Genomic DNA, 144,179 nt, shown 5'->3' on the forward strand with positions numbered 1-144,179 from the left:
AGTTTTTCTGGGGTTTTTGTTGCATAAGATGATTTGACTTCCGTACAAACACAGTCATTTTGACAGCCTTGGAGAAAAGTGGAAAAAGGCTGAATCTCTTTTGGCACAAAACAAATACACTCGGAGATCGTTTTGCTGTAGTTTTGTTTTACTGTGCCTACGCTTGATTTTGGTGCAGAGCAGCAGTAAGGTGAATCCCCCAGTCATCCCCACACGTGGTGTATCATTTCAGATCACACAGCACTTAACAAGGAGACTCATGAACTACATTCTTCTTGGAAGATGTCAAACCAGCAGCTCTACACCTTTCACTCTGCACAGTGAGGACTAAAGGTTTGGAAGCATTCGCTCAAACCATGCGGCTTCCACGTTCAGGCATGGAGGGGAAATTCAGGCAGGGAGACTTGGCTAAATCTAATCCAAAGCAACACCCATGCTTAGAGTGGTGATGTAGGGGCCTCAGTACCATCTGCTTTGATCTGCTCCTGTTGTGTCAAAGCTAGAACAGACATAGTTTGTGTGTGCAGAAGTCACCTGGGAGTCCTTGGACTCTTGGCTTTTTGTGTACAAACCAGGCAGTTGGCTCTCAAAGAGCGTGGGTAGGTATGTAATAACTGCCCATGAAAACTGACAGGAGGTTCTGTGTGCCAAGTGCAGCACCTGCAGACCTCGCTGGAGCAATCCGGAGGGGCCCGGACAGGGAGGACTCTGCTTCTCTTGGACACTTGCTAGTGTAGGTTGCAAACATGCCACGCACAGGGAGTGAGCAATGGCCTTACTAGTCAGCTCACTACAGAGCACTCCATATAGCCAGGAATGAAGTAAAGCTTTCCATTGGCATACCAGTCCTTCCTTATGTTGTAGCAGCTAAATCTGACTCCTTTACATTGCTTGGAGCACAAGTGACTCAAATCTACACCAGTCCTGAATGGCACGGTTGACCATTCTTGTGCATTTTCCCTTCTTTGACTTACCTCTCTCCCTCCCTCTCATTGCTATGGATGCTGCATGGCTGGGCTGCCTCAATTTTAGCTGTCTAGGCACCACAGAAGACTCTTTGTGATGCAGCTGTGCAAGTCTCCCACCACACTGGAGCTGCAGGAGGCTCAAATGCTTTATTCAGTTACCTGCTCAGAGATGCTCTGCTGACGCAGTTTGAAAACCACTGTCTCAAGCTTTTTGAAGGAGCTTTTGGCACAGGCAGGCTCTGGTGTAGTTTACAGCAGTGCAACAGGTTGGGAAGTTGCAGTTACTAATTGAGAGGGAGTCTGGACATTTCTCAGAAGCTGCAAACTGATTTCATGTGCTGGCTGATGTTTCCATTGGGAAAGCATCCTGCTATGACATGCCAAATACTGAGTGCACAATCATGTTTGGAGCACCTTTTAAAGTCTTTCTGTTAGCATTTAAACCCCAAGAGGCTTTGCTCTGGGCCTCGAGGACTAGGTTGCTTTCCAGTTCTCACACTAAGCTCTTTGGAGGTCTGTAGGCAAATCCTCAAGGCTGATTGATTCTCCCCAGTGTGACAACTGGAGTCTCATACAAGCTCCAGCGGTAGCAGTCCTTGTCACTCTTCAAGTCCCTGCCTGGCATTCAGAGCCAGGACTGGGTGAGTACAGCTGTGATTCTGGTGCCTGGAGCTTTCCTCATCTTCTTGGGCAGTAAGTCCCTGCCATTTGACTGGGTACTTCTGAGCGTGGTCAAAGCTGTTCAGTGTACTTCACGCTGTGTGAAAGTTTCTTGCTTCCTCAGGTGCTGGGCAGAGCCTGTTACACTCTTGAGAAATAAGCATTTGAAAAAACATCATGAGAATGTTCAGTGCAAGTAAATGGCTTTTCTATGAGCCTTTTTGTTGCAGCTGTTGGTGAAGGCAGACTGCCTTTGCTAAATCAACTATGGAGAAACAATGTATTATTTGAGTTTGTCACAACAGTAATTGCTTTTTACTTTTAAGCTGAGCCCCTAAAACTGCTGAGTTTTAGATTGATGTTAATTGCTACCAAACTTGGCTTTATCAGCTTCTGTTTTCTCAGTTTGTTGCTGAAGGTATTTTTGTGGCTCAAAGTGCTCTGAAACACAGAGCCCTCCAGCAGTACTGTGTGTGGTTCATTAATCTTGTCTTGACTTTGAGAAATGAGAAGCAAGGTGAGGGAACAAGCAATCAAATTAGGTGAATTAGTTGTGTTTGTTTGAAAGGAAAGAAAATATTCCATTATTTAACCCAGCTGCTGTTCCCAAAGGCCTCATGCAGAGGTGTAGTGAACACTATTTCTGACAACAGACCTTCTCCATGAGATGCCTTCTTGAGTCAAGTTGTGTCTTGGAGGGAGTCCCAGGTTCTGGAGCCTTGTTGGGGTGAGTCTTAGATTCTGGAGCCTTGCTGTGTTGGCCCAAGAGACTCTTTTCTTTGTGGACCACGAGAACTGATTTTGTTGATGGCTGCCTGTGGCACAGATTCGTTATGTAAAGCTGATACCCTGTCAGGATGGCCCACTGCAGAAAGAGGCAGAAGAGGTCTTAGGTCTCCTCTTCCCATCCAAACCTGGGGGGAAGCAGGAGCAATAGTCAGTAGTGGGAGGGAGAGGGATCCAAAGGGCTCCATCCCTGAAGCCCCAGAAATAGCTAAGGGATATGCTAGGAGAGGAGTCAGTGCGTGCCCTCAGTCCCTCTGCTCCCCTTCCCTAGGACACTGGCAGCCAACAGTGAGGACTGAGGGAGCCAAGCACTGAGCTGTGAAGTAAGGCAGGGAGAAAACAGGACTGAGAGCAGAGGTGGCTGTTTGGACAAAGGGGAGGCTGTGCTGAGGGGTTGGAACAAAATAAATGTCTGATTTAATGACTCTAAGTGCAGAAAACGGAAGACTTTTGGAAAGAGCTTGTGCTCTGAATGCCCTGCCAGTGGGGATTCACAGAAAGCAAACAGCTTAAGATTCCTCCAGCAGGTTTACAGTGAAAGTGTTTATTCTTATATATACACAAGCTCTTTTCAAAAGCTCTCAAGCTTTTACACTTTGAGTCATTAAATCATTGTTTATCTCAACCTCTTTGATCACATTTCTGTTTAGGTGAGAAATAGCAGGCTAAAATGTCATTTAACAGGTCAGGATAGGCCTGGAGAACTCTTCTTTCTGAGGGAAAATGAGCTCTAGTCCTCCTGTAATACCTACAGCATCCATCCAGGAAGGTATTTGTTCATGCATTTCTATGGAGACAGACACACTGGTTGAGATTCTCTGCAGAGCCCTGTCTTCTCTGCCTATGTCCCCCAGGCAGGACTGAGGAGCAGGTAGATGAGAGCCAAGTGTTTCCATCACTTGCTGTACAGGTGTTGTTCCACAATGTCCTATTCCACTTGCTGAGCTGATGTGAATGAGTGCCCTTTCTCCTGAGGATAGTGACAGGCAGAACACACAGTGCCTGACAAGAACAAGGTAAAAGCCTACAGATCCCTTATGGAGCAAAACTTAACAGTATTGGTGTACATCAGCTGTAGATATGGCCATGTATAAGCTGTGCCGTTGAGCAAAATGAACCATTTTGTAAGTAGTCCATTTGAAAGAGGGCTGGTTTCTAGGTTTGGAGGTGTCTGTGGGTGCTAGGGTGGTTGGGCACAGCAGGGACACCTGAGTTGACAAGCTGGGAGCACTAGAGTGCATGGAGTATTTCTGCATCTGCAGCTGTAGACTTTGCAGAGCATTTTCCATCTACCAGCAGAGGGTACAAAGAACAGAGGCAAAGCCAGGAAGGCACAGGGATGCAAGACATAGTGCATAGAGGTTCACTTTCATATTTTTATCTTCCCAACCAAAACTCCTCAGTAGCCAAAAAAGCCCTGCAAAAGTTCTCTCTGCCAAGTGCTCCTTCCAGCCCAGGCACCGCTCAGCAGGAGCCATAGCTGTTATCAGCCTGGGTGCTTCTCATATTGTTCAACCTTTTCTCTCAGTTTCTAGGGAAACACTTTTATAGCACTATATTTATCAGAATGTCTTTCCAAACACCTCCGCCAACACTTAATTAAGGGAATTTTTAAGCCTGGCTCCAGCCTCTGCAAATTAATAGTGTGCTCACTTATGGCAACTGTGGAGAAAGTGAGACATGTACTCTCTGAAATAAGTTAGAGGGTGCAAATGCAGAGGGGCTGTTCCAGCATTTGTCTGCATGTGCTGAGCCCCCCTGGGAGGTGAGGCTGTCACACACTTCTGCCATGGTTCATTCTGCTTTTATCAGTGTGCCCTGAGGAATGTGCACAGACGAAAATGCCCTTGACAAAGAGCTAGCCCTTGAAAATTAACTTTTTATGGGTTTTCAGTGTATCCTTTCTTTAATTTCAATGCCTGTGCATGGAGTGGTGACTAGTGAGGATCTGCAGGAGGCTGTGGAAGGCTGTTAAAACAGTCCCAAAGCCTGGGATATCCTGGAACAGACCTGGCTCTAGGGCTTGGCAAAAATGAGAAGCTGCCCTAGAATGCAACACGTTGCCCAGAGCAAAAAAAATTGACTGGACCTTGCTGCCAACTTGTGCCCAGATCAGCTGCCTGGAAGGACAAGGCTGGAAGCTGTGGTGCCATTGCTTTCCAGGGCACCCTCATTGACTTTTCAGGACTGGCCCTCAGCATAAGGCTGGCAAAATTCAATTGCTGTCCATGTTTGGGATTTTTTTGAGCCAGCTGTGCTCAAAGGTTTGTGAATAAGGTATTAGGGTGTCTTGAGGGACAGGACTGCTGCAAAACTGGAGCTGTGTAGTAGACATGGGACTGGATTAGCTGTATAAGGGTTAGCAGAGAACTCCAAGTCATAGTGACAGAGCTGTATTTCCTTATAGAACAGACATGACATTGTGTGTTAGAACCAAAGCTGTAGGTGGAAATCTAATGGCTTTTGCTCTTCTCACTTCTCTTTGAAGAAGAGCAGGGAGTCCTGATGTCCTGGGTAGACATCTCTTGTGGAAATGCTGTCTGGGGCAGAGGGCTGTGGTGGCAAGAGCTGCACTGGTGGCTGTTAACTGCTCCAGACCCTGCTGCAGTGGTGTGTGCAGCTGCAGAACGAGCCAGTGACTGCTTGGGGAAAAAGCATTTCTACTGTCTCAGAAATGAAAGATGCCGCAAAACATTTTGTGCTGTTTGCTTGGCCGTGTGTGTAGGAACTGCTATCAGGTAGTATGAATGACTGTTGATAGACTATTACCCTGGAACAGAGTGCATCTACCAGGCAGATAAGAAATGTGCTTCTCTTTCTACCTAGTTCAGTCTTTCCGCTATTCATTTTGTCCTTACTGTACTGTGGCAATAAATCATCAGTGATGTGACTCTCAGACCTGGCAAACAGTCAGAGGTCTGAACCTCAGCTGCTGCCCGAACTTACTGTCTTGCCCCATCTGTTAACTGAGAACTGGCCATCAGTGTGCTCTGAGCAGGACCTTCTGCTTCCCAAAGTCAGAACATTAAGTGAAAGCAGCCGTTGTCTGAACACAGGCTTTGCCATCTGATGGACGGGAACCCCTGTGCAGACAAAGCTTTCAGGGAGCCTTGAGCTGTTGGGGGACAAATCCACTGTAGGGCACGTTATTTGATTTTTAAAAAGCTGAAAAAAAAAAAGAAGACAGAGAGAAAAAACCCAACTTGAGAAATGCTAAAAAAGTAGCAAAGAAACAGGTTTGTCCTCATCCCATGGGGAGCCAAAGTGCCATTAGTTCTGTGGACTACTGGGCCTCACATTTGCAAAAAGACTTGCAAAGAGGCAACTCCAGCTCTTGTGCTTGTACCCCCCTATGCAAACGAAGTAACTGATGAGCAAACTGCTCTGGCTTTTGGCACATGCATAGGAGGTGGGGAGGTGAAAGTCCTGCCTGTTGCAGGTGACTTCTTGCAGTTGATGCAGATTCTGTTGAGGTGTTGAAATCTTAGTATGGCCTTATGCAGCTTAAGCTCTTCCCAGGATATGATGCCTGGACTGCAGGGAGAATTTGATCTCTCACTTGCCAAATGCCCTTCCTCTTCCTCACAGTGAATCTGGAAACTTGAAATAAAAACTAAAAAAGCTAGCATCATTGCAGAAAAAACATTAGAAACAGGATATCACTGGAGAGGGATGCTGGGTCTGTGCTGATATACCTGTGGTAAGTGGACCAGCAGCCCAGCTTCTGACTGCACATTGGCATTGCTGTAAGCTCAGAGAGGAGTGAGGGAGAAAGAAAAGGGCTCTCCTTGCTGCTATTGAGGGGTGGGATGGGGTGAGCAGGATGTTGTTGAGTATTTGGCTATCCATGTGTTAATGGGTCAGAGTGAAGGAGAAAGAGTGAATTGAGCAGGGCCTTTTGCTTATGGGGCACATGAGCTCATACCCCCATGAGAGCTGAGGAAATGTGTCATGGCTGTTTAGGGGTCATGTCTGTCTGCTGTCACCCCTCCCTAGGCTGGGCACTTGTCTCATAGCTCATGTCTAACTATGGCTCTGTGTATGGGCATAGAGTGCACCTAAAAAATAGGCACAGATGTTTTACTTGCTTCTCCGGTGCTTGCAAAGCTTTAATGCCCCCAGTACCTTCTTGCTCATTTGCTGTGTGACTGTCCTAGCCTAATCCTTCCTGTGTGACTACTAGGGGGCTGCTCCCACAGGCTACGAGGCAGAAGTGAACACAGACTGCAGTGGTTATGGTGCTGGACAAGGGTATGTTGTGTTGACTCTGAGCTCTTTTGAAAGAAGTCAATTCCAGATGTCAAATGTGTGTGAACAGTTCACTTAATCCTCAATTCCCTAGTCTGGAAAATCACCCAAGCTTCCAGTTGGCTCCTAGAGCTCAGATGAGGGTTTTTTTCCCCATTTCTGTATCTTCAGACTTACATCTATTGTTATTTAAGTTCTGTTCAAGTTTACCTTAAAGGCCAGGACCTGAAAATACAAAGCCTACTTGTTACCAAAGCCTCCTTTCCACAGGGCTGTGGTAGGGGGCCAGCTAATTGCTCATAGTCAGTAGACTTGTCTGGAGGCCTGTACAAGGCTTATTCTTCTTGTGAACTTCCTGAGAGCTCTGAGGACTTACCTGAGAGGAGACTGTCGTCTACTCAACAGGGAGTGTAGCATGACAGTACATGAATGCAACAAAAGACAATTGGCAGGAAGGATCTGGTTCATGTTAATATACAAGTTCTCAAGACTGAGAGCTGAGTGGTGAGGAAGCTGCCCAAGAGCTGGGACGTGTTTCTGAGCAGGCTGAACTGGGGGCTTGGGTAGACTAGGGTAAGTAGAACGTGTCACAGGAGTTCAGATGGATTTGTAGTTACTTTTGTAAAGGAGACAGAGGGAGGCATGGGCTGTTTCCTTTGCAGCCTCTGCCAGAGAAACTTCTTTGGGTCTTGTGTATCAGGAGCCTCCTCCTTGCTGGTAGACATCCCTGGAAAATTAATAGACTGCTTTACTTAGTTGGGAAGTGACTGCTTTTGTGGTGTTTCCAGCCATGCTAGAGGGGAAGAATACGTAGTTTTTGCTCTGTTCCCAAGCAGCTGGAATAGATTTGGTCCCATTACTGCCATTATTTGCAATTTCTGTTTTTATGGGCCATAATGGGGATGTGGTTCTGAGGCAGAGCTGGCAGCTACAATGAAATTGGGGGTTTTATCTCTTTCAATTCAGCTACTGTTCACTATGTGTTCCTGAGCCCAGCAGATCTGGGTCTGGGCCAATGCAGACACCAGGTGTATCTGTATTGCTTGTACTTTTCCCTGGAAGCTACACTCAGAGCCCTTGTTGATTCTGTCTCCTTGCAGCATCACGAGGATCTGTTTAGAGTTTTTCTTAGTGACATACTGTTGAACAGAAGTTTTCACTGGAGCTCAAAGCTGTAAACTGATTCAGCTAACAGTCTCCCTCACCTGAAATGCCTGTCAGTTAGTAATGAAGTTTAGGTGACCAGAAAGTTAATCACAAAACAAACTAACTTCATGAACTCAAAGAATCATAAAATGGTTGGGGTTTGAAAGGGACCTTTAGAGATCATCCAGTGCAACCTCTCTGCAGAAGCAGGTCCACCTAGCTCAGGTCTCATAGGAACTCATTGTTAGTTAACATACAGTGCACCAGCTTTCCAGAAATGTCACTAATTAATGTTTCCAGTGCTTTGTAATTGACAGGTGCTTATTGCATTTGCACTAACCTTGCAGACCCCTAAGCAGAGAGTTTAAGCCCAATGGGATCATGATTCCCTGTTGACTCCAGGTTGGCAGACGGTTTCCCTGGAACAAATTACCCACAAAACCAAATGGTTGTTGTAGTGTGTTGTCTTGTTTTGGCCACACAATACTGCTGACATGCCTGGCCTTTCTTCCTTCATAGACTTTTAAACTCTCAAATTGATCCTGTGTTTCTGCTCTGGTTTATCAATTTAATCTCTCCAGACCTCTACTTGTTTCCAAGTAAGTCTGGGCAATAGGTTTTATTTCCAATAGGGTAATCAGTTTGTCATCCATTTTGATATGCATCTTCATGGCTTATTTTCTAGTCTAGATAAGTTATCTGGTGGTTGGTGCTGACTGTTGAAGCACACCACCATTTGAAGTGTCATTGTGGTGCTGCTGGCTTTATCTCTGTTTTCCTCTTGAGCTTTTATTTTATTCTTTCTCCCACTCACAGTTTTTGGACCAGTTTCCTCAGTCAATGTCAGGGGAAACTGCTTGTGGTACCCAGCATATCAATGGGTGTAGTTTATTTGCAAGTGGTCAGTTACCAAACTGAAACAGGTTTTGTAAATCAGCCTGCACTGAGATAGCTGGGAGAAGCAGCAGCTAGCTCCTAATTGTGGAATAAACTTGAAGTTCATAGAACCAGTGAGTGGGGAATCTGTACATGATGCCATCAAGAAACCTTTAGGTCCTTTCCCTCTTTTGTGGGGAAGGTCTCTCCTTTCATCTTGCTCTTTTCTTTGGGAATGGCTGTTTCTATGAATCTTTGTCAAGGGCTTCTGCAGATGAGCATGGTGAGGCATTCCTCCTGGAAGCTTTTGCACTTGTTAGCACAGCTGAACAAACAGTTTCAGAGCTTCTTAGACTGGCCTTGGACAAATGTGCTTGTAGTCACTCCTGGGTGGGATCTGGGTTGCATCTGAGCTGCACTAGCCATCTACAAATCAGTCCAGCTGTTTGCTTCTTCTCTGCTGTGCTGCTTGCCCAGGTTGACATCCTCTCTTTTTTACTTGAAACAAGAAATGTGATGAGGCTTTTGTGGAGAGTATTCAGAACATGCACTTAGCTGGGGGTGTAGAAAGAGGTTTAAATAAAGCAAGAAATTGAAGTGCTCTGTTCTTGAGTCAAGGACTTTCCATCTCCTTGCTTAGAAGGGACATATGTCTGGAGCCTAGAACCAACAGCAAGGTTCATATGAAATGAGCTGATGAGCATGGACTCTAGGGGAGAAGGTTTCTGGCTGATGCCTCTGGAATGACCTTCACCAAACTCTGGTCTTATGGTGAGGTTCAAATTGCAGTAGCAGAGTTGGAAATGCATGACATCTCAAGGATGACTTTTATCCCACTTGACTGATGTGTTTTGCGTCACTGTTTTGTGTCACTGGAGAGGGATTAAGGAGACACACCATTCTCTGGGGACACAAAGCCATCACTCAAATACTTCAAGGGGCACACATCTTGGGAGCTGAGCAGATGAACTCCACCATCCTGTGCCTTAAAAACACTCATTGGGACATACACTTTATGTTGTCTTCAAAAAGAAGTCAAAGTACTCCATGCTGTTGTGTAGTAGTAAGTGACCTGAGAAGTGGTTTCGTGTGACTCAGAGCCACACAAAGTGTCTGTGGGGTGTCTCAGATAAAATATGTTCCAGAAATCAATGTATTATCTTGTCTGTGCCAAGTTTTCCATTAGCAGGGGCAACAACAAGGAACTCATTCCTCTAGATTCTTGAAACTGGGAAACTATCCAGGAAATATTAGAAGTTAGACAGCCAATAACTGTATTTATCTTTTATTGTCTAAAGTGTAAACAAGCAGTGAGAAAAGTACACAGCCTGGATATGTTAATTTACAGCCTGATGCCAGGACTCTTCTGTTGGTCTTGACTAAATGCCTTGCATTTAACAGGATTTCCCTGACTGCAACTATTGCTTTGCAAAAGCAAAGTGGGACCTTCACACTTTTTGATTTGAAAGGTCTCATAACTCCAGGCTTTTGGCAAAGATGGAACAAATGTTTTCCCTGGTTTGACAATGAGAACTCTGTAGGAGAGTGCCAATGAAGACTAAGAACTGCCATTATGGTGTTGTGATGGTTATCTTTGGGGAAACAAATATATGGGGATAGGGCAGAACTTACTTTTTGTTGTTTATGGGAAGTTATGATAAGACAAGGAAATAAATGCTTGTAACCCAGAAGCAGGAGCTACCTTGAAGAGTAATGGGCTCTGCTCTGTGCACTCTAGTTATGCATTTGGTTATTGCAGGAGGTGTCACACAGATTTCTGTGAGAAATCTAGGCACCTGCAATACGTTTAGCATGAGTTTCAACCTTGATATTTCCAGCTTGCTCTTGTGCCAGAGGAGGTTATGTCACAGATCTGCATCAAGTTACTCCCAACTTCCAAACTGCTGAGATAAAGCTTGAGGTAGCTGGATGTGTGTGTGTAATGGTGATGTTGTTTGTGACTCTGTGAAGTCAGATATTTTGTACAATACACAAATTACAAGCGTTTTTGTTTGAAAGTACATGCTGGACTCTGTCTTCAACATTTATAGGATGTGGAAGTGAGATGAAGGACAATCTATGGGAATGCTGCTGGGAAATAAGGTGCTTCATTAAATCAGACCTCCTGAGCATGGCTGTGTTGTGTTTGTCATTTGAACATACAGCCTGCTCTGTTTAAGACTTCTCTATGACATGAAATAGGCAAGAGCCACCTACTTGGAAAACAGCAGATAAATCACATTATGAATACATAACATACACCAAAATTCACTTTTATTTTTGTCCTTCTTTCGTCATCTTTTGTTCTTCCTTAAACTGACATGTAGTTTGGTAGATGCAGGGGGCTTACATCCAAGGAGCAATTCTAATTAGGAACTGATTAGTACATTTCTGGTTAAAAGCATATTTGATCTTTGGTTTTATTCTGCATTTACAAAGAAGAATAAGCAACAGAACAAGAGGAAACAGCCTGAAGTTGCACCAGGGGAGGTTCAGGCTGGATTTTAGGGGGAATTTCTTTACTGAAAGGGTTGTCAGACATTGGAACGAGCTGCCCAGGGAGGTGCTGGAGTCATGGTCCCTGGAGGGCTTTCAGAGATGATTAGATGTTGTACTTAGGGAAATGGTCTAGTGGTTGATAGGGCTGAGACAAAGGCTGGACTCAATGAACTTAAAGATCTCTTCCAGCTGAAACAATTCTATGCTTCTGTGATTCCATGATTCTGCTGTACTTTGTGTGTGCTAAATTCCTTCTAAGCCAGAGATTTGGGTTTTTTTTCATAGTATAGTAGATAGGGTATTTGGTGGCTTCATTAAATAATAAGTAGACCCTGTGTAGCTGAGAGGTAGTGTAATGTTTATGTGAAAATAAGAGGGTAATATTTAACATGTGAAGGAGATATTGAGAGTAAAATCTGAAGACTTGAGAATGTGTTATGAGGAATAAAACATAATGCCAAGATCCTGCAAACTACAGGTAGATGTGTAGGACTGCAATTTGTGGTTGCTCAGGGTTTTGCACAAGAGCTCTCCTGCGGTAGCTGTGAGTGGATCTCAGACAAAGTAATTGCAGCAGCTGCCCCTCCTCCATGTAAATGCCTTGATCCTAACCTAATGTTAATTTCATACATTAATTTTAGCTTATATTGTAGGTGACAGTCTAATGGTTTTTAAGAACTGTGTTTTCATGCATCAGCCTTGCAGCAATACCCCTTCATATGTGGGTGTAAATTGTGTAACACTCAATCTGTTGCCTGGGAAAGAGCAGGGCCAGGGTTTCATCCTTCATTATATGAAAAGCAGAGATGGACTCGGCTGCTGAACTCACACCCAACTTCCCTGCAAGGAGAGAGGCCCGAAGGCTTGGGCAGTACCTGGAGACTTGCTGTGTCTGGGTTTGTTGCCTACCTCTGTTGCACATTTCCCATAGAACTGTGAAAGCTGCTGTCCCTCTCTTGAAGTCTCAGACCTTCATCTGTGTGAAGATCATGATAAAGCATCACATTGCTCAGGATCGGTTTTCAGCCCCAGATCCAATTTCCATCCAGACAAGTCAAGAGCTTCTGCTGGTGTAAGCTAAGGATATTGCATGGACGTTGCAACCTGATCTAGGTGAACCTGCTTCTGCAGTTGGGGTTGGACTAGATGATCTCTAAAGGTCCTTTCCAACCCCTACCATTCTATGATTCTGTGACCCACAGAAAGCTCATCTGTTTCTGGGTTTGTTACTTGGTGCCTGTCTGCCCAAATCTGGGCAGTCTCTAAGCCTGAAGTGAGTGCAGAGCTGCAGCCATTGCTCTGGCCCCAGTGTCTCCTGAGGTCCTGTAGCATCTGGCAGCTCCAGCACGTACCTGCTCCTGAAGGGGAGAGTGCTCCCAGCGTGTCCTGATTGACTGCACAGCCCACATGCAGCAATTTTAAAAACATTTCAATAGCCTGTCTTCTTTGCTTCATCTTAACAATTGATTTTAATCAGTATTATCAGCTGCTTAAAACACACGATTCTCTGAAGCACTACAGTGTTCAGCCTCCAGGAGATAGGTGGAGCAGAGTTGCAGGATCAGAGATGTTCTGTCCAGGAGGAGGTGACCTGAAGTCCTCATTCAACATCATTCATGATGTCCAGTGCAGGGCCACCAAGATGATCAGGGAACTGGAGCATCTTCCTTATGAGGAAAGGCTGCAGGAACTGGGGCTGTTCAGCCTGGAGGAGACTGAGGGGAGATCTCATTAATATTTACAAGTATATAAATGGTGGGTGTCAGGAGGTTGGGGCAGCACTTTTTTCTGTTGTGTCTGGCAACAGGTCAAGGGGTGATGGGATGAAGCTGGAACACAAAAAGTTCCATTTAGACATAAGGAAAAACTATTTCACTGTTCAGGTGAGGGAGCCCTGGCACAGGCTGCCCAGGGAGGGTGTGGAGGCTCCCTCCTTGGAGGTCTTCAAGACCCCCCGGACGTGTCCTGTGTGACCTGATCTAGGTGACCCTGCTTCTGCAGGGGGTTTGGACTGGATGATCTCTAAAGGTCCCTTCCCACCTCTACCATTCTACTACTGTATGATCCTAGTTGGGCTGCTGCTGTTTGCAGTAGCACGGTGTGTTTTCACACTATCAGTGGAAGCAATTTAGTTTGGAGAACATTTCTGAGGTTTGAGCCAGCACAAAAGGAGAAAACCCCATCCCATCCCATCCCATCCCATCCCATCCCATCCCATCCCATCCCATCCCATCCCTTCCCTTCCCTTCCCTTCCCTTCCCTTCCCTTCCCAGCAGCCCCACTGCCACTATTTGTTTGCTTTTAAAAAAATTAAAAATGCCTCAAATGAGCTAAACACATGACAGAGTTATTTTGATATGAGGAGTGCTGTTTATTTCTGGCTTGTCAATACTTTGATTAATTTCAATCTGTTTCTAAAACAGAAGTGAAGTACATAATTGATTTGAATCTGTTAAAAGTTGCCCTGCCATCTGCACAGTCTGAAGTGAAGCGGCACAGGCAGCATAGCATTTGAAGGCATTAAAAGAAATGATGTGCACTGGATTAATGCTGACTTGTGATTAATATTTTTAGGTGGCAGTGGAAAAGATGATGGTAACAGCTGGAAAGACATAGGTAAACGATATCTTCCCTATTGTCATGTTTCTATACTGAGACAGGCATTGTTAGATTTACTCATAAAATAACATATCTTGATTTTTAGGTGTTTAACACTCAGCCTCTGATTTTATGCCTAGGAATAATTAGAGGAGTAGAATGGAGGAGAGGCAAATGACAGCTTATTTCTAGTTAAAAGACCTACATGAACTATCATGTCAGCTGGAGTTACAGAGGGAAAAACCTCTGGCTTGCTTGGAAACCAAGCAGTCCGTCTCTTCCGTGGATTCCCCATACGCTGAAGCCACTGTTAAATCAAGAAGAAAGCTCTTTTCTGGGCTACCACTGCTCTGAGCTTTTAATCTGCTTCAGTGAGAATTACACACATCCCTTGTTAAGTGCTCACTACAGTCCCTGGCTGCCCCTGTGAAATGCTCCAGGTTACCTCTGCAGGCAGAGTTATTCCTCTCCAGTTTGGAAACAGGCCATGCAGCCTCCTTTTTATCAGCTGCTCTCCTCTGCCCCCACAAGCAAAGTGTTCTTTATTGAACCCTCACTCTCTTTCCTCCCTCTTGCTCCCACAGGAATGTCTGTGCAGTGCCCAAGGTGCTCTCAGCACTGAGCTTGTCATTAGTGAGTTTTCCTCACTGCAGTGGTAGGGAGGTCAGGGTGTGACACTTAATGAAAACCAGAGCAGTAATATGACCTGGTCTTACCAACATGAGTGATCTATGCACTTTAATTGCTGCATAAAATATGCAAAAGTGCTTGAGGTCATTTAGAAACGTTGGAGTGTTTACAGGAAAGTAGAAACTGAGCTTGAAAAAATGATTACACTTTTTCTTCCTCATGTTAATGGCTATACCAAAGAGCCTTTTAAATATGTCTATATATGGGTTTTAAGCATTCATTCCACATCAGTATTTCACCTTTTTCCTTAAGTGATTTCTATATTCCTAGTAACCAACAATCATTTTGTCTGAATCTCATTTCCTCATAATAGCAACCCCATCAATCTGTGCGTTGTTAAACAGGGAAGCATGCTTGGAAGCCAGAGCACTCAGATTTGATCAAAGATGTTATGCAAACCATTGATTTTAATTTACAGCAATATCCACTTCTTCCATTATTAACAGCTTTGGATTACTGAGGCTGAATAATTAACAAATATTCCTGCTTGATGACAGATTATTCAAAAGGCAGATGTACAGAAATGTAGCCTAGATTAACATCTTTCCTGCACCCCCAGTGATGCATACGCTTATTTAATGTTCCCCAGGGGAGCTGTGCAACATGGCACAAGAGAAATCCTCTTTGGAGAGATATCTCAAATGCTTCCAAAGCTATTACCACAGCAAATGTTCCATAGGCAAGTGTACCAGTGTGTGTTTCTGACCTGCTGATCTCTGTTCAGAGCCCTGGGCTGTGGCCAGCCAATTCGAATGATGCAGATGGGGATGCCACCGCTTGCAGGGCAGGTTTCTGCTGATGGGAAACGTGAGCTCACATCTTTGTCCTGCTTCCTGGCTGAAGCTGAAGCATTTCTTGGACTTCAAGCAGGGCAACACCTAGTGAAATGTGGATCAGTGCTGGTCTCCTTTGGTGTTTCCAGAGATTGCTTTGATGAGTAAAACTCAATCTCTGTGCACTGAAGATGACCTGAGGTGGGTAGTTCTCTCCAGTGGTTGTTTGCTTGCACAGCTCTTTGCTGCTGATGAGACTGGAAGGGATGGAGGTCTCTGTATGGGGCAATAACTTTGTTCACTGAAGAGGATGTCTGGGAGCACAGGACAAACTTCACCTGCTATTATGGTCTCTGTCCTTCATGAGCCCAAGTGAGGGGAAAACATCTGGGACTCTTACAAAAGGAAACACCTACCTTGCAAGGACAGATCTTACCCACCCAAAACCATAAAATGTGTCATTTCTTAGCAAAACCCAGCTGAAATTCAATGTCAATCTTCTGCCTCAAAGCACCAAGCTTGAACAGTAATAACTTCTGAGTTGTAACTTCAGGGTTGTAACTTCCTTGCAGCTGTAGGAGTTTTTGATGCAGAAAACCCTGCTGCTGAAGGAGAGCATAGAGGTGGCTGCAGCTATTTCCATCCCAGCTCCATGGTGAAAATCATCATTTCTCTCCACCTCCAGACCTCTTTTCTCTGGCATCCCTCAAGCTCCCTCCTCCCTATTGCTCGCACAAGAATGGCCTGTGCCCATGCTGAGGGTAGCAGTGGCCACTGAGGAGCCAGCACACACCAGGGCACGGGGCTTGGCCCTGCTCCTGCCTCAGCCAGCCGGGCAGCACGTGGGTGCTGTCACTGTTGGGGAGACAGTGGTGGAGAGTCTGCCTTGACAGAAGGCATGGGGTGCTCCCCAGGAGTGATGTGGAGAGCCTGCCCTGGTGCCAGGGGACAGGGCCACCCTGTTGGTGGCAGCAGAAGGGTTTCCTGTAAAGGGTTTCCCTGCTTTCCCGTGGGAGGTGAGAGGGCAGTTCAGTTCACCTGTGTGTTTGCTACGTGTGTATGTCTCAGTGCAAACCTATTGCCATTAGGATCAGAGCAGCCCATTCAATTAACAAGTCAAATCAAAGTTCTTCACTCCTTCTCTCCACCTCCCTCTGTGGGTTGAGGTCCCAGGGCAACCCAACAACCAGTGCTCTCTCCCTGGGCAGCACGGCCACCAGCATCCCTGCCACGGGGATGGGGACAGAGGTCTCTCAGCAAGCAGCCTCAAAACCCTGGGGCTTCCCCTAAAAAAGAGCCATCAGGCTTGGTCACCAGGTCCTGTCCCAAGACCTGTGGTGGAGTGAGAAGCCCAATTCACAGCTGATGGCCAGCTCACCTCACTGGCAGGGCTCAAGGACAAGAATGGTGTCCCTCCCTCTCTGTATGTGTTGCAGAGTGCAGACGCAAGGTGCTCAAATAACGCAGTGATGAGAATTGTTTAGGAACAGCAGAAGGCACGGGCAGAGCTAGATAAGACAATATATAAATCTAATTCCCTCTGGCTCTGTATAAACTAAACCATCTCAGTCCTCTTTCCCACTGTGCCAGTGTGTATGGGCTGCCATGCTGACTCGGGATGAGAAGGAACATCTTTTGTATGGCCCTATTCAATGTGACATTTTGTTTCACAGATGCAGCCACAGAGCAGTGTTAACCTATTGTGAAGGCTTATTTAGACAGGTACAATTACAGCTTGGCAGTGAAGGTGCCTTTGATCCCAGCATCCCCATTGTTCCCAGGGCTTTTCATCCCAACCAGTGCTCAGCTACAAGGCCTGTAGCTGAGACCTACCTTTGAAGTTATTCTATCTCCGTTTCCCTTTCATTTTCATGGTGTTTTCTTCTGCTGGTGAACATTGTTAATGAAGGTTCTGGCATTCAGTTGTGCTCAAAATACTTGGAGCTTGGTAAGTGTCTGGCTTTCCCCAGCTGGTTGCAGGAGGAGGGCAAGTCTTGAGCCTAGAGCAGTCTGCACAGCTCCTGCAGAGGAGACTTGCCTTGTGCATGGTGCCCACAGGGAAGATGACATTGCTTCAGTACAGGTTCATGTGTCAGCAGCTCCCAGCTTCCTTCCTCTCAAAATCTCCAATGCAGGACTTTGTTTCTGGGGAAAGTGAAGTCTTTCAGATTGGATGTATGAGGAAATGGATGAGGGAGAGTGATTCCTGTCAGGGCAAAGAAGTGGCAACCTACTCTAGGAGCAGCTGTGTGTGGCTAGTGACTGGTTCTGTAGGGTGGCTTGGGATTTTAGCTTTAGGATAAGGAATTAGATGCTAATTGCCTCTAATTTTGTGGGAAGAATGTCTGTATGCAATTTGGGGGGTTATTGGTGATTGGGAAGCACAGAAGCTGATTCCATTTGCTTGATTTTGTGTTTAGTTTGTTAGTACCAGACCAGGGAGGAAAGCTGCCCAGAGACAGTGTTCACCATGTACTGATAGTTTGAAGGAGCAGAGAGAAGGCGGCAAAGAAATCCACCAAGAGCTGTTAAAAATGAGCCCACTGTAATGCAGACCTTTGCCATGTCAGAGAATAGGTAAGGGAAGCCCTCCTAAATGTGTGTAGACATTTCACCTCCTACAGGCCACTAGCAAGCAGAGTGATGGATGAGGCAGATCCTTTTGACTGATAGGGATTTTTTCTGTCAGATGGGAGGAGATATGACGGGACCAGTGTAGGCAAAGTGAAAGCAGCAATTGCAGTGTAATTGTGAGAGCTGCAGGCACAAAATCCACTTGTTCCAAGAATTGCCTGAGAACTGAGGACCTAAGGTGTCAGGAGGCAATACTCTCCAGAAAAAAAACTGGGAAAGTCACATTTAGTTCAGACAAAGTCTTGTCAAGGTTTCTGAATGCACCAAAGGATTTGTCCAGAGCTACCAGCTCCTTGGAGCCTTAATTGCCCTCACTGAAGTTGTACTAAGTTCAGGAGACAACTCTTTCCAATTAAGTGCAAATTCTTTTCAGATGCTAAATAAGATCACATCTTGGCTTTGCCTTTCTTCTATTTTAGCATCTATAATTGGCTTGCACAAAAATAAGCGTCTTGCCATAAGCAAACTCTTAGCCAGGTGTGACCCCTTCAATATAACCCAAGGGACTTTCCTATGTTAAGCAGGAGTGGATTTACTAACATTGGCACCAAAAACTGGCAGGGCAAAAGCAGCAGTCGTGCCTTTGCCTCTGGGCTGGGATCATTCATTCAGTTGCCTTAGACCTCTTTCTTTTTATAGCCATGTAATTGCACTTGGTTTTGAGCTTGTGTATCTTTGCCTAGTGCTCTGCTTTTCTATGAAACTAATTTGAGGCCAGGCTCTCTGATTTCTTCTTCTGTATTTGCTTATAAACATCCTTACCCATCTGGATGAACCTATACTCAGTGACAGATTTCCTTGTAAAACACTGAAAATCAAGAAATTGCTGAGGTGTTGTTCATACTCAGTATGACGAGTCCAACTTCTGCAGGCTGCCATCTCATCCACTGCTGCATCTGGATACGTTCCTTTGCGACCTGATCTAGGTTGACCTGCTTCTGCAGGGAGGTTGGACTAGATGATCTCTTAAAAGTCGCTTCCAACCCCTACCATTCTATGATTTAGCAACGGGCAAAAAAAGTGAGGCTCAAAATGGCATCACTTTTAGGGACGAAGATGGAGATTGTGATGAAGTAAATGTTCTGCAGTGCAGGCTCAGGGTGAAGCCAGTGACTAGAAGCTTACTAACATGGCACAGTTAGCAGAAGCAGGACATCAGCAGTCTTTTAATCTTTTCCAGCTTTGTCAAAATCAGGAGATAAAGTGTAAAAGCATGGAATGTATTTAGTAAATAAAAAGCAACCCCAGAGGAAGTCAAACAGAATAACCGTTCAATTTTTCAATTACCTGAACAATCTCCCAGCATTAATCCTGTGTGCCAAACGCTGGCTCCATACACTGTGAAGAAATTTCCCTGCTGAATTGGTGTCAAGTGCTGCTCTTAATGCCAGTTTATTTCTAGCCACCCTTGATAACACGAACAAACATCCGTTCTCGCCCTTGTAATGTAATAGGCAAAGTTACAGAAGCGAAGGGTTTGGAGACACTGTGTTCTGGCTACATAATTAGAAACAGCTTTAAAGGAAAAAAAGGACTTAAAAATTTGAAAGAAACCCAATTTTATGAGGAATTTAACAGTGTTTATTGCACATTGTGGGTTACCTTCCTGTTCTGCAGGCTCCAAGAAAATATCAACGAGGTTTTTTTACCATTTAATGAGATATTTGTAGAAATGCAGACTTAAATGATATCTTCTCTTTTCTTTCTGTTCATTAGCTGAAAGAAATTACTGATACCAGAATAAGGGTAAATTGGGTACTTCCTTTAAAAAGAAAAATAAGAGAAATTTATCTTCTGTAATTCTGGAGAAGTTGCCAAAAAAAACCCAACAAAAAAGCCAGACTGCCTCTTGTTCTGTGGCACAGAGGGAGGGAAGGGAAGAGAGAACAAGGGAAAAAAAATCAAGATGTGAAATGTTCCTCTCGAGGAAAACCTTAAGGAAAAAGAAAGAGAAAGTGAAAGGAAAGAAAACCAAAATACTTTTGTATAGAAAATAGCATTATTTGCTATTATTTGCATTTGGGGTCCTGTGTCCTGTTCTGGGCTACCCACTCAAGAGGGACAAGGAACTTGTAAGAAGAGTCCAGTGCAGGGCCACCAAGATGATCAGGGGACTGGAGCATCTCTCTTATGAAGAAAGGCTGTAAAACCTGGGGTTGTTCAGCCTGGAGAAGGCTGAGGGGGGATCTCATCACATTTACATGTATTTAAAAAGTGGTTGCCAAGAGGATGGGGTGACACTTTTTTTCTGTAGTATCCAGCGACAAGACAAGGGGTAAAGGACATAAACATAACAGAAAACAAAAGTTCCACTTAAACACAAGGAAAAACTTCTTTACTGTAAGGGTGAGGGAGCCCTGGCACAGGCTGCCCTGGGAGGGTGTGGAGTCTCTTCCTCTGGAAGTTTCCAAACCTGCCTGGACACGTTCCTGTGTGACCTGATGGAAGGGAACCTGCTTTAGCAAAGGACTGGGCTCTCTGATCTCTAGAGATCCCTTCCAACCCCATCATTCTGTGATTCTATGATTTATTGGGGTGAAAAGAAAAACACCCATATTTTTGTCCAGAGGCCCTGAATTGGAAGGTATTTTAGGAAGCCAGGCGCAGTTCACCCCAGCTCTTGGAAATGAGCTCCTGCCCTGTGCTTCTCAGCTTCTCTGCCACTGGGAGACCGTGGTGGGTGTAGCCACCTGTAGCCATTGTGCTGATGAACACAAGCCTTGCAGCTTTCCTCATAAATAACAGATGCTCTTTGTTAATGGTCTTGGTGGGAAGGCTGTTGTGCTGCTGTGGGCGTGGGGATGCTGCTCTTACACTTACCAAAACGGGTGCCCACGCCTGGCACCTCAGCACTACCCAGCAGAGCCCCTCCTGATGCTGCTGCAGCTTCTTTCTCTTCTGTTTTGTTTTCTGTGTGCTCTCCAGTTCGAGTGAGGGCTTCAGCATTGCAGAGAAGATTGTGCTGCTCACCTTCATCTCCGCCGTTATACTGATGGCCATCCTGGGGAACCTGCTGGTGATGGTGGCTGTGTGCCGGGACAGGCAGCTCAGGTGAGCTCACCCAGCCACCCACTGCCTGACCTTCTGTGGGGAGGCACAGGAGAAAATCACTGCCTTAAAAACCCCTCACCTGAGGGCATCAGCTGCTGCATTGAAGGATGGCTCTGGCCATGCATCACACCACGGTGATGTCAGACTCTCACAGTGGCCTCAGAGCATCCCCGCTTGGATTCATGCTGTGGCAATGAGATCATTGTAGTATCCATCCTCTGTATTTTTAGCCAACTCAGTATAAAAAATCCCAGATAAACCAGTGAAAAACAGAGCTATGCAGCAATTCCTGGGAAAGCAGGTTGGCCTGTACCCCTTTTCCACCTCAAGCCCATCAGAAAACTATGCAGATCAAGGTCCTGTTGCGGTTGTGCAGCATTGCCGCAGCTTGGCAGATGCTGCCAATGATTTGGGGGAGTTCACAGGCAAAGCTCCTGTCTCAAGGATTGCTGCTACCCCTGGGAGTTGTCACACCAGCTTCAGGAGCAGAGTGAGATATTCAGAAGCCTCTATTCATGTTCTGTGTGGGATTTTTAATGGATTTAATTCTATTTTATTGTTATGATTTAAAAAGTGCTCTTCAAGGTAAAATTACAGCTTCAGTCTAGGTTCTTCTCAGTGCTTTCTGGAAGGATTTTCTTGATTTAAAAGTTAAAATAAAATCTCCTTCTCCACCCCAAACTCTCCAATCACACAGAGGCCTGTGAGCATCCATTTGCCTCTTCTGTGTGAGCAGAAAGATGTGTTTGTGCAGGGAACACGGTGAATGTTTAGCTGGAAATAGCAGGAACAAAGTAGGAGGGACCATACAAAGTGAGGAGTATGTTAGAGAGGACGTTTCAGTGTACTGGAGCAAAGTAGACCCAAACACAAGGTGAAATCTCTGTCCACGTGTAGAGGATGCTGCACTGAAAGTGTTTCACCCTGATTTTGTGATCTGTCACGTAGGAAAATCAAGACCAACTATTTCATTGTGTCGCTTGCCTTTGCGGACCTGCTGGTGTCAGTGCTGGTGATGCCCTTTGGAGCCATCGAGTTGGTTCAGGACAACTGGATCTATGGAGAGATGTTCTGCCTGGTCCGCACGTCCCTCGATGTGCTGCTCACCACGGCCTCAATCCTGCACCTGTGCTGTATCTCGCTGGACAGGTATGAACAGAAAAGCCTAGAGAATAATTGTAGTTGCTTTAAGTGTCTTCAGTGTTGTTGCTTGTCAGCAGTAGCCAAAGAGCAAATACAAGCCTGCTGGGAACCACAGAGCAATAAATCTCAGAAGCTGTTTTAGGAGAGATCTCTCTAAATCCTCATCAGTGTAGGAAAGCCTTGAGAGGAATGAGGTTTATATTGATAGAGCAAGCCAGGTCTTCAGCTGCTTTCATCAGTGCTCTGTTTGCATTGCTGTTTATACCTAATGCAGTTTTTCCTTTCAAGTAAAGAAAGACTCCTTAAAGATGTAGCTAAAGGAAAGAGCTGCAGCCATTGCAAATGGAGAGGCATCATCCACAGGTGTCATTTTAGCAGAGACTTTGCTCTCTGTTGCAATGTCAGGCGTTGCTCAGTGCCAGGGGCTGCAGGAGAGGCTCAGCTGGTGAAGGGCTCAATGTGTTCTTCTGAGACGACTGAAACACTCAATTATCTGTCTTTCTCTTGTTAAAAAAACCTATTTGACCTGTCTTTCAAGTGCTATCAGAACTGCTTTTCCTGCTGCTGGCAGCCACACATGCAGGTGAAAACTGGTATTGCTAAATGACACATTGTGACATATAGTAGTAGATTATAAGGAGAAAGAGTAAAAAGAGCAATCCCCCCCTAAATGTTATAGGCTGTTTTCCTGAGGCATCCATTTACACATCTCTACTAGTAAAGGCTAATGAGGAGTTAAATAAAGCTGGTGAAAGGAATGCATAGGCTTTGTGGGATCCTGAAAACTTTCTTTTCTTTCAAACTTTTCCTGCAAAATTAAGATGAAGCCAAAATCCTCAATAATTTATGGCAAACAAATATCTGTTTTATCATTATCTGCAGTTTTTTGGGGGGTAACCAGCAGAACCTTCCATGCAGAATAGCAAGAATTTTTCAGCAGATAAATACTTAGAAGAAAACATTTTGACTGGTTAGTCTAATAAGCAATATGTAGAGCTTTCAGTTTGAGTTCTGTGCAGAGATTTCAATACCTTTAAAAATACTCTTTTTTAATATTACCAATAGTGGCCAAAATAATCATCATCAATCTCATCATTGTGACAACTGGTATTTAAATAGCATCTTTCATCCAAGCAGTCTGTAACCTGACAGACTTCAAAAGATCTTTGATTCACTTCTCCATTGATGGGCAGCACTCCTTTGTTGTGGGAGAAAAGGGCACTGACACAGGCAGCTTTGTGTCCAGAGGGAAGCTGATGTGCAGTAGCTTACAGCCTGTTTCGTTATCTGGAGGTTTAGGTGGTTGGAAAACAATAGGAAGCTCATTATCTTAAAAACATTGACAAATTGCCACTTTGAGCCAACTAGCAGTAAAGCAGAAGTTAGGCACTGTGCTCTGGATGTGGCCTTGTTATACAAAATGTTGGAGTTTGATTCTCCAGACTCTTAATTAAATATAGTGAGGGGTTTATAGAGAAGGGGATGTGAAGGAAAAATGTTTTCCTCCCCTTCCCTTCACCTCCTGATCTCTGGACAGTCACAGGGCAGAAGGTACCTCCCATGTGGGGTGTGCAGAAAGGAAACTCCCCTCTTTCTCTTGCCTGTGCCGCCCTCTTGCAGACCCCAACCACTTCATGAGCTCTTGCTCCTGATGCCTGATCCTGTCAGTTGCCATGTCTGGAGGGCTTGGGGACAACCTTATCTCTATGGCTGTTGAAATGTGTGGCTCAGAGTTAATGTATTAGAAATACAGAGCAGAGATCACAGTTTTATACAGGAAGATTTTCTTTCTGTAAAGAGACCTGAGGCAGAGTTTGCAAACACTCAGCTCAGTAGAAAGAACTGGAAATGAGAAAAAAAGGAGCAAACAACCCTAAAATTACGTGGATTAGATTATTCTGTATTAAAATGAAACATTCAGAGCAGAGTGTGAACACCTGGAGAGGGCTACAGCTCTACTCTTCATTCTGTGCTCTTTTGTTCTCTGCCCAGGCAGTCTGGAATGCTGCCTTAGCAATGAATGAGCATCACAGCCCACAGTAACATGTGGATGATTCCCCTTCTTCTGGACAGAGGGCAATGGGGAACTGAGTCTGGGGACCCCCACTCCATCCCCCCATCCCAAGCCAATGCTAGAATACTACACAGAAAAGGAGAATGGCTGTCTTGAAAAGAAGCAGAAGGTGTAGCTGTGTTTTGGATGAGACTAACTCTCTAAGCTTGATCTATGTGTGTTCTGATAAGGTTTTGGGAAGGTGCAGCACCACCCCCTCATCCCAACACTGAGGTCTGAGGATGATGGGCGCTGCACCTGAACAAGTCCCGTATCAGCATCACTCCATTTAAGTAGCTCAGTCTTCTGTGATAAAATCATCCTGCTTTTAAAGACTACTGCTTACTGAGTGTGTACTTGACCCTGTTGCTTGTCCAGAGACATTCTTCCTGTTTCTTCTGGGTTAGAAAGATTCTTTAAAGTGGAAGGAAAAACAGACACACACACACTGGCTAAAAATACCCAACATCCAGCAATCTTGATGCCAAACTGATAGAAAAAGAAGTGTTTATGGCTCTGAGTTTGAGGGAGCTGGAAGTCATCTTCAGGATCACAGCAAAAATGTTCCTTCAGAAAATACCTGCAAACTTCTTCCTCATGAATGCACCAACAGAGAAACTGCCAGATGTCAGAATTGTGGGGTGCACAAATGGTCTTTCTCTTTTGCCTGTGATTACCATACATGAGCTATTTTGTGCTCTCAAGCAGAGCAAGGGGAAGAAAAAAGGTACTCCAAGCTGGTATTTATCATTTGCTTGGTGCTTTCATGCCAAAGAATGATGCCTCTGCAGACTAGCTGCAGAGCTGATCTACATTTTAGGTAATTCTCTGGTACTGTGTTTTTCCTTCTTCTCTTCTCAAAGTGTCTTTATTGCATACTTGCTAGAGCAATGCCCAGTACACATACCACCATTAGCACAGCACTAACAGCCACATCCCTGAGACAGGCTGCTTCTCTTCAAAAGCACTTCAATTTGCCATAGGAACTTTTCTCTATTGTCTAAACTCCTCAGGACATACATGTGTCTCCTGGCCATTCAGTCTTGCTGATGCTATTTTGAAGCTATTCATTTGGAGCTTTACCGCTGACCTGAAAAAACCCAGGTTTTAATCTTACATGTTTCAAGAGGTGTGTTTGTTCTCTCAGGACAAGAAGGCACAGTTAGGTCTGTGTTTGCTGGCAGTGTCAGCTAAAAGAGAAAGCCTAAGTTCTATCTGTCTCACGTGAAGAGGAGAATCCCAAGTCAGCTGCGGGGTTTTCATCACTTTCTGTTTGATCAGATACCTCAGTATGAATCTGACTGAATCCCAAGACTACAGACTTCTGGGTTTTCCCAGGATTAAATGTCAAGTTGAGACCCCCCACCATGGTGCCTGAGACAGACCAAGCTGCCTCCTGAACTGCTGTAAATGAGAGTATTATGAAGGTGGATCAGTCCTTAGTCATATCTCTCTCAAAGCTGCATTTCTTCCTCTGACTGATTAACATGATCTTCAAAACAGAACTTGGTAGAACACCAGTAGGGTGCTGTAGCTGAAGTTGTTTAACATCTACCTGGACATGGACCTTGAGCACAGAGACAGTCTTGACATGGACAGAGGTTTCTGTGCCAGTTCATGAGCTCTTTCATGTCCCAAGCAGTCTATGAAAAGGCCTTGCTTTCTTTCTGACTTGCCATTGTACACACTGTTTTACATTTCTGCAGTGTTTGCTCACTGTCACAGTCTGGCAGCCTGATTAGGTTAAATCAGAAAACCTGTTGGATGAAACAGTTGTTTTCCACTGCATAAGCACAGACACTGATGCCTGCAGTTAAACTGGTGCCCTGTACCTGTCAATGCTGTCAGGTCTAAACATTAACAAAGGCCAAGGACATTACAGATTTTGTCTACAGGGCCTGTTTAATAAACCATTTCTTCTGATAGAAATGAAACATGAGGTCTTTTCCTGTATCTCTCACAGGAGGCATTTTGGTGGAAGAAGACAGAGAGAATGCAGACATTCTGATTTTGGGCCTTAACACGTCCCTAAGGATGTGCCATGGTCTCTTCCTTGCTGCCCTGGGGGGGATGTTACCCTTGTGCCATGTCCTGTTGCAGGTCACCTGGAGCTAGTGACAGTTCCACTTCACTCCTGTGTCCTTTTTGCAGAAGTTAATTCCCTTTCCTTGCTGTGAATTTGACTGTTCCAAACCTCTTCAGCATTGAGACAACAGGGACTTTCAACACAGCTTGAATGGAGTGGTGGATACAGAATAATAGATCTTTTTCCCATTCCAAAAGAAGGCTAAACCCTGCCTTTGAAAGCTTTTCCTTGCTGATGTGCCAACCCATTGCTGTGACTGTCCTGGGAGCATAACTTCCAGGTGTGTTTTGGTCTATGATGATGCTGAGAAGGACAAGGGGAAAATTTTGGCCTCACTTCACATCTGTGGTAGAGATGAAAAGTGAAAATATCCAGACTTCAGTCACATCTGAATGTATGTGAGTACAAAAATTATCTAAGTTCCACCCATTTCTTGAGCACTTTGCCAAAAAACCTCTTCCTTTTGCAGATTGAACTCAAAAAAGTTGTGCTATCCCTAGTGTGTATTAGTTAAAATGTGGGCACCTGACAGTGCAGTATAATAGAGATTAATGACTTGACAGAATAACCATCTCTAACCCAAATGAGCAGTGGACCCAACAAGTTCTGTTCACAGCAAGCATTTAAGAGTCTGGTAGAGCCTCCTGAGTTCCAGCAGCTGCACTGAATTTTCTTTTTGAGACTTGGACTACAGGCTTTCAAAGCATATCTTGTCCTGTACAAACATTAGTTGGGAGTTGAAGAGACTTCCAGACAGTTGATTTTGTGTGGTATTCTGCAGTCATCTCCAGGTTAGCCCAAAATACTCACTCTGACATGAGCAAGGGCAACATATCTTTCACGTCAGCTCTTGTCTGCAAAACATCAGACCTAAACTTTAAAAGTTGCTGGCAGAAACTTGAATTTCTGTGACAATTTCTCATGGTTTTGGGATTGTTTTTTTTCTGCAGTGAGATCTGACTCCCAGATGGTGTTAAGAGAACAGAATCATAGAATCGTTTTGGTTGGAAAAGACCTTTTGGAGTCCAACCACCAACTTAACACTGCCAAGCCCACCACTAACCCGTGTCACTCAGCACCTCATCTGTGCATCTTTTAAATCTCTCCAGGGCTGGGGACTCCATCACCACCCTGGGCAGCCTGAGATAGTGTTTAATGACCCTCTTGGTGAAAACGTTCTTCCACAGCTACAATCTAAACCTCCCCTGGTGCAACTTGGGCCCATTTCTTCTTGTTCTATCACTTGTTACTTGGGAGAAGAGACCAACCCCCAGTAGATGAGGAGACAGTGGTGGCTAGTCCTGGGAAGATCAGATCAAGTAGATGAATGCCTGGATTTCTGTGCAGGGAAGGATGGTTCAGGCCATCGTGGAGCTGTTCTCTGTCACCACTGCTTCACCCCTCCTTGCAGCTGGATGGGAGGAGCACTGACAGCATTGCTTCCTTCATAGGGTTTTATTTAATGTTTGCTAACTGTTGCCCTTCTGTTCATTCAGATTTTATGGGAATGTGCTTTTTGTAACCAGTTTTTATTGTGATTCATATATTTCCTGCCTTCTGTTTTATTTTGGGACATGCAACTGTGGGTGGTTTTTTTTTTTTAAGGAAACTGAGTGGTTAATCTTAATCCCCAGGACTCAGTTTGGAAAGTCATTCTCAGAAACATAGCTTGAAAGCAACATTCTCAGAAAGTGTTGCTTGAAAAGACTTTTATCTGATAATATCTTGTATCTATTTCCATTACTGCCTCTGGGAAAGAAAAAAAGAGAGTAAAGAAAAAAGCATTCAGGCTTTAATTCTCAAAGGCATTTGAGAAAATCTGGAGAAACTGCCACAGGATAAACTGATTTTACCAGTCAGAGACAGGGAGAAAAGTACTGCAGACACTTAGAGACACTCTCAGTCTCATCTGAAAAAGTGCTTTTCCAAATTACAGAGGTACCTCGGGGCTCACTGAATCCAAATTTCGCTGTCACTGGGTTATGCTTTTTCATCATCACTTTGGTATTCTAATATAAATGAAATATTTATCCTTGAATTATTTCTTTATTGCATGTTTTATGCATAGCTACCTTTTCTTTGTGCCTTTACACTAAAAATAATTGAACTGCATATAAATAGATGAAGCAGCTATGTTAGAGTCTCCAAATACAGTTAACCTGTCAGGAAAGGCAGTTTTCTTCTCCAGTATTTGCAGTACAATTTGCAATAGAATTACTTCTCAAAGTCTTGGAGGGGGAAGAAAAAATGAAACAAACAGGTCCTAAATGTCTGTAGTCTTGGCTTAGATGCACATCTGGCACCTCTGTTCTTCACGCAGCCAGAGCATCCTGCTGCCTCTCTCTGCTTCCTCCAGCTCTCCTGGCTACATCCCAGCCAATGAAGCTTTCCTCCAAGTCTGTATCTCTGCTGGGCACTAGGTATGCCATTTCCCTGACAGATTTGAAATATGTTCAGGTTTGCAATGTTACATTGCACCGAAACAACTCCGTGTTTGTATATTCAATGCTAATCTTGCTGGAATCCGAGCATACCACATAATCACTGCTAAATAAAGGCTAAAGCAAAGCAGATGTATCCAGAGTGTTGGAGCACTGGAGTGACAGATGCTCGTTGCACCATTTACAAACATTAATTAACATTAATGTACTGTTCAGGCATCAAATTAGCACGGTCCCTTGAGAGAGATGACGTTTTGGAGGTTCCCCAAACGCCGTGCTCTGCAGTGGCAGTTGCTCTGCAGATGCAGCCTTCTCCCTGTGTGGGGTGGGAGGGCATGTGCAGGGGACCCAGGAGTGGCCAGGTTTAGGTGGTCACTGGTCCTACCCACCCTGCCTGCTGCTTCACCTTTCCTGTGCTGTGTCGTGTCACTCTCTGTGTCTCTCTTTTGCAGGGTGATGCAGCTGATGCAGATGAGGCACAGGCTAAACTGACTTGTCAAAGGATGCCTGGCCATGGTGGGGCTTGAGGGCAGGAGCATGATATCTTTCTCAAGGATGGGGAGAAAGCAGCTGTGCCCAGCAGTGCTCTGCTAAACATCTGCTGTCTGGCCAGGGGCAGGGGGAGGTTGTTAGTGTGAAGACTTCTTAGGTTTTAAATAGCTATCAGTAAGTAATGATTAGGCAGTCGGCAATCTGATTATGTGACACAAATTCCAACTACAGTTTCAAACCAGGCTATAAATCCCCTGTGCCCTTTTCAGCTGGAAAGGCATCTGATCTCATACAGCTCCCAGGTGCTTAGGTAGAGGAACAGGGAGGCAGCACAGGAAGAGGTTGAGCAAAGGCAAATGGAAACAATCCACGAGAGCTTAGGCATGCAACATGTAGCTGCAGAGTTATCCTGGTCAGCACTCGGCTCAGGAGGAAAACTTAACACAAGGTTTGCAGAATTCCAGTCCGAGAGCATTAAGAAAAATAACAGAGCAGATGGCCATGGCACAGCCTGAGGGATGCACTGTCCTTTATTAATCCTTACAAACCCTCTAGAAATATGGTGATTTATTTTGCCACTGTTTCTGCCAATAGCCCTCCCCACACACAGACCCACACGGGGACCATGAAGTAGTCCTCTATCTCCATTTGGCAACATACGTTTGTTTGTATTCCTAGCTAAATTTATCCAGTTCCAATTAACTGCTCTCTTTAGCATTTTTCTCAGTGTAATTATCTCAACACCAGCAGGCTGTTGTTTTTCTAATAAGAACTTAATTTTGTCCGATATAATCATTTTTAGGACCTTTTCTTTTTCCCTTGACCAGCGATGCATAACTTTGTTGTATTTGGCATAGTCAGAGACTGTGGCTTATTTGCTCAGTGGGAAAAAGGAAAAGAGAAAGAGCTGTTCTCTCTCTCTCAAAAAAAGTGAAAAACTGGTTATGCAGAGAATCTGGTTTCACTGAAATATCAGCAAAGCCAGTAGTGCTGTTTTAGTTTCACACAGGCACAAATAAATTGAGATCTTTAGACTTCATCACTTGGTCAGGGTTCAGCTGGAGACTCTGAACCATTCGATTCCCTGGGGAGTTTGCAAAACCATGCTCAGGTGTGGGTTTCGTGGTGTGCACCAGAGTGCAGCTCCAAAAAGGCAAAGGGATTTTCCAAAGTAGCCAAATTCCTTTACATAGCTGGTGGCCCATGAAGAGAAGCAGCATCTCTCTTCTGAGGTCAATGTCTGTCACCTGCAAGAGTTTTCCATCAGTGCAGTTCAGGGTCTTCAGCATCTGAGCTGGCTGCTGGGGAGGAAGGGGCAAAAGGTAACAGGCACAAGCTGGAACACACTTGAACATGAGAAGAAACTTCTTGGTTGTAAGGGTGAGGGAGCCCTGGCACAGGCTGCCCAGGGAGAGTGTGGAGGCTCCTTCTCTGCAGGTTTCCAAACCCACCTGGATGTGTTCCTGTGTGACCTGATGGAGAGGAACCTGCTTTAGCAGGGGATTGGACTGGATGATCCCTTCTAACCCCAACCATTCTGTGAGTCTGTGATTCCATGAGGCAGCCCTGCAACTCCTCTGCAGGCTCAGTCTCCTCCCAGGTGTCAGATTAAGAGCAGAGTCCCCTCAGCTGGAGGGGTCTGGCTGTTTCTTGTGGTGTTTCTTCGGCGTCTCTTTTCCTTAGGAAGTCACAAACAGGTCATCCCCACTTTGGTGTTTAAGGCATGGTTCAGCAGACATGGGCATGGCTGTTGCATCCTGACTTTGTAGAGACCTAAGAGCACTCACAGATTTCCCACTCTCTTGTTTTCTTTTTTTTCCAGATTATTTAAGGAGGGCAAAAAAAAAATCATTGAGTATGAATAGTTAGTAAATTTCCCTTGGCTCATTTTGGCCCCAGTGATGATTAAACATATGGTATGTATGTAATTTTACACATGCACATGACACCAAATGGTTTTAAATGCGTGCCACCCACAGAACCAATCTGTTTAGTAAAGGTGGGGGTGTATTTGTCTGTGATACTGAAGGAGCTTCTTGCAGGGTAGTGTCTACAAATCTGTAGCTTGAACTAAACTGTATTGTAAACTAAGGACATACTTCAATTTTGCTCCAAGGGCAAGGAATTATCTAATTCAGCTAAGTAATTGCATTTCTGTAATGCCCAGAAGGCAAGGAAAGAGCAGGAGTGTGGTTAGGGTGTGGATGTGGATCCTGAGGCAGGAGCTGAGGACTCCAGGACTGCTCTCTAGAGATGGGCCCAGGGCAGCTTTTCCACTGCCATGGGCCTGAGAGGGTGCTTGGATGTCCAGGCTGATGGGTGGCCAGATGTGCTGGCTGCTGTGTTGCTGCTTGCTTCTCTTTAACCACAGGAGCTGATGTATGTTATCATTGTTGACCCAGCCTGTTATCTGGATTCTTGGACCTTTGATTTCAGTCTTAACCACAGCTAAATTGTGCTGCTGTCAGATCTAGGTCACCAGTGTGTTGAAAGGCAATGCTGTTTCTCAGTCTCAAGGTCTCTTTCCTTGTCTACAAGAACCTAGAAGTTATGAAGCTGTAATAACTACAGGTGTCATCTCTTAAAAATGGATGCTTTTCAATAATCTTTTTTCTTCTGTTTTTGTCCTGGAGGCAAGGCAGGGTGTGATACAAGGAGTGTGCACACGTGTGTGCATGTATAAGTAGGATTTTGCCTACAGGCAAAATGGCAAAAACAAACACCCATGATTTATGACACTTCTATTTTGACAAAAGCCTTGGGCCAACACAGCAGATTCAGCATTGAGTTGTACAAGGCAAGAATATAACTGAGGTTCATTTTCTGTCTATTTTCTCTTTGGCTTTCACAGCTTCCCTCTTCTCTGCCATCTCCCATCTTCACATATACACAAGTTGAACATTTAGACAAGCTGTTCGTGATCCTGCTGCTGAGCAATGTGATATTATGCCTTGTGTACCCAAAATGCTGAAGGCTGTTAGGTACAAATGTGTTGCTGATGTACAGTTCATCAGGCATTTTGATCTGCTTTCTGGTTTTATGTGAAGCACTGACTATTAAGGGGAGGTTGCTGACAGGCAAAACACCAGTCCTGTTGGGAAGGGATGAACCATTTTGCTCTTACAGCTAGTGGATATTGGATATGAGTGACTGCACCAGTTCTTGCTGGGGATCCATGTAGGAATATAGAGGAATTTGCCCTGCAGACTGGGACACTGAGTCACAGAACCTTGAGTGGTTTTTATAGCTCTTGTGAACAGAACAGAGGTGCACCTGCATCCCCTTGGAGATCCTGAGAGAGTGTTTGTAACATGTGAGGTCAATTTTGGGAACTGATCCCCTTGGCACTATTTTCCACCCCCCTGCTGTATCACTGGAACTTCCACTGGAACACCAGGGAGCATCACAGTCGTGTTCCTTCAGACAGACTGTGGCCATTGCACTGTTTCACAGAGCCACCAGGTGACACTGGGCAGGTCACAAATCCTTGGTAGCTGGGCATATCTGCAGTAGCCGTAAGTAAGGCCATAGGAACTATGGATTTCTTCTTTTGAGCCAACTGTAAAAGATTAGCACTTGGCTCATTGATGTGGCAAACGTCTGATAGGGGAAAGAAAAGTGTTAGAATAACCTTTGCTTTCTGGAGCTACTTGGAAGATCTATAGCTCCAGGAAGGGACTCTTGCATTTCCCCTTCAGTGGAGAAAGTCATTTCAGAGGATGTGTTTCACATCACCTGCTCTGCTGTAGGTAACAGAGAAATGAGCATTTTCAGGGAACTGCACAAACGTGGGTCTTGACTGATAATAGTAAGAATTAATAATTAATTGAAGTTGGGCATTGTATTAATCATGTGTATATATTACATTTTATATTCATCCATCACCCTGTCATAGCAGTACATAATAGCTATTCTTTATAAGCACAGGAAAACAGCTTTGGCTTGAAAGGACGCAGGAATGTAGAATTAGAAAATGTCTTTATTTAAGCATTTGACTAAAACTATTGATAATCTTCGAGCTATAATTACTTTTCTCTCAGTGAATAAATAGCTGCTTAAATGCCCAAACCAACACATAGATCAACTCACCAGCTACTGCAAAAATTGGTGTGACTTCAGTGACTTCTGTTACACGCACAGATTTCTGTTACCTGACCCTTAAAGCCATTGAATGGAGATCCTACTGAGCTATGGAAGAGTGAAAGGTGAGCTTCCCTGCCTCCCTCCCTCGCCAGCAGCAAAATTGTCACCCACTCTCACCTTTTTACCAGTAATGGTGTAGGGCAGGAGGAACCCAGCTCGACTTTTTGAACAGAAGGAAGTCACAGCAGCAGCAGCAGTTAGCAAAAATTATATATATGTGTATTTTTTGACATATTAGTGGAGGAAAATTGCTGCTATATCACTGGGAGGGAAGAAATATGAGAGCTTAAGATGTCATTTTTACAGGCATAATTTTTACTATAATGGCCTTTAATAGCATGTACAAGTCAGTGTAACGCTGTCAGCTGCAGCACAGATAGAAGTACAGAAGTGTAATAACTCAAACTGCTTGGAAGAATTGTTTTCCTGCTGTAGTTAATTAGCAATATCTCGTGCTTTTCCTCTTCTATTTGCTTATTCTGCTTATGAAATGGTAGCTGATGTCTTGGCTGTTCTTTCCCATTTATATATTGAATTTCTTCTTTTGCCCTTTCTGCAGATAAATGCAGTTTCTTTTGATTTGCAGTAACTTGCCATCAGGCATGTCACAGGAATCCTTTGATGTCCAGCACTTGGTAGCACTTTGCAGTAGGTGTCTCTCAGGTAGTGAACAATTAAATATGTCAGGTAGATGTCCCTTGTGTTTAGAGTCAGAAGAGCAGTCGCACTTAATGCCAAGAGAAGCACCATCTGTCCTAATCATCAGTCAAAAACATTACTGGAAATGCCTGTTTGAATTCAAAGGTCGTTTTGCTTCCTGGGGAGAGGAAATCCAGAGAGTAGGGGGAAATCCAAACGCAATAAGCTCTAGCAACACAGGACAAGGTTACACAAACACATTGTGTCTGTCAGGAGTTATTGTAGGGACAAAGGAAATGTTTATTCTCCCCTCTCATGTCATGTTGAAATCTGACCGTGATATCTGATAGACTCAGAAAAATGTAGGTTGGAAAGGACTTCTGGAGGTTGCTCATCCAGCCTTTCTCTCAAAACAAGGCCAAACTCAAGTTTAAATCCATCTTCCTTTAATTAGGTCACTCAGGAACTTGCCCTGTGGAGTTCTGCATATCTTTGAGGCTTCATACCTTTGCTTGCTCAACTTGTGATCCAGTGAAGGCAAGCTCCAAAACTAAGTGAATCCTTTTCCTGTAAATTATTCAGCTTCTCCTTCTCCCTCAATGGGAGGACGATGAGGGCAGGAATCAGACCCACCGACTGCCATGGCTGCTGGCATGAGCTCAACGAGAGGAACGTTTCACCCAGTGCTCTAAAAGAACAATTACTGTCAAATATGCCATTTCCTTGAAAGTGAAACTTCAGGGGAAGAGGCTGATTTCCATGCACACACAAAACCAGAAGAGAATGTAGAAATGATCAAATTGAAATAGTTGAATGCTTGTTTCAACATTTTTTTCCCCTGTGACATTTTGAATCTTGCTTCAAAGAGACTTAAAAAATGTTTTCTTTTGACACTTTGATATTATTTCAACCCTTTATGTGGAATATATAATCTTATTTTATCAAAATAAAGCAATTCAGTTGACGCCTCATGAATTCTATTTTAACAAGTCTTAAAACAATTTGGAAACTCTTGGGTTTTTGTGCCCTTTTAGCACAAAACTTTTGGTTCCCACTCAAATCTTGATGAAACAAATTGCACACCCCAAGGACATCTCCCTAAGACAGACACATCAACTGTGTGTAAGTGTGCATTTGCATATGTCTTGTTTCAATGTGCTGCTGGGCACTTAGGAATTCTCACAGGCTCCTCCTCAGGTTAGTGGTCCAGCTTTATTGTGTATTTGCTAATTGAGTGTCTCCACGATCCCGAGGACCTCGTAAAATGAAGGCATTCAGCAATGAGGCTCTCTCTACATATACATTATACCTTCATGTTGAGGCTTGACCAAAAAAACTCTGACAGAGATCATTCATTCTCTTCAAAAACAGCTATTGAAACGGTGACCACTTCTTCAATGCAGTGCTTATGTCCTATGGGGCACCACGTGGTGTCATTTCTCTACTTACCAATTCTGGAAACTAAACCTATCGGATTGGTCATTATTCATTCACTAGGAAAATGTATGTTATGCACATAGCTGAATGATATATTTAGAAGACCTGAGAGTTGATGGGCATTTCTTGTGTCTCGGAATCACAGTTCCCTGTTACAGCTGTTGAGGACATCAACGCTGGCCTGTTTTTACAAAGTGTGCTGAAATCCAAACACCTAAAGATCAAAAATACTTCACTGGGAACCTGAGTCAAACTGTGGGGTCAAAGCCACTAAAAATCTGCAATAGGATGATATGGTTGCTGATCTGTTATGCATATGGGCATATGTTAATTTCAGAGCAACGAGATTTCCAGTTTTAGGTTTGATAACACCTTCCTGGTGTGGAAATCTGCTAGCAGGCAGGCAGCACAGGACCAAGAAAACCAGAAGAGTTGGGATCTTCTCTCTTTGAGAAGATATTTTTACTTCATAGCTAGTTGTTACTTGAAGAGCAGGGACCAGCTGTACTACAAATACCAGGAGAAGACAACAGAGCCCAGGGAACATAATTTTGATGGTGAGAAGACTATAGAAGCCCCATGCAGACACTTGCCCTGGCTTTGTGGCGGAAGGTTAATGCCCAGTCAGGCAAGAGGCTGATTCCCGGGAGGCAGAAAAAGAGCTTGGCTACGGAAAACACACTTCATTTTACTGACATTTTCACAGCTTTGAAACATTTTGTTAATTTGCAATAACAGCTTTTGCAGTCTTGTCAAAATAAATGTCCATTGCAGTTAGGAAAACCTCAACATTTACTCAGCTATGGCTAAGTGGAAGGAAGGTGTACTCATTCATCACGGTAAGAAGGGTGCAGACAGCTTTGTGACTAAGTGCAGAGGGAGAGGAGGGCTGAATGTGAAGTCATTCCCTTGCTCTGTAACCTCAGACAAACCACACCGTTAATCTGTGCCTCGTTTTCCCAAGCTGGAAAACAGCTGGAAAATACTGGGTTTCCCCTGCAAGGCACTATGAAACCTTATTTACTCATGCTGTGAAAATATCCTGAGCTCCTTGTGTGAGAGGCAGTCAATAGCAATAGACTATAGACTCATTATTTGCTCTGTTTTGAAAGGCAGGAGGAACGAGATGGAGAAAATGCTTTACAGTTTTATTGTTAGGAGATTTGGAAGTCTCCTTTGATGATGGTTGTCCTCTCTCTTTTCTCCTTGCAGGTACTATGCTATCTGCTGCCAGCCTCTGGTTTACAGGAACAAGATGACTCCGTTGCGCATTGCTGTAATGCTTGGAGGGTGCTGGGTAATCCCAACATTTATTTCTTTCCTCCCTATCATGCAAGGCTGGAATAGCATTGGCATCATTGATCTGGTGAGTAGCTAAGGAGTTACACCAATCTGGTGTCAAATAGATGGAGTGCTGTATATTCTTCTTTAAAAAGCAACACTTAGAGAAAAGAAGGCAAGAGAAGGTGAAGGAGAAACTTTGTGTCATTGATGCAGAGAGGCTGCTGAATTTCTGGAGGACGTCTTTTAGGGGGTTTGACATGACTCTGTCCAGGAAGGACTGTCACAAACAGAAAAATGGTGTCTCTGGGAGAGGAGTTTACCCATGTCTACTAATCAGTTCAATGAGTAGTCCTTTGAAAACATGCTGAGCCCCAGCTGGCTTCTGATGGTCATCTCAGGAGTCCTTGGTTACCTTCTTGGCTTCTGCAACTTGAGGAAGTGCTGGCCTTGCCAGCTAAGCCCAAGGTTCCCTCCTTGCTGTGCCAGCAAAGTGTGGAGAGCCAGGAAACCCAGACTTCTCCAGAAGGAATGGTGCTTTGAGGCAGTCCCATCAGTAACCCCTATCTTGGCGTGAGGGGAGAAGGTGAAGTTCCCCTGTGCAAGTCACTTCAGCAGGAGTCAATTTTCCCCACTGCAGTCTGGCATCATTTTCAGAATCCCATCTACAAGGCAAGGAGTTAAGAGCTGCAAATTTACTTTCTTTCCAATATAGCTGTGCAGGAATTAAAAATGGCAAACTGTGAAAAACACCTTCTTTAGAAGAGCTTGCTTAAAGAGCTGTGGCATCTTCTGTGCCAAGTCTCAGTCAAGGAGCTATGAATATAACAGGTGCCAGCTGCCAAGCTTCTAGACAAGGCAATAAAGCCAGAATTGCTTCCAGACAAACACCTTTAGGACATGCAGGTGGTAGAAAAGGGAGGTGCAAGCCCTGCCCTTCCACATAACTTGCTGACATTCACTGTGTAATTTTTAGTAGCTATGTGCTGAGGAGTAGTGCAAGGTTCAAATATCATCCAGTTAAAATGATTGCTATAGAGGTGAACTTCTTTATATGCCCAATTAAATCATTTTGATATTATAATTTTAAACAGGAAATGGGGTTATTCTCTTGTTTGAATAAACACCAGAAATCATGGGCCTGATGGACCTCCAGTGACTTTGTTTTGTAGCAAGAATGGCCTCAGAGAAATCCTGCCTGTCCCAGTTCTGCCTCCTTGCTCCCCAAACCCACCCGTAAGACCCCTTCCTTCATCTGCTGTCTCTGTTTCCATCACAAGCCATTAACCAGATCTCAGCCTACAGACTCAACCTGCAGACTTCTGCCTGAGTTGCTGTCCGTGGTGCCTGTGCCTGGGAAGCTCGGTGTCACCTCCAGCCTGGGGCTACCCTCCAGCTGCTGCAGCCCAGTCCTTTCCCTGTCCATCTGGTCCTTCCCTAATACCCCTGTGGGACTTGTCTGGGTGAAACTTGTGTTTCCTTGGTGTGCACCCACACTCTGACGAACAGAACAATGAGCACTGCAAAAAAAGCATGGCACAAAAGTGATGTTACTCCCCTTTGCTGTGTCTGAACCGGGGAGTTAAGCTGATTTTCACTGTCCAGGTTGAGGCATGCTCTAGGATGTCCAAGCTGCAGTGTGGGCTGGTCCAGCAGACCTGGGGACCAGCAGGGCTAGAGAGCCCAAGGTGTGACCACAGGCAGGATGGGCAGCGGTGGGTAAGGCAAGTACTGTGGATGGAGAGGGGAGGGAGGCTCAGAAAGTTGGTGAGGCATCCTGGCAAACAGACTGCTGGTATCAGAGGAGAACGCTCAACTTCTTTCCTGCATTTGTCCTTGTCGTTCCTCCCCCTGCCCCAGATTCAGCAGAGGCAGTTCAACAAGGCTTCCAACTCCACCTACTGCATATTCATGGTCAACAAGCCATACGCCATTACCTGCTCCGTGGTGGCCTTCTACATCCCTTTCCTGCTGATGGTGCTGGCCTACTACCGCATCTACGTGACGGCGAGGGAGCACGCGCGCCAGATCCGGGTGCTGCAGCGCGCGGGGGCCCCGGCCGAGGGCCGCCAGCACCAGCCCGACCAGCACAGCACGCACCGCATGAAGACTGAGACCAAAGCCGCCAAGACCCTGTGCATCATCATGGGCTGCTTCTGCCTGTGCTGGGCCCCCTTCTTTATCACAAACATAGTGGACCCTTTCATAAACTACACGGTGCCGGGGAAGCTGTGGACGGCTTTCCTGTGGCTGGGCTACATCAATTCAGGGTTGAACCCTTTTCTTTACGCCTTCCTGAACAAGTCTTTCAGACGTGCCTTCCTCATCATCCTGTGCTGTGGTGATGAGCGATACCGAAGGCCTTCCATCTTGGGGCAGACGGTGCCCTGTTCCACCACCACAATAAATGGATCGACTCATGTACTAAGGTGAGTGTTTCTCTGATGCTGCAGAATGCCTGGAGTCACTAGAAAGAGCTTCTCTAGCGTTTTCATAAAGGATTGGATTCGCTTTGCATTTGAGATATCTGATTGGTTAAGTGTTGAAAAAGCACCCAGAGATCTTAAGGTGCTCAGATAAGCTGGGTTTGTAGGTAATGAATATGTCTTGGTATGCACAGTGTCTCCAGAGGTGTGTTCAGGAAAGAGCTGGGAGAGTGCAAAAGTTGTATATGCACGCTGGCAAGCCCTGCTGTGTGGTCTGAGGGGAGTAACTTGACCTCACAACTTGGGGGAGGCTGCCTGCTCCATCCTCTCTATGAAAGAGATCATGATGCCCCCCCATGACCCCTTCTCAGGTTCTGCTTTTGTAGACACACCAGCCACTGCTGCGTCTTCTGAACCAACCTGCAAAGGTTGAACTTCCCCAAATGCCCTGACCCTACTGGGGCACTTTAGTGGATCTCTGGTAGGAGGAGAGCCTGCCATTTTGTTTGAGCAGCGCAGGAAATACCAGGCTGTGGGATGTCTGCTTTTTGCTGTAACTCATTCAAAGCCTCCCCTGTGCAAAGCAGCGGCACTAGGTTTGCAGGAGCCCAGGAGCTGAGTGTGCCTCACACAGGTCACAGTTTGTAGTGCTGGTATCTGACAGTTTGGAGTCCCAGTGAATTTGAACCAAGCACCTCACCCTTCTCTGAGTTAAGCAGTGTTTCTTTGCAAGGGGAGAGTGTGTGGACTGTGCACGCTGGGGAACAGAGGGGTTTAGGGGGCTCCGTGGGACCCTCTGCTATCTTATCCTTGCTGAGAGGAGAGATGCGAGGCAGAGTGTGGGAGAAAGGGAGAGAAAATTATCTCCCCTGCTACAAGAACAAACTACACTCTCTGAATAAAACTGTAGGTGTTTCTAGGGAAGATATAGTTCTTTTGGTAGAGGATTCATGGTTCTTCACTTGCAGATAAGGACTTGGTAACTGCATTTGTGTTCAGAGCTGAACTTCTCCAAAGTCTACATCAAACACTGAGCACCTCCTAGATTAGCCTGATCTGCAGGTTTGCCCCAGGCTCCCTTCTGCAATGATCTCTCAAGTTCTGGAAAGAGTCTTGAGCTGTATAACGGATGGGAGACAGGGCAGGGCTTGTCACAACTTTGAGACAGACCTTTCAAGCTTTTTAAATCATGAAGGGCATTACGTGTGTTGTAATCTTCTGCTGATTAAAAACTGTTTGAGGGCCATGGTCCCAAGGCCCTCTGTCTGTGATGGATGTGTGGCACTGTGCCACGCTCAGCCTGTATTTCTGTCAGAGCCATACTGCCAGGGACAAGCCAGATGCTCCTTGACTGAGCTGGGAGTGTTGAGTGAGCAGTCCTTGTTGGACACAGGTCTCCATCTCCCAGCAAGTGAGACAGTAACTCTGGCAGGGAGCTGCAGAGGTGAAGGCTGGAAACACATCCCAGTGTGGGAAGGGAGGGCATGCTCTGTCCCTGCTTAACCAGGGCTGCCCCATACTCTCACCACTGCCCAGGTGGGCACAGGGTTCAACCTCATGGCCTAAACACAGAGAGAGTGATGTCTTTTTGGCTACTAAGCACAGCAACAAGATGCTTTTTGTTAAGCATACAGTCAGAGGGATGACAGGGAGCAAACTGTCTGGGCTGTGAGTTGGAGATGTAGAGGACAGACAGCGTATCAGCCCAGGAGGTGAATTGCTTCAGTCTGTGTGGATGGTTGACCTCTCTCAGTGTTGCAGATGGCAGTGCCAGTGACTCCTCATGTCTCCCAAGTTTTCTTGTTGCTTTTGCACTATATTATCTTTCTGAGACCCCATTGTCATGCCTGTGCCCTGTGGGAAAGGCAGGCTGAAGCCGGCACTGCCCTGGGGACGCTGGCAGGAGGGCACGGGCACCCCAGCAAGTGGCCAAGGAAGCTCTGCATGCTTCCAGGACAGCTGAGCTGCTGGTGGTTTCCTCCATTCTCTGTTGAGTGTCCCAGAGCTGACAAACTCCTCATTTTGGCTCTTTTTACACATCAGTGTCCCTGTGATAGCCAAAGCAACTGTGAAGAGTCAACTCTTCTGCAAAGCTAGAGGTGGCTATGGTCTCGGCCTCCGGGCCAGCTGGGGAGGCTCTGGTGATCAGCAGCAAATGGTGGATCCCACCATGGAGCTGAGATCAGGCTTTCCTCATTTCCAGCTTCTCCCTCCTGCTTGTAGCACTCTGCTCCCACACAGAAGTTATCCATCTAGGTGTGACAAACGTTGCAAAATGCCTTGTAAGAACCAAACCTGCACAGGGCATCTTGTCCACTTTGAGCTTTTATGCATACTTCTGTGGATAAAAGCGTGTTGTCTCTCTCCAACACATTCCTGTGCAAGTGACATTATCCCCTTCCTTTCCACATCACTCCAGCTTCTGCAGAAGGCACTTGCTTTGTGCTGCCACGTCCCCTCCTCCCTCACGTGCCAGAGGGATGTGGCTCTGCACATCAGCACTTCAGAGATGAAATATTTTCTGTTTTCCTCAGTTTTGGAACTGATGAGAAAAGCATGACTTCTTTCCCTGCTGCAGATTGTGCACTGATGGTGACAGAGGTGTGGACATGATGGTGACAGAGATGTGGATGTTAAAGCAAAACCACCTCATTGTAGGTTTTGGATGGTTAAACCTCACTTGAAGAATTTTTGTTTCTTCAGTGCTTCTCTCTTCAATGCAGAACTTTTGGACCCAACATGGAGAAAAGAGAAGTTTAGTGAGAAATTTAGGTTCTCTCAAGATGTAACATATATTTCTTTACTACCTTGGAAATGCAAGGGGTTTGTGCTCAGCAGCTAAAGTATTGAAATCTTCCTGTATGGGTTGGCTTCATACCAACCCAACAGAGAAGCTGTGTAGGGGCTGGACCTGGCTCACAAACTCCTTTTTCATCCTCAAAGTTGTTTCTTTCCCGACCAAGAGCTTCTGCAAATGGAGAAGTTGTGCAAGTGGGATTTTACAGCTGCTTTTTGTACCTTGGCAGGAAGAGCAGTGAAGGAGAGAGCTTGTACCGAATCTAGGGCAGATTTCATCCCCCAAAAACCCCAGAGATCTGTAATTTTGTATTAAGCTGATGGAGCCAGGAGTATTTGACAGTAGGTGTGAGATTTCTAACTCTACTTCCAGTCTTGAGAAGTTCTGAACTTTCAGTTCTGTTCAGCTCTGCCTGCCCAAACCCTCCTGCCCTTGCTCACAGTCAGCTCCACTGGTATGTTTGCAAGTCACTGTTAAAATTCAGGCTCTTGCATTTGAATGCATCTGACCTGTGAGAGTGCCTTCTAGGGAGAGAAGCATTTCTTCTTTTTCTCTTCTGATAACTTTAGTGTCAAAGTGTTCTGACATTCCCATTTTGGGATTTGTCACGTTTGTATTAGGAATGGGAAAAATAGAAGAGGGAGGAGCAGAGTGCAGTAAAACACAGCAGGGAGAAGATTTAAACACCCTCACCACACACAGACTGAGACTGCTTGGGAGACACTTCCCATTCCTCCTCCTTTTTTTTTTTTAAGTTATTTTTCAAATGGTCTGTGAGGGCTGTGGGTGGCTCAGGTAGGGAGAGACTTTTTACAGCACATCTGGGGCCAGACACAGCCAGAGTGGCAATGGGGCAAGGGAGCAAACTGCACAGTGGCTTGGCCATGAGAAGAGGGGGACCACAGTTTTCTTAATCTCCTGAGAAGCACCTCACTTTAGCCCTAAATTATGGACCAAAAGATGAGGAGAGGATTTCCTGTCATTCCATCTTGTTGCTGAACTCTCCATCAGCTGGTGTGAGAGATCCATTCCTTGGACAGCATAGGACAAAATGTGTTTTGAAGATGTCATGAACAGCCAGGAGATTTGGTTGGAGCTGGGGCCATGTGTGTGTGATGGGAAAGAGTATTAAAATTAAATATTCAGCTTTGTAAGGAAACTGTGATTTGCCTGGCTCCCAAGTTTGCAAGTGTAGACTGTGCTAAACCCCCCTTTTTTACCTCTGGTTATTCACCTATTTCAATTGTGATGTGTGCCATCATCTGCAAAATTCAGACAGGGCACATGCAAAGGGAGAATCAAACTTTGCAAGTGTGGCTGCAATCTAAAATTCTGCCCTCTTCACTTTTCAATGGCTGAGATAGCAACTCACATGCTATGCACAAAGGTTTGTTTCTCTGGCTGCAGCACAGATCGTGTAATTCATTATAAATATTTGAGGTTTATAGTTTTAGTAAGCCATGGTTTGGAATAGCATTCCTTGAAAGGACTTGGGAATCGTTCTGAATGAGTGGACAGGGGAATTTTGAATGAGCACTCTACTAACATAGGGCAAAACTTAGTACAATAATTAGCTGATAGATAAGGATTTCTGGATGGCTGTAGCATGTGTTCAGGAGTTCTGTGCACCATAAGACTGAAAGCAAAATGCCATAATCACCTTAAAAATGCTGTCTTCCCCTTTAAACATGCTTGAGTATCTTTTGTCATGCATAGATATTTATTCAACACAAAACCAACGAACTCATGGCTTCATGAGTCATTAAACTCTCGTACTGCACAAGTGGATGGGAACCCAGATCCACGTGGCCTGAATTCTTGGATAAAGCAAGCTCTGAAATTCTGCCACAACAAAGAATATGACTTTGGGTAAAGTATATTTGAGCAATGATCAGAGTAGACAAACCCTGGAACGTTTTAGCCAAGGACATCACTTGGGTGTATTCTCTGTTTCCTCTCAGAGGTGCACTGTTCAGCCCAGTACAGTGTATCAGTCTCTTCAGAGAAAGCTATAGGGAGTGGTTCAATCTTCCATTGTAGAGAGGTCTTCTCAGACAGGGCTGATGCCAATTTCATTTCTTCAAAGTCAAACACATCCTGATTTTCCTTTTAGAAAAGCCAAGAAAAACAAAGTGGAAGGGAAAAAAAATCCCAAGCATGTAGCTTGGGGGCTGGGAGTTCATCATCCTCCCAACCACCAAATGAAATAAATAACCCAAGCAGCCCACACTCCTGTCAGCACTCTGAAGGTGGCAAAACGCTGTGATAAGTGTGCAGTAAATCCTCCTGTGTATCCAGTACTCAATGCCAGAGCACTGCTGTGGAGCTGTGTTGGTCCCTGAGGGGAATGTGAGTAATGGTGCCAGTAAATCTGACCTGCAGCGAGCCCCGGTGCTTCCCTGCTGCTGGGGAACAGCCAATGCAGCATCTTGGGGCTCTGGTGTTTAGAAGTTTAGCAACTCCACAGCTTGCACATCTGGTGGAATGAAAATGTATCCACCCTGGTTGCAGGGAAGAGAAGGTCAGAGCTGCCATGGAGTGATGTGTGCCTGCTGGTGATGCTTCCCAGATGGCAGCATTCAGGGGTAGCCCCGTCCCATGGCTCAGTCCCCGGCACATCCCTCCCACAGAGCTGCCCCATGTCGTGGCTCTGGCGGTGTCTGTCTCCTGTTCCTCTTACCTCTTATCCTTCCTTAGGCGCTAAGCTGCAGAGACCCCAGAGCTTCCCTAGGCAGAAGGGAACTTGGTGCTGGGGGTTGGAAAGCCCCGATGGCTCCTGCTCCTCTTCCTCCTATTCAGCAGCAGCAGCCATGGGCTGGCAGCAGCTGTGGGGCTTTCCCACCCCATCATAGCCAAGCTGACAGCCAGCAGCTGGCCCAACACGGCCTCCCTGTCCTCTACCCGCCTGCCTCTTCACCAGCAATCCCAGGGCAAAGCCATCCCTTAGCATTTGGCAAGGCCAAAGCTCTCCCAGCACAGGCACTGGGTTGACAAATGTGCATTTAGCCTCTGTAGCGGTGTTCTGCAGAAAAGAGGGACTATGGCAGCAAGCACAGGGAGATAGATCAGGCAGCCAGGACAGTGCCTCAGCCCTCCCTGTGGAAGTCCCTAAAAACTGTTCAGGAGAGGCAGAGAGGAATCTGAGGCCAGATCTGCTGCTGCTGCATGATGCTAGGTATTTGTCTCTTCTCTGTTTTCTCTTTCCCTCTCACACACGCTCACACATTCATGGAAATGACTAATTATGTAACCCAGAGGGAGGTTATTTCTGGAGAGGAGATGTTTTCAGGCTGTGTTAACAGGGAGATGTTACACTCTGCTCTGTTGGTGATGTTGCTGGCAGCCAGAACCTGGAATTCTGCAGCCCCAACCAGCCAGGCTGGGCAAGGAAGGGCTTCAGTGCTGCTTTAAAAAGATAACAAGTGAAAGAAAACGAGATTTTTTTAGCACATGCACAATTTTTCTTGAACAAACTCCCAGAAGGCTCTGATCTTCAGTTGGCCCAGAGGTGAAAGGTTAACCCATCCTTGGGTTCAAACCCAGGATGTCGGGACTGCCCTCAGCTTCAACGCCAGCTATTTGTGTTCCTCATTCACTTTGCTAAGCTGCCTGGAGGCTCCTTCAGATTAGATGAAATGGGTAAAAATCCAATTTTTATTGGTTCTTTCAGAGTTTATGGAAGGTTGCAGTTTTTGGGGGTTTTTTTTGCAGCTTTTTGCTCTCCAGGAGGAACAGGCAAGCAGCAGGCTTGCACCTGGGTACAAAAAGCCCTTCTGAAAGGGTTTGCTCTTCCCCTTTAAACAAACTGAACAGATATTTCTGTAGATCTCCTGTGACTTATCACTAAAGCATCATTTGGAAAATAATTCCATTTGCAGGGTACTACTATCCAAATCTCTGTACACTTATTTAGAACAAAGTCAGACCATTAGGGTCTAAATTTCTGACTGGCAGGAACTGCCTGGGAATTTTATGATCCTGCAAGATGGGTCAGAGATTTGACATATGTTGCCATCTTCTTCACTACAAGTTCATTAGCCCCAAGACGAATCATCCAGGCTCAGCCTGCTCTTTCCTTCATTGCCTCATTGCTCCCTGTTTCATGCAGGATTTCCACAGGTCACTTTGGAGGCACAATGTAAGCAGTGTCTTTTTTGCTGTGCTTGTGAGACCTGGAGCAATTACAGGCTGCTAAACTTCAGGACCTGTGTTGTGATTTCTCCAGCACTCTCCTTATTAATGGAATCAGTGGGGAAGCACTTCACCTCTTTGGGAGTGTGCTGATAAAGCACATTCCCACTAAGTTCTTTTTAGTAAGTTTCTGAGCAAATGCTTGAGAAACACAAAGGGATGACATCCCTCTGACATCTCCATCCTCTGCTAATTTGGCTTTTTGATGTTGTTCCTATTTTTGATGGGAATTTAGCAGAAACTCCTTGTTAAGAGACACAGATCTTGTTTTCAGAGAAGCTGGTGAAATACTGCTAAAGTGTGGCTAATAATGCCTTTGGGATTTAGATTTTTTTTTGTCCTGTTGGTAGGGATTTATTGTAGCAAATAGATGCAAACATCACGTTTGCATGCAAACCACAATGCTCCTGTGATCAAATTACACTGATCAGCGGGCATGTGGGCAGCCTCCCTCCACTAACTGTGCTCTGCAGGCACATTATGCCATTGCTCTGTGGTGGCTGGAGGACCTGAAGGAATGTCCTGTTCTGTGCCAGGGAGAGCTCAGTCCTTAGGGACCCTTCAATGCTTGGCAAGAGGCACAAGAGAAACTAATGTTTTTTTTGTTTCATAGACATAAACCTGTTGATGGACTTGACTTTAAATTGCAGTACTGTCATTTTCATCAGCTGCAAGTGCCTGGATAAGCCATGCTGTCACCCTTGGGTGGTGCCTGCAGCCCTTCTCACCAGTCAAGTGCACTTTCCCTGTTTCAAATCTTTAAGGACAGCATTAGATATGGCCAAAAGTTTACCCCATACAGCATCAACACTGCTAGAAGGGTATTGAGCAGGTAGTCCCATGGAGGTAGTATTGAGCAGGGAATCCCACTGTGGAGGCTGCTCTTCCCACTGTAGTACAGAGCCATGCTAAAGAGAGAAACCACCTGAGAGCTCTACATCCCAGGGCGTGAAGTATTGTATCAACCACAATGATTTTAAAATGGTGACCTCAGAGGGGACAAAGAAACGAAGGAAACAAATTTCCTTCATTTTGGTACAGCCCCAGGGCTGAGCCCTCTGGGCAATGGAACCAGAGATTGCTCAGGACGTGTTTTCCACTCCAGTAGTTTCAGTTCAAGTGGCAGTTCCCCATGCCATCAGGAATGGCACTGTGTGGCTCTGTACCACAGCCCGAGCACAGCTGGCTTGTTTCGTCTGGCAGAGTGGAGGTGGAGAGGGGATCTGATTGCTGTCTGCAAATACATCAAGGGAGACTGGGAAGGAAGTCTAAGGAATAATGCTATCACAAGAACAAATGGATATAAAGTCGCCAGGGATAAATAGCATGGAATTAGCTGAAGGTTTCCAGCCATCATGGCAGTGACAGTGTGAAACAATCTCTTAGTAAGACTAGTGGGAGAAAAGGCCTAATTTTTACAAGATGAAGCTGGGTGAACTTTAAAAAATCATATAATTATATAGCAGGGCTGTGATAGTAGGAAACTGCCTCAAAAAAACCCTCACAAAGCACTGCTTTGGCCTTAATTCTGACCTTTGTGGAAATCAGAAGCAGAGCTGAACTGCTTTGGGTCTTGTTGGTACCTGACTACTACTGCCTATGTAAAGTGCAACTTTCTCCCTCATCATGATGATTTTGCAACCATCAGGGAACATGAGGAGAAACAGAAATTGTCCCCATTTCCTAAAAGACCTCATGGGCTGGGTTCCCATGCCTCCTACCTCACCTTTCCCTCTGGGCAGCAGCCACAGGGCAGTGTTTCCTGCTAGCTGCCAAGTGGCTTCAGGCTGTTTAATATACAGTGTCATACAAGAAAATGTGAAAAGACAGAGTGGTGTCCATACCACTGGTAAGGGTGACATTATGAAAAGCACATCTCAATTCTGCAAAGTAATTTTATGAGATTGCAGTTTGTGAGGTGTGACGTGTGTGACTTGGTACCTACATCAGCAGGGCATGTTCTAACCACATCACCCCCATCATAAAAATCATCATAAAATCACCATTTTCTGGCAGGTGGATTTGTAGTCAAGGTGCTTAAGGAACAGATCTTGGACATAAGCTGTTTGCTTTTAATCTCCTCTCTGGAGAAAAACAAATAATTGATGATAACACATGCAGATAGCACAAGATTAGAGGACTGACAGTAATAAGAACAAGCTACTCTGCATTTTGAATCATTTGGTTAACTCAGCACAAGGAAAATGTTTCCATAGAGTTACAGAAACATGAGGTTTTATGACTCTTGGCATGCTGAACTGAAGCTCAGCCCACAGGCTAGTCTAATAAACAGTGTGAAAGAGGCTTTGAGGCTGAACATCAGCTCTGACTTGATACTGAGCCTGAAAGGTGATGGTGACTGTTCCCGTGGACACGGAGCCAGTGCTGCTGCCCAGGCAGGGCTGGCAGTGGGGTACCACGCTCCAGGAGGCTGGAGAGAATGAAGTGTGGTTAAAGGTTTCAAAAAGGAGGCTGTAACAAAGTGGTCCTGCCATTTGTATGTATCTTGTACAAGTAGGTAGAGAGATCAATGTCTGTTTGGGTACAGAAATCTAAGGCACAGATGTGTAGCAAGAGAAAGACCTGGAAGTTTAAAGTGCACAAACTCGCTTTAGAAATAGTGTTTGTTTTTAGGAGTGCAAATGCCATGACAACAGACTGTCATGTGCAGGTCACTACCACTGCATGTTTAAGACTGAAGATCTGCTTTCTTCATAATAACCTCTCTAGGTCACGAGCAGGTACTGAACACAAAGAAAGGCAGCCCCAAGACCTGTCACCGTGCTGAGGAGCAGTGAGGGAGAGGTGGTGGCAGCTGAGGAGCAGGGGGACACTGCATGGCACTGAGCTGGCCTGTCAGCACTCAGCAGTGTGTAGCTTTGTAAGTAGCCAGAGTATTTATTTTATCACAGCCTGGTGCAGGTGATGAGTGCCAGAAAGGAGCCAACAGCTTCCACCCCTGTCCTTGAAGTAGCAGCAGCACAAGTCTATCGGTTTGCTTTCAGTTCAGCACAAGGGCTCCCAGTGACATTGAAATAACCTTGTTACTTCTCTAAATACAATTTATTTGGTGCCTTTGCTTTTATTTTTCAGTTTCTTCTTCAGAGTGGGTATGTGATGGCATGTAAAGTACATATAAGATGTCTCATTCTGCCATTTAAAGCTAGACTGGACAAAGTAGTTAAAAATAGGACCAGGGCAAAGGCTCAGACTGAGGAATTAAGAGTACAGTGGTTATTAGGTCTTCCGCTCTGCTAATGTTGTTCATCTTAGTGAACAGATGATTTGGTTTTCACTGAAATTTCATTAGCTGCAAACTTGAAAAGATATTCTGTAAAAAAATATAGAAGATGATTAGACTCAATAACAACTTAAAAAAAAAAGAGTTATATAATTTCTTGGAGGAGCTCTCTTGTATTTTTTTTTTATGAAGCTTTGCCAATGTTTACAATGAAACTTATGTTCCAACTTCCCTGGCATGATTTTACAACTTGGCATCAGTCTTCACAGTAACAGCCTTCTAGTGTAACATTCACAAATACTGTGAGTTGTGAAGGATCATGAGAAGGACACAGAGAGCTATAAATATCAGGAGGTACTCGTTAGCTCAAGCAGGAGATATGGGCTGAGTCAGGAAGTGCAGGGTGAGATTGTGCACTCTGCTATGGAAGATACAAGAGCAGAGAAACCCCTCAGGTCTGGAAATGTACATGTTCCATAAAAGCAGAAGTTATCACCATAAAAACAGTTGCACACATGGCAAAGGGGTTGGCCATGTGGTGTTCTGTGCAGCATCTGCAAACTAAGAGATGGGATATCACCAACTGCACAACCATCTTGTTCCTCCTCTTCCTCATCTGAAGAAAGGTGTGTATGTCTGTGTCTCCTGCAGCAGCTGGTGGCACATAGAGCCCATGTGCTTCTCAGAGAGCCTGGGCAAAGGCGTTTGTGATGGCCAGGACATACATCCAGCATGGCAGCACACACAGGGATGTGTAGAGGACAAAGCAGCTGCAGCCACAGCTGGGCTGGTGTGAAGCTGCAGTTGAGGACTCCCCTTCCCTTCCCTTCCCTTCCCTTCCCTTCCCTTCCCTTCCCTTCCCTTCCCTTCCCTTCCCTTCCCTTCCCTTCCCTTCCCTTCCCTTCCCTTCCCTTCCCTTCCCTTCCCTTCCCTTCCCTTCCCTTCCCTTCCCTTCCCTTCCCTTCCCTTCCCTTCCCTTCCCTTCCCTTCCCTTCCCTCATTGTCAAGCTGTTTCCCCATGCTGCTTGCCTGTGCCCACCTTCCACTGATGCTCCCATTGTCAAGACCACTCAGCCTTCTCAACTGTCCTCCTGCAGCTTTCTTCTCACTGGTAAAGTGCAAAGGTTAAAAAGGAGAACAGTGGAGAAGGGGTAGAGAGGCAGGGCCAGTCCCCACAGCCCTGCTGATTGCTTCTGTGAGTCAAAAGTGCCCACACACCTGCAGCTGTGCATCAACAGGGGCTGGAGGCTTTGCCCCTTTTACTGAACAGTAAGTCAGTAAAGAGTAAAGTTACAGACACATCTCCAGGCTTTTTCTGGGGAAGGGGGCAAAAGCTGAGCTGCCTTTGGGCTCCCACTGCACAGACATCCCTGGGCAGGCAAATGTCAGAAAAAAGTATCCCAAAGGACAAGGGCCACAGGAGGAAGGAAGGCTCCAGCCCAGTCTGGAATATAAAGGGCAGGATTGATACCATTAATTGAAGCCATAAAAGCTGTCTGGGAGTGGGAGCTTACGGCAAGATGTGGTGGTTGGGAGCCTCTCCAAGCTGTGCTCACTGTCTAAAGACACAGCCCCTGCTCTGCCCCTGTCGTGGTTTTGGGAAGGCAAAGCCTGGCTGTGCTTACTGAAGCACCCCCAGCCTTGCTGCATGCAGTGTACAGCTTGCCTGGAGGCGGACTTATTATTTTATAGTGGGTGTTTTGTGAAGTTATTACTGAAGCCTTTCTTTGTGTTTGTAAATGCAACAGGCTCTTTATTGAGCTTGGGTTATCCCCAGGGTAGGACGTCGAGACATTAATTTCTTTTCTCTCAGCTGTCATCTGTGAAGCCTGGGGTAAGGTTCCTCCTCCTACCCCTTCCCTGCTTTTTCTCTCCCAGGGATCTGTGCTAAATTTAAAAGCTGAACAGTTTAAAGATTTTTTTTTTCCCTTCTGATGCTTGAAAATTCTTCTGCAAAAAAGTTAAAGTCTAAGGCAAGGGCCTGGGGTGACCTCAGCTCCCCTCCCCTGCTCAGCATTGCTCCAGCTCCCTGGGATGATGAAGTGCTGCTGGCGTCACTTTGAGCTGTGTGGGCAGCCCATTTCTTGGTCCAGGCTGACTGCACACCCATCCCACCTGCCAGCCAAGGCCCCCGAAGCCTACTGCCTGTCCCAGTGTAAACCAGCTCCTACAGGGCCTCCTGCCCCCTGGTAAGCTGATGCTGATATCTGCACTGCACCCTGTGTAGGAGGAGGCTGGTATCTTCCTTCACCCAAAACCCACTTGTCTTGCCAACAGTCAGGACACTGCTAAAGACTGGTACAGAGCTCAAAAAAAAAGCCTTGCCAGAGGAAACCGAGAACGTTTGATAAGATAAAAGCTTCTTGTAATTGTACTGAGTGAAATCAAGATACTTACCTTATTTCCTACAGAGGAAACAGGGGATTAGGGCTTTAAAATACCACACTTTCCTTCCATTTCAGTAAGATAATCTCTTTCAATATGTCTGGATATTGGAAAAAGAGATTAGAGCTAAGATAAACCCCTTTTTGTTATTTGGCATAATACAAGATAGAAGATCAGAACTTCCCTTCTGTGTTGGTTTCTGGTAGGGAAGCCAAGGCACTGAAGGGCACCTTGAGCTTGGAAGCAACTGAAATATCAACTCACTTTTGTCTACTTTTAATTGCATGACTTGTGCTTTGGGTAACAAAGGCAATTGTATTCTGGTGGGGCAGGATCCCAGTTAAGGCTTCCCTTCTAATCTGAGATTTGTGGTTTGTTGCCTGGTTTCTGTCTCCCAAGGGATTGCCTCACCCCTGGTTCAGTACCTCCCCATTGCAGTATGACCCATATAAATGGGAGGTTTCTGGGAGAGACCTTTCTGCAGGAAACAATGGGGATTTTGTAACCTATGAGCCATCCAGTCCAGTGGCTCAGTCCAGTGGCTCCAGGAGCTGCCTGGCTGCCCACACCACCCTGCATCCTGCTCAGTCTTTGTATATATCACCAGCAAAACCCACGTAACCAGACCCCTGGCTCAGCCTCTCTCTGCAAAGCCTCTCTTACCCTGTTTCTTGTTATTGAAGAGTGGAAAGCAATCTGGTTGAGAGCAGTTTGTGGTGATCAGGCCGCTGGTAGCCCCTCCAGTGCTGTTAGAGGACAGCACAGGAATGAAGGGTGCTGTTAGGAAGAGCAGAGGAGAGGAAGAAGCCACAGGGATGGAGAGTCTTCCTGCAGGTCACCATTTCTTCTCTATGCAATTATTACTGAGTTTCACTTCACTGTCTCTGCTTCACATGGAAACTTGAAGTAACTGACATTAATTGTTGTCTTTTCCAATTAAACCTTCTGATCTTTGAAGTGCATGACTGTTCCTTATTTCTCCCCGCTTTGTGCAGCCAGTTTGCATAATGAAGAATGTGTCCCCAGCATTTTGCAGTCACTGGGCTGGAACAGGAACATGATTTCCACACGGGAGCCCTGGAGAGCTCTGACTGTGCTTTCCCAAGGGCTTCAGAAACGCCTCCCTGGCGGCAAAGCCTCGGCACCTCCTGCCGCTCTCCCATCTGCTGCCCTGCTGGCCAGCATCTGCAGCTTTCCTCAAAGTTTCCTTTCCTCTCTCCTGCAAAAGGTAGTGCAGGGAGACAACAAGGGGTGCATCACAAAATTCAGAAAGCCATCTCTCTGGTGAGACTCGGTAAAGATGGGCCAGATTTCCTCATGTTTATCACCCTTCTAGGTCTGCTGACAGCCAAAGCAAGCAGCTCCTGTTCTGCACAAAGTGATTTGAATGGTAATTTTAATTGGCTTGGAGGCCTTGATGAAAAACCAGGACATTATCTGTTGGGAAGAGCTCTAATCTGATTTCACTTGAGTCCTTACCAATATGGAGCACCATTACTGGGCTGCCTAATTTAATCCCAGCTCTGCTTCCCGAATCAACGGTCTGATGCTGGATGTTTATTCAGGTTTATACACCTAAAGCAGAAGGTTTCTGCTGGAGAATGAATTCTCCCTCATGTAAAGATATTTAGGTGAGCTCCTCACCAGCAATGTGTCCTGTGTTGGGAATGGAGGACAGGCTGAAGAGCTGGTGCTGGGGATGGTGTGATGAGGTGGACAAAGCTGTGTGCAGATTTTCTGCCCTCTAGCTGTAACTTGGAGTCCATCACCTGTTGCGCTGGAAGCTGAGACCCTTTGCCCAGATTGGAGCACTGCTGGTCATAGCACTGTCCTCCCTGCAGCTGGACTGCTTGGCATCTCCTCCTGTTATGTGGCAAGGCCAAGACCTGCTGAAAACATTCCACTTCAATAACTGAATGTAACTTAAACGATTACATGTAAGTAAATACATACATATCTCATAATACATCCTGAATCTGCTTCCAAGTCCTTTGTGACTCTCTCTGTTTGTTCTAGGGAGCCTAAACAGGGTTTTAAAATAATTTTGGTACCTGAATAAATTATAGACAGCGATTTACTACCTCCCTCCCTTCTGTTTCAACTGCACAGCTCCCAACTGAGACCTTTGCAGAGCTTTGCTGGGTGTCTTGGGCTGTTCTTCTCCTCCACAGAACATATATTTTATCAGTCAGTGTTCTTAGATAGTACATATGAGCATTTGCAAAGAGCTCCACGTGCCTTGAGGCTAGAAATGCTATATAAATGCAAGCAATTATTGTTGTATTCTTGTCGTGGTTTAACCCAGCTGGCAACTGAGCACCACACAGCTGCTCATTCACTGCATACAACCCCCAAGCAGGATGGGGGAGAGAACTGGGAGGAACAAAACCAGTTAAACTTGTGGGTTGAGATAATGAGAGTTTAATACTAGAGGAAAGGAAAAAACCAATAAAAAATGGTGATAATAAAAATGATAGTAAAAGAATTGGAATATATTCGAATATACAAACCAAGTGATGCAGAATGCAGATACTCAGCATTCGCTGACGGATGCCCAACCAGCTCCTGAGCAGCAGCCCCCAGCCAGCTCTCCCTCTCAGTTTATATTCTGAGCATGATGTCCCATGGTATGAAATAGCCCTTTGGCAGTTGGGGTCAGCTGTGTCACCTCCCAGCTTCTTGTGCCTCTCCATCCTTCTCACTGGCAGGACATGAGCAGCTGAGAAGTCCCTGAGTTAGTATAAACACTACTTAGCAACAACTGGAACATCAGTGTGCCCTCAGCATCATTCTCATGCTAAAACCAAAGCATGGCCCTGTAGCAGCTACTAGGAAGAAAATTATCTCTATTCCAGCCAAAACCAAGATGATCTTGGTGACCCTGCTTCTGCAGGGGGGTTGGACTAGGTGATCTCTAAAGGTCCCTTCCAACCCCCACCATTCAGTGATTCTGTGATTTTATGGTTCTGTTATTCATTGTGGCACCAGACATCTCTCAAACTCAAGGCTAATTGTTTAAGTGCATTTTAATTTTAGGTTAACTTCTTTTTTCATTTTTAAATAACTCCCTTTCTGATTGCTGTAGGAGAATGTATTTAAGCATTAGATGCACCCCCTCCTTTCTCTGTAAGCTTACACAGTGGAAAAGCTTCCCTGATGCTGTAGTTAAAACTGATCTAAAGCCTTTGGTGTGTCTATGGGAGAGAACAGCCCTGTTTGTTATTTGCAAGACCTTTTGATCATCTCACTGGTATCCCTGGGAAGATGTCATGGACTTTCACTACATATGCTGTGGTTTGATTACCTTTTACCACTTTGGATCTTTAACTGTTGCCTGTATTCCTGATTGTGGGGTGCCAGGCTGCCCGGTTCACATGCTTCATCACACTCAGGTACCTGCTTGGCCCACTTTGAGCCTGTCTGCAGTGCTCATCCACTTTGATTTCAGTTGTTAGTCAACTTTAAACATTTTTCCTTCTTAAACTGTGCATTTCAGAATGGTGAATTGGCCATTTCCAGGTTTTTTGTTACATTTATTTGGTATAGCTAAGTTTATAGTTGCTGTTAACATCTGCTGCTCCGTGTGCGTTTGCATCCTGAATAAATGACCCGAGCTGTGAATTGATACAGATGTGGCTTTGGCTTGGTTTTGCTACCAGTAAAGGTGTGATATTTCTTGATGTATGCCTTCAGGAGTAGATGTCTTGCAAATACTACATCAACCATTACGTACAATTAAGGCTGTTCCTGTGTTAGTTGATGATTTTCAGTCCTTACTCCTGCATTGCTCTTCCTGTTGTTTGAATGTCAGAAGCTACTTCAGCATTGCTGTCATCCATCACAGAAGACAGCATTTTCTAAAATTCAAGTGCCTACATTTAGGAGGCAGTTTTGGAACTCACCTTTGTTGTTGTTGCTATGCTTTTCTTTCTGGTTGCATCTTTACCAGTGAATATAATGCCTTCATTGATCACAACCCTGTCAGTGAGGGATTTTTATGGATTCTCCCTTTGACCCTATGGCTTCATTTAATCCTGATGGAATTAAATGATTTCTCTTGCTTAATGAGCTTATTGAACCACACACATTGCCTTTCTTTTACTGGTGGCAAAATGTAGTCCTCTCCTTTGAGATGGGTGAGCTCCAGTCTTTTTCTTACATAAGCCTGAATGTATTTTCTTGCTACTGATGTCAAACCATCTGAAATTGTATAATCTGAAGACTGGTTTCACCATGGGCCTTCTTAATTTGCAGATGTAATCAGAAGAGTAATTGTATCTTAACATGCAAGATCAGTCACTCCTAGCAGGGAAACTTGTGACTGACACATGTCAAAGTCCAAAATCTATCTTCAGGTTTCCAGAGACAAAGCAGATTCCTCACCCCCTGTCACCCTTTGTTTTACAGATTACTATGTGAATTTAATCTATAGACACTACTTCAAATTCCTAACCCTTGAACTTCCCAAGAAGTCACTGAAGCACAGAAAACGTTACTAGTGCACTCCACATCAAGTGTAATTAATTGCATTGTGAGGTGCCAGAAGAAGGAAAGATTGGCTGTAATCTCTGTGCAGCCAGAGTGAACTTTTCTGCTATTTTGTAGGAATTTAAGCTCTTATGGACCACAGACAACAGGTGAGCAGGAACAGGGTAGCAGATCCAAGCGTGAAGGGTATTTGAAGGGTATTATGAGGTGCTGATCTACATTGGGAACTCAGAGCTTTCCTGAGCAATGCTGTAACTGTGCCCTGGCAGGAGTCTGCTGCAGGGCTCCAGACCAACACCAAAGTTTGAGGGCAGACTGATTTGTTTGGATTAGAAGAAAGAATAGCTTCTGGAAGCTTGAGAGATATCTGCTGGTATCCCTTATGTGTATGTTAGCTGATAAATCCACAGTGGGACTCAGCCATCACTCCCTGTGGAGAAATGTGCATTTCTGTTCTGGAAGGTCGTTCTGAGGGGTGATAACATATAAACATCTGTTTGTGAAGAGGCAGGCTACTACCTCCACAGATGTCATGTACTTGGATTGAAGTGAGGTTCAGCATTTCTAATGTAAAATGTTTATAAATTAGCTCTCAAGTACAGGGGACACTGCCTCTGGAGGAGAGAGGGTGTAGGTAGGCACCGTCAGAGGCAGAGCTGGTTCAGGTTGCCTCAGTCTCATACCTTGCTGCAGAAAATGTGGGGACTTTTGAGAGGGCAGCTCCAACAGTTTTCTTCCTGCAGAAAGAAAATGTATCCTATTAATAGAAAGAGGAGTTAACTAGCAGATAGTCTCACTGACATTTTTCCTCTTTTTCTTTCATCAGGGGAGGAAGACTTTAGCTCTAGCAGAAGCTCAGTTCAGCTTAGTGTGCTTTCACATATAAGTGGGGTCAGGGACTGTTACCACAGAGGATTCAGCTGGACTGTCTTTAAATTTCATTCTGGAAACCAGATGCATCACAAGCACAGGTTTTGAGATGAGTTTTACACAATAGAGAAATCCTTAGGATACAGCTGAGCTGTATGACTTTTCCTTACTCGAACAGTACTGTGCTGGAAAGAAGGAACATTGCTGAGTCCATCCTGCATTCTTCCTTCCTCTGATGCTGCTTTTCTATCTTACCTCATTAAACCTTTCTTGGCAGTGACTGAGCCAGTAGTTTCAAAGTCAATCATGTCCTCAGGGAAGTGTGTTGATTCTGTCTGACACTTGTTAAGTGTCACTGACACTAACAGTCTTTGAAGAGATGTTCCTGCAGACTTAACAGAAGGGACGTTAATCAGGCTGTTGGTTTGTGTTATTTCATAGGCCCTCAAACACAGCACAGTGCTGCAGTGACTAAAGAGGTGCATTTAGGTTTATCTATGAAGTGCTGTTTATTACCTTGGAAGAATGTCAGGTATAAGCCTGTATTTGTTAGGTGCTGAAGCAGCCGTCACTGCCTGCAGCAGCCTCCTTAAGTAAGGACATCAAATGCAGCAGCACAGTGGGAATGTCCCCTGAGACTCATGCAAGCAGTTGAATCACCTGCAAAGGCTGCTGCCTCTGCTCTGGGTCCAAGTGCAGCTGATGCATTTGCTTCCAAGATCATTACCTTTGTTCTGCTTCAGAAAGATACTCTTCCAGGGCAGTTGTTATTCTTTTTGAAGCTAATAAGAGGTTTCCTTAGTGAGTTAATTCCATCTGAGGATGAATTGGTGTTAAAAAGGACCACTGACCCATTGGTCCCTAACCAAGCATTGGTTGGCCTATACCTGAATACAGGCAGATGCTTACACAGCCTATAGCATCAGCCAGGCATTGGCATGGGATTTGCAAGGGCATCAGCCTGTGTTTCACACTCTCCTAGAAGAATGCAGGCCAAAACAGCTTCAGAAACACCACTGTAAAGAACAACCCTTTCTGGGCTGCTTTCCAAATCATCCAACACAAACACCTGAATGTTTGCCTGAATTTAGCTTGTATGAAGGGAAAAACAGGAAAGTAGTTCACATCCCCTTACATCCCATCACAAAAATGGAGAAAAGAAATATGCTTTGCCTGATTGTTATATCACACATGATACAGTGTGACATCCTCAGAGCTGTGTTAACTGCTCTGCAATCCCTACCTCCCTCAGTACAGAGATGCTTTTAACTTCAAAGTCTCCAAAGATGAGTTCTGACACGGCTTTTTTCCACCACAGACCTCTGGAAAGACTTATAACAGCTCTTTAAGTGCAAGCCAGAGCAATACCGCTTAGTTTTGCTGTAAGTGAAGGGAACATGATATGGATTTGTCACTTTGGAATTTAAAGAAGGATGCAGTGTTGCCACATGCAATGGAGTGTAGTCAAAAAGGCAAACTGGAATATGAGCAGCAAAGGAAATAAAAGTCAAGAAGCCCAGTCATATCTTTTGTTAATGTTATGTATGAGCAGTTTTGTCATGGATCAAGCTGTAATCTGCCTGGTAGTGCACAGAAACATTAACAGTTTACAATAATGTATTAAAAGCACATATAATTTATTCAGTGAGATTCATGCCCTATGGTGCTTTTTTTGACAAGTTTTTCTAGCACTGCAGTTAGTATTTGTTAGCAGTGAAAGCACTTTGCAATGCTTTGGTACAATATTTGAGACAAGAGCTACACAGAGCAACTGCTTTGTTGGAAAGAAAGCAATTATGAATGACACCTCAAGTGTTAGTGAGAGATCTTCAGAGAGATCAGTTTCTTACCATTGACAGCAATGGCACCGTGCTGGCAGCACGGAGGAGGTGAAGGTTTGCTCAGCTCAGTGTCACATCCACCTTCCTAGGAAGTCGATGCACCTTCTGCAGGTTCTCAGCATCCATTGAGCTCCCTCCTTAGGCACAGCCCCATTCAGCTTCTGTGATCAAAAGGATGGGGACTTGGAGATCTTTTAAAGGTCTTTTCCAACGGAAATGATTCTGTGAAAACGAGAGGCAAGAGAGGAGCCCATAACAGATGAAAGCTCAAAGGACTTAGGGAAAGCACACACTTCAGTTCCACACCATTTCTTTTTCTGTTTTGGAAAGAATCTTTGTTCTTGCTAAATTTTAAACCAAGCCCATAAAAATCCTTTAAAATGAGCTGTAGGCTAAATTAATTTCCTTAAAAACCTCTTTCTCCTGTGCATGGATTCACATGGGTTTGCCTTGGAGGATGAGGCTATGAAATTGTGTCTGCCTACCTTGTGTGTCTTATTGCCAGCTTGCTTAATGATTGAGCTGTAGGAGAGCTTCTGGAGCTGTCCTGCCCTCACATGCACATCTTGTTTGAAGTCAGCAGGCACACACACACACACAGAGTTGTACAAGCAAATATTTCAGAGCAGCCCAGACTAAACAGGAGGGCTTGGATTTTCAGCAGTGCTTCTCCAGGCTTCCAGTCCAAACCTGGGTGCTGGATGTCTTGGAGGGAGTTAATTAGATCCTCATGATCTGCAAAATCCATATATACCTTTAATAAAAAAAGGCCAAGATATGTATTGGGAAGCAGCTGGACAGAGACCTGTCTTTGGAATATTGCTCAGAAACACGACAGACGTGAAGGAGCAACTCTAAATGGTACTCGTGACATAAGGGAAGTTGTCTAAATCAGATACATGTTTAGATGCCTGAAATTTGGTTTCTTCACCAGTCCAAATTCTCAGCTGTTGTTGTCACATATAGTTTTGTCAAACTATGACACAGATAACACAAGCTCAGAGACATTCCTTGTGGCAGGATAATTTTCAGCTGTTAATTAGGTTGTCGCTGCCACTGATGCTACTTAACACCACTACTGCAGCCTCTGAAGCCAATTTAGTGGCTTTTAGGGAAAGGAAAACAGGCTAGTCAAGGAAGATCCTAGTGTTTGGGTGTCAGAAACATATCTCCTTTCTAGAGGCAGGTGGAGGTCTATGATAACCATGAGCCTGCAGTTACTTGGGGCAGGTAGTCCCACCACCCTGGCTCTGTGCCTAAGCTGGAGTTGCCCCCATTTATCAGTGGAAAAAGACAAGCTCCTCCAGAAGGAAATTCACAGTACCAAAAAGCCTGAAGCTAGGCTCTGTGGGCACTCCACCTCTGCAGTCAGGTGTCTCACACAGGTGTATTACAAAGCCTTGCTCCAATCCCCATTTTAAGTCAGCAGATGAATAAAATCCTGATCTAAAGATGATGCAGCTGCCATTACGATGCTCTTATAATACTTGATAGACAGATGCAGGAGAGGTATAAGGATACTACTGTTAGGCTAAAAGGAAAATGCTGTTATTAAACTAGAGATGTAAGCAAAAGCAGAAAATAAGGCAGGTCTGTTAACTGTTTGTGTAAATCTTTTCCTTCTTCTTGCAGTTTGCCCTAATGTGTAATTCTTTTCCTTGTCATTCAGTGGAGCTGCTAAGTCATTTGTGTTTCCCACTAAACTCCCTGTCTTCCACAGCTTCTTCAAACCTACAGAGTGTACTGACTGTTTCCTCACTTGTTCTGTCCTTTGCTGTGTGGCAAATGGTTTTGACTGCACACTCCTGTTCCCATAAACGCTGCTTTGTTTGTCATTGGGTTTTATTTTCATTGCAGAGTAAGGTCAGGATCTGCCACGCCTCAGAGAAATAAGGGCTACAGCTCATGTTTATTTTTTGTAATGAGATAAAACCCCACCTTCTTATCTCATGACTTTCTGCTCAGGTTCTTGGAGGTGTATGTGAATATATGGGTGTAGATAATCCCTCCAAGGCTGGAAAGGCAAATGTAGGTAGTCTTTATTCCCCTACAGATGGATTGCAGCTACCTGCAATCTCTTAATTCCCCAAAATTGTCTTTTGGACAGGTGTTAGATGATCAGAGTCCCCTTTTCTGGTCCCTGTGAGTTTTTAGGTGAGGGTCTATCAGGGGAAGGGACAGAGTCTTCTGCATATCTGCAGAAAAAGCAGGGACAGGCAGCTAAACACAAACCTGCAGTTCAGCACACCCATGAGTCGAGGAGACAAAAGGTTCTCTCCTGTCCATGAATGAAGAAATAAAAGGAGCATCAAGTAGAAATAAAGCAGCAAACTCTTTGTTTGGCATGGTGTGGTCACAGGCTCTGCTGCAGCCTGTTCTGATGTGCCCAGATTGGAAATGTGAAAAAAAATATCTGCAAATTGAGAGGGAATGAAGCACACAGTAACTGAAATACCTGACAGCCTGCCTTGCAGAGAGAAATTCATGGATGGTCTCATGTTTGGTGCCTAAAAGGGAAGACTGTCTTTAATCAAAGCTTCCAGAAGACAATCAGAGACAACCTTTACTATAAAAGGCAGTGAAAAGAGGATCCTGTGACTGAAAGCTCAAACTGGAACCTTTACAGTGAAAATAAGCAGAGATTTCTAACAGGGAGGGTAGTTATTGCATAAACTATCAACTGCAGCATTGGTTTGGCTTTTACTTATCTCTCAAGAAATTAACACCTCCTCCTCCCCTCAGGATGCAGCTGGTTGAAACATTAAGCAAGGTCCTGTGCTCTACACAGGCAATGGGGTGTTTTATCCCCTTAAGGCAGCCCAGGTGAAGAGAGGAGTGGCATCAAAGTCTACCACAGGGGCCAAGGCCTGCCTGTAAGTCTCCAGGCACCTTGCCAATGGGGATAAAACCCCCAAACAGCTCCATCAAATCCCAGACAGTCACCATTTACCAAAAGGTCTAAGAAGCTCTCAACTTTTCCACGTCGGAACTGCTGCTGTTGGGGTAGGAGGTTTTTCCTTCTCTTCTTGTGCTTTATGAGGCTCCTGTTGGCTGGTCAGGAGAAAAATGGCAGACTGGGAACTGGAGTTACAGCTGTTAAGTGCATTGAGAGGCGTTGGCAATTGCCTGTTACACTTCAGAGGGTCAGGGAGAGACCAGTAGCACCTTGTTCAGAGCCAACTGCAGTGTATCTTTTGAAGTTAGTCCTGAGGGCTGGCTAGCAGCCAGGTATGGTTATAATTTTACTAAAAATTAAGTAGTAACTGCTCTATTCCTGCACTGCAGTCTGACAGAATCAAGGAGCTCAACTATTACTCCCCCGTCTGCACTTAAAAAAAGCAGACCAGCATTTCCAGCATACTAGAGCTGTCAAAAGGCTCCAGGCTCACAAGCCAGGGTTCTGTGGCAGGATTACATTGCCTCCATAAATCCAGTTTCTTAGCAGTGAACGTGTCAATTACCATGGGTAGAAATTCAGTGACCTCGTTACTACTGCCTAGACTTTTAAGAGATACAGGTGGCCTCCTCAAAAGAGGATTCTCAGTCAGACAAAATGGGCTGCTGGCACTCGTGAAATTAGCAGGAGAAAAACAACATGTAGCGACAAATCCCCTCCTGAAGCAATACTGAAGAGCTTTTGCAAAAATAGGTCTAAAATCATATCGGTGAGATGGGGAAAAGATATCCTTGGAAAGCTGAAGGATTCCCAAAGGGATTTATGGGGAAAAAAAGGACCCCACCTGATAGCTCATGCAGTTCTAACCTGGTTATTACCACTACTGTAAAGCTCAGGTTTGCCCTTTAGTGAGAGGCTTGGAGATGTAGCTCTCACTTTGACACTGGTGCAGTGTAACTTCTTGATGTTTAATGTCAGGCTAGCTGGAAAGCATTTTCCTATTAACTGTCTCTGTATTTTTTTCCCTTCTCCCTTTACTACCTCACTGTGTCTGTCTTTCCTCCTTTCTGCACTAAAAGTGGCTGCTCCTCTGTCTCCAAGCTCCTCCTGCTCTTCTGCAGTAGACCAGCTCCTGTCTAACCATGAACATGCTCTGTAAGTCCTTTCTTTTATTACTGCAGCTCTGTGTGTGTGTCTGTTCAGCATTTGTTTTAACACAATTGAATCCCTCATTTGCTGTATAGCTTAAGGTTTGTTGGGCAGAAGCAGAAACTCCAGCTGAACTGGGATGTTTCAGCCCAGATATTGAGGTTGGGGGGGGGCTCCTGGCTGCAGGGTGCTGTACACAGCACTTTTTGGTGATGGTTACTTTCACTCAAAGGACTGTATTGTAATAGCACAGGGTCTCATCAGTAGGTACATCATAAAGGAGTAGAAGATACAGAGGAGAGCAACAAGCTTTCACATTAGAGCTGCACAACACGGTATATCACAGGCTGTGCCAAGGACAGAAGAGCTCTCTGTGGCCCCTGAATGCATCTGGCTCTTCAGTGTCACATACCCACAACTGCTCCAGTCTCTCACAGTCACTGATCCTTCCACCTGCTCTCCAGACCATGCCCTCTGCATCCAGCCAATGAAGCCACAGACCCCGTGGAGTCCCACAAAACCTCCCAACAGATTTGGGGCAGACGGGATTTCCCTCCTTTCTCCCTCAGTGTTTTTGTTTATTCCTGATTAAGACACTCAGACATTGACGAGAGACAGCAGATTTCAACAGTTGCTTTAAGATAGCAGAGTTCAAAGTAGGGAAGGCAGTTTCTCTTTCTGCCATCTGTAACTTTCCATAGCCAAGTTCCTTGGATAGGATGCAGCATATGTGGAATCAAAGCTGGGATCAGGCTGTTAGCTGCTCCCTGTATCAGCACTCAGCTTACTTTTGAAGTTTTGCACTGCAGAACTCTTAATTACTGATGGAGAACTGGCACCATCCCTCCAAAGACTGCTGACATTTGATGCTAATAAGGCTCTTTGGGCTTCCTGCTGCCCTCCCCGTCTCCCTGCTCTGCAGGACCCCTGTCACTAGTACCCCTCTACTGGCCAGACTGGACACATTTCAGCTGTGAAACACACTATTCCACAGCACCGAAGGACACTGTGAACAGGCAGTATCTCAGTTCAGGGAGAGCTCCATTGCCTATGAGCTCACTTAGTGAGGATTAGAATTTTGCATTTTACTCCCTTCACCTAAGCCACAGCTTAAGACCATCTGGCCACCACCTTCAGCTAATTTTTGCGTGTCTATTAAAAGGTTTGCACAGAGTGTCAATGTAGTCTCAGTATATGAGACCCTTTCACCATGTCCTGTCACCTTCTGGAAGGCCCCTCGGATCATTCATGGGTGGCACACAAGCTATGCTGGCCCACAGGGCAACAAGAGGGAGGTGGGATGAAAAAAGAGCCTCACTACTGAGTGGATTCCTTTGAGGTGGTTTTTTGGAGATGAGGTGCAGAAGGCAGCCGTCTTTGTTCTTCTCAGTTGCTAATGTACTACTTCATATTGCCATGTTAAAGCAATCATTGGCTTAGGGGGTGGTACTCACCTTATCTTCCTTTTCCTAAGCAGTGGCATTAGCCATACAAGCTAAAATCCTGCACTGCCTGTATATTTAAATGCTTGTGCAAAATGGAAAGGCTCCAACAGAAAACATGAGCAGGAATCGGTACCCAGAAGCAGTTACTAATCTGGACGTGGTGGGTCAGTGTAGGATGGGGGAGAAACAAGTTTGACTCTCTTTGGGATAAAAGAGATTTGAAAACTGAACTCCAGATCCCTTTTTGCTCACTGTGTTGTCACCAATGCCAGCATGAGCTGATGGGATGGGGCTGGAAAGCTGACAGTCACTCAAACCTAGGTTAGGAGGCTCCTGCAGCTCTTGCATGAGGCAGGTTTGTAGCTCATCTGTATTTTTCTTATTTAGGGTTTAAGAGATTTTCCTGGGCACTCATAATTACATGGGGGATGAGCACAGAGTTCAGAGATCTAAGTTTCAGATGTAGATGTCTAGTGTGTCTGTTATTCCCTCAGTTTTTGTGTCTGGTGTTTGTAAAATGTCCTCATGTGAGTTTTTGTGTCTGCTTTCTTCTCTCTATCAATTTCTCCTTTTATTTCCCATCTTAAGGCCACATGCTCTTATCCCTACACAAACATTGCTCAGCACGTCCATCACTTCATTATAATCCATCCTGCTTGCAGTTCTTCCAAAACGCTCAGCTGAAGAGAGCAAGCAAAAGGTGACCTACAGTCTCCAGCTCTGCCTGCTGCTTTATGGTGAAATAATTAACTCTGCCTGGAACAATCCAAGCTCACTCAGCTGCTGCCAAATCCTGTGACCCACTCACACTTGAACATCACACCTCTCCACTTGCTCTGGTACTCGCAGAGAGGAAAGTCTCGGTTTTCCATCAAGTAGTCAATTGTGTCTCTGCTAAATAGTTGCAAAACTGTACCAGTCTGGTGTGGTAGGATTTTACACATTCCTGGTCAAAGTGAAAAATACCTCTTAGGAGGTGGGGAAAACAGCAAAAGTAGCTCAGTTGAAGAAAGGGGGGGAAAAAAAAGCTAAATGGCACTGGCACAAGCCCATCCATGGACATCAGCACAGCCCATTGCTTCCTGCACTGCTCTACCTATCCGGCAGCAACTGGGCATCCAAACCCATGGCTCCTCCAGGGCTGGATTCCTGCTATCCTGGTTGTGAGAGGTGTGCAGCTGTGTTTCATGATTCAACGTTGGTAAGACCAGACCTTATTTATCACAGTCTTTAAAGTCACCACTACTTTGATGAAGATCTGTTAAAAAAATCTGTGCAGGCTGCCAAGGCAATCTGTGAACCACATGATTCATTCAGAAGTGAATTTAGCTGCTCCAAAACATGGATTTGGGATGAAATGAGAAGTCCTGGCAGGCTGCAATGATGGAGTTAGTTAAGAACAGTACTTGGGTTGGAGCTGCGTTCCCACTTAATGTGGATTGCTCCGTTTCTTTTGTTAAGGAGGTGGGTGACTGCCTCAGTGTCACTGGTGAAAGATAATGAGAAACTCTCTTTGTGTATCAGAGCAGGGAGCTGGAGCATTGGAGCAGATGAACCTGCACTGCAACATTTTGGTACAAGTAATTGCAGTTAAAAAACCTCTAACTTGATAACTCCCTTGGCCAGGAAGCTCCACTTTATGGGGTCTCCAAATGGTACTCCTCAGGGATGGTCAAAGAGAGAAGTTTTCCAGCAGATTCTTTAAGCCATTGCAGAGCTTTGGCAATTACCTACAGAGCCAAAGCAACAGAAACACATTCATACATTCCTGGTTGCTGAACAATTCTTTACCAAGTGTTGACAGCATACCTAACTGAAACACTGAAGAAAGCAGATCCATAGCCCCTAAAAAGTTGTAGTTGAAGATGAGGATTGACTGTGGTGCTGAACAATGATTTCATAAACCAATACAGCACCTTGCTTAAAAACCTTCTTCCCTTCATGTCCAAGTAAATTCAAGGTATTGATAAGTCTTTAAAATTAAATTGTCAGGACATCCATGATCAAACCTATGTGGATGTTTTCTCTGGGGTAGTGTTGTCCTTTAGAGTCTTTTATATTAGGATGTGAATAGAAAAGGAATCTGTATTTGTAGAAGATAAATGGATTCCCTAAATGCCTTTTTAGCCCTTGCATTAACCTCACTCTAAAAAGCTGTTTCTTGTGATGCCATCCTGTATGTATGTGGTAGGGATGCTATGTGTAGGCAAAGATACAGGGCTGAGGGAGGGCAAGCAGACACTGCTAATGAAATGCCTGCGAGGCCGTGGGCTCCTCGGGTCAGTCCCCAGGGCTGAGGCAGGATATGCTCAGAGCTGTGCTGGAGCTGCCATGTCCATCCCAGTTATCCTGAGAGCCAGTTCCCAGAGGACTGTCCAAACCAGTGAGTGCCTTTGCCTTCCTTCTCATGGCTGTGGCATGGGCAGCTCTGCCAGGCTGTGCCAGTAGTCTTGCGGCCAACCCTGTGAGCCACTGTGTCACCCCCACAGTTTATATCAGTTCTGGGCCACTATAGTATGGGCTAGAGAGAACTGGGATGAAAAAACTGCTGGTTGTTTTTCTGCTTCTCTTTTTGTCCTTGTTTATGCCTCCCAGTTGATTTTGTCATGGTTGTTATTGATGGCATACTCAGTAAGGCTGCAGGAGAGATATTTGAGAACCTGATGGGGCTTTTTTTTGAGGCTTAGAAGTACTGAGAAGAAAGCTGTCAGTGCCTGTCATAGGAACACAGCTGATTCAAATACTTGAGGCATCAGAAGTAGTATTTTCAACTTGCAACACAGACCTTTTCCCACAATCATCCTTGGAGACTGCAGGTAGGACGCCTCTGCCAAGGAGAAGGAAAAGCCCTTTTTGGTCTCTCTTCTTACTTTAACAGTGCATTAGTGTGATAAGGATAATCTCTGGAGGGAGTTGTAGCAGCACTCATCCCATGGTTGTTGATGTTTCATCAACACAAGTGAGGGGCTGCACAGTTTTCCAAAGCATAAATCTTTTGATTTGGAAGACTTCCCTCAAAGAGCAACTGGAAATACCCAGCCTAGAGCTGGCTTCCAACTGGAGAGGCCACTAGTAGTGATGAATGCTTCCTTGCAAGCAATGCACTGAGATTAATTGGAAAGTGGGTGTGTGGCAATTTGCTTGGTAGATGTAGTGAGTGCATCGTGCCTTGTGCATGCCATGTGCTGCTTCTCCAGAAGTTAATACCCAATGTTGTGCTGCACTCACAAAGTAGCCTGGGAGGGGAAGCAGTACACCCCCACTGCAACATCCTGACTTCAGTCACAGGTGAAGGAAAGAAAGGGTGGCAGTTTGTGGCAGGAACCAGGAAAGAGAGGAAGGCTTTCCTGTTAAACCACAAGGTAAAGAGGAAGCTGGCACATATGTATGTGTGTGTGCATGTGTGCTTCTGACACTATATTCCACCTGCAGCACTGCAACAACCTCCCTGTTTGCAGGGAATAGTGTGCAGGAGGCCAATGCTTCCCCCACCTGCCAACTGCAGCAGCAGCAGCGGAAGACCATGCAGCCAGCACCTCCCTTCTCCTCCAGACAACCACCTCGGGACCTCCAAGGGCGCTTTTCTTTAGGATGGCAGGGATCTCTCAACCGAAATCGCACCTCTGCTCTCATCTCTTTCAGCTGAGGACCCGGGACTTGGGCTGTGTTTTGGCAGGACACTTGAGCACGTAGAAGAGCAGGGCACGGGCCGGGCCCGCTGCAGAGTTGCGTCCCGGGGACGAGAGCCGCTGCACCGGGGTGCAGATGGCAGCGCCATTTTCAGAGCTATAAACACTCTCATTGTCATAGCTCTTTGAATGGTACTGCCATATGTACCGGAAAACCAGCTTGTATGCTTGTAAGGGCTTGGGGCCAGCTGGATTTTCTCCCCCCTTTGGATGAAGCCGATTCCTGGAGTGTGAATGAAAGCTGCATGCTGCTTTGGAGTAAATTCCCACTCAGTGCTTATTTTTGAGTCTCCAAGGATCATCACCTTCTCATCAAAACCCAAGTGTCCTGCACGTGGAGAGATTGTTGATGCATCTAAACCTCCCCTGTCGGTTCAAGAAGAAGCAGAAAGTTCATGGGAATTTTGATAGCAAACCAGTCAGGCTCTGCATGTTTCTCTTTAGCAAGTGTTGTACTTTTCTAGTGAAGTGTATTTGACTGAGTAGAGATGTCTGCGGGGGTGAGTGGGTGGATGGGTGGAGAGAAAGTGCTCATCTTAAAGGATCAGTCTTCAGGGCTTGTAATACCTTGCCTGGTTATTGGTGCAGCTTACCTTGTGCTCCCCTCCATTTGTGTTGCTGAAGGAGTAACAGCCACTTGCAGCAGAGAGAGCAAAGGGTGTCCCAGGCCAGGTGACAAGCAGAGCTCAGCCCAGGGGTGCAGCCGTGTCAGGGCCATGCTGCCCAGGGAGCTCCAAGCTACAGTGTGCTCAGGGGACTCCTGCCTTTGCTTAGCTTTCTTCTTGCTATAATGTTAGTTGTTTTGCTGACACAGCTTCTTTTTGGCAAAGAAAAGAGGGAGACCAGCAGCTTTGTTGAGAACAGCTAGTATGGCCATGCAAAGATAAGCAGGCAGGTGGCAGGAAGGGAAATGTCCTGTTTGCCACGAAGCCATCACAGACACCACGACACTTTTCCAGGAGCAGTGTTGTTCTGGCTGTGCTCTGCCACAGGTTCCTGCTGGTGGATCAGACTTGCCTGAGCAGTTGGTCCCTTTGAAGAGATGACTCAGACCATGGACCAGAGCTGAGGACTCAGAGAGATGCCAGTCCACAGGGAGTGGAACACGAGCAAAGGTGTGACCTCTCCTGGGTTGTGGCCAGGCTTTCAGCTGGCAGATGCCAGGTATCACTGTTTAATGTTAGTCTGATCCCTAATTCAGAAGAGCCTACGGGGATCTGAGAGCCACAGAACTGGGCAGTGTGTTCTGAGTCTGTGTGTGTAGTATAGCAATAGATGATGGTGACTAACGAGTCCAGGCATTAGTGACAAACATGCAGTTTACTTGGCGACCCGTTAAGAGACATATTCTAGGAGCTAATTAATTCTTTCAGTTTCTGGATTAAACTATTGTGCAAAACATTCCATCAAACACAGAACATTATATGGGATGTTACTGTAATTAAATAAAGAGATAACTGAGCTCAAGAGATGCCTGCAACATTTAATTAAGATTAATTAAGCAACATGATCTAGAGCTGGAGAAGATGAAACTGAGCAATTCAGAACTGGCTAGGCAAAGTGGCTGTGATGCTGAAGTCATGAAGGCACAGATCATGAACATGTTGTTCAGTAACACTGCTGTGGCAGCCTCGCCAACCAAGTTTCTGTGATGAGGTTGTGTTTAGCCCCTGGAACACACCCATTTTTTTTGGCCAGCCATGCCTGTTAAACAGCTGGGAGTTCAGACCTTGGCAGCTGGAGGCTTGGTAGCACAGATAAAGCACTGCCAAAATACACAAGATTTCCTTTCCTCTCTGAGACAGCAGCTAGATGAGCATGCTCTAATTTCTATGATCTTTTACTCTGATAGCAACGCAGCTGATCTGGGTAACAGAATTATCACACTCCAGGCTCACCATCTGTATGAAATGGTTAGGAGACATTAGCATTTCTTGGCCTATTCAGAAAGAAAGGATAATTCCAGTAATCAGTGTCATCAGTTCTTTCCTCAGGAAGAGAAGTCCCAAGTTGTCTGTCCCATAAAAAGAGAGCAAGAAGCTTAGTTGTTCTGGGTCAAATTAGATAAATAAAAGCAAGCTAGAGATATTTTTTTTTTTCAAGAACTGGGGAATCCCTGCCCAGAAATCCCCATTTGACCTATGACTACTGCTTTTATGCCTCAGCTGTGATGTTCTTGTTCTACACACATGCTCAGGGCATGCCCATGTCCCAGGCAGAAATGTGCAGCTATTCTTGGGTCTCCTGATACAGTTTTATTCCTCTGCTTCTGGTTTTGCAAACCTAATGCCTGTGTAACAGATGATCTCTCTCTCCACCCCTAGTTTATTTCTCATCAATGACAGCCTCATTTTTTAAAAATAGCTGTTTTGTTAAGCCATGCATCCTTCTAAATAGCCTGGGGTCTCAGCACTGCAATGTCCTGGTTTTGTGTCCTCATGGCGTGTTCACAGCCAGCTTGGGAATTCCCACCAGAGTTACATGGCAGCATATTGCCAAGTTTTGTTGTTGGAACCATGTTTTTAAGACTGTTGTTAATCCCTGTGAGCTCCTGCTTAGTGCTTTTCAATCACTCAAAAGCTGTAAAGCTCAGCAAGGAAAACACTCTTTGCACCAATATAGTCAGCTGAAATTACTTCCATGTCAGTAACCGAATTGCTTTTTTGGATGGTATATGAGGTGACAAATCTATCTGGAGCCACCAGATCCGTGGTCTTGTTTAATTTCCTGACTGCATTGGAGGCAAAGGGTCAGCACAGTTGCCTCCTCTGCTTGCTAATCAGGGCTTGGTTTTCAAGTCACCTTTCCTTGACTCCTCTGCTATGCTATTAGAGAAACACTGAGACATTTAACTAGAAGCTCAGTGTGAAGCTCATGCTATGTAAACCTATTCAGTGGGTCTGCAACAGAAATGGTTTGGAGGTGAAGAAAGATGAGCTGGTTATTACATGGATGACCTTCATGATTGAAAGAATTGCTTGTCATTTTAGGGTGTCTGATCCTAAAAATCTTGTGCTTCCCTGGCGTGATGGGTGGGAGGTTTGTGATCATCTGTCTCATTCTAATCCATCACCATGCTGAGGCATCCTGGGGGCTGGTTGCTCCATGGCTCACTGTGAAAGCAAAGAAGTCAAGGTTGACTGCTTTGACAAGGTGGCAGGAGAAGCTACCACTTTGGGCCAGTGTCCTTCACAGCATTCTGTCTTTCCATGTTGATGAATTGTAAGTGGGAGACAGCAGTGAGCTGCTGAGACTCTTTTACGTGTTGTTCTACTGTGATGTACTCAGCCCAGAGGCTTTGAGTCAGCTCACCTATCTGCTAGTTAACAGTCAACAAGATATATGTCATTAAATTAGGTGTACTGAACTCTGTGACAGGTATATTCAGCTCATGTCCTGCTGGCTCTCAACACCTTCCAAGCCCCAAGCTCTCTTATCTTGTCAGTTTAATTGCATTTTTGAACTTTTGTTTAGAGAACAGAAGATAGAGAGGGATGAGCCAGGTGCATCTCTTTCTTCAGATCAGCATTACCATGCATAACCCTCTGCTCTGTATTTTGTTACTGCCTCCAAAACGGTACATGTGCCTTTATTTTCTTACTCCACAGAGTAATAAGTTTTTATAATCTGTGTTAATCCTTTGTTCAAATCTAACCAAAATATTTCCTTCTCTCTCACACACACTGCAATCACTCGTAGTCTCATGCCTCCTTTTCACCTTTCACACTAAAAGAGTAGAATAGAATATTTTCCTTTTCAACTCAGAGCTTGCAGGGTCACATCTGGCATTGATTTAACCAGGAGCTCGTTGTTGATATTCTCGCTATCACAAGAGATGTTTGGAGACTTCTAATTTCATTGCTATGTATGATCAAACCTGCTTATTAGCCAAGGGTGTAACAATGTCCTCCACAGATAATACTCAGATACTAGTTTTAAAGGTAACAGTTGTGGATGGCAACCAGAGCACCCAAAGGTAAATATTTGGCTTTGCTCACATAAATAACAAGTGATTACTAGCACAAGAGAAGGGTTCAGAGTCACAATGTGTGAAACCCATATGCTTTAGCCAAATCAGAAGTCACTGCTCTGGTAGAAATCACTTCACTTTAAAAACATTTAGAGTATTCTAAGAGGTGGAAACAAAGGATTTAGGATGAGCACTCCTAAAATAACAGACAAATGTCTGCAAAGTCCCACACACTATTATTTCTCTTGTAAGGGCTAATACACCTTTGCATTTTTATAGGAACAGAGATGAATTTACTTATAAAGAGGGCAAAACCGTGTTGCATTTTATACACGTAGCCACTATCATGATAATCATGCTGGTGTGTGATCTTTTGCTGAATTATAGGGCAAAGTCCATTTTAGCTTGTCTCAATGTAACACAAAGAATTGCAGGTACAAAATTGGGTCTATTTCATGAGAGGATGAGCTGATGATGTTGTTGAGCCAAACTTAAAACAGTTTCATTTAAAACTTGCTGGCTAAAATGCATTTTTCTGTTCCATTTGCTACATGTATCATTGCTTTCCTTTTCCTCAGGAAGGGGAACAAACATAAATCTGAGCAACATTATTTACCAAAGCAGAGTCTAAGGCAGAGATTTATAGACTGTGTCGTCTCCTCTGAAGCAGAAAATACAAAGGCCCAGCAGCAACCAAGGAAAGGGATGTAACAGCCTTCAGAAGAACTTATTTGTTTGCTTCTGCACTTCAAATTTGAAAGCAATATATAAAGCAATGGATGGGTGGGATCTACCAGTTTTGTCAGCACTGAAAGATATTCCTATCTGCAGGAGAACTACAAGAAATCACAAAATAGCAAATGTAGCCTAATGTTACAGCAGGTATATGTAAATAAAGTATTTACACACACAGGTAGAAACATGAAGAGACACAGACAGAAGGTCGCATTCCACCAGCTTATACTAGGGCACAGAAAAGCTGCAGTATGCTGGGTTCAGTGATGCATTTGCATTACTGCATGGCAAAGGACCGTGGTGCACTGGACATCAGGTCTACAGGTTGAAGGGCTGAGGCCATCAGTGAGAGAGTCGTTATGTGAGAGGGGAAAGAAATCACTGTGGTTAGCCTGGTTTAGGAATAACAGCTTTGCTTGAAGCAATGAACCTCCAAGGCAGCACGTGCAGATATTCTCACTGCAGGAGCACAGAACAGCACAAAAAGGCACAATCCAAACCTCAAAAAACAGTCAAACCCCTTACCTGAATGTTTCCAGCATGTGTCTGGCTCCTGGAGCATCATTTTCTCTTTAAACATCCTCCCTCAATCTGATAATCTCTTGGACAGCAGCGGCTTCTGAGATGCCATTAGGTACAAAGACAGGGCAGACCTCAGCCAGGTAAGCAGATATCTTCAGGAAAACGCTGCAAGGACATGGTGATGGTCCCTGCAAAGCCAAACATGACAGGTACATTTATGATCTGTCTCGACAGTTAGCATTCAGGTTTAAGCACCACATACCATTGTGGTTGTTCTCTGTCTATTGCAGGTGCAACTATGATATGTGACATGAATGACAATGAAAATATATATTCCACAGACCCTTTCCAACAAACTCCAGGGCTTCACGTATCCTTAAAGGACTCAAACTTGGCTGAAACAATCCAAAGACCCAATATTCATAAACTACTTTGGGACTGTTTATTGCCAGCAGTTTTCTCTACGTCATGTAGAAGAAATGACTAGTTTCACCCGAAGCTTAATTTCCCCACCTTGTATTTCTGCAAGGAAACTGGAAACTTGTGTCAGAAGGGGGAGGAATATGACTTTAGCAGCAATTATTGTGTGTGTTTCTCCCAGCTGATTGCCAGATATTTTGATTGCACTACTTACCTCTTCCTATGGTCAAAATCAGTACATTGACACACTCGTGTCATGTTCCAATCTACAAGCCATTTGTGTAGCGGGGGACCTCAAAAGGGATTGCCTAGGGCTCATTTTACTTCATGAAGCCCACCAGAGACTAAATATCTGCTTAGATTCTGCTCCCTAGTTTCTTGGATTCCCCTCATCTTCCCAAATATTAGAAACTGTTGGCAGCTATTCTCTGTCCTCTGTCCTGACACTTGGAAAAGCGTCCTTGGACATGTTGTATTCAAGTGTTCACGTTGAGCTCACATTTTTCTTTCAGACATCTTGAGAAGAGATGAGGTTCTGCTTGATGCTCAGGTGAAAATGTATGTTTTCCTTAGATCCTTCTCACACACACAAGTTCAGAGGGTCCCTGATTGCGGAGGGAAGCAGTAGCTGGCACCACTCTTGAGAGATCCTCACTAGCAGATGTCCAGGAACTACTCCTGTTGAGATTGGAAAGGATGAATTCAGATAACAGACTATCATCACAGGATGTTTGGGGAGATAGCTAACAGAAAATGGGGACTTAGCAATCTCTGAATCATACTGAAATGAAGAAGCTGTCAAAGGCATCTCCTGTCCTCCCCAGCACACTCCTGAAGACGATCTAACCTAGCTGTGAATTAGCTCTTGGCAGGGAAGGCGGATGAGCAAATGAAGCATCATTCTTCCTGAAGAACAACAGGGGAATGAGAACACAGCCACGGAGCAATATGTACTTATTGGCTTCTTTTGGTATCAATTTTAACCAAGCTAAAAATGAGGAGCAATTCCATGTGTATGAAAGTGATGCAGAGAATTAATGTTTGCAGGTGGGGTGTGTATAGGAGGACAGAGTAGGATGGAGAGCACGGAGGGTGTGCTGCTGTCCTTAGCGTGCTGAGGGAAAAGGCAGCGAGCATTTGTCAAACCAGGGCTGCATGGAGGAGAATATGGAGATTTTACTCAAATTAAGCACCCACTTCCAATGTCACCATCTGTGGTATGACATTTAATCTTGATAAAATGCGTACAAAACAAGCCTTGTTCTGAGCACAGCTCCAAAGTTTGCCAGGTTAATGTTTTTTTCCTAGTACAATGTGTGAAGTAAGTTTTACAAATTTTCACACAGTGAGCTGTAAGAGGGAAGTGGTCTAAAGTCAGGAACGTGCTAGTTAATGCATATCCTAGAAGTATTAATGGTGATTAAGAAGGAAAGAGGAGTGGCAACTCCCATTCAACACAACATGCTGTTTGCTCTCTGACCTGTCCTTCCCCAGGAGCATGATGGAGAGCTGAGAAAAGGCAGCAGCTACTCTAGCCAAAGAAACTTAACTTAGTAAAACTTACTGCAGTTTAACCTAAAACAAAGTAGGTACTAGTTGAGATGTTAAAGGCATGAACAAGGATCTTTATTATTAGTTTTGATCTTGATACTGGTTTTTTATTACTTAATTTTTGTGTCTTTTATTCCATTACCAAAAAATGTAGTATTCAGACCTTACCTTTATGTGCTTTAAGATATGCACAGCTTCCCAACACCACTGTTAGCACATCCAGAAGTTACCAGGGTACAAAAGCATAGGCATTGCACGGGCACATGTGTGAAGTGGCTCTACAAAAGGCAGGACCAGAAACCTTACCGTCAGGCTGTAGAGTAGGAGGGAACATGCGTGAGCCCCAGATGCTGTGAGGGAGTTTGTGATAGTTTGCTATTCAGAAAGGAACTTAAAGTAGTGACTGACGTTAACAATGTGCATATGCTAGACTTTTGTTATAAACCACATAACTCTTCACAGAAAGTCATGTTTTGACATAAAAAAAGTTCTGCTATTGCACACACAAAGTAGACACATGACATGGTGTAGGGGTGGGGTTTTTTTACCAGAAGATTTCAACAATCTGCAATGTCACTTTTCACTGCATATTTCGTAGAATCATAGAATGGTAGAGGTTGGAAGGGACCTTAGAGATCATCTGGTCCAACCCCCATGCAGAAGCAGGGTCACCTAGATCAGGTCACATAGGAACATGTCCAGGCGGGTCTTGAAGACCTCCAAGGAAGGAGCCTCCACAACCCCTCTGGGCAGCCTGTGCCAGGGCTCCCTCACTGAAACAGGGAAATAGTTTTTCCTATGTTTAAATGGAACTTTTTGTGTTCGAGCTTCATCCCATTACCCCTTGTCCTGTTGCTAGATACTATAGAAAAAAGGGATGCCTCAACCTCCTGACACCCACCATTTAGATATTTCACTGCAGAAAAAGCCACATGTTTCCCAGATAGCTGCAGTTCCAACACTGTGGCACACATTTGAATCCTGGCAAACAAAAGTGAGTCTTGGGGCTCATGGCTGCTGTTCTGTGTCTCCATTGCACAAGGAAACAGCTCCAAGTGATTTTGCCACTCTTTCATTCCACAGCTTTGATGAACGGCTTGTGGGGTTTTTTTTCCCAGCAGATGAAAGATCTAATTATGCCAGTTGTGAGATCTCCATTTATAAAAAACCATTCATTATCTTACATTTCAATATTCTTAATTGATCCTGGTTGTACTTCAGTAATTGAAACACCTTACTTAAAGAACAGAAGCCTATTATGAGCTGTCCCATCTGCGGGTAGTTATAAACTGCTCTTAACACGATGCTGTGTGTCTCTAATGTAAGCAAGCACTTCCAAGTACTCTCCTAATTATCAGATTTGGGCCTCTTATGAATGCTGCATTAATTATGGTGCAAAAATGAAATGTAGGCCAAAATCTGCAGGTAATTAGAGGATATAATGTAATGCCAAACTTAACATTAATGAGAGAGAAATGGAAATGCAGAGTTAATGTGAGAAAAAGGGGAAAGTGCTCCTCTTCTGCAGCGTGACATTGAATGGCCTCACTCATTTCCTTACTTGTTTACCGTGGTGTTATAATTAGCAAATGGATTTAGATCACCAAAAACAAACAGCCCCTTTGTAAGTTTTAAAGTTAGCTTAGTTTCTGTCCTTCAGTGCCCAAGTTTCGTGGAAACATCAACTGTCATAACATTAAGAGATTGCAAACCTGTGGTGGAAGAATCCAACATCTCTGGACTGGCTCCATCACCTTGGCTGCTGTGTGGATCTCGTGTTCTTCATCACCTGTCATTGCCACATTTATGTCTATAACATCCATGTCCAAGGCCTTTTGCTGAAGTTGAGCAGAACATCCTGCAGTGGAAAACAGGGAAACTTACAAACAACATTCAGGTCAAGCAGCTGAAAGATGGAAGTACAGGAGCCTGGGAAAAGAGAAAACTCCAAGCTGGGAGCAAGGCAAGTGTAATTAAGGTAACTGTCAGCAAAGTCAGTCTGTGAAGGCATCTATTAGCACATGAAGTAGTCTCTTGAGGGAGTAACTGTTGTGGTCCTCTGAATGACCAAAATTAGGCTGGTTGAGCTAATATCAAGTGGTACAGTTGTGTATCAGTAGAGAAGTGGTATGGTGTAGCTGATTCTGTCATATCTCTAATGCTTCCAGTGGAGGCATTAGAATGAGGAAAGAGTATTGGAATGATACTAGAATGAGGAAAAAGTACCTTTCAGCCTCTGTGCCTCGAGACCACCTCTGGTGATGCCTTCTTCATCCCTTGGTTCACCCTGTCATGAGATCCAAGGCTGCTTGTCCAGACGTCTCAGCAGCTCTAAACCAAAAGCAAGGCAGGCTTATTTTAAAACTATTGCACCAAATGCTGATATTTTGTAATAGTCAAATTCAGCAATCAAGGTCAAGGGAGGGTCTTCAAGCCCTTCAGTGGGGTCAGGAGGGGCATTAGCTACTGTCATCTTTCTGATTAAGATCCACAGCGCTTCTCAGCACCCAGAGCTGTGGGGAAGAGAGCTGGAAGTGCCAGGACCACAGCAGGTCTCTGTGAAGAGGGTGGAGGGGAGCACAGAGATGATATCCTTGCACTCAGGAAGAGGTGAAATACAAACTGCTAATCTTCCCAGAGAGAGGAGAGGGAGATATGTTTGGGAGAGCTACCTCTGCAGTCTTGAGGTATGCTGAGTCCCTTGTAATCTGTCAACAGTTTCTCAAAATAGCTCACGGAAGAACTTAGCTGATCTTTGTTCTTAGCATATGTCTAGCATTTGCTTAGCATTAAGGTATCTGTAGTCATGTTCCTGTTTTTCACTTTTGATGCCTATCAAAAATGTAATTATCATCTTAAGAGGTTGTTATTCAATAGAGCAATGAGACTTTATAACATCATGCAAAAGGTTTTAGCCAGTACTCAGAGATAATGACATACAAAGGTGTATTTCTTCAGACCTATTTTTTATTGAATTTGACTCTGCTTCGTTGCTGGTCTATGTGAAATGCCTTGTCTGACTCAGGCCAGGCTCTTAATTAGTTGTCTTTATCAATCAGTCTCTATCCAGTCTATTTCTTCCGCCAAGTGAAGGGTTGTTTTCAGCACTCTACAAGAGACACTAATATTATTTTAGTCCTTTCATGGAACAAAAGCCTTCTGAGCAAAGGAGCAGCATGCTGTGATTAGCTGTTGAAGTTCAAATAGCTTAAATGGGTTCCTATAATATTTTCTTAGACCAAATTCATCAATAGAGCCTGGCAATAAAAAGAATAAGAAAAGGAAGATGTAACGAGCTCTTGCAGTTTCAGGGAAACAAACTGACTGGGTCAACTTTAGCAAATGTTTTCAAGAGGAGAAAACGAGAAGGAAACGAGATACTGAAATGTTTTGACATTATATTTCAAAATCACATTTCAGCTCATTATTTGCCTGCACTTTTGAAAGGACTTAAACATCCTCCTTAAAAAAAAAAGAGATGGTTCTACTGTAAACACAAAAATAAATGAGCTGGAAGAGATTTTGGTCTTGTTAAAGCAGTTGTGTCTGTGTGTCAGTGCAGTCATACACTCACCTGGCGTTATCTGCACACTGCCTTCGGAGATGAGGACATCCCTCCTGCAGCTCCAGTGACCCTGCTGGTACTGCACATCCCTCCTGCAGCTCCAGTGACCCTGCTGGTACTGCACATCCCTCCTGCAGCTCCAGTGACCCTGCTGGTACTGCACATCCCTCCTGCAGCTCCAGTGACCCTGCTGGTACTGCACAGGAATGCCTTGGCTCATGTGTGCCCGAGATGCCCTGGGAACATGCCCTGGAGCTGCAGGTCATTAGAGCAAGCAGCAGCCAAAGCTGGCTTGTGAGTGAGAGGACAGGTGAGCTTTGGCTGAGGAAAACATCCTTAAGGAACGATGGAACAAAGAAAGAAGAAATTAGAGCAACAAGCATATTGATAAATGCTTTCTTTGTTTTCCTTGATTTGTCAGATACAAAGAAAGTATTTGTTTCCCCAATGGCATGTTTCTCTCACTCGAGGGCTTTGTTTACTTGGAGAACTGTCTCCTAATTTTAAATCTGAGGAGGCACGTAAAAATCTTACAAAATGTACTGAAGGCTGGAGTGTGTGGGCTGGAGACAGCTGTTTTTAAAACCTCTCACTGAAATTTGGTAAAGAATTATGAGTGCTTAATTCCAGCTCACGAGGTCTGAACAGCATTATTTGATTTAAAGATAATTAAGATATTCAGCATAATTGCTCAAGAGTGGAAACAAAAAATAAACACTTGTAATGTGATAGAGACAAATCTATTTCTACATTTGATTACAAAGGATTTTAAAGTCATCATTGCTGGCATACCCATGTAAATATTTTAGCCATTCAGATGTTCCCCTGCGATCTGAATTTTCATCATTCAGCTGCAATGGGAAAATTTCACTTTTGATGATATTTCTGTGGATTTTACTCATGTTTTCCCAAAGGACAGCATCATCTCTAAGAGGAGTGAGACGCTGATATATTTGCTCCACTTCATTTAAAATAGGAATATAAGTATAAACATAAATACAAATATAAATATAGGACAGACTTCAGATTTGTCTAGGACATTTTAAGAATTTAGGAATATTTTCTCTTTGGTGCTGATGCTGCTTGAGGCATCAAGTCTACAGATGAGATGGGTTTTACACATAAATAAATGATGATCTCTCCCCAGGGTTGGGATAAAAGACACTGAAGGTGAAGGATGGTCCCTGATGTAAGGCTCACTGCAGAGGAGGGATTTCATTTTCATTGCCACATTACTGTGCTTTCGTGGGCCTGGCTGCAAAGGGACAGACAGATACTGGCTGTGCCTGGTCAACTGTTTCTCCACCAGAGCTGTAGTTGGTGATTTAGCAAATCATCTACCCTCGCCACTTTACTCAGCTAATCATACCATATCCTCCTGGGCTATGTGAGCTTCAGCTTGCCATGAAGAAAAATAGTCAGAGGAGGAGGGGATGGAGATATTCATCTGCCATCCAGACTAACTCAGCTCCCAAGCAGAAGAAGCAGCCAACCATAATGACAGCTTCACCATCCTCACAGCTGGGTTGATCTGGTTTGAAACCCAGCTTTCTCCAGCCTGCTTGGGTAAGAGAGACAAACAAACGTTTCTCTACAGAGTTAAAAGAATGCATTTGATATTTGAAGTTCTCTTGGATCAGTTCCCATTGTGTTTTCTTCTTGTATTCATTGGTTTCCCATACATTTAGAAGATAAATTCTCTCTGAATTGGTTTCTGCTGAACAAAGCAGATCACCTGCCTTTAGTCAACTCCCCTTTGATAACGTACTGGTCTCCTTGGGGTTGCAGGTCAATCAGATGCAGCACAAGGATGACACACAATATTGCTAGAAAGTCTTGCAAGTAGCTTGTTCATCTCAGAGAGAAACTACAGGAGCTATTCATCTTAGAAGTATTAGATGTAGTGCTAATTTTGCAGCATGGAATATGAAATCGATTTGTGTTGTTCTGCAGTGTTGATATTTATCAACAGAAAAGACAGATCCAGCTTGTAATTTCTGACTCCATTATACCTCAGGAATCATGTTGAGTAGGTAGAGGTTATTCTTCTTATCCTGCTATAATGATTTTCTACTGATGGCCAAATGTGGGAGCTCATTTTAGTGGCTGGAAGCATGAGTCATTCAGCCCAGAGATTACAGAGTTACTGGAAAGCTTTTAATTTTTATGGAGTCTATGAACCTGGTAACTGTGAGAGAGGGACAATTCTGCACTGACCTTTTCAAATTTAAATATACAGCTCTATTAAAAGTTTCATGAAAATACAGTTTGTTTGGATTATATGTATTCATTTCTTTCAACAGAAAATGGGAATCAACGTATTTCATTCACGTTTCATTTTGACATTTTGTGTATTTCCCATTAAAAAAACCTACTTCTTGCATCACTCCAGATGAAAAATGTCATAAAGTAACAAATTCCAGAGATTCTTGGATTTCTTGTTTACACTCTTACCAACTTTCTGTCTGTTTTCCAAGATTTCCCAGTTTTCCAAAATGTCAGAAGCATCTTTTCAGGGAGACAGCAGCATTGTTGTCTTTACCTTTAGCTCCTGTAACACTGGAACCCATAGGCTCTTTCCTGGTGATCTGGAAAACATGCTCAATATTTATTCCTGGGCTTCTAGGGTTCAGGATGGTCTGTGTGATCTTTCTTGGGCTTGTCCATCATAGATATGGCTAAATAATGATACCAAGCAGAAACCATACTGCACTTAACTTCTGTCATCTATAGGCAGTCGTTTACTGTGGGTTAGTGACTGCTATAAAATACAGAACTAGAAGACTGTATTCTACCTGCTCCTGAAACAGGAATAAAGTAAGCAGATGCATCACTGTCTGGAATAACTAACAAACAGTCATTGTACACTGTTCTCGCTTTCTCTCTCTTTTATAGTGCATTTATGAATTATCTTGTTTGCGTTTATCATTATGGGACTGAACAGATGGTAGAGGCTTATTTCAGAATGATGTGTTCATTAAAATAACCTGCTCTTGTCTGCCAAGTGATTGTTAACTGTAATCCCAATTTGATATTGAAGAGGGTTATTTATTCTTCCTCTGTAAGTCTATCTGAAAGAAATGGAGCTTTGAGAAATGGACACTATATTGAATGTGAAGCTGTAGTAATGATGCTGCATGTATTCCAGATGGAAAACAACTGAAGAGTTCTGCAGCTGTGAGAGAAAGAAAAATGCAAGGAAAGAGAAATTGTGGACCAACACAATTTTCAAGTATCAGAAAAGTTTCAGTTCTTCCAGTGAAATGTGGCTCCAGACAGCTTCTACCTATGCACAAATCCTTTCTATGCTCTACCCTCCTAGGTAGTTGAGTTCAATAATGGTAGATTCCATTATTAAAAATAGGACTCTGTGCTCAAGCAAACCATACATCTTCACAGCTTGTCACACCTTGCCTAGAAACATCTTGTCTTTCTCTAGTCCCAATAAGTGTTTACTATGTGCTTCTGCAAAGAAGAGGTTTCATGATGTAACTGGGAGTGATTGTCACCTACCTGCCTACCTTCTTGGAAGTCTTATTGTACCAGCTTCAGTTGACCAGCTTCATCATCTTGTAAGGTGTGTGATGGATCCAGAGACAATTCTTCACACTTCAACTCCTTTGCAGTATTTTATTTCTGAGATCTCTTGCCCCACCATTTTCTCATCATGACTTCAGGATCTGTCTGACAGGAAAGAAAGCAGAGACATAGTGTCAAGGTTTCTTGGTTGAGACTGAAGGGAGTCTCTGGGTTTCCAGTTTTGGCCATCATCCAGGTTTTAATTCCTGGCCCTCACATCTTCTTTGTGCTGCCTCAGGATGCCACTTGTGACAGATCTTCACTCAGTGTGTAGTCTGAGGACTCTGCTGCTGGTGAGCTGCTCAGAAACATAGTTTACAGCTTTTCTATGGCTGAAAGCTTTGCTCTTCTGCACCAAAGCAACTGGCATCTCTTGTACCCCACATCTGTGGCACAACCATGGGGTCATCTGAATTTTGCAGGCAAAACTCAAAGGAAATAGTGGAGAATGAGATGCAAAGCTGCAGGACTCTTGTCTGCTGTTTGAGCCACTGAGCCCAACCAAAAGCAGGAGGAATGGGAGAGGAGTGGAAAAGTTGGTTGTGTTCACTGAGAATAACCAGAAACATTTGTATTTTCTGGGTTTCCTCTGCAACCATGGCCACAACCTTCAAAGATGCAAACTGGCTGTACAAAATCTGTTACTGAGGAGTTTTCTGGGGCCCTGGAGGAAGTTTCTAGTTGCATATGAATATTTTGAAATGATTCATCTGCAGTGCTGGCAACAACAACTGTTAAATGAAAGAGGCAGGCAGGTGAGGGCTCACTCGTACAAAACCACTAACAGTGATCACAGTGGGTGGATCAGTTCCCTTGATAGAAGGCAGAAAAGGGCTTTGAACATCAATTGGGAGTCTGCTCTTTGTTGGTTCTTTTTAACTTTTCTGTCTCATGAGAAGTTCCAGACTTGCTCCAGAGCAGAAATGGGGAAAATATTTGAAACTGTGAAAACTTCTGGACAGTGGGAAGAGCATTTTCTATACCACTCTGATTTTATCCCAGTATTTTTGACCTTACAAGTAAGTCTTTATAATTGCATGTTTCACAGATGCTCTGACCTCCCTTAAACATCCACTCTAACCTATTAAATCTCCTAGTTGTAAACTAAATTAGCCTGTACATTTTTTTTTTAGGGCATGTACTGCCTTCAAAAGGAGCTGCCAGGGCTCAGCACAACTGCTTTACTTTGGACTACTGATTGGTGTTGTCAGGAAAACAGATTTACACCTTTCAGGGTTTGGTTTTTGTTGAGATGTTAATGCTTGGTTTCATTTGAAATGCTTCATTTGGAATGCAAGCAGTTAATTTCAAAAGAAGTTCAAATATATCAATAAAGGAAAAATGTCACTTGTCGTTTTTACAGAATTCTCACTTTTTGGTTTTCTTTTTAAAAGGTAAATTCATAGAAACTGGCACAAACTCTGGAAAACTTCCAGTGACATTTAACCTGCAGATTTATTTTCTTATTATTACTTCAAATTTTTAAGAATATCCAAACTAAAACTTGCTCCTTGCCTGACTCTGCCATGCCCCTCCATCAGCCCAGTAGGGAGTCACTAATGAACCACCAGCCACAGCCCCCAAATCTCACTACAGGGATGACAGAGGACCACAGCTTTGTCTCAGTGAAGGATCTTTTTCCTGAACTGGGTGAGTGTGGAGTCAATAGGAGACTCTTACAGGCTGTAAGGTCACTGTTGCAGCTGGGGTGGAGTACATGACAGGCTTCAAACCATGTAATATGAACAGCTAAGAACAGCACTTATTTCAAAGTATTTGAAAAGCTTTTGATAGAAGGGTTTCATGTTCTATTCTTGTATTACTGGGGATATTCAGGCATTCCAGCAATAACTATTCTCCATTTCTAATGTAAAGATTATAAAAAAGATTTGCAAATATAATGAGACTTGTTGTCTATCAGCTTTCTATATAGTTCATGTCTAAACTTCTCCAGTCTTCATTGCCATCTGTGTACCCAGATGAGACCTGAGCTATCCTGGCAGAACCAATAACACACAAGTATACCATAAATGCACCCATCCACCTACTTCTACAGCAGCATTGACCTCAGTGTCAGAATGTCTGTGCAAAACCTCTTCTTTACCTGGTGACAACGTGTCCTTCATTTCCTGGGCAGAGGGGGAATGGATTTAGGTGGCAGAAGTCCTGGAGAGCAGAGTTAACAGCTCCTGGTATCCCCTCGTGCAAAAGCAGATACGTCCCAACCTAGGGACAGCTGCAAAACCTCACCTCAGTCTCCAGTGAACGTTGGGAACCACCTGCCAGTTCGGAAAAGGAAGCAATTAGTAATGTCAAGAGGTGTGTTGAGAAAGGATTACTAACCAGAGAGCAAAGACAACTGCACACCTACAGCAGGTTTAGGATGGCAGTGGCTTCCTCCACGAATCTGCCTTCAGCCCAGCTGAAAGCTTGGTCATGCTTGGGTAGTTGTGGGCATTTATTTTATTCTCTTTTTTTCTCTGCTGTTACTGACTCTCTGGGTAAAAGGATTTCTTCTGCTGGGGTTAAAGGGGCAGAGGCTGCTGAGTAAACATTAAGTCCAATGTTTGTTCAGAGGCTTTAGAAAGTGAAGGAGATGCTGCCACACAAGTCCTTTGGCCCATGAGTGTCTCGGCTGTAGCTGGGAAAGGCTCTTTGCTTTCCTCTAGTCAGTTCATTTTTAAGAAGCACAATCTACTAATGGGATGCAAACCATGTACCTATGAGGAGCCCCTTGCCCTCTGCAGCAGCCACCAGGATTAGCTGCCTGCCCGCTGATGAACTCCTTCAGCTTGCAGGCAGTTTAGGGAGGGAGTGCCCAGAGCAAGGACTTCAGTTAAAAACCAGAAGAGTGAATTCATGGATAAAGCAGATGTGAGTACGTGTAACCAGTGTAGGCAGCTATGCACAGGTACTGCAGACATCAAGGGTTGGTAAGAGGCATTTTTGGGGAAGAGCAGATACCTTCCAATTCCCATCCATTCCCAGCTGTCCAAAGGACCACAGGCACTGTCTCCAGACAGAGGTTCCATGGTAGAAACTGGACCAGTGGCTGCATTCTCCGATAGAGAGTTGGCACACACACCATCAGGGTATTGCTTCCCTTCGTCTTGGGTCACACTCTGCCAAGGAAATGGAAGCAGTTAGCTTTTGTGTTCAGAGCCAGGAGCCCTGACCCTAAATTGCACTGCTTTCTGCTTTTCAGCCAAGACAGGCATGATCTCAGGGGACAAGGCTGGATGCTGGGGGTTTGCTCATCAGTAGAGGACTAAGCAGGGACCTCAGGCTCTGCAAAAATGGTGACTGTTCTTCATTATGGCTGGAGACAACAAAGACCAGACTTTTTTGTCTTTGCTTCCTTAATAAATTGTACAAGTTGGGGGCAGGGGGATAGCTCTGGATGGAATGAACGTGGAAAGATTACAAACAGCCACCCTTGGTGTTTTCTCCCCAGCTCTTGCCGAGTTCCCAGAGTAATGCTGGAGCTTCTTGTTCTGGTTGTAGGCCTTCAGAGCTACAACCACACAGCTCCACTGTGCTGAAAGCTAATCCAGCCAGTTAATTAAAGAGTCCACTGGACTGTCAGAAACAACAGGAGATGAAGCAGCAATTATCTCCAAATTGGTAATCATCACAATTAATGTATCATTTGGCAAATACGTGAATGGCCTGCAACAGGGTCCCTTTATAGGTGGCAATGTCTTTTCATTCTTGGGCTTTATTGCTGGGTGGTGATGTTTATGACCTGAGTAAAGCTGTCAGGAGAACTGATAGTAACACTCACTCCCAGTTCTGGGAGGAGTTGATGCAGAGGATGGAGGCAGCCTGGGATGCTCTTTGTAATTAAGCTTGGTCACTTAACGTGCCAGCATAAACAAATCCCATCAAAGGAACTCCTGATAGACAGGAAAGCTGAGCAACTAATTTGCTGCAGATCATTTATTTTGTGCATTTAACAATTTTTAATTTTCTTCCTGCTCACATATTCTGGCTTCCTCAGATGGATTCATTACTCAAACCCACGTCATAAGCTGCTCTTGAAACGTTCAGCCCACACGTGCAGGGTCTGAGTGTTGTTTTCTTCTCGGGGTCGGTAGGATAAATCCCGCAGTGTTCGGCTTTTCAGCCAGGTGAGAGCTGAGGCACATTAGGCCTGTGTTTCTGTAGCTGAGGTAAAAATGAGTTTCAGACACAGCTGTGCTTTCTCTCTGAAACTTGCTTGCCATAGGTACGGATGCCTGGAAGATTAATTGTATTTTCAGCGAGCAGATCAGTTAAGACATGATGGTGTGGAAAAAAGCAGGGTTGTTATAATCCTGCCTTTTATCCCACACTAAATTGGAGCCCTGTAACTGGCAGGCAGCTTTAAACTTTCATTGGAAGGGAAAAAAACTACACTATGTGGAAACAATCCTGGTAACATAAAAGCCCATGAGCAGAGGACTCCTTTAACAGCTCCCTGGAGATGCTGGTAATATTTTCAGGAACGATGTGCCAATCCCAGAGCAAGCCATCACCCCAGCAGTGCAGTTTTTGCACCCTACCTACAAATGCTCTTTCCTCCTCTCCTACCCATCCTCTTTCCCCACAGGGTAAACAGCTGGAAGTGTTGAGCTAACTGCCAGAGGCTTCAGACAGACACTTTGTGCCACAAGAGATCCTGGGACACCTTAATGACTTCTCTTTAGCTTAATGCATCTTTGTAACAAATGGCATCACCTGCTAAAAATGCTGATCTTGCACAACTGTTTTCTGACTACTGCAGAAGAAGAAGAGGAAAGGTTTGGCTCTTTGGATATCCTGCATGAAGTCAGCTTTCAGTGCCTGTCTGTCATGTTCCTGAGCAAGTCCCAAGTAGCTCTGAACTATGTCTGCCTTGTTCGCAGAGCTGAGGGTCTCCTGGCTCTCAGCCTGTGTATCAACCATTTGTAGCCAAGCCTTTGCCATGCCAGAGATCTCTTTGGTGGATGGCCTCACACAGTGTGCCTTGTCTGACTGGCTACATGAAATTAAAATGACATCATGACTTGTATGCTTCATGGTCATCTACTCAGAGTGTCTGTTCAGTGTGAGATGCAAAATGTCTTTTCTTGTTTCTTACATCGTCTGTATCTTGTTGGTAGAATTAACACTTTAAAAGAAAGATTCTGGTTATTTAAAGTGATGGAATACTAAGGGAGTATGTTCAATGGGTATGACCTGTATTAAGGCAACCAAGCCTGACCATGTTGAAAACCAGCACCTATTATATGAGAGGGTGAACTCCTCTGGGAGTATTCACCAGGGCAGACAGGAGTATTCACCACAGGCAGCACAGTTTATACCCTGGCTTTTATTTTGAGTCTGTGGCTGAGCTACTGGAACTAACAGGTACATAATTTTAGGATATTCAGATCATCTACTTCAGACATTTCAATGGCATTGTAAGCACCATAATTAGGTGTCTGTCCCAGGTACACTCATTGGAAAGAGAGATGCATCTAGATTAATAATGCCATGTAGACAGATGTCATAGTATCCATTTCTGAATCTGTAGACAATGAGGAGTTCCTGAACCTTTTTTCTAATGATTATTCAAAAAATCCTGAGGCTCCTAGTACTTTTTTTCCCTCTGCTTACATCAGGAGAACTTCTATATTATTCTATTTTCTTAGGCTTTTTGCTTTTCTCAGTCTGTATTAGGTTGCAGATATTTTAGGTATGTCTGGGATGTTTGTTACTGAAAGAAATAACGTATCTACATCTCTGAACATTCAGGAGGGGAAAGTTTTAACACAGACCAAATTTCCCTGGTATGCATTTGGACTAGGGAAAAAAACGTTTTTACAGTTACTTTTGCAGCTTCTTGCCTCTGGACCTTATCAAAGGATGGTTTGGTTCAGCTTTAGTTTCAATGAAATGGACTATCAAGGGAAGATAGCTGGCTTGCTCTGTACCCTTCAGGGGTACTGCAAGCAAAAATGATTAGAAGTTCTAGAAAGATATGTTAAATCAGTTTTACTCTAGTTAGCCAACATCTTTACCGTCACCTCAGCTCTCCTTATTCCTACATAGTCTTACACACCACTTAGGGAACTGAGAGCTGTATGTCATTAGCAAACTAAACTAACAGTTCTGTTCAGAAAGCCTTAGCGAGATAGGCAGCAGAAAATGGGCTGGTAGGTGAGGCACAGGGTAAGAGATGATACAGGATTGCTTACAACTAAATTGTTCTTTTCCATATTCCAAAGCCTGGAAAAATATCAGAAAGGTATATATAGGCATGATACCTGGTTTGATAAGATATACTAGAATTGACACTAAACCCAACTTTGCAATAGATAGAAACTACTTTCTGTAGTGGAAATGCTCTGAAGTGTTGGTCTTGGTCTCATCTTAAACAACATTCCTTTCCTAAGCTAGTCTCAAATGATTCTTTAAATACTTACATTTAACTGAAGTGCCTTCAGCTTAGTCCACCCACAGATGATTAGTGTTTCTCAGTTCTTTGATCTGGTTTCCTCTCATTAGCAGCTGCACCGTAGACACATGAAGACCAGCAGGGTTTTGGTTTTCAGAGATTGTCTTGTCTGCATCAAACTGAAGATTTGGTTTCCTGTCATTGAGCAAAGTAGGGAATTCACTCTTCCTTCATCTGTGGTCTGGATATTTGGATGATGTACTGTCTCAAGGTGTACTTTGAGGTTTTCAAGAACTCATTTGATGTGAGTTTGTCCTAGCACTAATAAATCTGTATGTTTTCCCCTCCCAGGTACACTGTTTTACGTAACGGGCATCATCAGGAACATGAGAAGCTTCCCATCCACATCGACCCTGAATCCCAAGAGTCCTGTTTCTAGTCAGGATCCTAGAAGAGGAATGGCCCAGCCAAAGGAACAGATTCCTTTTACCCAAAGGGTTCACAGACAGCGGGACTTAAGGAAAATTCACTGTTGTGGTGTCTCCTGCACTGACTTCATATGAAGGTCCAACTGTGTGTGTGTAGATTGATGTGGGCACAAGAAGGTACGTGAGCAGAACGGCTGAGGAGACTTTCCTGGATCTGCAAGGACATCTGGACTATATAACTCCATCAGAGCCTTACTCCAGGAGTGAATTGATTTCTGTCAATGTAATGGAACAATGTAGATACAAACCACTCAGTGCAGGGACTCCTGTTACTCCTTTCCATCAGCCATCTGTCTTGTGATATCATGATCTTAAAGATTACAAGTTCTGGCTTTAGCCACTGACATGATGTGAGACTAAATGCCTATTTCATCTGTGCAAGATCCTGCCTGCTGGGGACCAGATGCTGTCGGGAGAGAAACAGCACTACGTTTTCTTTAGCAAAACAAGAGGAAATGTTTGCCATTTGATTATAGCTACTGGTGAAAGGTCAGCACGAGCTGCTGATTCACCCTACCCTGCAGAGCTTTCTTTGTAAATGCTTTTATTGTGTTTTCTGGCCAGGTTCATTGGTGGAAGACTCCCAGGGTATGTATAGTGCCCGACAAGCTGGAGTGGGACCTACAGAGACATTTCACCACTGGCAGAAGGCCCTGCAAGAGCTGCTTCAGTTCAGCCCAGTTGTTAAAAGACAGTGGCCGTTTGGAGGCCCTCAAACCCCAGGCAAGCTGCCAGTGCTGTCCTCATCTGAGCAAACTTTGGGCATTCTTACCAAGAAGAAAGGTTGGCCAAGAGACAGTCAGTCTGTAATAGATCACTAAGTGCCATCTTGAAAAATATACCATCTAAAAAACTTTTCTAGCTACATTAGGAACACAGACTTCTACTTACATTTTCCATCTTTATTTTTCTATTTGTTTCTGTTCTCTTCCCGTTGAAGGTAGAGGTCTCAAGGCTTTCAAATATCAGCATATGCACATCTCTGTTTGCAAAGATCTCAGTCCTTACCTGCTTCCTGCATGTAGATGTTGCTATGTTCCTTGTGAGCTGCTTCCACCTTTGCATGGAAAGGGTAGGCAAGGCTGTAGACTTTGCGACTTTGGGGAAATGATTTTCGTGCACTGGCAAATATGCAGGATCAAGACTACAAGCCTCTGCCCTTCTTGGATGAAGATCTAACCCAGAGATGCCACCCTGCCCTAGAAAATAAAATGGTACTTTGTTATATTGTGCAATCATGTACAGATATTTTTAATGTAAAAAGAAAAGGTGACATTATTTATTATTTTTTATCAGGAATGTGTGGGGTTTTTTTTTTCATGGCAAGCTTCTAAACCCAGGAGCTTAACATTAGATGTATTATTATTTAGTAATATTTCTGTTACTATGTGACAGGTACTTACTGTAAACAAACAAACAAATCCTGCTTTGAAGAAACAAAAATGGTTTTAGGAAAACAAATAATTGTGCATGAAAAGAACAACTGGCTTCCTTACCGTGGTGTCTGATTTGTTTAAATACTTCTTCCATATGACAGTCACTGATGAAGCTTTACATCATTTGCCTTTAGCATTCAAAAGGACACTGGGCAGAAACAGCCCTAATTGGAAGCTGACAGACGCTTGCCAATGTAGAAAATTGCTAGCAGTTAGAAAGAGGCAAAGCATTGGTGTTTGTGGTAATATGTGCTGATGGGAAGAACAGGAGCTGTTTGAAAAGAGAGGGTGAGATAGAGCCAATTCCTGGTTCATCATTAAGAACAGTTCAGCAATGACTTGTTTTTACAGCATTTCCAACAGAACTCGTTATCAGTTCAACTCGATTGTTAACAGCCAAAACAGAGCAGTGGGTGAAAAGAAATAGGCCATTATTTAATGTTTGGAAAAAAATCCATGCAGGGCTGCTTCAGTCCTGCAATTGTCGCCTCTGTGGAACTGCTTGCATGGGTGTTTGTCTGGATCTGAGTATGCAGGACTGCAGAACAGGTTCTCTTGGTTTCACCACAAGGATCAAATTTCTTAAAGAAACAGTAAAAAAAAGCTTTTCTCTGTCCCCATTAAAAGGCATCAAAATACTGGTGTGAAATGTCTGGGAGTGATCTGGAACCAGCAGCATGGGGATGCCATAGTGACGGTGGTGTTTGTTCCTGCTGTTGTCCTTGAAGTGTTGTCTTCTCCTATATTTTTATGTGCTTTAGTAATATATTTCTTCTTAATTGAAAATGAACTTCTCAACATGGGATTTTTCTCATGGGCAACATTCAGAAGGCTCTGTCAATGGGATCAGTAGCTCACTAGCCAAAATGGTCAATGGCTCTGATTGGAGAAGAGGCTCCAATTCCAAACACTGTGTTTGAATGAAATACTAAACACAACATCTCCATGGTATGTGTCATCTCTGGCTAATTGCTAATTGAACTCAGAAAACCTGTCATGGACCACCTGCCAGCTCCTGCTTAATAAGCCAATAATCTCAGCAGTGCTTCTGTGAACCCAACAAAGGCCATTGTCCATCACCAATAATAGAATTTCTATGGAAAAGAAGCAACCTCATGGAAAGAACCCAAACTTGATTTCCTTTGCTGAAGGTAACTGCTCCTGTGGCCTCTGAGTTCATCTTCCCATTGACCATCTTGGCTGGTGGTGTCAGAGTCTTTGCCTGTGCTGAATAATGTGTAATGCATTGGGCTCTTTCTAAAAATAAAAATCCTCTCTGTACGTTGCAGTAAACTCCAGCTCATGACCATTTCTTGTACTGTTTTCACTCCAGACATAAGATAGAACCAAGTAATACTTTCCCTCTGCCTCACAATGTACTCAAACAGTGATGAGAGCAAGGGAGAATCTGACCCCATTGCTCTGAAAATACCAATGAGCTCTTGGGTTACAAGTTCTTAATGTCTGTCTACCAGAACAACTCTGCCTCTTGCACCAAGTTCTCATGAACCAGCTCTCTTCCTTCCCACACTTTTGCTTATATTGTTACTCTTTCTCCCTTACCTGTGCTGTGTCCACCTCATCTCTTGCTGTCTACACTAAGTGAATTTAACTCAAAAAGGATGCTCTTTTCTTCCTTCCCTTCCATCTCTTTCCTACCACTTCTCACAGATTCACTCTAATAACCATATATTTGTTTCTTCACATAAATAAACCAATACTCATCAGCAAATTGTCACACCACCATATTTATGCTCTGGGAATGCTTCACCTTTTTTTTACTGCAGTAAGCCTGCAGTTAAGCATGGTATCTGCTGTAGCTGTTTTCTTGGATTACAGATGATGCTTTTCCTCACTAGAGGTAATGTGCTAGCAGAACAATTGGCTATAAGAAATTGGCTGGCTGGGCCTTTGCTAAACAGCCTTCAGGAGGCTGCTCTGTCAACAGAGTTGTATTTCCATATTTCTGTGTTTTTCTAGGTTCCAGAAGCATTTCTGAGATCTTGCATGATGTTTGATAGTAGGGCATGTCCCCAGACAAGCAAAACCAAAGATGAGTTGTGATTACTTGTGCTGAGAGAGGGAAGCGGAACAATCTGCCCACTGCTGCCGGGGGCAGATTGAAAACCCAGCCTAACACTAAATCAGTGTCAGGGTGCACAACACCACGAGGTGAGCCATCCTTTCTACTGGACAGCTTCCCATGTCTCTCATGCTGTCACTGTCATTTGGAGACAATAAACACGTCACCGATGGGAGGCTGTGTTCATAAAACAGAACTTCCAAGGAAGAGTGCAGAAGAGGCCACACACTTTAATTAGCTGATGATCAAGACTGTCTGGAGGGGTGTGGAGCAATAACTGGATGATACACTCCCTGTAAATGTCAGTGCTTGAGGCAGCCAGCAGCTGTGTTGCTTAGTGAGATATATGGAGATATGGCTACAGCCCAAATGCACGAGCAGGTCGTGCTCATAAACACCATGCAGACAGATGAGTCCTTATGGGGAAATGTCCCTTCCACATTTATCCTTCACGGTTATTTCAATATCGAATATACTTTCAGGTGTTTAGCCTCAGGGAGGGCAATGGTGTGAAAGGAGAAATGGTGTATCAGCAGAACAATTAGAAAAATGCTTTCAGTAAGTTCTCAAACCCCTTTTCATTTAGTGCAGACACATAACATGTGACCTGCTCCTCCTGCAGGATCTGATGCCTGTCTAAGCACAGTCAGAAATCAAAACCTTTGCCACAGAGGCTTAAAAAAGCCATAGCTTTCATTTGCATCACACCACAGTACACTGCCTTTGTGCCTACACTCCAAAGCTGAGAAGGGACTCACAGTGGAAACGGGGGGATTGACAGTGTTGGAGCTGAGGGGTATTTGTAGGGATGCGTGGGAAGCCCTTACTTGCTTCTCACCCACGTAGTGCCTGGCTCCAATCTATGGTTTCCACATTTAGCTTGTTTGGAGGCTAAAATCCTCCCCATCTCAATATAGAAGTGTGTGCTTCAAAGAGAGGCCATGCACACAGTATGCACATGCAGAGGGCTGGAGTAGAAACCCAAACGTGGCACACTGAAAACCTCTCTCTCAACACTGTCCTCTGCACATTCCTAGTCACAAGCAGATAAGAGGGGCACATACAACCACCATTTGTTTACAAAGATATTGCCATATCAATAAGCTTAATTTATTACTGGTTATGATTTACTTACAATCCTAGGAGCCCACACTTTGGCCTGGCACTGGACCTGACGGAGTCCCAGTTTCGAGGGTCACTGTGGTGTTGGTCTTGCAGAATGAGTGCAATCAAAACGGACTCAGGTGAGCAATGAAAACCATTATTAGGGTCATCTTCATTTTGAGCAGTATAAATCCCTGGCTCCAGAAAGCCTCTTTCATCTTGCAAAGTCTGGTCCTCCATGAGTCTCTGTTATAACGAAGGACACTTCAGGGAGAACGTACATTAGAAATGTGTTAGGTAACCACTGAAAACTTAAATAGGAGTCAGACATAAGAGGACTAAATGATACTTCACCTTGCTTTTGACTTCAGCACCCTTCAAAATGGCTTTTATTTCATCCTGCCTTCTCTTACTATCCCCTAGATGGGATCAAGAGCTCTGTGAATATAATCAGTGTCTTAGTTGTATTTAAATGCTTTTGTGCATCTCAAAACACCTCTCAATTTAGATGTTGATTGCTAACAAATATCTTCAATCCAAAGACCATCTGACCAAAGGACTGTGGGTTTTAGAATGGAATACATTAAAAAATGGCTCTGCTCAGCTAAGATGGGGGAAAATCAAAAAGTATTTAAGATATATATCAGTGTCAACCTGACTTAAATGTGCAGCAGAGCTAACCAATTGTGTCCAAATCATGTCCATTTAATTCCTAGCACAGATGAAAAATACATAGTGCCATTAAAGTGATGGTTTCTCGGAGCAGGCAGCCCACAGACGGCAGACTCTGAGTCATTCTGAAGTTTCTCTCACCCGTCTTTCTAAACTCTCAAGCCAAGGAGAGCATTTTCATTCTGTAGCTGTCAATTGTAAATCTTTCAGTAGTTTAGGATCCAATCTTTTCCTTTGCATTAGACTTCTTGAGCCACCTCTGTGTACTGTCATGCCAAAAGCCAATCAATCTGTGGGGTTTTTATACAAGCTCTATAAAAATCTACAGAAGCTTTTGGTCCTTTCAGGTTTTGTACAGCTTAAATCCTTCTGAATCCAAAATAACCACATATTCATTCAGCATCTTGTAAAGACTTTATCAGAGGAACTTTCTCACATAATTAAAAACCAGGTACAATTGCACAAGAATATGTCCAATAGCTGAGTTCTACTGCGTCCTGTTAAACTGAACTGAAATTGGCTATGCTAGTAGGAAATCTAGTAGATTTCCTGCCAAATATATGCTTATTACTTCAAGGATTTCAAAGATTTGGCACATGAGCTTAAGATTATTTTAGCACACATTATCTGGCAGTTTACAGAATTCTGTCATTTTTAATGGTTTTCATTCATCTTCTGAAGTTCTTGAAATCAATTGTTTTTAAAAAAATGACAAAAAGCAGAGAAACTCTAAATACCTTTCCTGGACAACAGCAGAATGGGAATGTAATGCAAGCTGAGATGTTCCTTCCACAAGGTCTGTACTCTCTAAAAGGTACTGTGAAGGAGGTTTCTTAGTCCTCCAGGAGAGGAGGAATGCTTGACTTTCTTGAACCTTTCCTCCAAGTCAAGATTAGAGAGGCCCCAAATGAGGGCCTCCAGCTGCCACGGGGTTTGTTTCAGTCAGGCAGCGATCCAAACAGCATATCAGAACTTAATCCTTTTCCAGCAGCCTCAGTAATAAATCTGTTTTCATATTTCTGACATCTGAACCCCACTCGCCAACCAGGGCTCTTGACATAATGAGTATCTGAGAGGGCTGTCACATCGCATCAGTGGGCATCTTCATATCACTAATCTCTAAATCCAACCCTATTCAAGGGCATCCCTCTCTCTGTAAAAGCCAGAACATACAGAGTCTAGAGCATTATTGCAATAACTGTTGCCAGGGACTGAACAACAGCTATTAATCCAGAGGTTTCTTAAGGACTTATGTTGACTCCATACCACTAGTTGGGCCTCTGCCCCACCTGACTCTCTTAAAATAGTCAGTTCACTTGCTGTCACCTTCACAGCCCTCAATGGCAGTCCCAAGATCACTGGTAAACAGCTTCCCACAGAAATTCAAGCTGTGAACATCTATGCTGCTCTTGCATAAGCTTAGAGCAGCCAAGAGGGGAGTTACTTACCCTTGAGAGCCTCCACCAAGTCCTGCGTTGCCAGCGCTGGCTCGCTGTGGACAGTCTCACCTGAGAGCACAACTCATTTCTCATGTCAAACTGCCAGAGTTTTTTCCCTTTGCTAGACCAGGCATGTTTAAACTGTTAACTAACTTCCACTTGCTTGCTCCCTTCCTTGCCCAACTAACAAGGAGAGTCCAACTTTTAAAATCTGTGATTTTTGTCTCTGGAGGAGGAAGAGATTGCGAGATAGATCAGGAGATTAAACTACATTGGGAAATGCTCTCAAGCAGAAATCCACCTCAGTTACAGAGATGGCCAATGTAGATCTCCCAGAAACATGATCTAACCTATTGAAAACTGAGTGAAAATGTTGCTGCTCATTTTTATGGCAGAAGTGTGGCACTCACCTAATAAACCCTAAAAGATGACCGCTGTCCTCCCTCCACAAACAGCAGCAAAGCAACATTGCAGACCTCCACTTCAGCCACAGATTTGGTAGCTTGTCCACAGAGCATAACTCTGTGCAGCAGATCAACTCTGCCCCCACCCTCTTCTACACCAGAACTCCAGTGGACAGCTTTTCTATGTCCTTTACAACTCCATTTGTAAAGGCTCACATGTGAACTGTGGGCCATCCTGGGAAATACTTGTTAAAAGAGAAACCTGGCCTATCCTCTGCTCTGCTTTTGATCCCCCTGTCCTGTGGAAGGAAAGACATTTGTTAACAGCCCATCCTGTCACAACCTTGAATATTTTGTTGCAAATGACTGCAATGTTCTGCAAGCACCTTCCTTACAAGAAATACTTCAATTTCTCTGGTAGCTCTTCTTCTGTCCCTGAAAGCTGGGGGTTGTCTTGAGTCTTCAGAAATGACACCCTTCAAATCAATGAGTCATTAACCTGAAAGCTCCCAGCCACAGGTTTTCTTCTGAGATGAAGCCAGGTTTTGGGGTGACACTTCCAGCTACTTTCTGTGCTGCTTTGCTAACACATTTTATCTCCCTGCTTCACCTTTCTTTGGAAGTGTGTGAGACAGCTGAACTGGCTAAATCGAGGTCAGCATCCACAGTTCAGTTTGGGCAGTTCCCAACACAAAAATGTCTCCTTACCTTTTGTCAACAGTGTTCACTGACACATTCATATACATCTCACACTCTCATACTAAATGATCTGTTTCTAACTTAGATAACCCCTTTAGAGACATTGTACCATAGCAAGCAAAGTTCTTCCCTGCAAACACATTGCTGTAACAAGCCTGCAATGGAGAAAGCTTATCTCATTTCAACACCTAATGACCATTAATGAGCTAATGGAAACTCTCCAGTTGATGAGGCACCGGTTTTGGCTGTCCTGTTATCACATGCAGAGCACATGTGTACATGCAAACAGCCTGTCTTACCCCTAACAAGGAATTAAGCTTGAATTGCTTGAACTAGTAACTCAGAAATCACAGTCTGCAGGAGCCTGCAGCTGCTTTTAACACACTGAAGAAATTAGAGATGAGAGTGAGGGTAGAGGCAAAATTCCTATCTCCATCAACTCCTTATAGCTTTTCCTCAAATAAAACCCGACTTTCAAAATCCTTTTCCTTTCAAAGCCCAAACACTGATTTTTGTCTCTCTGATTTGTCAGTGGACCAGTTGAATCAGGCCCTGGCAGAGCTTATTTCTCTTCACTCACTGTAAGAGGAGACCCCTCTCAGTGGATCTGCATGTATTTAGTATTGTAGGCATATAAATAACAAAGGTATAACCCACCCAGGAAGTGTATTGTTGAACAAGGTCTGTTATATCAGGGCTAACCTGGAGAAGATAATCCTTCCTGTTTAATTCTTTCCCTGAAGTCACGTGCATGCAAAGCACATGAAGGAAGTGGGGGACATAAACTATGCAATCATATCAGTTCCCTCTGTTGTTTTCCTTACCTATCAGATCCAACGTTTGCAAAGCTGCCTTTGAACTCCATCAAACAGCTTGCTTTGATATCCAGATGCAAATATCACCATTTGTTAAGTGGGCTGTAAATGGATTTCATAGTTCATTCCAAAGCTGCCACACACGGGCACAGTAAAGCTAAAAGCCCCAGCTGGAGTCTTCTCAGTTGTAGAAAGATGAACAGAGCAGGATCACTCAGCCAGCTTATCTGTAGTGACAGCAGCCTGCTCCTTCTGCCAGAGACCAAGAGAGGTGTCAGGCTGGACTTCAATGTGAAGAGGGAAGCCTGTCACATACAGACAGAAGGCATCTGGGCTGCTTCCTGAGGAAAGTTTAACAACTAGGCAGATCAACAGAAACCCTTTCTTGTCCTCCAGGACTTGACGTGGCAATTGAATAACAGACTGTTGAAAAAGGAAACAAACTGGAAAACCAGAGGGGAGCTCAGACACAAAGGATCATGTCTCTTCACAACCTGGAAGCTGCAAACCAGAGTTTCTCAAGCCTAGTATCTCAACATCTGCTTCCATAAACGTGGTGACAGTTTTCTTTCTGGAGATATATGTAGGACTTAAGAAAATGAAAGGGATGTAAAGTATCACATTTTCTAGATACCACATCAAACTCTCTGAAAGGAGATTGGTAAAACCCTCTGAGGCTTGCAAAATATTTGGCCTGGCACAATACAGAATTCTTTTAAATGGCTAAATATATCCTATTGTACCTTTTGTGACCTCCAGGAATCAAGTTGCTTAGGCACCAAAATAAGGAGGAAATGATTGATTTCTACTTAGTTTACCTAGAGCTCTGCCAGAAGGGTATTCACTTATTTATATCAGCTATTCTCTTAGCCCAAGAAGAGGTTGTGAACCCGTGTCATGAAAAGGACTTGCATCTCACACGAGGGAGGTGACATCTAAGAAGGAAAAAAGTCAAGTCCCATTTAAAGAAAAACAACAAGTGAACCATTCTTGACCGTAAACGACTTCATTGTAAACCTGAGCATCTCCTGAGCCTCCCCGGCGGCGGCGGAGGGTGAGGGGGATCGGCAGCGCCTCCTGCGGCCCGCCGGCACCCGCGCCAGGCTCCGGCGAGCCCCGAGCACACGTGGAGATCGGCGGCGGCCCGAGACCGGGGCTGTGAGCCCCAGCGATATCACGGCCTGTCATTCACATGCGGTCGTTGCCACACCAAGCCAAGCGACAATGGGCAGCAAACCGCAGCCACAGTGCACAGGAGTGTGAAACCAACCCAACAGGATTAGACGGGCAAGCGATTTAAAACAGTCCAGTTTGAGAGCTCAGACCAAGCCCTGCAAAGGAGAAGTAATCCTCATGGAAAAAGACATAGTGTGATGCAAAAGCCTCAGAGGCAGCTGAGCTCTAGCATCAGGTACACGCTCATTATCAGGTTTTGGTTCCCAGTTGACAAAATGAAAAACAACTTGCAAAAGAAACCACTCCAGACCACTGCACACCCCATCAGCAATCAGGGCTCAGGTCAGAGCCATCTTTACTATGGGCATACAGCTCCCCGGGCAGTGACTTAAGGATCCACAGAAGAAATCAGACACCTGCAACTTTCTGTCCTTCATTGTGGAAAACAAATGAAGACATTCTCAGCCCTCACAAGCAGGTGCTGCGTGTGCATGCCCACCACTAACCCAACACCACCGAAGCCAGAGCCTGGCAAGCAAATGATTGATTGTACAGCACTTCCTGCTGACGTGAACAATATCCATCCAAATGTTGAGTGGGAAAATAACTCATTGGCTTTGCTCCTTTCCTCATTTTCAGACACTGATTGTTGTGATCTTCTGGCCACATCCCAGATACAGCCTCTATCACCCAGAGCTCTCATGAGGGACACACGAGTTTAGTTACCACACTATCACTGTCTGTATAATGGGTGTAACATTAGGCTGAAACTACTGTAAGGTTCAATTGCTTAGAGAATGAAATATTGAATATAAATAAGTACATTATTTGTATAAATACTTCTTCCAAAGGCTAAAGTTAGAGATACCAGATGGAGAGCTGGTGCAATACTCCAGACATGCAGTAACATTTTCCCGTATGCGTTGTATTAACAAGGTAAACACGGCTGAATCAATGACTCAGATCACTTGAAACACTTCTAGGAAGGGTCACAACTATGTTTTGTCTGAGTATCACTGAATACATTATCTATGGTTAAATATATTTGTTACAGCTAAACCACTTGATCCTGCATGAAAGCAATTTTTACAGCACTCACATTATTACCTGCTACTTGTCTCTTCACCTCCAGTTACGAGTAGTGAGAGCACATCTGAGAATACGCTACTGTACCAAACCTCTTGCTGCTTCCATCAGGCACCATTCTCCTCCTCTTAATATATTTCTAGTTCCACATTACCTTGATAATTTTGAGGGACAGATGCAGAGAAAACTCAGTGTGGCTTTGCTATGTTGAACAGTTTTGCCTCTTCAATTCTACAGAGCTAAACATTATGGAAATGCCCATTAATTTATAAACACACTAGGGAATTAAACCCATTAACAATGTGTGAAACTGTATAATGGACAAACAGTTACTAAACTGATGTTTGTGAGGCTGGTAACTCTTAGAACAGCAGGCTCAGGCCATGGCTGATGGCATGGCACATGTACAGGCCAGCTGTGTGGGCCTGTCTGTGTACACAGCAGATTCACCTTCAAGGGGTCTCCCACCACCTCAGGGCACGTCACTTACAGCACACAAGCCACTCAGTGCATTTCTACACCTGAACTTGCAGCAAACTCTGGACAGAGACACAAAGCATCTATGGATACTGTGGGAACTGCAAGCATTGTCAATACATAACAAGAAATATTCAGGGGCAAAGAGCAGTGGTATTTACTGACCATATGGAAAGTTTGCATTCATGGGTGAGCACGAACCAGCCTGAAAGTTCACTGCTTGACTCAGATGGATCCTGTACTGACACAGCTATAACTAAGCAATTGCACATCCCTTTTCCTGCCTGTCTTAAAAGGAAAATTTGGCTTTCAATCAGTTTGTACCTGCAGATTTGTGTTAAAGACTGGAACCAACAATCAGCAAATTATTTTTCACATTATGTAGGCAGATACACTACTGAAATGAAATCTAACAGTACAAAATTCCTTAGAACTTATCTTCTGTTTCCAAGGTCCTAAACGTGGAGGTTTTTTCTTTCCCCAAAAATGTTTTTAATGTACTCTAGAAACCATTACAGATCACCATCTTCAATACTTCTTTTTCTGCTTTTGTCCACCTTTGCAACAGCTGGAGAAGAACTCTCTCCCTTTGAAGAATGCACACAAGACACAAAGATTGTGCTCAACAGGTTTACTCAGACTGGACTCTTAAATGCTCAAGAAAAAGGCACAGATTAAAAGAGACTCTGATGACTCTTTCAAACACAGAAAATGGGATTTTGTTGGTAAGACGAGAAAAAAAATACTGCAATGAATTGTATGGGCTGAAAAATTCAAATGGTTTTCCCTGTTCCTAATTATTGGCCTTCATTAAAATGGAATTTAAATTAAATGTATAAACATATGAAATAAAGTCTTAGTATTAGGAAGTTTTTCTCTTGTTTCCTCTATGTACAAATCTTAGTATACAATTTTTACTTTTCATTATACATTTACTACATACTCTTTTCCAAACTGTGCGAGAGCAAAATACGTGTTTCAAGGAAATGCTTTGCATTCAGAAAGAATCCACCTGCTTTTTTTTTTTTTGGCTGGCAGTGCCAATCAGAATTTAGGAAGAGATGAGAGGTCAGGGAGAGCATCCACTTCAAATGTAATCGTCCTCCACTGGCTCCCCGTTGACGTCGCAGTAGTGGATGAAGATGGCCACCACTCGCTGGAACACACCTTTCTTCATCTGGCGCAGTTCAGAGATCTCTTCTCCTATTGTTTCCATGCAGATGTCTGCAGATAACTGTCCTTTCCTTCGGGGTGCATAAATAGTGGCTGTGGAAGGCAAGTAAGAATAACAACTAGAGTCTTTTCCTATAAAGAGATTCACAAGCAAAGCTCTTTTGCATTAAATGTCTTGGAAAACAAAGCAAACAGAAAAATCTTGTGTTGAGCAACCACATTTAAGGAATATTATTCCAGTAAAAAAAGTCTTCTGCATTCCTCATATCTAAACCTTTCAATAGCTCCAACATTCATTTAACAGACAAAGTCCATATGTGTGCAAGTGATGCAAATCCCTGTGTATAACAAAGCCTTCCCCCCGAGGCTCATCTGACATCCTTCTATATCAGTGATCACTTCAATGTTTTACAGACAAGAGCAATTAAGGATAAGGAAGCAGTCTTTATTTTTATATTGGCTTTAACATCACTTTTAATCTAATGGCTTTAAAATGAAATATATACCATTTGTTTATAAATCAGATGTCCTACCGAACTACAAGAATTCAGTCTATGAATCAATTTTAAATCAAATAAAAATTGAAGACACCAACAGAAAAGTGTAGCTAAGAAAGATTTCTTCCTCATTCTCTTGAGCTTCATCCCTTTGAACTGAAGCTAGGTAAGAATATGCAAATGATGTCAACTAAAAACACCTCTAATGAATGAGATTCCAAGATTTTCCTAATGAAGTAGTGGAAGAATATATTTTTCCCTGCCATCAAGCAAGGTTCTTAATTGAGCCCTAAGTACTGCCCCCTATAATAGAAAGAGGCACATCTACCCTAAACTCTAACCTACATCATCTCTGCTCTAGAGTCTTCAAGTCCAGCTCTTTCTTCTTCTCTCCCAAGTCTCTGTGCATCTCACTTTGCTCCTGCCTTAACACCACAGAGCACAGCCAGAGGCAGCAGTCCAGCCGAGCTTTCAGCAGTAGTGCCCGTCAGCTCCACAGAACTTGACTTGCTGGGACTACATATCACAACATTAGTTTCGAGTGTGTTTTAAATGCACTTATTCTTCTGGATATGACAAACTCATCACATTTTTAGGCTAAGCACCAGATTTGGCTCTCTGATTTTGTCAGTATTAGGGGTCTCCAGTTGATCAATACGCTGTTGTAGTACTGTGCCTCTCTCCTCTGCTTGACCCCCTCCTCATCCAGCTCCCAAAACTGTTACAAGTAGTTATTTATACTCTATCAGAATAAAACAATTGAAAAATAAATGAATGCATTGTCAGACTGGGACCAATCAAGTCAAAGTTCTTTCAACATATCAAACGAGATTACTCACTTCTCTCATCATCCTCAAAGTCATATCTAGCGTAGCTATTTGGCTCTGCTGTTCTCAGTGACCTCAACCATGGGAAGTCAGTGATCATGGAGTAAGGGGCACCATCCACAATGCCTAAAAGACAAGGTGAGGGTATGAAGAGAACAATGTCAGTGTTGCAGCACCAACACTCTTCATCACGTAAATTTCACTGGTATCACATAGATTCATCCCTCTCCTCCGGGAGAAGCAGCCCCTCACTTCAACTCTCCCACTCTGGGCCAAAGGCCTCACAAGAACTACTCCTTTCCTCACAAGAACTATTATTCAAGTCTCTTCTAACTTGATGCAAAGTTACTTATCTCAGCAAGAGACCGATCATCAGCTTTCAGCTCTCTATAAACACTCACCTTCTAGAGTGTAAATATCTCGTCCCCAAGGGTACTTAGTGTATTTCTTCAGGTCTTCATCAGTTCGTGTAGCTTCAGGAAAGAACTCATATTTAATAAGCTCTCTAGAGAGAAGGAGGAAGAGATTACAGGCAGTAGTGATAAGAAACATGAAGGTGAGAGGAAAAAACCCAAAGGGGAATTCCTATTACACAGCCCTTTCTTGAATGAGCCTGAATCCATAGTAACACAGCTGTGAGACCCTCACACAAACCCTGTATGCAATCCCTTTGCTTTTGAGAGTAACCATAGAGAACGTGTATGGTTTTGACGAGAAACCAATCAAGCTACCTTTTAAGCATAGCTTTCTATCTGTAAAGACCAATCCAACATGCAACTAAACAAAGCTTCAAAAGTAAGTTTGTTCTCTTAAAAGCCAGGGCAACAAAAACACTGGTTTAAAGCAGTTGGATGAGAGCTGCTGTATGCGATTCCCTGCTGCTGGGAATCTTTGTTCCTCAGTAAGGAGCTGCTACTGATTGCACATCATCTTCCCCAGAAACTAACATTGTTTCCTAGAGTAAATCACAGTCTTTCTCTTTTTTAACAAAAGAAACTTGTTTTCAGGTTCAAAGCTCCTCCTCAGCCACCCTGACTATTTCAATGTTAAATCACATTACATCTGGTTGGAAGAAACTGGAGGATTCTATTTTTCATATGGTTAAGCTTATTCAATCTACCTTTTGTATTAGCTCCCCCCCAACACGGAAATTCTACATCGCACCATCTAGAATTCAACCTTTGCTCCTCAATCTACTTCTAATTTAGAGCTTGACTGAAGCTGCAACTGTTGAACCAGGATTGAACAGCCTCTCTGTAAAGCTGAAGGACAAGTACTCACTGGTTGATATTTGCTATGGTGTCCATCCAGCTCCGAACGCGCACCTTGTTGCGGACATTGGGTGGGTTACTGAACTCATGAATTATGCAGATGTGGTACGGATAAGGGCCACTAAATATCTTTTGCTCAAGAGTCAACGTGTCAACCTGTGAAAGGCAGCAAACAAAGACTTGTAACCAAGAGAAATAGATGTGATTTTAGAGTCAAGAGCACCAAATGCCCCAAATGCTGGAGGAACGTGTCCAGTGAAAAGAAAAATTATATCAAATACATGATTAAGTGGAATAAAACTTTCCTGCTGCAGCTTTACTAATGAGCTTTATCAGGTCATAGAATTAGATGGGAAATGTCTCTTTCATTTACAAATCAAATATGTAAATGAACTCTCATAAGATATCCATACTGGTCTTAACTACACTCTCAGAATTTGTCTCTATCTTGGAGGGAGAGGTTAGTTTTTTTGGTTTGGCTTTTTTTCCCCCCTAATACCTCTTAGAGGACAGTGATAAGAGTAAAGAAAGAGATTTGGTTTCAAAGAGAAGTTGGCTTTTATATCATGTCAGCCTTTCCTTCTTGGTCAGGAAAATTCAGCCAGAAAAAAGCATTACTTTGCATGAGAGAAGCAGCATCACAGTGTAATAAAGAATGCTCTGCTTAGAGTGAGAAAGTCAAAAAAACCACTCTGAATCTTAAATTAAGCCCTCTTAATTACCTGTCAAATGACCTCACCAACTCACTAAATGTCAATGCTTACATCTCCTAGGCATAATTGGAACAGGAAAGGCTGGCTCCCAGTAACACAACTGTCTTGCAATACTGTTCAGCATCACAAGAGGATGCAACTTTCAGCAAAGTAGTATTCAAACCTGACAGCTGCTACTACATCTAATAAGGACATGGATAAAAGACTTCAGATACCTATTTCTACATTATGCTTCAGCTTACTCGTAACTACAAGTTGACTTAGTAGCATTTAAGTTCTTACCTAGGTTCTTTAGTTATTCTGTTTGGAATTTATTTGATACATCATGATTTTTTACAGTATTTTCTAATGCAATGAATACTGGAGATGGTAGTATTAAGCCTTAAAAGTCAGTATCATCCACGTTCCAGATCTGCACCAAAAGTCTTGATGGGCTAAAGTTTTAACAAACGGGTTTATCAGAGTTGTGCAATTGTAACATTCACAATGAAAAGCCCAGGAAGCCAAGAGTGGTGAAAAAATACAGGCAGAACTTCAGATCTGCTCTTGATTAAACGAAAGCTGGTTGTGTACCTGTTGCATTGGACGAAGATAAATGATCCTGTTTCTTTCTGGTGGCATCCTGAGAATCTGATCCAGAATCTGATCCATGTTTAACTTCTTGCACTGGGCATAGTCAAACCGATTGACAACTGGTGCATTTTCTACTTTTAAGTGTTTCAGTACACGACACCTTGTAGCTATAAATGAGCAAGCAAAATTACTAACAGAAATGTAACACTGAAAATACCTTAGCAGCCTCCTGCCAGACTTTCAAAGCTGCTTCAAAAGGAGGCAAACAAGTGATGTAAGCAAGAGTCAATTACTGAAGGAGTCTGGATAGCTGGCAACTTAAGCATATCAATGGACTATATGTTCATTTCTTCCACATTATGATCAAACTATTTATTTGTGAACTTGTAAGAAGAATCCTTTTGAAAGGCCATGCCAAATTTCATCTAACAATAACCTTCTTCTCACAAAGCACCCTGTGAAATGGTCTGTGGATTGCCAGAATTGAAAACCACTGACTTCAAAATTGGGTCAATGTAAAATAAAGCTATTTCCTTTCTAGTAACACTGCTCATGGCATCAAAATTTACATCAAAATCAATGTATGTTCTGAGAAGTATTCTGCAATAAAGAAATAATGTATTCATTCTCTGCCAAGTTGAGATATCTCACTTCAGCAGAAAAAAAAAGTGTTATGTAGTGTAGATGTTGCAGAAAACAATAAATAACTCAGTGCTTCAGTACATGACTAGTCACACACCCTGGCATGTGAATCTAATGCAGCCTAAGTGCCATAGTTTAAAACAGGTTTCTCTCATGTCAAGGAGGAAAGTATCATCATGTCAGTTAAATAAGGAAGCAGGAAGAAATGAGAGAAAAAACAAGGTACTCTGAAACTCATTTCATCAACTTCCAATTATTGTATTATCACTCTTCAATAAACATCTCATCTTCCTAACTGGCAGATAATTTCACCTGTCGATTTTCAGATATTAATCTTTATTAAACCAGTTACAACTTACAGATAAAGAGGCATTCAAACAGCAGCACTGATATTTGCTGTTGTAAGCATCAGGCTGACATGTAGCAAAGCAGCTGATGAACACAAAGTAAGCAGTGGTCTGAATTTAATTCTTTGTAATGAGCTCAGATAGAAGAGGTACACATGACATGAACTACATACCATGTATGAACATCATTTTAGGGCAGTCTTTCAGTACCAAATCTGTTATTCCACAGTTGGTCAAGGTGATTCCAACGAGGTTTTTGGATTTCAAAGTCAGTACCTAGTGAAACATTTAAAAAGGGAAATAATAGTTGACAGTGTAAAACAAAGGAAAAAAAAGCCCACAAATGTATTTTAAAAGATACTGACAGATACAGAAGGGTATTAACTAGATGCTAATCACTATAACACAACTTCTCTTCACAAAAAGTATTTGAGATGACCAAGATGAGGGAAAAAAAAAAGACTTCCTGCTGACCAGCAGAAAATGCAAGAGCAAGATTAACAGGAGTCACATCAGAAAGCACAATTTCTGTCAGAAAACTCATGTATCATCTGTCAGGAATTTAAAATTCTCTGCTATTCAATTTCTGGTTTTTTTTTTTACCAATATGACAATTTTGGACAGTAAAACTTGTTTAAACACAGAAAGAAGGTATGGCAGAGAATCACAGTTTGAACTTCCCATACCAGTGTATTTTACCAGCGCTACCTCAGAGGGTTGAAAACGATATACATCACTTATTTAATCCTCTGTGTCTGTTATCAGTATTAGAAAAATAAAGAATGTGTCAAGCTCAAGCAGAATCATTTCCAATAGAATGAGCACAGAGTGACTGTAATAAGAAAGGATCTCTTGGAGTTTTTATCTGAATCTTTCAGAGCCTTGTCACTAAAAATGATAGCAAAATTTAGCATCCCAAGGATGAAGCTAAGCAATCACACCAAGCCTAAACAGAGTGCCATCAAAGTAAAATAAACACACAAAGAGAAAAATCCTGCAGTGGGTTTTCTCGGTTCCAGCAATTTAAGCTGTTTCTTGTAAGCACAGATAGTTTAAAAAGAAATTGTCCAACCTCACAATTCTGTTCTTTCAAAATGGTGTATTTTAAGAAGAAAAATAATGTACCCAAAAATATCTTTTATGCAAAATACAAAAGCTGTAATGCATCCTAGTAACCACAAAAATATTATTGGACATGTTCACAAAAGCTATCTTAAATCAGTAAGGCTAAGTTCTTCACTGGACAGAGAGGGGAAAATAAACACAGGCAGGTTCTTCTACAGAACTCAGAGGAGAAGTTTACGTTAGATGTTCAGAGTCACTCTCTGAAGCAATCTCTTGTTCATGTAGACTATGAGCCTTGGGTAAACAGCCTCAATACAAAGCCAGACCTTGCAATTTCTTCTTCCATGATTGATCATCACTGCAGAAGAAATAACTCGTGGTACTTATGTAGTAAGAGAACCTCCAGGCTGCAAAGTAACAGCTGAGTTGCTAAGTCTAGAGGTCAATATGTGTCCCATTCTTCTTTTAACAGTAGTGGCCTATGCTGTCATTTTGAAAATAAATGGGGGAGAACAACTCTTTTTTTCCCTGCAGATCAAGAAGGACACTGTGGGAAGGCAGGACTTCATGCAGCAGTACAGCCATCAGCTCTGACAAACTGCAAGTTTAGCTTTAGCTTATACTTTGCTCTTCTTGGGCCACTCGGAGGATCACTGCCACCTAACAGAGAAATTTCCTGTGTATGGTTAAGACCAAAGACAGCAGTAATATCAGTTGTAACTCCTCTGGCTCTACACAGAAGACAAGCTTGTGTAATTACATCATTGCTCATTGGCATCCTCAGCTGATTAACCTGTACCAAGTGAACAAAAAGACCTCACCTGAACATGATCATCTTCAATAACTGGGTCACTTGTACTTGTGGATTTGTCAGCCGTCCTTTTCCGTTTTGTGGTTTGCCGTGGCTTTGGCTTGGCCACCTCTGGAAACAGAAAACAAACCAAATCAATCCTCTGTTTACATTTCAGGGTAACAAGAGGCATTCACTAGCTGAAACTGTTCAATAACGACATACATTTCTTACATAAGCATATAAAAATACCTATCTGGCTTGAGAACAGCTATATCTCTTCTCCTTGCACAAAAACCACCTTCAGGTTTGTTGCTCAAAATTGTTTATGCTAAGTAACTTGGGGCAGTGGGGTGAGTTGTTTATAGATGTAAACACAGGAATGCTGAACCTACAAAGTTCAACATTGCAGAAAGATGCAGAGCCAAGGAAAGAACATAAGATGAACAGTAAGGTTATACTCGGTTCTCTGTAGCAAACAGAACATCCTTGACAAATACAAGAACCAAAATAGCTTTAATGTTTTAAAGAGTAGAAATAATCTCAAGCTACTTGAAAGTCTGCTTTTTTTAATTGTCACTAAGTTTTTCCTGATATTCCAAAGCATGCCCAGGTACAAAATACTTTGATGTTCCCCAAGCTGCTTCTTACTCCATTCCAGGCATCAGGGACATCAAATTCCTGCTTAATTTAGATGATGAGGCTTTGAAAAGAAATGATGATACATGACCACTCTTACTTCCTATAGTAAGAGAAAAAAAATGCCCTACAATTTCTTTTCTGTGATTTAAAGATCAAAACAAGAAATGATTTGACTGAAATTAAGCTTCCTTTGACTTCTTTGTTAAAGCACATGGCACGTTCACAGAGACTCACAAAGAAGAAAAAAAGAGTAAAATATTACAGACTATACTCCATGCTGTACTACCAGCAAAAGGAAGAAAATAGGTACTTTTTAATTTAACCATCAAATTCCACCAATGCATGTAAAGTGTTGATAAGTACGTGACATCCAGTGGGCCTGCGAGCCCCAGAATTCAGGCTGCTGCTTTAGGGGATCCACAGGTTGAAAGATGTAATGGTGAAGTACACAACTTATGTCACTCATGGATCAACATCCCAGGATGGTAATTTGTTTTGACAGTTCCTGGAGTGTCTACAGATAGTAAAATATCTCCTAGTATGTTATAGGATATATATATATATGTGTGTGTGCATATATGTGTGTGTGTGTGTGCATATATGTGTGTATATAATATACAGAAAAAACGTCCCAATTTCATGTTGAATTGTTCAAGGTGCAGCTCAAGGCCAAAAAAAATCTTTACAGAAGGTTTAACATAACATGCATGTTAAAATGTGAAAAGCTTGCTTCACTACAAATGCAAACTAAACCAAGTTAAAAGCCACCTCCATTTGTTACATGAAAAAGTGTCTTACATTCTTAGTAAAGCAAAAATCAAAACTACACACCTGAGTCATCCTTTAGCCAGCTACTCTGTGGTGACAATGCTTTTAAAAAAATCACTCTCTTTGACTTGTTTCACTGTTTTATGATGGGTAAATAACTTAACAGAAAAAAACCCCACCCCAACCAGCATTTCTTTCAAACATAAGTTTGTTAAAGAAGTTGCAAACCACAACATCATTTATGCTAGAATATTAGAAAGCAGACACATTCAGGGCACATTATTAGATTATTTATGGGAAAACATTTCCAACTCTGTTAAGAAAGCACTGTCAGGTTATATTCCAATGAGTTGTATATCCTGGTGAAGAAAAGCACTGTAACTGCCAGGCAGAAGAAGCCTCGCTGTCCTATGTATTAAATGGATTTAAAAGACACAAATGACACATCAAGTCTCATATTCTCCCTCAAGCATCTGCTAATATCTGATGCTTCAAAGAAGAAAATAAGTGCATAAAGACATACACATAACTGTATGGAGCTGGGAAAAACAGTTCTGACTTGTGTAGGCTAAACATTGGAAATACTGAGACATTTTTCTCCGTGAGCAGAACAGGTCTTTTGCCTGACTAACAATTGAAACATGAAAACAGAGATACTTTCAGAGAGATACTCTAATTTAATACTTACATCTGACTGACTTCATTTCTTGTTTTGGTAATGGATGAGGAGAGAGGAAATACTTTCTTTTGATTTTTGTAGACTAATTACTAGTCACAACGGAGCCAGGCAGAAAACAGACATTTAGTAGCAAGATCATTGCTTGAATCTGAGATACAGAGCTACAGGACAATATTTCACATGATTTAGGTTTCGTTAGCACTTGGGAACATTAAGATAAACTGGGAAGACACTAGCACATACTGTGTTTGAATCATTCCATGTTCAAAGATAGGAATTTGCTATCAATCTTTTCTACCTACAATGCGCAAAGCTCTGTTAACTACCACATATAATTTCTTACTTTCATTTAACTTGTCAGATACTTCTAGCAAAGAATCCTGGATATATGAGGTGTTTATAAAGCCTGCTATACCAGACTAAGATTATTTTGAAAAGTATATTTGGAAGAAACAGTAAATTCCCTTCTCACATCTTTTCTTCCAACATTTATGGCTTCATTCTAGCTCTTTAGGATTTTGGTTTTATGTTATTGTTTTGTTTCTTTTACATGATGTCAAGCATGAATCTATTTAATAAAAAGACAATTTTCAGCAAGTTTGATCACCATGACTTAAACACTTGGAAGAAGCCAAATATGCAGGTGCATAAGCATGGCTCAGTTACAATCAGCCTGCTTTATTGGCTGATACAGTATCGGTTATTAACTTTTGCCTTCTTGCTAAGATGTGAGCATAGCTGCTGTCTTCTTCCTTTTAAAGGGAGAATTTCAATGGGGGAGACAGTCTTACATTTCAATGAATAACAGCCTTCTCAGAAAGAGAGAAGCTGTCAAAAGCAGTTGCATTTGGTTTTCAAATGAGTAAATCAAACACTGTTTAGTATGTACGGATACCACATAGAGAAATACTTGCATGAAGAAAAAAAGTCACTGGCACTCTTTCAGAGAGATCTGTTATTTTACTTTGCCAGGGCAGTGAAGTCAGCCATTTCTGTTCCATCAACATTCTGACCCTCTGACAAACCACTCCGTTTTAAATTCTTGACCAACAACCTTCACATTTAACTTCAGTGTTGTCTGCAGGTGTTGCAGTTGTTCAGTGCTGTCCCTGTCAACACTTAATATATGCATCTAGGCCATACCTGACTCTGACACCAGAGGGACATGGGACAACTTGCTTCTGGCTCTTGTTAGCGGTCGGCGAGGATACTCTTCTTTATACTCCATCTCACAGCTCCTTCGCTGTGAGGCCGTGCTCTCCTCCTCAGCAGCAGGCCTACAGGCACTTCCACTAGTCCTCTCATCACTTGACTCTCCTGGAGCCGCACAGTTTGGCAGAGTCCTAAGTGCAAAATCCGCCCCGGCGCTGTTTGGTCCGCTCCTGCAGGCTCCGCTGGTGGACGGGCATTCCCCATCGCAACACCCACTAGTCCTCTGGTGTGCGTCCTGTGGCTTGTAGCAGGAACACCTGGAACAGACAGAGCTCTCTTCAGTCTCTCTCTCACTGGAACCTTCACTCTTACAAGGCGAGCAGACACACTGCCTGGGTTCATCTCCAATTGCTGGACTGGTGCCAGCAGAGTGGCTATTAGCTGTCTGTGCACAGTCAGGGTTGGGAGAAACAGCACTGCAGGAGCTGGATGTTCCCGTCGATCCTGTAGCATTACTGCAACCTGGGTAAGAATCTTTGCTTTTGCTCCTTTCAGGCATGTCACTTGCTGCTTTCATGTCTGCTTTAATCTGTTCACTTGTTACTTGACAACCTTTCTCACAGCTGCTTTCTTCAGTATGGAACTGCTTTGCCTGGCCTGCCTGGCTGGGACTGCATCTCTTCCGCAGCGGTGTCTTGCCTTTACCACTCACTGTAAGAGTTAAGTGAGAGAGAACAATGAGACAACTTAATACAGAGTTTAAATAAAGGCTGAGCCCTAGTCTGTTAGAGACTAGTTAAAACAGAAGGCAGCCTGAAGGCCAGTGACAAATCTTGCCAGGACCAGGCTGCTACTCACATGTTATGGGAACTAATAACATTTCCAGCAGTTGCTGAAACTCTGTAATGTCCTGCAGCTATTTTTTGTAGTGCTGTGCTGGAGTGTTTGTCAGTAAATGAAACACACATTTGCTGGAGAGGTTAATATTTTCACAAAGCAGCTAACTGTTTTAAAAGGCCAAAACACAGATATGAAAAACACACTGATAACGGGCTTCTGTTTTCTTAAATATGAGGAGTAAATCTGAGTAATCAAACGGTAACATAAATAGGCCTAAAGTTTATGCTTTCAACAGCAATCCTTAGCTCCCCCTCCTGGTTATGGAAAGTCATGTCAATAGGTAGCAGTACTCAGTTTAAAGATGAATAAAACCCCCTAATAAGCAGTGTACAAATCACAACAGGAACTTAATGTCTGCTATCTTTGTCCTCTCAGCTAATTACACTAAACCAAGCCTGGAAAAAACATTATTGCCACTCCAAACATTTATACAAATTCTCTCCAAACACAGGTTATTTCAACCCTCAAACCAGAACTGACATCCATGCTGTAAGCACAGTACTCTTCAGAGTTCCAAGGTGAAATTAGCAGCCTTGCTGAAATGTCCCAAAATGCGGGGCTGATGTATCGGGAGCAGGCTAGTTACAAACAGGAAGATACTTGACCCATTACAGCTTTGCTATCACAGAATTTTAAGGGTTGGAAGGGACCTTGAAAGATCATCTAAGTCCAACTCCCCTGCTAGAGCAGGACCACATAGAGTAGGTCACACAGGAACTCATCCAGGTGGTTTTGAATATCTCCAGAGAAGGAGACTCCACAACCCATCTGAGCAGCCCCTTCCACTGCTTTCTCACTCCCACAGTGAAGAAGTTTTTCCTTGGGTTTCCTTGGAACCTTTTATGTTGCAGCTTGTACCCACTGCCCCTTGTCCTATCATTGGCCATCACTGAGAAGAGTCTGGCTCCATCCTCCTGATACCTTTACATGTTTGTAAACATTGAGGTCAACCCTCAGTCTCCTCCAAGCTAAAAAGTCCCAGCTCTCTCAGCCTTTCATCATAACGGAGATGCTCCACTCCATCATCTTTGTGGCCCTGCACTGAATTCTCTCCAGTAGCTCCCCTGTCCTTCTTGAACTGAGGGGCCCAGAACCGGACACAATATTCCAGACTAGATCAATACATTTCTCAGTCCTTCACAATGCAGGATTTTTATGTTTACTGCTTAGCTAAATATTCATTAAGCCTTAATACTGTATGCACTTTATCTGTGCATTATTCACAGGTCACAATTTGACTTCCTGCCTTCTTGTGTACATATGAAACTGCTTTACTTAGAATAGAAACTACAGGAAGTAACATGTCACCTGTGTTGCCAGGAAGGCCGTATGTCGTATGACATCACACTTAGGGCCTGGACTTAATTGCCACAGATAGGCAGCATAGAGCTGTAAACTCTAAAGTCATGGAATATCCTTTTTTGTGTCTCTCCACAGTTGTCATGCTAACATGAAGTTCTAAACCTTTGACTGTGAATGAGTTAGGATAATATAGATACTATTACTAATACATATATATATATATACACACAATTTACACAAGCTATAATAAGTAGGTGCTATTCACCTACTAACTAACCTCCAAAGCTCACATCGAAGTAAAATTGATCTGAAAGTGATCAGGACACTCCCACACAGACCCATGAACTAAAAGATGGCTACAAGTCTCGTTTTTTCCCCAATGGTCTCATTTTGTTTCAGCAGCAATGCTTTGCAGATGAATCACATAGACAATGTATCTCCAAATGTGGCTTCGCAGACACGATAATGTCTGTGCCCTTTGAAATCCAAACTAGAAACTGCAGGTTTTTGCATGCAAAGCAGTGCAGTACTACTGTTTCTGTGTGGTTTCTTAAAGAGTTGAAAGATGTACTCTTAACACCTTCATTCTAAATTTATAACAGGAAGAAAAGAGTAGGGGGTAAATAAGCATGCATGTCTGTTACAAAGCTAGAAATAAAACTGAACAAGATGGAGAGGCTGAAGCTTAAGAATAATTTTTTCTTAACAGTGCCCAGGAACCCATCTGTTCCACACCTGAAGGTTCTCTAGTTTCTATTGGATCTCTGCTTTTCTCTTCTCCATCTGAGTAACTCTGTGCAATGTTGTTAGAGATGCAGGCTCTTGAAGTCCCCATACTTTCTTCCTCATCCTCGCTGTCTGAATCATGGACAGTGATAGGTGCTGCTTTTACAACAGACTGAATGCCACTTGGTCCTGAAAACAGTAGAATGTCAACAGTTCATGTAAAAATAAGCTGAGTGTGGGTTCAAGTGTTGAAGAACTTTTAGAACTGCTTGAAAAAATGACAAAAGGTGAATTTGATTCAATTTAGCCACCCATTTTGCGTCTCACTCATTAAAATCCAAATATGAGAAGAGCAAAACACTGCATTTCAGCATTAAAACATTCTAGTTTGGAAGGGGAAGAGTGTCACAACTCAGAAGGGTTTTCTGCAAGGGGAAGGGTGTCACAACTCAGAAGGGTTCTCTGCAACATTTCTCTGCTTCGGAATAGCTTAAAGGTTCTTCCACAATAGCACGAGTAACTGCACAACTATGTATTATAACCAGGCCCTGAAACCTCCACCACAAAGACAGAAATGTCGGTCAGAACATCTGCAATTATCCTTCTAAATCCCACCATTAGGAGTGGGAAGGAGAAGCATGAATTACCAAGCTTCAGCGTGAGCATGCTTTGTTAGTTACCTCTCTTGGCTACTAACTGAAGGCATTAGCCAACCACAATGACATATCTGCCTGCGAATAACACAAGAAATGAACATGAAGTTAAATAACCTTTTCAGGAGTTCTCTTGAAAAAGTGAACAGATCCAGCACTCGTGTATGTTACTTCATGTTGTTGGCATATTTAGCAGAAAATTACGTTGTCCAGCAAATAGTGGCTATAAAAGAAATCAAGACTGTCTTATGTCACTACTCTGTGCCACTGATGATGTTACTAACACAAATTAACATAACACTGGGACAAGTTGTTCTGGCTTGGAGGAAAAAAAAAGGAAAAACTAATTCACATGCTGCAGTGAAAGAATTAAGGCCATTAACACCAATATAGGAACACGATGAGCTCACTCAGGCCTCTGAATCTTTTTATTATACTGGACATCAAAATAAGGCTTTAAGATCAAGATATTTTTACTCCATATGCAAAAGAAAACTGGGGACTGTAAAACAGAGTTTAAAAGAGTAAATTTCTTCACAGTGCTAATCTACTATCCCAAACACACCAGACAAGCCAGCTGAAGAAAACCATCCTAATTCAGACTACACTGAAAAATTTAACCCTTCAAGAAGGGGATATATCAAAAGGTAATTTCTTTCCCAAAGCAGAATTACCTGCTTGCTCTTCATCAACCTCCATAGGAACGACAGCCTGGCTAGGAGCTGGGGGCTCATTCTGGCCCTGCCCGGCAGCCATCCCTTCCTCCTGTGCCACCTCCTCCATCTCATTCAGTGCTGAAAAGATTAAGGTGAAGTCAAGAGAGAAAACAGAAATAACAGCCCATAAACACAGGAGAAATTCAACCTGCACCTACAGAGAGTCAGAGAATGATCAAGAAATAAGCAATAGCTGCCTTGATTCCTTCAAAGAGTCTCTAGGTTGCAGTCTCTTATAGATTTGTTCTGTGTCTCTTTAGCCAAAGCCCCAGCCTAACTGTTGGGGTTTACTTCTCCCAAGTTTTCCACTCCTCCCCCAAAATCTTCTTCTACTACAGTGAGCAGCTTAGTCAGGATTTACATATTCATTCCCTCCAATGACTACTGCCTTTGCTGGGGATGTATAAAAATATACCATCTGACACGGTGATGTACTCCCAGCTCTGCCCAAAGGAGCCTAACAAAGCATTTCACACTTCCACAGAGCAATATCACACAAACTCTACATTTTTAACATCTGTGCTGACATATGTCATTGAACTATCATGCACCTGTAACAGCTATTGGATAGCACACAAAAATAGCTTTTACCACACAGCTACCACAGATGTGCAGACAGCCCTCAGAAAAGATGCAACTTCCATACCAGGAACTGAAAGAGCAACAAGCTTTCAATGTGTACTCACATCTTCTCTAGGACCATATATAAGTGGCAATGGAAATAAAAATCACTCCCTACAAAGGTTCACAAAGATCAGAGATTACCCTCAGCTGCAATCTGCTGCTCTTCAGCTTGACCATCTTGCCGCAGCTCATTCTCCTCATTCTGCTCATGTGGGTGTTGGTGATTGTTGTGATGAATGTTTGGATTATTGTTATTCTGGTGGTTATTGTTGTTATCATTGTCATTGTTAGAGTTCTGATTGCTGACTAGGGCAGATGAGACACCAATTCCTGTGCCTGCACTTAGGCCCACACGAGCACAACCCTGAAAACAAAGAACAACTATTAAGATTTGAAAAACAGTCACTTTATCTCTACAACACACCCTAATGCTAACAGAAAAAACCATTCTGTCACTATTGCCCAGGGCTGCAGAACAATATGCACATGAAGAACAGGGAAATTGGCCCTAATAATTCCTTTATGCTACACATTGCAGAGGTCCATCTTAAGTTTGGCAACCCAGCAAACTTACACACTGTTAAACTCCTAATGATAGGGAACTCCACAAAGCATATAATCTTGCTTTATTAAATTGTAGTTCATTTCCTGTGAGATCATATTACAGTAACACAAATAGCAGATTATATAGCCTTCCCAGAACACAGTAGCCTCAAGACAGAACTAACTATCAAAGCAAGGAGCTTTTCATGTAGGCAGTTTTCATTACGTTACAACAGCTGTTACAAAGATTTGTGTTACAGTGTGGGAGATGGGACAACATGAAGAAATCAAATTCCTAAGCCTTGAAAACACTCCAACAGGGGGACAGTATCCCCATTTCACCCAGTAGAGAATCATACAAACCCCTTAGCATTGTAAACAGATCCCCAAGTGGGGAAAAAAAATAATACAAAATGCAGCAGCAAAATGAAGCAGCAGCAGAGACATCAACAGAAACAGAGAATTAATGTGAGTCTTATTTCCTGGTTGTATATTCACACAGGATCATACATTGTCACCACTCTCATCTGCAGAAGAAGCATCATTCTCCCTAACACACCATGACAATAGCAACTGCAAGCTGAAGTCATTTATTTACCAAGTCGTTTAATTAGTTACAACTTTTATAAGAATGCCTAACAGCTGGAGCTCTCCATATTTCCAACGAGTTGGCAACAATGAAAAGCAACACCATTTCCTGAAAGACTCACCTTGGGAGGTTCCCGAAACATCTGGTCCAGAGAAATAAATTCTAAGCTGGGCAGTAACTCAATGAACTGACTAAAAGAATCCAGCTTTATCGCATGGCACCGCACCAGGGTGAGGTCAACCAGTCGGGTCCACCTTGAATGATCTGTGGAAGAGAAGAGATGCATTCCCTGAAGACCCCCATATCTCACTTATGCCCTTTTCTGCTGTGAGAGTAAACATCTTTTGTATCTCCATTCTCACTGTTACCAGCATCATCGTGGTTCCAAACCAAGCATCATCTACTATACTTACTAAGAGATTAAGCAATGCTGTGAGTAAAATTCTGGTTTAATATCACAACAATTGATACAGCATCTCTAAGATTTCAAAGGTGTGCAATACCTGTGATCCAATTATTTGGGTTATGTAGATGTGGGCAGTTGTAAATGACTAGATATTTGATGCAAGAAAAAACTTCATTTACAGCTTTCATGCCAATATCTGTAATAATTCCTGGATTTTCAACCACATCAGCTAAGCCATACTTCACCAAGTCTCCATTCGTCATTTTACCTATGAAAAAGACAGCAGCAAACACAGCAGTGCATTTCAGACAGTTGCCTTTATAGCATGGCTTCCTACTTCCCCATTTTAGTCCAACTCCACAAAATGGATCAGATTATTACTTCAGTTCAGTACAGCCAAGACTTTCCCAATTTCAGTAAGAGAGGAAAAACTCATTTGGCTATATGAGATCAGCATCCTCAATATGGGTATGTCAAGATTCTTTTTTAACTCCTCTTAGAACATGACTGAAAATACATCAACTTAGTCCTTGTATTCGTCAGATAATTTATGTATACACAAAATTGTCATACACTGTAGTAAAAACTCATCAACATATCCCAGATGAAGCGTTTCAAACTGTGGAAATTCCAGCTCAGCCATCTTCAAAGCAGAAAAAACACCATCTTTGGTCAAGGAAGGCTGGATCCGCACTTCATGCAACCTGAATGCAATTAAGAATTGTTCCCATTAAAAGGCATGCCAAAACACAATTGCCATAGAAACCACTCAAGAAGATGTCCTCTTGTAATAAAAATATTCTTTCAACAGTGGCAGGATTAAGAGGGTATTTGTTTTATCCTTATGGTGGTATTTGGCTGTGACACAGCAATATAGCTATGAGACTAACAGCATTACACTGTTGAGGTATAGGTCTAAGAAGAAGGCTTACAAGACAAAGCAATTCAGAAACACACATAACTCCAGTTACTTTAACCACAGAACACTCCTGTTATGTAAAGTTTAAATGTTTATCCCTTAAATTTTTGAAGGTTGTTCTGCTTCTTCACGTTCTTGGACTTGATTACAAAGATACTTATCTTGAAAGAGGAGGAAGGGGAAAAGGAAGATCTAAAGGCCCATACCTTCGTGCAGCAGTTATGATGAGGTAGCCAAGATCCACTTCAAGTGCATTCTTGCAAGCTCCCAGAACTATAGTGTGCAAATTCCTAAAACCACCTGACAAATGAAAGAAGAGGTTTTTTTTATTTAAGTCACAGATCACAACTTTAAGCTTTATACATTTCCATCAGTGTCATCTTGTTAACAAAACATATCTTTTTTGGCAAATCAAAAAAAGAGGTATTTGCACCCAACTCCAACTCAACCACGGCAGTTCTACTCACCAACAAAAGCAACTGCAAGGTTAGCTTATCAGTCAAGAGATAAATGCAGTTAAAAGACCAAAGCAACTCTGTACAGAGCTATATTTAGCACCATAACCACAGTTCTATGCTTGAAATCTTTAATGATCAAGAAAGCATATACTACAGGGGGGAAAAAAAAAAGAGATAAGCTTCACCTGCTTCCAGTATTTGCTAGTATTTCTTTTTCTTTCTTTCTTTGTTTTAAGTATGAGGATAAGAAGTTTCATACCTGATCTCCAGCTATCTTCCACAACGTGCTGGATAAGTCCTCCAAGAAACGGAACACGAACCAGCTCTAAGTGCTCCAGATTCCGAGCAGAAGCCAGGCCAGTCACCAGGGGAACGTACTTCAAAGAATTTGTGGGTCCTACACCAAGCAAACCGAGACAGACAAAGGAAGTTGTTCACTTAGCAACACTGAAAGTGTCACATTACTCAATTTTAAAATGTCCACATATATCCATCTAGATCAGGCAGACAACAGAACTCCATAGCACCAAATAACATATAGGAGAGGGATGCATCTCTACCCAACACCAGGAATTAAAAAATGACTGTTTTCAGAACCTCCTATTCTAAGACTTCCATTTATAGTTGGTGCCTACACAGCTTTCACAGTATTTCCTACTTGCTTAAACATCCCCTCCACATATGAATCCCTCTTACCGGCACAGTTCCTCATGACAAAAGCACGTAAGCTGATACAAAGGAAATCTTTAAAAGGCTGCGGTTTGGTGAGTCTCACCCACTTCAGATAAAGGTGCCTCAGCATTGGGATACAAGGAATCTCAGGGACATTCACCCCTAATAACACATAAACAAAACAAACATTTTAAACAAGCTTTAAACTATAATTTCTTGGGATTAACAATCTGGCTTTAAAAAGGCATCCTTTTATTTGCTATGTGGCATTTGAGAAAAGCTTTAAACATTTTAAACACAAGTTCCTCACCTCAGCTTGTCAACAGAGTTTTTTTAGAATCTGCCCTTTGGACCTGCTATGACATACACAGCAACTAAAACTTCAAAAATGCCACGTGCCAAACTCCCTCTCTTAAAAAGAAATACAATCTTGGAGAGATTCAAAGCCTTTAGATTCACCTGTGTTGAAGCCAACTACTTCACCATTACCACACTCACCTACTAAGTGCAAAGTCTGAATTCTAGCTCCTATAGGAATTTTCAGCTTGTTCTCAGGAGGAATTGGAAAAGCACCATTACGATTACGAAACTTCCCTAAAATGTGAACGTGTGGCATGTATGTCCAAATAGCTTCCACCAGCTCTAAATGAGAGGTCTCAACACCCTGGATAAAAGGAAGCAAAGCAAATGCTCTAACACCAGTTCAAGCAACAGCATCCTCTTAATCACATAAACTTGTTAATAATGCACTACACATAATGCAATGTGCTATTTCACTTTTAATTCGCAGCAAGACTTGTCTTTCTAAAAGCAGAGGGAACAGAGTTTTAGTTCATTTCTGGACTTTAGAGCACCCGTGATCCCCACTGGCACAGCTCAAAACAGTGCTAATTTGCAAATATGGTCACAATTAACTGCTATGCTGTACAGTCAGAGCTGAATACGAAGCCCAGGTCTGAAGAAACCCTTTAAACAACGAGTCCCTGCAACATTTCTTTTGCTCTTTTAACATGCATCATCTCAGCTGCTGAAGGAGGTTCTCCCTCGAGTCTAACCACTTACCAGCAGATTTGGACAGGTCTGCAAAGCCTCTAAAACTCCAGGAATGCTGAAGGCTTCATGGCCACGGACTCTGCGTCTTTCAAGATACCTGGGATGAAGACCATAAAGTTGTTCAATGTCTGGCATCTTCCTCAGCAGCGTTAGGAAACTGGAATCAGTGAAACCTAAGATGACAACAACAGATTTGGTATTTGTGTGACAGCAGACACCTAGCTGCAAAGGAAAAGAACCAAGTACATTGTTCTCTTTATATGGTTGTATAAATTCCACAATGTCAAAAGATGTACTCAGTGAAGCAATAGCTTGTCTTCTACTTTTAGGTTCTAGAAATCATCACCTACATACTCTCCTGCCTTGAATTTTGCAGGCTTGCTAAAGGTTTCTTCCAAGTGGAGTTGAATGGCTCCAGGATTAACTATACTTTCTCCCTTTGCAGATGAAACACCTCTCCAGATTGTGAGACTTTGTGTCTCTGTCTTTCCTGGAATTCCACTTATCAACTACATGGCTCAAAAAGGCCCAGCTGGATCAGTTACACGCAGTTCAGCACTATTCACCACAGCTCACAATTCTCAAAGAAATAAGACAGTTTCTTAAAGCAAAGGACTATTTTCTTCTAACGTAAGATAACACATAAAAACAATTTTCAACTAGTAAATGACCTGTATTTACATCTATCCTAGGTCTAACCATCCATCTGCTATCAGCCCTAATGAATCTAACTTTGCAGATCCTCTGCCTTTTAGAAGTCGCTCATTTTAGCTCACTCCCCCAACAAATCCCAGCAGTGTAATTTAAATCCAACAGAAATCCTAATACTCACAGGGTTGACCTAGGTTGCCAAATTTATCTATTGATCTGAAGATGGCTTGAGGTGTGACATCAAAACTTATTTATTCTTACATTGTTAAGTGTTGGCAGATGAGTTGCTCTCTCATTCCATTGTATTTTTTCCTGCCTGCATGCAAACAGCCTCTTCTTGGATTAACCCTTGGATTAACTCCCTTACAATAATCAGACAAACACAGATTGTATTTACAGATTGCTACAGAGAATCCCCATTTCTGCTACAGTCACATCCAACACATACACAGACACATACATATACACACGGGCAACGACAAGCTTTCCAAACCACATACTCAAGGAAGCCACCCAAGTCTCACAAAAGTCAAAAGGAATTAAATGTCTAACTCTTTTTACTGCTTTTGAAAATTTACCCTGCATGTATCATTACAAATACCAGGACAGCACAGACAGCTCTGCTCAACACCATGTTAATGCTGCATCTTAAGGGAGTGAGTTACTCACCAGTGGGCATGTATTCCCACCAACGGCCTGCACATAGATCCACAACCTTCACTACTCGCAGGTAAAGAGTGACTGCTTCCTTCAGCTTCCGGGACAGGCACTCCATGCACATGATATCCTGCAAGGGAAGGTACCTTTGGGAGAGGAAAAAACACCCCTCTGATTTATCAAAGGTGGATCCTTTTTGACCTTTTCCAAACTAAAGAACACCCCAAGCATGACTACACAAATCCATACGTTTCTAACACCTAAAAACATTCATTTGAACACAATTTTCTGACCACACTCTAATTTTGCTAAGCAGAATGACTCACCAATTTCTGACACTGAGTAGAGAATACTTCAGGTACAAATATAACATTAGAATGGAGAGATGCTTTAGTTCTCTAAAAAAATACTGCTGACCAAACTGTTTGCCACAATAGTTTCTACATGGTTTAATTAAAGGCACTTTCATCTTCTAGTCTGTACTGGCATGCTCAATTTGCAAATGTTTGGAGAGTTACTGCCTTTTAAAGAACTTGTTGGTAAGGCATTATGTTTTGAACAGAATAGGCATGAATGAACAACTTGGAGAAGGTCCATGTTGCAGGGAAGATTGTACAGTCATGCAAGCTCCCTTCCACACACTATGAAGCGGATGTAACAATTTCAAGACATGCACTTCAACTATGTCCTACCTGAGATAACATTTCTTCACTGACCTCAATATTTAAACACTTGTTACCACACACTGGTGAATAGAATTAAATCACTTCTTTATTTCTTCTTCATTCTACCATTTGCATAAATTTTCCAAGTGTTCAAACGCATTCTGAGACTTTACAAACATTCATCATAGAAAACAATACAATTACAAACAATCAAATGACTTCTGACAAGCTGCTCACCTAAAGATGTGGCAAAGCACTTCATGAGAGAGTTGGTTCATGTAATCTTTTGGCTCATCAGCTTTGGTAGACTCGGAGCCTTCCCTGGTCACTGCACACGGTTTCACATTTTTCCGCCGGGGACCCATGTTTGCAATGATTTCTGATGAAAGGAAACGTTTGTAACGTTAGCAAATTCAGTGCAGGCGGAACAGAAAAGGGACAGAGAGCAGAGGACACGCCACTTAAGCTTCATGCAACCCCCAAAAGCAGCAAAATCTGCCAATAAAGACAAACCCCGGTAGAGCTGAACTAACTAAGAAACAGAAACATTCTTGCAACAAGCTCTAGTTTGCCTGGCACAGAAGGGCTCAGACATCACCTGAGGATTTATAGGTAAATCAGAAAGTCCCTCTAAGCTAAGGAAAACTGTCAAAGAGGAAAATCACCACACGTTTCATTAGACATCAACTCTCGTGTGTGAATAAAGTGTCTTCAGAGATACCATCCACACTGGCTGATCAAGACAAATCACAGGAAAGCTGTGCAGAGACTACAGATGTTACCAAGCAAACACCAACTAGAGGTGCTCCAGTGAAAAAGCAAACCCAAAGCCTCTGTCTGGCAGAAAAAGAAACCATTTCCCTTTTAGAAAAAAAAAATGGGACTCCTACTGATCATTCCCAGAAAATGTCCTATCAAAGGTCCTCAAACTAGCTCATCTTTGAGGTTAGAACACCAAACCAAAGATTCAGGCTGCTTAGCCCCAGAAAACCTGAAAAAAATCCTTGCCTCAGCAGCAATGTGCAGGATATCTTCTGTTTCCCTTTACTGAATTAGTGTGTTTGTGTCTACATTGTTCCTACAGCACACATACAAACACAGAAGGACTGAAATAACCGTAACAGAGGTTTTATTTACAAACATTCAGATTGATGACAAAAAAAGTAACAAATAACCAAAAGAAACACAAACTTCACCTTAACAACTCAGGCAGATGAGCAGCATGAGAAACGTCTTCACTACTGCTGTTTAGCTCAGGAATGCTTTCTGGTTAAGTAGGGTAAAGCATCATTAACTCAGTAAACCTGTTTAACAGGTTGAATACTAAAATTCAGTGGATGAGGAGAAACAACTTGAAAAAAAAAAAAAGACAAATTCTGGAAAACTTATCCAAGACACATCTGTTCCAGCATTCCCTGGGATGGAAATACACCAGAGAGTTTGAGTCACACTATGTGCAAGTGACAACTGAGAAGAAAGAACCTCACAGAAATGAAGAAGAAAATTTTTTTTCTTCCTCCAACATAACTGATTGCTCTGCCAGACAAAACCTGAGGTAGTGATAGTTTCACTGTGATGTGACTAATGAAAATACAGGGCCTTTCACCCATTTTAAATTAACAACAGTGTGTTGTCATAATTAAACTTATTTCAAATGGCGAGTTTAAAGTAATGAACACCTTGTCCCCACAAATAGCATGAAATGTATCTCTGCTCTTTTGGACTGGCTGGGACTTCCCCAGTCAAAGCTGAAGACATCAAGTTTGAAGCCTGTACTTCTTTTCTACACACATTGGAAGGGTTTACTTCACTTGTAATGTTGTTCCTCTTCCTGAGCCCCAAACTGACTTCAAACTACTTATGAGACAGGATACTGACGAAAACAAGTATAACACAGATTCCCAGTGAATGGCACCTGATGACTCAATTTGAACAGAGGAGGGGATCATATTTTAGAAATTCCAGACTGATGCAGGCACATGATGGAGTACAGTACAGCAGTACTGAAACAGCAGCATCAAAAGGACTGTGATACACGGTAAAGGAAAGAAAGATATTATCAAACAGACAAGCAGACAGGGAAAAATGTCTGAAGGAATCCTTTCAGATTTATAGGCAAGTAGCACAACTTGTCTTCCGAGTTTAGACTACAGCTCCTGCCATTAAGGGGAAAAGAATGACCTAGTCTCTCATGAGGCAGCAGTTTCTGCAAAATAGGGGCTTCTCTTGACAGCATTTTGAGCTAATGTGTGCAGCTTTAGCATTTCATTCTACATTAGGAAACACTGACCTCATTAAAAAAACAGAAAAACCAAACCACAGAACACTCCAATAACCTTCAGATATTTAATAAAGCTGACAAAACAGTTTTGCTCTCCCCAGCTCAACTAACTGACGAGTAAACATACGTAACAACAGCTCGATGTGTTTGTTACCGTCTCGATTAATAACTACGTAAGGTTTAAAAACCCTGGGGGAAGACCCGTGGTGCCGCACAGAAACGGCCTCTTTAGAGCAAAACGCGGAGAGAACAGCTAGGGAGGGTCTGGCAAGCGCTAATTTAAAAGGGGTGTTTCCTTGTGGGGAGAACAAACAAACAAACAAAAAGGAAGGAGTTTATTTTTGCTTAGATAAGCGATACACAAACAGGTTTCCCCACAGCCCTCTCGGCTGCAGCCAGCCCCGAGGCCGACGCTGCCTCAGCGGGGCGGGGGGGCGGTGGCGACAGTCGCCCCCAGCGCAGCATCCCGGGGCTTTCCCCCCCCCCCCCAGCTCCCTCCGGCCCGCCGCCGGGGTGACGGCGGGTCCCCTCAGGGGCTGTCACACCAGGGAACGGCCCTCACCGGCCCCGGCCGCCCCGAGGCCCCGCTGCTGGACAACGACAGCCCCGGCCGGCAAAGCGGGAGGGCGGCAGCGCTTACCCTCTCGTGCCCCGCCGACCCGAGGGGCTGCAGCGTGCGGCTCCCCGCGGCCGCCGGCCCGGCCCAGCCCGGCCCCCCCATCCCGCGGGCCCTTACCTGCCCCTCAGCGCCGCCCTGTTATTGTGGCCGCGGGGGGAGGGTCAACCCCGGCAGCCGCTTCCTGTGCCGCCCCTTCCGCCGGCGCTGCCGCGCTTCCGGCCACGCTTCCGGACTGGCTGGCAACCGGGACGCGCCGCCGCCATCTTGAAGCAGCGAGGGGCGGGGGCTCCGCCGGCGCCATCTTGAGTGCGGCGCCGCGGCTGCCATCTTGGCTGCGTGGCTCAGCGGAGCCGCCATGGCGGTGGGGACTGAGGCGCGGCCCTGCCCAGCCCTCAGCTCGCCTCCCTTCACCTCAGCTGGCAGGACGCGCGTCCGCAGCGCCGGTGACAGGGCGGAGAAGCGCGGCACAGGCTGCCAAGAGCGCTGCCTGCCAGCTGAGGGGCAGGGACGTCCCTCGCGTGGTGTGAAAGGAAAGGGAGTAAGCAAACCCCGAGGGATTGGCGAGTTGTGGTACGATGTGTGTGGCCACACACTGCTGAGGAGCTGGGGATTAAAGCAGGTCATGCTGACACTCTGTGGTCACTTTGGACACGTGTAGAAGGAAATGTAACAATAAAACGTGTAGCCCAACCCCCAGTTGTGTATGAGATGACAGGTGATATGTTATCTGCAAAGGCTTTAGCCTGGCCCCCAGAGTCCTCCTCCCTGCCTTTGCCAACGTGTGGTTGCAGCATTTAATTAGCTTATCTTTTAACCAGTGCCTTGGGATCGATCCCGGTAGAAATCACCCTTTACTATGTCATGCAAACCCTGAGGAACTGAGTAACCAACTCCCTTTATTACCGAGCCTCTGTTTGTGGTTTATTTCCTATGAAGGCCAAGGTGCAACAAGTTACTGGATTAATGACCATCCCAGAATAACCCACAGCACTCTGGTGAAGTCTGATGTAATAAAAAGGATTTTTTTTAGTTTGACCTTGCAGAATGAGCAGAGACACAGAAACACAGTTAGCAGTCATGTATACAAGGAAGCACCACATCATCTCTTGTGAAGAGTCACACAGAAGATGCATGCAGTAGCACTCACATTTAGTCTGCTGTTACACATACCCCATCTGTGAAACGACTTCAGGAGGAGTTCCTCATTAGCTTTTCCTCTTGCATATTAGAAGCAATTCTCAAGAGTACAAAATCAAATACTGTTGTGATGGATGCAAGTGATGCTCATTCAAAGATGGAGAAAAGGTAGCAAATGTCCATACAAAGATGCACACAGTGCAACCAGAAAAGTCAACCCAACACCACCCTTCATTTGCTAGCTACTTCCTTATATGCTGCTTGCACCCATATAATCACCCAGGACTCAACTGATTAACCTGCAGCACCTGTTTCTGATAATTGGAAGCAGCTTGCCAGCTGCATTAACTTGTCCCTACCATCTTTATTCAAGTTGAGGAAGTAACTGGCTGGTCCAAGTCATATTTGTATCCACAAAATACCTACTCTGTCCAAGTCTTGTTTTTCTTCATCCCTCAGCCAACTTCTACAGCAAAGGCAACAGGAACATCTATAAGCTAATACCTCATATGATCTGCTCACAGCCTAGCACATTCCATTCCTGTAAGATTCCATCAGTGCAGAGGGAAAAAAAAGCAGGAGAAGGCAACATACAGGAGGAAAATAATGACCCTGTGACAGAATAGGATGAACTTAAGATGAAGGAGATGTGCTGGTGCCACTGATGCTATTGGTCAACATTGAACAGTTGGTAACAGCTGTTACCAAGGTCAAGGACAGATGCTCTTGTTGGTAATCAGTGTGGATTTTAGATATCAACAACAGCATCTAAAAAATTTACACCCCAAAATATGTGGAAAGTTTCTTTTCAGTTTCCTCTGAAAAGAAAATGAGAAGAGTGAAACACTAGTTCCTTTAATAGCAGGATTTGAGTCTAGTAATACTTGTTCTTGCCCTTCCCTCACCCAAAGGCAGGGGGGACACGTTTAGTGGCAATAAGAATGTAAGAACAGCACCACAGAGACAAAACTGAATTGAGGAATTTGGGCAGGGCAGTTTGATTTAACTGTCATTTAAACTTACACATAAAACAGTCATAATATATGACTAGTTAGGTAGTTACAAGACAGACAGCAGAAACCAAAACTACCCTCTTCTTTTTTTCTTTACAGAAATGCAGGAACTTGCCATGAATGTTAATACCTGGATCTTGGAAAGCAGTTTGATGATTCTATTTCTTTCTCTTGCCACTGCTACATATGAGAAAGTTTAGAGTTTGAGGCACCTGAAGTTATCTAATCTAAACCCCAAGGCATAACAATTAGAAACTACAGATGCTGAACAGCCATCAGATCAAATTTTAAATGAAATAGCACACTGCAGTACATATTGCACACTACTGAGAAGTGTAAAAAGTTAAGAGGCTATTCTTTCTTAAATTAATATTAGAGCAGTGACTTTGCTTCCTTTTATCCTCTCCTTTACAGCAAGTGGAAGCTATTTGGACACACATACAGCAAGTTTATATCTTAGGGAGGTTTCATGATCTTAACTTCTGTAACACAAGTATCATTGACTAAAAAATTAAAATACCTGAAGGAATTAATGCATTCCTTTATGCTTTAAAGCAAAAAGTGTACAAACCACAGGCTCTCAATGCTTACCAGCCTCCCAAAGACATGCTTCTGAGCTTTAGTCTTCTGAGACAATGAATGTCTCCCTCCCAGCTGATGACAAAATTAGGCACTAACTACATATGAAGTGGCTAGCAAAAACTCAATAATATTTCAAAACTTAAAGCTTCTAAGGGAACCTCTTATTAAATAGCCACCTACTTCTAAACAGAAACTTGAAGCTGAGAAAAATCTTCTAAACCCAACAAATTTACTATAACTTCTCATTCACAACTTCTGTGTCACTTTTATTATATCTGCCCCTACTCCATCACAATAACTCATAGACACTGCTTTCCCCTACCCTAGACCTCACTTCTTCCTTCCAAAAATTCCTGAGTCAGCAGTTAGTATTTTTCTCCTCTCTCCAAAGCTGATACCCGATAAATGTGAATCAAAGTGATTCTGACATAAAGGGTTCCTCTTACATATCAGTAGTATTTTCACCAAGGTTTAAATATCTAGCCTCATGGGGGTTTTTTGTGTCTTCTCTGCATAAAGATATTTTAACAAAGTTAAGCTTAGAAACAGCGAGTTCTATTTCTGATATGCATCTAGAATCAGAGAATGGTAGGGTTGGAAGGGACTTTTGGAGATCATCTAGTCCAACCCCGCTGCAGAAGCAAGTCCATCTAGATCAGGTCGCATAGGAATGTGTCCAGGCAGACCTTGAAAATGTCCCTCTTCACTTAAAGAAGCTCAAGATCATTTTATCAAAACATTAGAGTTAGCATAGCACTGATATTGGAAAAAAGATATTATTGTTAATATTTGCTGTCTGCCTGTTTCTTTGAAATGCCACCATAGTGCCTCTATCCATACCTGCACGTTACAACTCAGGGCTGCCCTCACTATGTGTTTGACCTTGAGACATAATTGAGAGGATTCTGGGAGTACTTTAGGGAAGGTGGTCTAAGCTTGGACCTCCTAGCAATAGTATAAAGTATATTATTAACAGATCCATAGTGCTGTTGACAGTCATGGAGGTTTACAGAGTCGTGAAATCCCTTCTCACTATTTTGCTGTTGACAGTCATGGAGGTTTACAGAGTCGTGTAATCCCTTCTCACTATTTTAATTGTGGAAGGATTTAGATGCACTTTCAAACAAATATGGTGCCGTGCACTTGAAGTAAGTTAATTCAGAGGAGAAAGTACCACTCTAGTGGCACTTGGACCCTTGGAATTACATTTCCAGTTTCATAAATGGGAAGTCCACCTGCTGCCCAGGTGCTTTGGTTGCACTGAGTGCAATTGTCTTGTCTTACCTGACTATAAGCCACCCAGGGCTGTCTTCTGTTAACCTCACTGATAGAAGCTGTTGTGATTTCCTCCGGCAAGAAAGAGACAGTTCAGCTGCCCAGTAAGCACCTTCAGAATAGCCTTGTAGCATGTTTTGGTTGCTTGAAAACGTGGAGGCATTGCTTGGAATTTCCTAGGTACTACTGGCTGTTTAATTTCACACAAGTGACAAGGGGTATCAGTTTTTGTCAGTTTGTGGGAAGATTACAGAGAGCCCTTTATGGCAGAATGGGACAGTGGCACATATATGGAATTTGTTCAACCATCTGCCTGTCTCATGCTTCTTGACTGTCATCATGACTTTTTATTTTGTTTTTCATTACAGATATGTCTTTTTCTCCATGTGGCTTGTTAAACTGAGAAGAGGACCCTCTCTGTTGTATGTAGAATCCTATAGCCATTTCTTCTTGTAAAAAAATCTGCATTTCCTTAGTCACCAGTTTGTTTTCCTCCTTCGTGGTTTGATACACTGTATGTGTGTTGGTTGTGGGTTGTTGCTGAAATACCTAGCTTTGGTACTCTGATGTTCTGCACTGTCATTTTTAAAGCTTTGGAGAGACATGGAAACATATCTGTTCAGAGCATGTGAGAGTGTGCATGTTATGTGCAAAAGTAGTGGGATAACATTCCAATCTCCTTTACTGTCAAAGGTGTCATATTTGCTAAGAAAAAAAGTATTTTTAATGTATATTTCAAAGCTTATAACTAAGATAATCAGCATTCATTTAGCACCATATACCCATTCCCTCAGCTCAAGACTTGCTTTTAATCCTCTCCCATCTCATTTATTTTTGTGTTGAAGCCAGCTGAGGAATGTTTCAAAGCAATGCCATGCATATGCAAATAAAAACTTAAACTTTTAAGGTGTCTGCTTCTTGTCATATGTCTGAAATAAAGAGTACTAAGTGTTCAGAACTTCACTGGTATTTTGGTGGTGACATTTATTTCTTTTTAGCAGTTCTCTTTGCAGCCACAAGTTACAGAGACTTATGGAGTAAGGCTTTATGATCTTAAGATCAAATAATTGGAAATGCCTGCTGCTTACATTTTCTATCTTTTGACAGTGAGGGCCTGGATTTCTTTTGAAAATCATTGTATTGTTAAAAGATACAGAAACACCACATAATTGTAGTAACTAGAAACACTTGACAAGCATGAGATAACCTTTGAGTTAATTTGTATAAGCAGCCTGGACAGTTATCACACTGTTTTTAGAGTAGGGTTAGAATGCAGCTCTCCAAGGCTGACCAGATCTGATCCACCATAATGAAGCCAGTTGAATGTGAATTATATTCCATTATACTTTACCAGTCACTCACCTGGGATCCCACTATGTGGGATTCTGGTCTCATCTATAGAATGACTTAAGTAATAGCAACCATAGAGCCCAGCTGGCAGTTTTTAATCTTGTCCTTGATGTCTTCAAGAAGGTAATTGCTCATGTAGGAGGCAGGAGACCTGGATGTTGTTTCTGGCTCACCCATACATCTCTGATGTATAAAAGGCTTTCATTAAAGTGCCTATATTCCCCCTCAACAGTTTGCTTTCCAGGTCAATCTCTGAGGTCTTAGGGGCAGAATCCATCTCTTAGATTGAGCATGTGGACCACCAGAACTCTTCATCTGCTGCACTTGTATGCTAGAATGACATTAACAATGGTATCAGAAACTAACAATATCAGAAAACACAGTGCTGGCTTTATGGACAAGTGAAGTAGCTTTGTTATAGCACTGGCCTGTTCTTTTTCAGGAGTCCAGCCCATCTGATTGTCAGGCCTGTATTTCATTACCTTTTGTCACAGAAGTGAAAAAGGAAATGTCAGAAGACCTTACTACGAAAGCCCTTCCTTCTCCTCCACATATACACAGACACATCAATGATAAGTGTGTACCTTTTCAGTGCAGAGATATTGAGAACTCTAATCCTCAACAAATGCAAGGAGTCTGTTCTATTTTTCCATTCAATGTCGATATCTAACTACCTCTATTTTCTATCAAACTATATCTGAGCATGTTTCATCAGCTCACTCAAGCTATGTATAGTTTTCCTTCCCCATATTTCTCTGTTGTTGCTCCACCACGCAAACTTGACCATCCAGATTGTCTGGCTGCTTCAGCATTTTCTTCAGAAGTCATTTACAGCAATTTGCAAATCATGTTCTTTGCTCTGGTATGTGGCAAAAGCCATTATGCTCCTCAGCGTTATCTAGAGATATGGGCCAGCACGTGATGCTAGCAGGAGCTGATGGAAAGCACAAGCACACCATGTTGGAAAGTACTGCTCTCCAGCTGCTCTTATCTGCTGTTTCATGTCAGAAGTTACCAGAAGCAAATTACAGTCTCAGGGATCTGTGGCAGACACAGGTGTCTATGGTGAACTGTTTTAGACTTCTTACAGGGCTTTGAATCACCTTTCTGGGTGTGCATTGGCTGCATATGAAAGTTACTATCTTAGGTTTGGTCCACACACACATAGTAAAGGATCTCAATATACTAAAGAAGATGGTGTGAATATCCTCTTAGGCTATAACAAACCAAGCTAGAAGGCAGAGAATATCCTCAAATGGTCTGCTGGAATTTCTGACATCATAATGAAATGACAGTGGCTTTGTTTTCCCAATTTGATCTTTGTTTTCTCATTTTGATCTTTCTTGGTTAAGACACATTCAGGGCAAGGTGACCTGTTGTGCGAATCTTTTTAGGTTGACTGTCCAGAGCCACAAACCTTTGAGCTCTGAGAAACTTTTTCAATGTTACCTTGCTCATTTGCATTCTTACTGCTTAATTGCTGGGACTTGATTTCCAGATAAACAGAATTCATGACAGTGGTGACTTTAGTCTGTGCCTTAGGACAGACAGAAGAATTTTCTGCCAACGTCCTCTCTTAATTCCTCTCATTCAATAATAAGAGAATTCAGTTCCTTTCCTTTCTCAGCTTATCTCTTTTGCAAGAAACAACTCTAGCTGATAAGCAGTAACATTTCATACTGGCAGGTTTTTTTTTGCTGACACTGATTTATAAACCCACATGCTTTATACATATCCTAAACTGAAAGATAATAGCCAGAGCCATCTGACTAGCCTCTTTCACCAGTCCATACACACAGCCCTTTAAGTCTTGTGTTCTTGAGCTAGAGGTCATGAAAACTCGTGGCTCTAACCAACAGTTTCTTATTACCTTAAAACAGTTTATCTCTTTAGCAGCAACATATTTAATTAGTGGTGGAGGTACTAATGTGAGCAGTCTAGCTAAAGAAGAAAGAAAAAGTTCATTGGAAGTACCTGAATAGTCTGGTGATCCAATGGAGGATTTTTATTGCAATGATTTTCTAGTCAAGTGTCTTCCCTGCAACTTCACTAGAAAATATTTCAATGGGATGTAACATCCCTATCAGAGAAAAATGGAAAAAAACCCCTAATGCCAGTTTACATCAGCATTTTCATAATATATGCCACCATTCTAGTGTTCACCACCATTTATTCACACAAGTTCACTCTGGGTTGAAAGAGAGTGGGAAGATAACTATAGTAACCACTAAAAAGTCCCAAAGTTTGTGTTAGAATCACAAGGACTTCCAGCCTCTTGATTTCGTAGAGAAGATAGAAAGATGCCATCTGCACCTAACCCTTTATTAGTGTCTCATTAAGCCTACAGGATTCTTGAGTACATGGCTTAGCTGAATACATGGATCCTTCTCCACCAAGCAATCATGGGAAAAGAAAGACGGTTGTATGGTCAATATGTGTTTCACCTGAGATCTTTTTCAGCTGACAGATGTGCCCTTAGGAATTGGCAAAGATTATATTGCTCTGGTTTGTGCACTAAAGAAAACCTGAGAAGATAACAAGGAGAAGGAATGGACAAATCCCCTCCAGCTTCTGTGTTTAAAATCTTCCCTGAGCTTTTTTTTTCTCCTGATGGTTTCCTCTCAGATTTCCTAAGATTTGTAGTACCTGTTGCATTTCACCTTTAGCTTGTGATAATCTGAAGAAAGCATTTTACCTTCTGAAAACTTGCATCAGCAGCTGGGACAGCCTAAAGAAAAAAATGGTTTAAGCATATCCATCAGAACATAGTTCATAGCAACACAAACTTCCCACAATCAGCAAGTACTAATGATGAAGGGACTAAATAAAGAAACACATGTGATAGAAACCTGCTGTTTGGCAAGGCTCTCTTTAGTAACCATGAAATGGTCATTTGGTTTTATGGAAGTAGCCTATGTTAACTAAGCCTTTGTTAAAAGTGCAAAGATGAAGACTATAAATGTGGTTTGTTCTGCCAGCTTTTCTGGAATAACATTGATAAATTGGCATTGTAGGAAACCACAGCTTGTTCTCAATTAACTGTGCTTTTTCTCTTTTGTGAAGAACACAGCCCCTGAAGATGAGCCCCTCCACAACTTCTCCCCACCACACATAAGGTCTGACAGAAATACACCAAGCAGAAACACAGTCTGGGAGGTACTATGAAGAGAGTGACCACACTCCTCACTCTAAGAGCTTTCTGTTCCCTGCACACTTGTGTGATCCACCATGCAGAACAGCAGTCTGTCTGACACATCAAGATGCCAATTAATCCTGACTTCAGTTACAAAGAGAATGGGCCTGTGATCTCTGCAGAAACTCTTCATCTATCTTCATTAGTCTCAATCTCTAAGTTTCCAGTTTTATCCTGCCACTTAGCTAAGACTGTTGTTCTAAATTGATATCCTCAGTAGAACATCAAAGTGCTTATGTACCACCTATTAAAGAACATGCCCATTTCTCCTGTCTGAAAGATGGGAGTTAAAGCCAAAGTCACAGGTAGCCTCCCATCAGTTTCAGTGGCCTTTGAATGATCCAGAGTGTTGGGTAGTTTTTTGAGGTACTAAGAACACCACTGTCCCTTAGAAAGGAGTCTGAAAGCTCCCACAGTGGTGAATGAACAGCACTCCATCCCAAAAGCAGGTCCTTAGTCTCCTATTTTACTATCTGTGGTTTCACTGGATACACCAGTGACTGGGAACAGCATATGATGATGTTAAGAAGTCATTCTGGCCAATTCTTACATAACATTCAGTAGCTACTGCTATGTTGCCCAGAAATGCAATGTGTTAGGGAACTGTACAGTCAGGAAAAAGAAGTCCTTTGTTAAATGCACTCATTATTTAGTATTAGTTGATGTAGAAATGCAGAGTATTTACTTTTTACGGTGTTTGCTTGGTTGGAAAATAGCACTGTATTTACATACTTAATCTAGCATTTCATTAATCCTCAAATCTTCCTTTCATTTTTTGCTGTTTTCAACTTGATCAGTCTTGCAGATGTTCCAGATGTACTAGGTGTAATGGGCAATTAGTGTAAAAAATAGCTCAGCCAGTTCATGTTATTAATCAGACCAGAGAGTAGGGTTACATCAGTGTGTTCTAACAAACAAAACAGAGCCTCTCTCATCCAGAGGCCAGCTAGTAGAGTCTTGTCACATCTGTGCTATGACATTATTTTAGCTTCCAAATCAGGATGCCTACATCCAGTTTCCTATTTGGGAATGGACCCTGGCCTCCCAAGACGTGCCTCAGAACTGTTGGGAAGAATTTTGATCCAAGGTAGGATACCACCAGAACCATCTTAACAGTTTCAAAGTAAAGGTGATGGAGTTTGAGTGCTCAGATCTCTGTCCTTTGCACTAAGTCCTTGATGAAGAAGTCACATATGAAAGACACTCTCTTTGGTTATTAATCAGCATCACATAAAGCCCAACAGCCTTTCTCCTCTACAGGCAATGAGGGTGATGGTCTCAGCTCTGCCATGACAAATGAGCACGTACTAACACCATCAACCAACAGAGCCTCCTGGTCCTTCACCATTAAAGAATGTAGTCTGCTTGATGCTGCAGCAATGTTCATCCAGCAGTGGAATGGCTGGGCTTTTTGGTATCCTGCCTTCATAGGCAAGGACACGAGCTTCTTTCCTTATTTTCCATGTGTTGAGGTATGACTTTTACTCCAGCCCAAGTAGGGCACCAGACAGAAGTGATCAAAAATGATACTCATATTCCAGTTCCAGAAGTTTCTTCATGTGTAAGCCCAATAAGTCAGTCATTCACTAGCTTAAATTCTGGGAAAATGTATCTTAATGAAGATAATGAGGATGCAAGAGCAAACCAGAAATTTCTTCAGGTCTGAAAGCAGCCAATTTATCAGATATGAACAGAATCATTAACAATCACGTTTAAATGAAAGGGTTTAATAGAGACATTGCCATGAAGTCTATGCAGTCTTACAGTTCATCAGAGTTCATTTGAAGGAAAAACAATAGAGCCAGATTGCAGGGCAAATTCCGGTAACATGAGGCCATCTAGTGCATATTATCAGTGTTACAACTTCTGTCTTCCAGGCTTTGGGGTTTTTTTACCTCTGGCCCTAGCTCCTGCTCTGATTGTTTTCTGTAACTCAGGAAATATCTTATTTGTGAATAATGGATGCAATAAACATACTGTCTAGAAACACTATCATGGAGGAAAAAAAAAGAGTCAGTGTATTTTATTAAACATGCAAACAAAGTAGCTAAACAATGTATATAAGTCAGAGTTGTACAAAGTTAGAAGAAAGATGAGAATGAAAAATTTAGCTACAAAACTGGAAGAGCCAAAGCACTGTGTAGGAAAGCTGAAGCCTTTGAAAAGAAATCTCTGCAAAAGTTTCTGGGTTAATGAGGGAAAACACTTCACCAAGAAGGAAAGCAGAGACAATACCTGCACTGACTTGTGGCCATTAAAATCAGATGACCTTGTCAGAAAATTTGAACTTTAACTGTGGAGACAAACATATAACGAAGGGCTTAAGTGAAAACCAACTTACTACAGAAACAGGAAAGCTCCTGAGGATCCCAAGGAAGTGCTTTGCAGGGAAGACATAAGCGACAATCCCAACACTCTGGAGCAGAGAGAAGCAGCAAATGACAGAGTGGAACTGAAAGGCTTCTTTAGTTTGTGCTTTGTTCACCATCATCAGAAGAGGCAGGATGAATGAAATTAAGAGGTTGTGATAAGGCAGTGTAAAGCTGTTCTCAGCACTCTTCTGAGCCACACAGAATTCGTTCAGCATGGCCCTGCTTGTCTCATATGTAAGGTGTCTCTGCTTCTCCTGCAAAGGAAAGGACATAGACACTGCAGACAGGAAATTTAACATTGTGAGCTAAAATCTCATTGAAGTCCTCAGCTAACAACTTGCTAACAGAGAAGACACTATAAACATTTGTAGCAGACAAGAAGGCACTGATCTGTAAGCATTTCTTTTTGCATTTCATCCATAAACCCCAAGCTATTTCCAGTGCTACTTTTGAATTTTTACATGACCTCATTTGAGTCCAGGTGCCCTGTTTTGCTCATTGGACTCTTCCCTTTATTGCCCAATTTCCACAGTTCCTGCTAGAATAGGAAGTTGCTCACACAAATATTGAGGTCGTTTGTTTAGATCGATTGTACCTCATTGATGAGAAAAGCAATTAGTCTGTAAAGATTAGAGCAAGGAAGCAGAGGAGTAGTGACTCTGAGAATAATGATAGCACTTAGGTGGAATGGAAATATCAGATAACTTGGCTAATCTCAGGTTTTGGTTTGTTCAGAAGGAATTAAGGAGTATTGTACTTACAGGACTGCTTTGCAGAAAGTACATTTGTTGTTATATGTTTTTCCATCAGAGCCACAAAAAGGTTGATAGAGTTTTTCACAGTAAATAGGTCTTCCTCTCTGTAACCTCTTATATTCACTGCAGTCTATCTGTAAATACATTACCATTTTTCTTTTAACCCATCTTTCTCACATTCTCCATTGGCCTACAGAAACAATGAATATATGAAATTGATGGACAAGCTTGTTAGCTGCTCTAGAGCAGCACAGTCAGGGGGGGCTCCACCGTCTTTATTAGCTGAGCTTAAGCCCCAAAAAAGAAACATTCCTTCTGACAGAGATGTGTGTGATGCTACTCATGTCAGGTAGTGAGACATTCAGGGACTTTATTCTTAGTGAGATACACAGCAAAGTCACTGGAAAAAACACAGCCTCTTTTCCACCTACACAAAAGTTGAGTCTTGATGGTTTTTTTTCTACCTGATTGCAATTGTCAGTAATTTCAGGTGAGATTAGTTCTACAAGGACATGTGGGGTTTCTGTTTCTTTATTGCCCAAGTACCGGCTCTTTATACTTTTCATGCTGATGAAAGGATCCACCCAGCTGGAATTAAGTAAAGTTTTATGTAACTATTAGTGTGAAATGAAACTGTGAAAGGGCCCTCATCTGATAGTGGGACTGTATTCATTACAGTCTTACACACGAAAATGAGAGTACAAACTAAGAACAGAAATGACTGAAAACACTCCTGTCCTGGTTTTGGAGCTCAGTCTTCTCCCGTCAAGTAAACGTCATGTGTAGTATCTGCCAAGCAAGGAATTCCTTCTGCCTTTAATGTGCTGTTTGTCATCCTCAAAAGCCTAGGGTCTGCTTGCATGGGAAAACACCTGTCCTTACCAGGCCTGTTGTAATTAAAATTGCTTCACCTGTTTTTGCTGCTACTCTTGTGGCAACTTGAAGCTTTTTGGTCTTTAGAGGGACACTATGACTAGAGCTTCTCCTTTCTGAAGATCTACCAAAAATATGGATTATAAATGTATGTATTGGAGCTTATTTTAAAACTGGTCAGTCGGCAACTTGTGACAAGTAAGGGCCAGCTAATAAGAAAGCTAGTAACTAAGTGAATTTGCCCCATACATGGATGTGTAACAGCTGGTAAAATAAGGAAGATACTTAGTTTGGTGTGAAGAGTGGATCAGGTCCTTCCTGGACAAGAATGGAGGTCTTGGTGCAGGTTTAGGCATCAGGGGCTGTCTATGTTGTGCTAGTATAGGACCAACTGTTACAACCTATATTTTTTAATCCAGAAATAAAGGATAAAATGACTCACCTTATCCTGCCTGGCAGCATCTGTAACATAAGCAGAGACACAAAAGATAAAATGAAACAGACTTAACATTCACTTTGCAAGTGGAGTGGCTTCATTAGCACCAGCCACACCAACTCTCTTCCCTCCTTGAAAGAAAATACTGATATAGTTTTTCAGTGTTTAGTAAGGTACAGGTGTCAGGACCTATTAAACAGGTGGACTTTGTTATCTTGTTTACCTTAGCAATCTGTGTCAGCAACTGCAACACTCTGCTATCAGAGGTGGTGAAGGCCATTGTTCCCCTTTTCACCAGAGAAAGATTGAAGACCCAGGAGTCAATGTTACATTCAATGGCCAGTCTGTTTAGGATGAATTAGTTGTTGAGTATGACTGGGTTTTACTTCCCTGAGTTTATAAAAACAGTTCATATGTGACTGTAAGCAAATCACATGGCCCTTTTATACTCTGATATTCTGTCAATAATGAAGATAATACCTTGATAAAAATATATCACTAAATATATATAATGATAATAATGTGTTATGATCCAAATTACCACTTTTGAAGGTGTTTTCCTTTGCCAGTTGACATGGATTCTAAACTATTTGGCAGAAGGATTGGCTCCTATTTTGGACACACATGGTATCTAACATAATGGAGCCCTGTTCTCAGGTGGGGCTTCAAAAAGCTCCTTCAAAACAATGGTAATTACACCTCCCAGAAAGTAATCAAGTAACATTGGTGTGTCTTCATTGTGGTGACACATTTGTTACTTTCTTTAGGAATGTATTTTGTTCTTCTCCTGTCATGTAATCATCGTTCTGTGGATGCCAAGGGATAAAAGTTATCAGGTAGAGGCTTCTGTATAGAAGGAGCAGGAAGAAAAAGCACTATGATCTAAAAGGCAGTACAGCTCTACAACTTGTCTTTCTGTCTAAAGGTAGCTTCTTTTTTTGGTTTTAAAGCTATTCAGCTTCCCACTGAAACTTCCTTTCATGCAGCTGCTTACATCTTCGTATCAAATACTGTTGTCCAAGGTAAAGAAAACTAGAATAAACAGTGCTCCATGTCTATTTTCAGTCTGTATCCCCAGAAATTTGACTGAGTTTTCATTATTGTGGAATTGGATCAGATTTAACCCACATCCACAGAAATGAAGATTTCGGTTTTCCTCTCCTAACCGTTTTGTATCCACCATCTGTTTGGAAAACAAAAAGTGACTCAAAAAGTATTAATCCAGAAAGTTTGATTGCAGACAAGTGTTCCCATCCAAAGCATGCCATGTCATGGAAATTGACCTTTTTTTTTTCATAAGAATTTTGATTTTGAGCCAATTTTCAAAGCAAATTTTTCAGAGCTGTTCAAAATGGAAGAATATTTTGTTTCATGATTTTGGCTCTGTTTTAACATTGTCATTGTTTTGCTTCTTTAACATCCCTAATGCTATTGAACTGCAATACTACTAGCAGCAAAGGTTTACACTGTCCTCTTTCAGTTATTCTAAATGTACTTATTTTTCTATATCCTTCTCTCTTTTTTTTAATGCAAATTTTTGGGAAATTCATCCCAGCTCCCTGTTTTACCACAGCAACCTGCACCTCAAAGCTCTCTCCAGCCTAGAGAACTAACATCACAAAGAGGTTATTCATAGCCATGTTATGTGGCCTCTGCATAACCAACTGTCTCCTGCTTGCTCAGTTTGGCAGGTAAAGGACCTCATCAGCTCCAAGCTCCCTGCTCAGGTGGAACAGACAATAAGTAAGTAAAAACCTGCTTTAGTTCTGAGGCTTTACAGTTACTTGCTTTTTAGTTATGATACAGAATGCAGCTCTGATTCACACCACCTTCGAGGAATATGTTTCATCTACTCAAATTGGCAACTGTAAAGCTGGTGCAATATTGCTTGCTAAACAGTGCACAAGCATAAAATTTCACTTGCTTTCTGTCCCTCAAGTCCAGCAACCATTGATTACTGTCCCAGTAGACTGGGAAGATTGCAATGTTTGAACATTAGAACTATGATATATAAGGAAATAAAAAAGGTTACTCACTTGCTAAGCAAAGAAATGCCAGGCTGAGGAGCAAAAAGACACCTGTTATCTTCATGGCAGACATGGGTTCTTGACCTGTTTCACAGCCAATCTGTGCTCTAAGTATTCCAGTACACTTAGCTTAACTGTGTGCTCACACATCTGTGAGACCAGATATATATACACACACACATGAAGAGCAAGAATCCTGATGATGAAATCCCTCTTGTAGGGAAGATAATTAGAAGAAGGTGTTGCCCATGGGTAGTATCAGTAAGAATGTCTTCTGTACGACATGAAGGTCATAAGTACTGGCCAAAGATGAGCGTCACAGCATGGATTGTGTTGATAAAGGAGATGTATTGTGTTTTGGCTAATCCCCTTGCCTAATTAACTCCATTAGTGAGTTCAAGGAGTGACTCAGTAAGGTGGTTACTTATTGCTGTTCTACTATTGCCATATTGACCCTTAGAGCTGAACACAATTCCCAGGGGAAAAAAAAGGTAATTCTTGCTGGATGTGTGCCAGAAGATTCCAGTAGAGCTGAAATGCTTAATTACTATTCTTTTGAAATTCTGGAGACCCTTGTCACTAGCTGTGGATAGAAGTGATGCTGGTTAGTATGGCCATGCACCAATCCTTTTCAAACTGCTGCTTGGAAAAGTGTTTCACATGAATACCTTCACCTTCACACACAGCCCAGAAGATCTCCCAGTCTTTCAGTGTTCTGCCTTTAAAGTTCCACGAGTTCAGAGATCAGACACAATGCTTTGTGACAGAAGGAGAGAAGATTGCATTTCATTGCCTTGCAAAAAGAAGCAATGAGTTCAGTGCCGTTGTGCAGCCTCCTGAGTTACTGTCTAGTTTGCTGTCATGCAGACATGCAGAACACCCCTTTGCTAACCCATCTTCTCCTTTGTTTCCGTTTCCAGCAGAATAGGTGTCATATCATGTGGGATTCTTTAAACAAATCCAACCCAGCAGTGTGTTAGTGACTTATTAGAAAGGCATAGTTTTCTGGCTTTTGTAATGCAGACACGGGGTAGAGACACAATGGGAAACTCAGATCTGAGTCTTATTCATCTTAATAGATGTCCTCAAACTCCAGTGCCAGGCTAGGTAAAGATCTGGTTTGAGATGGAGGCTTGGAGATAGGTTTTTAAAAATGCCCTTACTCAAGTGATTCCATCTGAAATTTGTCTTTGTTCTTAACTTGGACGTCTGTGCATATTCCTGCAAGGTGGAGATCAAAAAAGACAGCCTGGGATTTAAGTTGGAGTTCATCTGGTTTCTGCCGCTTTAGGATGTCAGTGAATTTTTTCTTCTGGAAAGCTCAAAACTTTTCTGAAATGGAGAATACCCAGGATGTGTTTGTTGGCTGGTGGATAATTACCAACATTAGGCAACAGGAGCAAAACCCCAAGACAACCCAGGAGGTACTCCTGGTCTACCATACTATAGTTGTGAGCAAACAAGACTCTTGAGGATAGCTTGAAACTATAAAACTGCAACTTGACAGAACACGCAAGTTCCTTGACATGGGTATGAGGAAATCTGCCACGTTGGTTCCATTCTTTTGCCTAATACGGTGCTACAGAGTGTACTGTCTGAAGCAAGCTCAGTGTCCATCCCATCTTGTCCTTCTAATGGAAGAATATAAACTTTTGAAGTTATGGGAAGACTTTCTGAGGACTAGTGGAGAAAGGGAGGGCTTTTGGAGGCTGGAAGGGGCTAATGAGGAAGGCAGATTTTGGGTCAGATTATTCTCAGCGTTTGAAAATTGCCTGGCTGTTGAAAGACTCCTGATGCTTATCCTGTGCCACGTAGCAGGAAAGCCATGCTGGGAATGTTTTATTTCTGGTAATGTTAATGTGTTTTGATGATGGCTTTTGCACCCAATTCAGATTCATTTTCTAAGCAGTGGACCATAAGCTTTGTAGGGCTTGCCCAAACCACTCAGAAGGGAAGGGTGCAGTTCTGGTGAGAAGTTGTGACATATTGTCACATGTTGCAAATAGCAGCTCCCTACAAGCAGGGCACAGCAGAGGGTCAGCTGAAGTTCTGGAGATTTTTGCATTTTGAAATATCAAAGCTGTCTTGAAGCTTGGAGAAGACAAATGCCATATATAGAAAACAATAGTCTGTTTCACTTTCTGCTGTGGGGTAAAACTCGTGTTTAAAATCTCAGGACGAAGTTCAGTAAAAAAGCAATGCCACAAGGCATTTTCTGTAACTCCATCTTAAAAGGATATCGAAGGATCTCTGTATCTATATGCTTGGCTTTCACAGTTGACCCTGGAGAAAACAGAACTGGAAGGAGTTTAACTGAGTTAACTGAGTTTAACTTAAAAAATGCTTCATCCCAGGTGCCTTTCTGTCAAGACTTGCAGAGGCTTGTTGTTTGTCCTGGTAGTCTTCATATGGAGCTGGTCTGACAACCTCAGATCTATCATCCTCAGGTAGACCAAAGACTCATCTCAGTCAGAGTGCTGTCTTCAAGAACATTCAGCAGCAGATTGAGAGGAGAATAGAGTGGTTCGTCTCTTGGTGAACAAGTTGAACATGAGTCAATGGTTTGCCTCAGTAGCGAACAAGCTCAGTTCTGCCTTCTGGGCTGTATTAGTAAGAATGTAATTATCAAGTCAAAACCATCATTATTTCCCCCTGTTCAGCATGTATCTGGCTGCATCTGGAGTTCTGTGTACAGTTCTGGGCTCCCCAGCAAAAGACAGATACTGAAATACTGGATCGAATCCAGCAAAGGACCACCAGGGTGTTTAGAGGGAAGAAACACATCCTACTAGGAAAGACTGAGAGAAGTGGTTTGTTTGGTCTGAAGAAAGAAGGCAAAGCCATGTTGTCTTCAGCTACTTTACAGGGGTGTACAGAGAAGACAAGAGCCAGACTCTTAGAGGTGCCCAG

The 144,179-nt window shown here is 43.2% G+C and overlaps 3 protein-coding genes across 7 annotated transcripts; 1 reads left to right on the plus strand and 2 right to left on the minus strand.

Moving 5' to 3' along the window:
• The first annotated feature begins 14,862 nt into the window (after positions 1–14,862).
• HTR4 (5-hydroxytryptamine receptor 4) lies at positions 14,863–89,243 on the plus strand. The gene is made up of 6 exons (XM_062002807.1): positions 14,863–14,888; positions 20,804–20,929; positions 21,878–22,078; positions 36,576–36,729; positions 38,505–39,073; positions 89,156–89,243. The coding sequence occupies exons 1-6, from the start codon at positions 14,863–14,865 to the stop codon at positions 89,241–89,243; spliced, it is 1,164 nt and encodes a 387-aa protein (XP_061858791.1).
• A 12,056-nt stretch (positions 89,244–101,299) lies between these two features.
• Positions 101,300–126,449, minus strand: FBXO38 (F-box protein 38). Of its 5 annotated transcripts, none has more exons than XM_062002413.1 (22): positions 126,374–126,449; positions 123,594–123,735; positions 122,704–122,837; positions 121,393–121,556; positions 120,829–120,994; positions 120,355–120,492; positions 119,918–120,055; positions 119,407–119,500; positions 118,855–118,985; positions 118,379–118,549; positions 117,997–118,139; positions 116,885–117,107; positions 116,078–116,197; positions 114,760–114,939; positions 111,814–112,533; positions 108,613–108,713; positions 106,900–107,002; positions 105,738–105,904; positions 104,462–104,607; positions 103,582–103,685; positions 103,193–103,306; positions 101,300–101,949 (listed from the first exon to the last, which is right to left on the minus strand). In XM_062002413.1, exons 2-22 carry the CDS (start codon positions 123,719–123,721, stop codon positions 101,771–101,773), a joined length of 3,564 nt encoding a protein of 1,187 aa, XP_061858397.1. In that variant the 5' UTR covers positions 123,722–123,735; positions 126,374–126,449; the 3' UTR covers positions 101,300–101,770. The 5 variants fall into 5 exon arrangements, with proteins under 5 accessions (XP_061858397.1, XP_061858398.1, XP_061858399.1 ...); XM_062002414.1 differs by lacking the exon at positions 126,374–126,449 and adding an exon at positions 126,278–126,358; XM_062002415.1 differs by lacking the exon at positions 126,374–126,449 and adding an exon at positions 124,553–124,606.
• A 10,937-nt stretch (positions 126,450–137,386) lies between these two features.
• LOC104560221 (ovomucoid) lies at positions 137,387–141,342 on the minus strand. The gene is made up of 4 exons (XM_010205490.1): positions 141,279–141,342; positions 139,249–139,268; positions 137,940–138,067; positions 137,387–137,432 (listed from the first exon to the last, which is right to left on the minus strand). The coding sequence occupies exons 1-4, from the start codon at positions 141,340–141,342 to the stop codon at positions 137,387–137,389; spliced, it is 258 nt and encodes an 85-aa protein (XP_010203792.1).
• Positions 141,343–144,179: the final 2,837 nt, after the last annotated feature.

The sequence above is a fragment of the Colius striatus genome, chromosome 9 (genome assembly GCF_028858725.1).
Source record: "Colius striatus isolate bColStr4 chromosome 9, bColStr4.1.hap1, whole genome shotgun sequence".
In the NCBI taxonomy this organism is placed as follows: Eukaryota; Metazoa; Chordata; class Aves; order Coliiformes; family Coliidae; genus Colius; species Colius striatus.

Coding starts and splice junctions, on each gene's coding strand:
- LOC104560221 (XM_010205490.1), bottom strand. CDS start 141,342: ATGTCTGCCATGAAGATAACAGGTGTCTTTTTGCTCCTCAGCCTGGCA. Junction 139,269..141,278: donor GGCATTTCTTTGCTTAGCAA/GTGAGTAACCTT, acceptor CTTATGTTACAG/ATGCTGCCAGGCAGGATAAG. Junction 138,068..139,248: donor ATGCTGCCAGGCAGGATAAG/GTGAGTCATTTT, acceptor ATGTATTTACAG/ATAGACTGCAGTGAATATAA.
- FBXO38 (XM_062002413.1), bottom strand. CDS start 123,721: ATGGGTCCCCGGCGGAAAAATGTGAAACCGTGTGCAGTGACCAGGGAA. Junction 120,056..120,354: donor TGTCATGAGGAACTGTGCCG/GTAAGAGGGATT, acceptor TGCTTGGTGTAG/GACCCACAAATTCTTTGAAG. Junction 118,140..118,378: donor CCCAAATAATTGGATCACAG/GTATTGCACACC, acceptor TCTCTTCCACAG/ATCATTCAAGGTGGACCCGA.
- HTR4 (XM_062002807.1), top strand. CDS start 14,863: ATGCAAACCATTGATTTTAATTTACA. Junction 14,889..20,803: donor ACCATTGATTTTAATTTACA/GCAATATCCACT, acceptor TGTGCTCTCCAG/TTCGAGTGAGGGCTTCAGCA. Junction 39,074..89,155: donor GGATCGACTCATGTACTAAG/GTGAGTGTTTCT, acceptor TTCCCCTCCCAG/GTACACTGTTTTACGTAACG.